Source organism: Musa acuminata, chromosome BXJ1-3 (assembly GCF_036884655.1).
Source record: "Musa acuminata AAA Group cultivar baxijiao chromosome BXJ1-3, Cavendish_Baxijiao_AAA, whole genome shotgun sequence".
NCBI lineage: Eukaryota > Viridiplantae > Streptophyta > Magnoliopsida > Zingiberales > Musaceae > Musa > Musa acuminata.
In genome coordinates this window covers 7811716-7952635 of record NC_088329.1, presented here as the reverse complement: position 1 = coordinate 7952635, position 140920 = coordinate 7811716, and the positions used below count along the sequence as shown (strand labels likewise).

General features: G+C 37.6%; 16 protein-coding genes, 1 long non-coding RNA gene and 1 other non-coding gene across 28 annotated transcripts; 9 read left to right on the top strand and 9 right to left on the bottom strand.

Moving 5' to 3' along the window:
- Positions 1–6571: 6571 nt before the first annotated feature.
- Positions 6572–11474, top strand: LOC135583004 (ADP,ATP carrier protein 1, mitochondrial-like). 3 transcript variants are annotated; one of them, XM_065122808.1, is made up of 4 exons: positions 6572–6700; positions 8140–8652; positions 10201–10572; positions 10919–11474. In XM_065122808.1, the coding sequence occupies exons 2-4, from the start codon at positions 8146–8148 to the stop codon at positions 11213–11215; spliced, it is 1176 nt and encodes a 391-aa protein (XP_064978880.1). In that variant the 5' UTR covers positions 6572–6700; positions 8140–8145; the 3' UTR covers positions 11216–11474. The 3 variants fall into 3 exon arrangements, with proteins under 3 accessions (XP_064978880.1, XP_064978887.1, XP_064978894.1); XM_065122815.1 differs by having other exon boundaries at positions 6583–6700; positions 8024–8652; XM_065122822.1 differs by lacking the exon at positions 6572–6700 and adding an exon at positions 6772–6947.
- Positions 11475–11983: 509 nt separating this feature from the next.
- On the bottom strand, positions 11984–14383 carry LOC103977885 (pirin-like protein). Its single transcript, XM_009393534.3, has 6 exons — positions 14136–14383; positions 13998–14047; positions 13869–13907; positions 13734–13762; positions 13324–13490; positions 11984–12616 (listed from the first exon to the last, which is right to left on the bottom strand). Exons 1-6 carry the CDS (start codon positions 14249–14251, stop codon positions 12112–12114), a joined length of 906 nt encoding a protein of 301 aa, XP_009391809.1. The 5' UTR covers positions 14252–14383; the 3' UTR covers positions 11984–12111.
- A 10562-nt stretch (positions 14384–24945) lies between these two features.
- On the bottom strand, positions 24946–29281 carry LOC103977883 (uncharacterized). The gene is made up of 4 exons (XM_009393532.3): positions 29016–29281; positions 26638–26719; positions 26024–26182; positions 24946–25619 (listed from the first exon to the last, which is right to left on the bottom strand). Exons 1-4 carry the CDS (start codon positions 29235–29237, stop codon positions 25552–25554), a joined length of 531 nt encoding a protein of 176 aa, XP_009391807.3. The 5' UTR covers positions 29238–29281; the 3' UTR covers positions 24946–25551.
- Positions 29282–30744: 1463 nt separating this feature from the next.
- On the top strand, positions 30745–31157 carry LOC103978104 (uncharacterized). The gene is made up of 3 exons (XR_010496091.1): positions 30745–30852; positions 30946–31027; positions 31106–31157. It is a non-coding gene; the product is annotated as an uncharacterized LOC103978104 (long non-coding RNA).
- A 1878-nt stretch (positions 31158–33035) lies between these two features.
- On the top strand, positions 33036–35400 carry LOC135620103 (fasciclin-like arabinogalactan protein 7). Of its 3 annotated transcripts, none has more exons than XM_065122777.1 (2): positions 33036–33236; positions 34343–35400. In XM_065122777.1, the coding sequence occupies exon 2, from the start codon at positions 34399–34401 to the stop codon at positions 35188–35190; it is 792 nt and encodes a 263-aa protein (XP_064978849.1). In that variant the 5' UTR covers positions 33036–33236; positions 34343–34398; the 3' UTR covers positions 35191–35400. The 3 variants fall into 3 exon arrangements, with proteins under 3 accessions (XP_064978849.1, XP_064978841.1, XP_064978853.1); XM_065122769.1 differs by having other exon boundaries at positions 33039–33236; positions 34354–35400; XM_065122781.1 differs by lacking the exon at positions 33036–33236 and adding an exon at positions 33283–33419 and having other exon boundaries at positions 34354–35400.
- Positions 35401–38989: 3589 nt separating this feature from the next.
- On the bottom strand, positions 38990–43570 carry LOC135620100 (protein HOMOLOG OF MAMMALIAN LYST-INTERACTING PROTEIN 5-like). The gene is made up of 7 exons (XM_065122760.1): positions 43311–43570; positions 43100–43200; positions 41389–41498; positions 41198–41273; positions 40963–41103; positions 39920–39991; positions 38990–39838 (listed from the first exon to the last, which is right to left on the bottom strand). Exons 1-7 carry the CDS (start codon positions 43402–43404, stop codon positions 39182–39184), a joined length of 1251 nt encoding a protein of 416 aa, XP_064978832.1. The 5' UTR covers positions 43405–43570; the 3' UTR covers positions 38990–39181.
- Positions 43571–46900: 3330 nt separating this feature from the next.
- Positions 46901–46992, bottom strand: LOC135639502 (small nucleolar RNA snoR109). The gene has a single exon (XR_010496972.1). It is a non-coding gene; the product is annotated as a small nucleolar RNA snoR109 (small nucleolar RNA).
- A 2352-nt stretch (positions 46993–49344) lies between these two features.
- LOC135620097 (heat shock protein 81-1-like) lies at positions 49345–53201 on the top strand. Its single transcript, XM_065122750.1, has 3 exons — positions 49345–49534; positions 49621–50043; positions 51504–53201. The coding sequence occupies exons 1-3, from the start codon at positions 49409–49411 to the stop codon at positions 53052–53054; spliced, it is 2100 nt and encodes a 699-aa protein (XP_064978822.1). The 5' UTR covers positions 49345–49408; the 3' UTR covers positions 53055–53201.
- Positions 53202–53995: 794 nt separating this feature from the next.
- On the top strand, positions 53996–62156 carry LOC135620089 (MLO-like protein 13). Of its 3 annotated transcripts, none has more exons than XM_065122720.1 (14): positions 53998–54495; positions 55566–55623; positions 57151–57377; positions 58660–58776; positions 58875–58935; positions 59034–59134; positions 59536–59610; positions 59732–59820; positions 59905–59954; positions 60926–60966; positions 61074–61280; positions 61354–61421; positions 61547–61607; positions 61701–62156. In XM_065122720.1, exons 1-14 carry the CDS (start codon positions 54373–54375, stop codon positions 61938–61940), a joined length of 1518 nt encoding a protein of 505 aa, XP_064978792.1. In that variant the 5' UTR covers positions 53998–54372; the 3' UTR covers positions 61941–62156. The 3 variants fall into 3 exon arrangements, 2 of the variants coding, with proteins under 2 accessions (XP_064978797.1, XP_064978792.1); XR_010489628.1 differs by having other exon boundaries at positions 54000–54495; positions 61354–61459; positions 61701–61765; XM_065122725.1 differs by lacking the exon at positions 58660–58776 and having other exon boundaries at positions 53996–54495.
- LOC135620096 (aspartyl protease family protein At5g10770-like) lies at positions 62134–66711 on the top strand. The gene is made up of 4 exons (XM_065122737.1): positions 62134–62271; positions 63447–63826; positions 63922–64164; positions 65289–66711. The coding sequence occupies exons 3-4, from the start codon at positions 64071–64073 to the stop codon at positions 66557–66559; spliced, it is 1365 nt and encodes a 454-aa protein (XP_064978809.1). The 5' UTR covers positions 62134–62271; positions 63447–63826; positions 63922–64070; the 3' UTR covers positions 66560–66711.
- Positions 66712–70548: 3837 nt separating this feature from the next.
- Positions 70549–78321, top strand: LOC103977876 (uncharacterized). Of its 4 annotated transcripts, none has more exons than XM_009393524.3 (4): positions 70549–70742; positions 71820–72173; positions 72829–74020; positions 75234–78321. In XM_009393524.3, exons 2-4 carry the CDS (start codon positions 72025–72027, stop codon positions 77913–77915), a joined length of 4023 nt encoding a protein of 1340 aa, XP_009391799.2. In that variant the 5' UTR covers positions 70549–70742; positions 71820–72024; the 3' UTR covers positions 77916–78321. The 4 variants fall into 4 exon arrangements, with proteins under 4 accessions (XP_009391799.2, XP_009391800.2, XP_064978787.1 ...); XM_009393525.3 differs by lacking the exon at positions 70549–70742 and adding an exon at positions 70758–70951; XM_065122715.1 differs by lacking the exon at positions 70549–70742 and adding an exon at positions 71511–71532.
- A 3502-nt stretch (positions 78322–81823) lies between these two features.
- LOC135620072 (uncharacterized) lies at positions 81824–86193 on the bottom strand. Of its 2 annotated transcripts, none has more exons than XM_065122689.1 (2): positions 85199–86193; positions 81824–84984 (listed from the first exon to the last, which is right to left on the bottom strand). In XM_065122689.1, exon 2 carries the CDS (start codon positions 84935–84937, stop codon positions 82001–82003), a length of 2937 nt encoding a protein of 978 aa, XP_064978761.1. In that variant the 5' UTR covers positions 84938–84984; positions 85199–86193; the 3' UTR covers positions 81824–82000. The 2 variants fall into 2 exon arrangements, with proteins under 2 accessions (XP_064978761.1, XP_064978767.1); XM_065122695.1 differs by having other exon boundaries at positions 81824–84726.
- A 10592-nt stretch (positions 86194–96785) lies between these two features.
- LOC103977874 (probable amino acid permease 7) lies at positions 96786–100248 on the top strand. Its single transcript, XM_009393520.3, has 7 exons — positions 96786–96971; positions 97219–97455; positions 98088–98181; positions 98669–98883; positions 99161–99294; positions 99376–99603; positions 99686–100248. The coding sequence occupies exons 1-7, from the start codon at positions 96881–96883 to the stop codon at positions 100085–100087; spliced, it is 1401 nt and encodes a 466-aa protein (XP_009391795.2). The 5' UTR covers positions 96786–96880; the 3' UTR covers positions 100088–100248.
- A 37-nt stretch (positions 100249–100285) lies between these two features.
- LOC103977872 (probable indole-3-pyruvate monooxygenase YUCCA10) lies at positions 100286–102724 on the bottom strand. The gene is made up of 4 exons (XM_009393519.3): positions 102116–102724; positions 101804–102037; positions 101572–101694; positions 100286–100649 (listed from the first exon to the last, which is right to left on the bottom strand). Exons 1-4 carry the CDS (start codon positions 102722–102724, stop codon positions 100458–100460), a joined length of 1158 nt encoding a protein of 385 aa, XP_009391794.2. The 3' UTR covers positions 100286–100457.
- A 1435-nt stretch (positions 102725–104159) lies between these two features.
- Positions 104160–106878, bottom strand: LOC135636105 (probable indole-3-pyruvate monooxygenase YUCCA10). Its single transcript, XM_065147666.1, has 4 exons — positions 106270–106878; positions 105958–106191; positions 105715–105837; positions 104160–104333 (listed from the first exon to the last, which is right to left on the bottom strand). Exons 1-4 carry the CDS (start codon positions 106876–106878, stop codon positions 104160–104162), a joined length of 1140 nt encoding a protein of 379 aa, XP_065003738.1.
- Positions 106879–112304: 5426 nt separating this feature from the next.
- LOC103978102 (AAA-ATPase At3g28580-like) lies at positions 112305–114003 on the bottom strand. Its single transcript, XM_009393805.3, has 2 exons — positions 113245–114003; positions 112305–113141 (listed from the first exon to the last, which is right to left on the bottom strand). Exons 1-2 carry the CDS (start codon positions 113869–113871, stop codon positions 112314–112316), a joined length of 1455 nt encoding a protein of 484 aa, XP_009392080.3. The 5' UTR covers positions 113872–114003; the 3' UTR covers positions 112305–112313.
- Positions 114004–116915: 2912 nt separating this feature from the next.
- On the top strand, positions 116916–117485 carry LOC135636100 (dnaJ homolog 1, mitochondrial-like). The gene has a single exon (XM_065147662.1). It carries the CDS (start codon positions 116916–116918, stop codon positions 117483–117485), a length of 570 nt encoding a protein of 189 aa, XP_065003734.1.
- Positions 117486–117880: 395 nt separating this feature from the next.
- LOC135620058 (enhancer of mRNA-decapping protein 4-like) lies at positions 117881–128395 on the bottom strand. Its single transcript, XM_065122660.1, has 12 exons — positions 127490–128395; positions 125889–125938; positions 125652–125808; positions 125262–125480; positions 124130–124258; positions 122408–123982; positions 119803–120150; positions 119603–119722; positions 119129–119299; positions 118841–119002; positions 118545–118670; positions 117881–118414 (listed from the first exon to the last, which is right to left on the bottom strand). Exons 1-12 carry the CDS (start codon positions 128261–128263, stop codon positions 118106–118108), a joined length of 4140 nt encoding a protein of 1379 aa, XP_064978732.1. The 5' UTR covers positions 128264–128395; the 3' UTR covers positions 117881–118105.
- Between the last annotated feature and the right edge of the window lie 12525 nt (positions 128396–140920).

The following is a 140920-nucleotide window of genomic DNA, read 5'->3' as shown; positions in this document are numbered from 1 at the left end:
CGTGAATTGTGTGTAAAGCATCGATCTTGTATGATGATTCATCAGATATTTGTATTTCCTCCTCATCTTTTACGTGTAAAGCATCACCATACTTGTGTTTCCTCGTCATCTTTTACGTGTCTCATTAATGGTAAAACTTTTCATTAGTTCCCAAATGCTCAAGATAGAGAGAGAGATCTATTTTCTCATTATCTATTTATCATCATGCAATAAGTCTTGTCCTTATATTCAAAGTCATAAACTAATAAATAGATCACTCATTTCAACATTAGAGGTACGAAAGTCTTACCTAATCTTTTTGAAGGTCAATCAATAAAATTCTAATATTTACTTTTTTCTGTGATATTATTGTCAAACACCAAATTAGCAACACTTTGGGTATAAAAGAGGGCAGCTGACCGATCAAAAATCCAAGGATGGCATAAAAGCTTTCTCTCGCAAGCTGACAAGCTATTCCTTATCAACTTAATTATTAATTCTCTTTTCACTCATATAATTCTTAGTTTATAGGTTTTCGACAATCTCTTGGCTCATTTTTCTAAGTTTTCTAGAGACATTTTTTTGCGATGACAATCAACAGCGCCACAAAATAAACTTAATTAGTTTGGAGAACATCACTCTCCCCAAAGATTAGGGCGGTTTTGGTGTATGCATTTTGGTTTATGTCAAAAAGGACTACATGTGCTAAATAAATCATTCACATTCTCAATCAAGCCAATCAACTTTGGGTCAAACCTTTTATTTCTGAATACAACCACCTTCACCCATGGGATTTCATAAACTCATTAGTGATGGTCAAGCACTAAGATATGGGATGAACCATAGCTAGACAACATATCTTTTGACAGATGGCCCACCTTTATAAGGATAAATGACATGGATAGCTATTCTTTTATATTTCAATGCTCTCGAGTTAATGTTCCAATTGCTCCTCAAGCCTAACTCTTCACATCCCTCATCATCCTAATGATGATTCTTAGATTTGGACACTTAGCCCTTTAGGCAACACCACCATCAGCAATGTAAGACCCAACTCTTATTATCATTCATACTCTATATATACTCATACTCTGTATGCCCTCTTACTATCATTCATCTATGCATGATTAAAGTAGAATGTCACATTTAGAATATCATATTTTAATTTTTTATTATTTCTATAATAAAAATATAATAAAAAGTAGATAATTTTAAAATTAAAATATGCTAATTTATTAAACAAAATAGAGTTTTTCTTATACTTAGTATTTTTGATACTTGTATATAATTATAGATTCTATCCAAAGAAAAATATAAACATAATATGTCTAAAATTTATATACATAAAATACCCACAAGTGATCATCTATATCTACGTTGACTTGGGTTTGCATATGCTTATTTTCCTACCTAATCACTTGAGTGAGGTTTTAGAATCTTTACCTATAAAATAAGGTCTATGGTAAATAATCACTTAGTAAGTATAAGTCTTTATATCTTTATTCAGGTGAGTATCCATTATGTCATATATACAATATAAATCATTAACATAAGATATTTAATGACTATGATTTCTTTAGCAAGTATAATCTTAGACATAATATATGCAAAATAAGAACATAAAATTCTACATCAAAATAATTTAAAAGGCTTAGATATATAGGAAATATAGTAAATTCATGAACTTCTATCTCTATGTCATAACATATACATACACTTCCATACTACACGTCATCTTAATATATACATGCACTCCCACACCATACGTCATTATATATATATATATTTATATATTTATATATATATATATATATATATATATATATATATATATATATATATATACATATTTTCACACCGTACATCATAATATATACGTGTACTCCAACATCGCATATCATCATATATACATACACTCCCACACTGCATGTCATAGCATATACTTACGTTGTTATAAAAAATAATATCCTTCTTTGGCATATCATGGTTGTGATGTATTTGTTGGGCTTGAAAAAATCTTTGCTCGGCTTCCTTTGCCTCCATGCCTTTTTTCGCTATTAGGGAACAGAGAAATATCTGGGACATTCATTGTCATCTTCATATCTCAATAAATTTCTACTTTGAGTTCTTGTAGAAATTGATCAACTAGGCATTAGTGCTAACCATGTGAGATGCAAATCAAGATAATTCCTTAAACTTTCAGATGTAATCCATCGCCGATTAGCCTTCTTGTTTGATGTTAACAAATTCTATCATTTTGGCTAATCAGTGAGCTACACTGAAATACTTTTGGTAAAAGATCTCCTTGAATCTTTTGTAGGTTATTTATTCAATATCTTTAATCCCCTTCTTGTATCCCACTAGTGGCGAACATCTTTTCGTAATATATAAGTGGCACAAATAACTTTGTCTTCATCTGAAATCCTTGAATATGCCAATATTCTCATAATATTTCTTATCTACTCCTTAGTCATTAGTGGATTTGTATCACATTCAAAAATTGGTAGATCATTCTTTTTAAACCTCTCTGATTCTATAACATCATGTCCTCGAGTTACTACCGGCATTGCCTCTTATCCTCGGGCCAATAATTGCTCCAATTGTCTATATTCTCTTTCCACCAACTCTATTAACCTATTAATCATCACATCAGTTTGATTTCCTTACGTGGATGCCTCTCTACCATCGGGAGTCTCCTCTTGAATATTACTAGAGCTACTAGCCAACCCTTGGGTTCTCATGATATTTTTCTGATTAATCCCAAGTTGTTCACACCCTATCTACTAATTATAAGAGCATCAAATAATAATAAAAAAAATCAATGTAACTCAATTATTAAAACTTACAAGATAGTTGAGTAGTGCGTCTCATGCTTTTTTAGATACAAATACTCTATAAGACTCATTACTTAAGTTATGATATCATAACTTGTAATACCCTATTCCTAATTTCACCTATCCCCTACATGCATGACTAAAATAGGATGTTACATTTTAAATTTTCATTACTGTTATCAATGAAAAGTAGACAATCTTAAAATTAAAATATGTTAATTAACTAAATAAAATAATAGGATTTCTCTTCTACATAGTGTTTTGTTTTTGACACACGTAGATAATTTCAACTTCTATCCAAAAGAAAAATATAAATATGACATGTCTAAAATTTATATACATAAAACACTCATAAGTCATCATCCATATTTATGTTGGTATAAAAGTGCATGTATGTATTATTCTTGGAAAACGTGGAAAGGCATTACGTGTGCAGCAAAAAACAGAATACAAAAAATAATTTTCCAAAAACTGATATAGGAACATCGTGTGATGATTAGAAGTGAAAAACTCAACAAACCAACAAATCACATAAGATTCATGAGATGTTCTCACCTATGGGGAGATTGTATATCCCTGAAAAGGCAGATCCAAGTATATGGATGAAAGAGATCAGATGTCCTCCTCTCTAACGGTGATCCTTATGCAGATGATGCAATGATGCACCTCCTTTTGCAGTGTAAATCCTCACAGCTTTCGCACACCACCTCGCAGTAGCAAACAAAGAAGGGGCCAGCCTAGTCTTTGCTGTTCTCACGCACCACCAAGGGGCTGTCGGTTGAGGAGGAGAGGGAGAGAGGAGAATAGGAGGAGATGGTAAAAAAAAAATCTAGCCCATGACCTTTTGGCCCCTCTCATATTTATAGAGGTCTTTGTCAACTTAACCTTAATGAATCTTGCCCTGAGTATTGGATCTCCATCCAATCACTCTAGTATATTGGATACTAGATCTTCATCTAATTATCCCTGGCTTAATGGAAATTAGATCTCTATCCAATTATCCACTTTAAGCTCTTATTGGGTCTCACCCAATAGATCTAATAAAAAAAAGTTATTAGATATAACATATTCAATCCTCTATTCGTCGTGTTATCCACCATATGTGTGTGACCCTCTAGGCCTAATACCGAGCTGGTCGTGAGTTGCACCTATCAGAACTCCTTCTGATTCAGTAAATTTTTATCTCATGATAATTCACTCAACTCATCGACTATAAACGTACTAAGTCACTACGCCATAGTCTCCAAACAATACAGATGGATCTAATCCATTAGACTTATCTACCCTCAATTACCATGTATCTATAGTCTCCCATCATTCTAATATCCCTGAGATCATATACTAGACATAGTGTTGTTAAGCTTATACGGAATCTATTTCAAGTCTTGCTCTAATCAGATTTTTTTTGGAAAACTCATTCTCTCTCAATCTGACTAGGAATTTACTTGAACGAGAACATATGAGACATTTCTCTTATGATACTAAGAGTGGATGATCATTTATTGACACCCAATTACCCTTGTAAGGTTAGCTACCACTCCCGATGACCGGTTGTGTAAATCAGGTATCAAATAGTAGAGTACTTATATAGAGCATCCTTGGTGTCTTAAGTCTAAGGATCATGTACACAATTAGAATCACAAAACTGTTGTTTGACAATGAGGTATCATTGACCATCTAGCATTCTGTGAGCGGATCATTCAGTGAACTCATTCTCCAATGAGCACCTGCACTAAATCTCTAGTATCCCCACACAAGCAACTATAAGATCAACTATCTCTATTATCTTGATATCTCTCGAGTAACCTATGATAGAGAATATTTAGAATATGTATTTACAAGCAAAGTGGTCTCATTATCATGATCTAATTCCTATTGCACAGATCCATATATATCATAATGTATCAATCATGTAATATGAAGTAAGAAAATATCATAATAATAATAATAACAAAAAAGACTATACAAGGTGTTATACATACTATCACTCATGTGATTGGTTTATAGGGCACATGTAACCAGTAATTATGATTTGTGGTATAGGAATGCACGTATATGCTATAAAGTGTAGTATGGAAGTGCACAAATATATTATAATATGCAAATGCACGTATATGCTATAGTATGTGGTATAAGAGTATATGTATATATGATGACATACGGTGTAAAAATACATATATGTATTATAACATGTAGTATGAGAGTGTACGTATATATATATTATAACGTACGGTATGGGAGTTCATGTATATATTACAATTATATACGGTATGAGAATGTATGTATATGATATGATATGAGGTATAGAAACTCATAAATATACTATTTTTTTCTAATTTATATATAATATTTTTAAATTATTTTGACAAAAATTTTATTTTCTTATTATGCATATATTATATATAGGGTTATGGCGGCTAAAGAAGTTAGGGTTACGATTGCTAAAATTTTATAATTTTATTATACATATATTATGTATAGGATTATGTCCGCTAAAGAAGTTATGATCGTTAAATGTCTTATGTCAATCATTTTAAAATATATATAACATCATGCATCAGCTAACTCCTCACATTGAACAAATATGTAATTTTAGAAGATAGGGCATTTGTAGCTCGCTCAGCTAAGTGCCCTCCTTGTTTCCAACAATGATTTACTTTAATAAAGCCCATGGGTGATCTTTTCCCGCTAAATATAATAAGATTTATCTAGTTCAATTTTTATATATGAAACAATATATATATATATATATATATATATATATATATATATATATATATATATATATATGAATATTTGCAATTGACATTGTAATAATACAGGCCATAAAATGTGAGTTATATCTTCATCTCAGCTCTCAAAACCAATGTACGTCAGCCCAGACTTATCCGGCCCATCCGTTAACCGCTAATATAGTGGTTAAGATCCGGCCCGGATCATAAACCGGCTTAGTAGGCCCCACTGTTAAGAGGAAAACTCACTACTCGCTCAGCTAAGCTGTTTGCTGCGTTGTATCCGACGAGACAGGACCGCACGTGAGAGAAACAGAGACAGGGTGGCAAACGCCACGAGATGAGATCTAGGCCGTCCGATCCCTACTCCACAGCTGTCCGTCAACCTACGGATGTTGTATTCTAATCGCCAGCTCATCACCGGCCCGAATACGATCCGCCAGCACTTTCCATGTGCATGTATGTGGTCGTCATGTGAACTCTCCGCCTCCGTTACTCAACTATAATCTAAGCCTATTCCCACCGGCTTCACCATCTAAAAAATACATACGTACAATAGATATGGTATTTCCATGATATGTGCCTTTCGATTCGCATGTACCATATTTCGGTCATGTTTCATTTGTCGTACACGAATGCTTTTCTCTTTTCGACTAAATAATATCTTATTTATTTTAGGAAATTACAACAAAATCTCCATATTTCAGTCAAGTGCTCTAAGATAAACAAAATCTCCATACGTAAATATGTTCTAGTCGCCGTACCATAAACCTCCGGAACATGTTCTGCAGGAATAAAATACCGCGACTCTCGACCTTCAAATAGCACAAAACGACGCTCCCCACGTTGGCATTCATCCCAACAAGAGTCCGCATAAAATTCTTTAGGTTGGATCAGATCTGACAGTAAAGACCATCGATCAGCAGATACGAACGGTGTATGATGCATTCCGCCTACGAACAATTCATGGTGACGTCCATAAGAGAACCTTCCTAATCACATTAGGTCAAGTCAACCATTGGCTGCTCGACCCGCATAAATACGGCCCCTCTCGCTCCTCTCGCACCCATCACTGCCTCCTTTCTCTCCCTCTTCCAAGCTGAGGCGTGGAGTGCTCCAATCGCGGAGAGAGATCGATCACGCATCCCTAGATCGGTACATCCGTAATCTCGCATCAAATAATTTCGGCCTTCTCGGATGGCGTTGCATTTGCTTTTTGTTTTTCTCCCGGTCTTACTTCTCTGAAGATGTGTGTTCTCTCCGTTCTTTCCGGCCGATGAACGTGGTTTCTGATCTCTTATTTAAGAATCGGTGGGAGCAGCAGCAACATTTACCTTGTTGGTTTTCGTGTTTTTGATTTATTCGTGCACGGTTTGACGTCCTGGTTGCAGATCTGAAGAAGGTAGGCTTGATCCATCAAACTTTCAGTTCTCAGATCTGGTATTTAGGATAGTCCTAGCACCTTGATCGATTGTCCGATTGGCGAAAGGCCCCACCTTTTGCCAGCTTTGCCTTTACCAAACGAAGTTAGTCCGTAAATTTGATCTCTAGTTAGCTTTTTTGTATCCGGTTTTCTCGTCGAGCCTCATGGATTATTTCGATGATTCTGGAATTTTTCATCTTGCCTGTGATAGCTTAATAGCTTCACATTGTATTATGTGTAACCAGTGTTTCTCTAGCATATACGAACTCTTTCTTGAGAGAAATGGATTAATGACATGCAGTTAAGGATTTGTTCTTTCCCTGTAGATCTCGGATAGATTAAGTCTTGCCACCTGGTAAGGTTGCTACTTTGCAACTGTTTGACCGTGGCACGAAGCATGTAAACAATCTCTCGTTTTTCTGTGCTAAGCCCGCGTTGATCCTCTCCAGATCCCATGTTTGAGGGAGCGTCATGCACGGGGCAGCACTTTTGTGTATTTTATGCACATCAATATAATATGTTATGTTGTTCAACTGCCCTCTACAGGGTCGACTTCGAAGTTGTTACATCACTTAATAGCTAAATTTTCTGGGTTCTTGATTTTTGTACCTCTTTATTCAGATAATAAACAACAAAAAACATATTTTATTGTCGTAGATAATTTTCTGTAATTATCCTCGAGAAAAAGTATGCCCTCAATAAGAAATCCACAGACTCATGTCGTCATTGGAGCTATCCCATGGGAGAAAAACAAATAAATAAATATAAAGACGTAATCCTAATTGAATAACTCGCTTTTCCATCTCCCTATATGCAGTTAATTTGGTGAACCGATTGCAAAAATGGCTGCCGTAGCTAATGTTTTTATTTGACCAGTTTATTCTTCTAATTAGTTGATTGGATAACAACGATAGGGTGGCAGTCACTTTTTAAAGTTTTCACCTTTCAAATAGATAGTTGATTTGGAATGTTGAAATTTTCATTTTATATTCTTTTTGAGATGTTAGTTCTGGCAAGCATTACCAATTCTTGGTTGTTCTTTCTGTCTATATCAGGTGGATAATCTAATATTCTAAAGAGTTATTGTTCACAAGTTACAAATTTAGTGTTTCTGTGGCATAAAATGTAGTGTTCTGCTGAGCTCATAGATTGCTTCATGTCTTCCTTTTAGGAAGCCATGGAGGATCAGGTTAAGCACCCGACAGTGGTCCAGAAGTTTGCTGGCCAGTTCCATCTTAGAACTAGCTTTTCTCAGGATCTACATGCTCGGAATCGCAGCTTCTATGGCCCGTCTTTGTATGGGAATTCCTTCACAACAGGAAACTATATCAATGGGGGTTTTCAGAAATCAACTATGCAGGCTTGCAATGTTAGCTGTGGTATCCCCACTATGTCATCTGTGTTGCCTGTTTTTGCCAATGCTCCTGCTGAAAAAGGTTTTACAAGCTTTGCTATAGATTTCCTTATGGGTGGAGTTTCTGCTGCAGTCTCTAAGACTGCAGCTGCTCCAATTGAACGTGTGAAACTACTGATACAGAATCAGGATGAGATGATCAAAACTGGTCGTCTTTCTGAACCTTACAAAGGGATTAGTGATTGCTTTGGCCGAACAATCAGAGATGAGGGTGTTGCATCACTTTGGAGAGGGAACACAGCTAATGTCATTCGTTATTTTCCCACTCAGGTAAGTTCTATCCTTTGGTGCTATCTATAACGCACTCTAAATTCAGTAGACTGTTTTAAAAATGTCTCTTATAAACTATTAACGTCACATAGAGTGATTCACATTATCTAGATTCTCCTGGTTTAAGTCCATTCTTGTACCAAATTCCAGAAATTAGAACTTGTTTAAGTGGCAGATCTTAGGCAAATACTATGTTTGTTAGATTTATCATGTAGATTGTATACCGAATAGGTAATTCATAGCTGCTCTTCATGGTTAAGCTCTTCTTGAACCCACATGTCACATGTTCTTTTTTAGTGGTTGATTGACTTATCAATGTACTAGTGTAGATTGAGATTATTAGATTTGATGGATATCAGAAAGTGTATTTTGTTATTACAAACATATGATGAATTGCCATGTTGTCATAATTTGGCACAAGCAAATGTTTGATGAGGATGGAACATCAGTGAATTGAATTAGCTTTTCTTTGGCTGCTGATATATTCTCAGTTTGTCTCCTTGCCTCTTCCTTTATTGTGAGTATTATTAATTTTTTGAATATTTCATGAATTCTTTCTTTCCTATAGAAGGTGAGCTTTGGCTTATGATAAGATTACTCTTCTGTGACCTGGGTAATCCCTTTAAGTGGGTTAGGCTACATATATTTAGCCGAGAGACATGCACTGGACCATTTTTGAACCTTTTCTTTTCTCTTCCTGCATCGAGAACAATTATCTGATGCCAATCTTATTATAAAATTTGGATGTGGAAGTGTGTCTAGATAATCTGACTCGATGTAATATAGATTTTCCATGTCTTCTCTTTCTTTTTTTAATTATACTGTTCACAAGAATCTTATTAGCTTAGTTGTGTATGCTCCAGTCCTCTTCACTTTGAACTGAACACCTATATATTGCAGAGAGTAATTTGTTGTACAAAAATGGAAAACTATGGATTGTCATAAGTTTATTACTTTTGAATATAATAATTGATTTTGTACAACCTGGGCTTTTTGTTGTGTCAATCATACTTGCAAAAATCTGACTTGATGTAATATTGATTTTCCACGGGTTCTCTTTCTTTTTTAATGATACTGTTCAAAAGAATCTTATTAATTTAGTTGTTTTTGAATTTTGCTCCATTCCTCCTCACTTTGAACTAAACATCTATATATTGAACAGAGGATTTAGTTATACATAAAAATGGGCAACTTTGGAGGATCATTTATTACTTTTGAATATAATAATTGATTTTATACAATATGGGCTTTTTATTGCATCAATCATACGTACAAAAAATCTGACTCGATGTAATATAGATTTTTCATGTCTTCTCTTTCTTTTTGAGTGATACTGTTCAAAAGAATCTTATTAGTATTTAGTTGTTTTTGCTCCATTCCCCTTCACTTTGAACTAAACATCTAGATAGCAAACAGAGTATTTCATCATACAAAAATGGAAAGCTTTGTATTTTCATAAGTTTATTACCTTTGAATATAATAATTGATTTTATACAATCTGGGCCTTTTGTTGTGTCAATCATACTTACAAAAGACCTCCTCTTGCAGGCTTTGAACTTTGCCTTTAAGGATTACTTCAAGAGAATGTTCAATTTTAAGAAAGACAAAGATGGATACTGGAAATGGTTTGCTGGAAATCTTGCTTCAGGTGGTGCAGCTGGTGCTTCCTCTCTGCTTTTTGTGTATTCTCTAGATTATGCCCGTACACGTTTAGCAAATGATGCAAAAGCAGCAAAGAAGGGAGGTGAAAGGCAATTTAATGGTCTTATTGATGTGTACCGAAAGACCATGCAATCAGATGGTATTGCTGGACTCTACAGAGGATTCAACATTTCATGTGTTGGGATTATTGTGTATCGTGGTCTTTACTTTGGAATGTATGACTCTTTGAAGCCTGTACTCCTCACAGGAAATCTCCAGGTCTGCATTTTTTAACTTTTGCAAATTCTATCATCTCTTGATATTTTTTTGTCCCATTGGTGCAAATTGAATTTTAGCGTTTTTAACATTTTGGTTCTCTAGCATTACGAGTGACAGTATCCAGCGAAGGAATTGGGCATGATTGCAACTTGTCTCTATATTGGCTGGATTGGATAATTTTTATTTGAATTTGAAAGTTTTAATTAAATAACGTGACCTTTTCCAGCTTGATCATGGTTTTGGGCCATTTCATGAATTCCAAATTCTAAAGTTTGTTGCTGTACTATGGCTAAAAATTGATCTGTTTCTGACTGCTGACCCATTTACATGCCATAATGAATTGCAGGATAGTTTCTTTGCAAGCTTTGCTTTGGGTTGGTTGATCACAAATGGTGCTGGACTTGCATCATATCCTATCGATACCGTTAGGAGAAGAATGATGATGACATCCGGAGAAGCCGTCAAGTACAAGAGCTCCTTGGACGCTTTCTCCCAGATCTTGAAGAATGAGGGAGCCAAGTCACTATTCAAGGGTGCAGGTGCTAACATTCTTCGTGCCGTTGCGGGTGCAGGTGTGCTGGCTGGTTATGACAAGCTGCAGCTCATTGTCTTCGGCAAGAAGTATGGTTCGGGTGGTGCTTAAGGATACATATCATCCTTCCATGATGACGAAAATGGAAACCATTTTTCTTTTTGAGATTACATGCATCTCTTGATGAAGAATTATCAAATTTGAATAAATCTTTTATAGAGAGAGTTTTCCCTCCAATTTTCTTTTGCTGGAGATTTGTTCTCCGTAACTTTGATTATTTTCAGATAGCGAATCCGCAAAACTATTTCTGTTGGATGACATCAATGAAGTTGTCAAGAGATGAATCAAATGGTGTTTTTCTTTGGTTTGACTGTAGTGATTGATAACAACTTGAGTTGGTTTCTTCCTAGACATAAACTTGAATTCCCGAACCATCAAAATGTGACAGTGAAAACAGAGACATGAATTTTATTCTCAGATTGACAAAACAAGTATGTTTTTTTAAACAGAACTATTTTCCTGCAATAGTTAATGTTAGTAACCTCAATGATAAGTGTACGACCTTTGATAAAAGAACTTTCAAGTGAAAGAGCTTGACTGAGTACTTGGATTAGGCATTATCGTGACAATAAAAATAAGAAAAATAGTAAACAAAATAAGTCAAAAGTTATTTATTATTATTTTATTCTCACGGATAAACTATAGCACTCACAACTAAAAGATTAGTACATCAGATGATTTTAATATAAATGTTTTTATTTACAATTATTTAGTCCAATCGGATTTGGTAATTAACAGATTTATTCCATTTATTTCAACTTGGAATTCCGATTGCTCGATTTCACATCTTAGAATGTGTCTTATTAAACTTTAAACAAATAATCAAAAGATTATTATTATTTTTTAAATCTCAAGAGATATTAAACAAACAGGATATCTTTTTTTTTTTTTTTTTTTGGTGGCTGCTTCCCCTATGAACAAAACAAATAAACATCAAAGGCGTCTGCTCAGCCTTCAATTCCCACCATCGCCTCGGACCTCCAGTACTTGGCCTTCTCAAACCCGTTGATGCAGTACTGGAAGTCGTCGATGGTCCGATCGATCTCCTCGTCGGTGTTCATCACGAACGGCCCCAGTTGGGCTACCGGCTCGCCCAGCGGCTCCCCGCCGACGAGCACGAACCGGAGGGGCTTCGCCGACTTGTTCCACACGTCAACCCCATCACCCTGCCCCAGCAGGAGAAGATTGTGCGGGCCGATCGGGGCGGACTTGTCGCCGCCGAATGCCCCCTCGCCTTCAAGCACGTACACGAATGCGTTCCAGGCGGATGGGATGGGTTGCCGGAGGTGCGCCCGGGGCTTCAGCGTGAAGTCCAAGTACATGGTTGGGGTGCGAGTGTAGACCGGGGATCGGACTCCCATCGATTCGCCGGCGATGACTCGAACCTCGACGCCGTTCCCGGAAGCACAAGCTATGTCCTGGCTCTGCATCTCTTGGTACCTCGGCTCGATCCTGGATGACATCGCAGGCAAAATACATGTGAGGGAAGCTTTTCTTTCTCTGTTTCATCAGTGGAAGAAATGAACATGAAGAAAGCTGGTCGAGAAACACAAGGGAAGCAATTCCAAAAGGCTTTTCTCTATCACTAGGAGTTCGAAAGAGACTGGTTGGTTGAAAGTCCAGCTCGCATGATTTAGAAAGCATGTTTGGGTCGGCATAAGCAGAATCAAATGCGGATTGCATGCCAATAGTGTCCAAACAGCATTGATGGCTCGTCTGCAAGTGTGCAAAACAGGTCTCGAAGGACAAACCGTAAGGGTGGTTGGCTGTCTTGGAAGATAAAAAATGTCACCACACGGAATCTATCATAAATTCCAGTCCGACCGATGTGAGGTGAATGGTCGAAACAGTAGATGCAGATCAATATGAGCTACAGAGTCTGCGGACCAGTTATGAAAAGGAGGTTTGAACTAGTAATCGTCTCTCAACCACCGTGACTTTTATCTCTGTCTGAATCATTAGATTGAGACTTCCAAGTTACCCTACTAGAGCAGATATGAATGGCCCATCCACTTGCTGGTCCAGATTCCACAGTTCCTGTGTGCTAAGAAAAGTGCTAGCGGAAATAAAGAAAAGGAATGAATGATACATGGAAAGGAGAAGCTTCATTCCCATGTTCATCTGCTGATGGTGATGGAAAAGCTTTTGGGTAGACTCACATTTTGTTCTTGGAGGACAGATTAACCCAGAGCTGCAGGCCTTTGGATGTGCCTTTCCCTGCCGGCATCTCAGAGTGCACAATTCCCCTTCCTGCCGTCATCCATTGCAGGTCGCCCGCCTTTATTGTACCCTTGTGGCCTTCAAAGTCTTCGTGAGTCACAGCACCCTGCAATTTCCAGGAAGATGACCTCTCAAATCAACGTACATTTTCCTATCGTGACAGAGAAGAGGCATACTTAAAAACATTATTAATGTTGTAGTTCACGAGAACTTGGTTCATTCTCTCCTAGAATCCAAGTTGATCGTTAGCATGAACCACAAACAAATTGTTCTATTGGTGACATGCTAATTGAAGGGTTCTACTTGTATGTGGTGAAAAGCTGCTAAAGAAAGAGAGATTAAATCGTACCTCTAGCATGTAGGTGACTGTCTCAAAACCTGAAATTGGGAACAAAAGAAGCAGCAGACCAAAAAATGGAAAACAGTGGGTCAGATTTAGAATGTAAAATCATAAGACAAGCAGCTTATATGAGTCCTTTGATACCTCTGTGAGGATGATCAGGAAATCCTGCAGGAGCAGTCACTGCAACACAGATGAGAGAGGAAGAAACATGTCACCAGGCTATGACTACCTCTTAATGACAATCTCTTCATACCCAACCAGAAAACTCACCTGAGAATTCATCCAGAACGAGGAACGGATCAAAGTACCTCAGCTCAAACCTGAAAGCACAAAAAATAAGGAAGCCAATGTGAAAGAGGAACCTTTCCAAAGCAAAACAAGGATCTCAGAGCTCATCCTGGTGATCACCTCCCAATGCTTCTCCTGACGACGGCGCCGTCTCCTTCGTGTTGCGGCTTGGCCAGAAACTTTCTGACGACATGCCTAGGCTTCTGGAGAACACAGGGGACCACTGTCTCCGCCATCTCTGTGCACCAAATTTGCCTGGGAACTATAGAAGATGATCTCAGATCTCTTTTACTTGCCCAACTCCTGTGCTATTAGGTAGAGGCAGAGAGGAGCCAGAATCCATGGCACTTATAAGGTGGAGGCCGAGCGCTGTTCCGTTGGAGGGTCAAAGTGACTACCCCGTCGGACATTACGAGACGGCGTTTGCTTTCGGTTGCAGGTCATGGAAGCTGTCACCTCCATGAGTTGTCGTCATGCTGATGCACCGCTGATTTCAGCTTCCCCGCCTGTATTTGATCATGTGGAGGCATCCACAATACGACAACACTTTTTCTTGCAAAATATATGAAATCGAATAGCGAACAGAGAAGGCAGAGTTCGCACAATCATATATATATATATATATATATATATATATATATATATATATATATATATATATATATATATATATATTGGGTGAATATTTGGGTGGGGAGACCAGTGTTGCGCATGCAAGCATCTGTTAATCTCTCGAAAGAAATTGATGACACCCACATCGACGTAGCGATGATGCTGTTAATGGAAGAGTTTTGGTGAGTTCGGAGAGGCCTTCTCCTGTTGATGTCAAGGCGAAGCTTCCCAGATCAAAACAACGTGCGAAGTTTTGACCAATGGAAGCTCTGCTTTTGTTTTGTCTTCGCCCTTCGGGGACGTGGTACTATAGCCATTTCCCCAGGTCTATCTACAGGTCAGCTCTCTCCCACATCTGTCTACGAAAATAGGTTAATGTGCACCCATCAACGTGGTTGGCCAAAGATTTAGAACTCCATTAAAGATGGGGTTTGAGTTAAGGCGAAGATGGGAAGATACAGTTGGAGTTGCTGACTTGGGATATAGTGGGAAGATGAGAAGCTGTCATTGCGTGGTGGCGACGAGTTGCTGACTCAAGACGCCTAGAATGGATGACTCAAGAGTGACGGAAGGGTGACGACATAAACATGTATAACAACACACAAATGGATTCAAGAGAACGAGTCCTATTTTAAGATCAAAGGTCTCTTATTTTAACATACCTTTTACAGATCTTCTACTTTTTGTTTAAAGAGCAGATCGATTAAGTATGTCTAAGAACAACAAGAGATGCCTAATCACTGCAGGGAGGGAGGGAGGCATGAGGTCAGGTAGTGTCACCCAAAACATCACAGCCCATTGAGTGGACGAACTATACTTATGGTCCAAGTCAAATCTCCATGGCGTGGCTTCGACTCTGCCATGTCCATGCCCTCATCCTTACACCAGTAATTGTGCCAGATATTTAGTTCCGTGTATCTCCTAAGCATCGGAGCTTCATGTTCTTGAAAGCGAAGGTTGCACTGTGAAACCCTTTGCTGTTTGTTTTCAGATTCTGTCACCCTTTGCTTCTGAATCAAGCAGTGTCTTTGCTCTTCTACCCCTTCCAAGTTAACACACATACACACACGCACACAGATACATAGATCGATAGAGAGAGAGAGAGAGAGAGAGAGAGAGAGAGAGAGAGAGCAAATTCCAAGGTCATTACACTGCTTACGATTGACAGGCCTCATCTTCGTGAACTGAAAGGATTTCCGCAACAGAAGAACAAGTTGGAGAGACAATCGTAGAGGAAAAAGGACTGTTTATTATGACTGGCTCCACCTCTATGTTTCTTAGTTATCGATGTGCTGCTTCCTTTCCTCTCTCTATACTGATCATTTTGTAGATTACACACCAACATGTTATGATTTAGATCTTATCCGATTTAAGCAGCGTTTTTTCGGTTTTCTGACACAGAGGATCAGTCCTTCCCTTAGAAGATCTCACAGGTTCTAATTTAGTCCGATGTGATTGCTGGTGACTAATGAGCCATTGAAGTCCACAATAGCAAGTTTAATCCATCCGAGTCCATGACAACATCATCAAAACAAGCAGATCTACATGACAATGAAGCTACAGCCCATGGCAACTTGCCGTACCATCTGTTCTTTGTTGGCTTCAATGCTTATCCACAAAAAGGGTCCAAGGTTGTTCTTCTACCTCATCCAACGATCAAAGTGATTAGCTGCAGAGCATAGAATCCCACCTTGTAATCATTGCCTTTATTGCAGACCAGACACGTTACCTCTCTCTTCCGGACCTGCTAATATTAATCAAAGGTTGCCTTTCCACAACAAAGAACCTTCGCTTCCTAGGCTTGAGGTGGTGAGCATTCAAAACCACACAAGATGATGCAGCCCACAATCGCTGCCTAGGCTGTTTCACTTTGTGGTCACTGTAAACTCCCTTCGGCCATGATATCTTTTACATGCACGGAAATCAACAGCGTAACACTTTTTACCTCAAGCCCAAGTGCAAGTTCGGTGCAGAGTTGAGATGGAAAGAAATGCCATCTCTATGTTCATATGAAGCAACTCTATGTTTTCTTTTCAATCTCTTTTCAAGGGTGAAAAAGAAGTTCCAGCAATCTGCTTGGTCTCTCAGATCATGCAATCAGCAGCTACCTGAAGATACCATTAAAGCATGGTATTATTCTTGTGATCTTTCCCAAGTGGTTGGCAAGACGAAGCCAGAAAGTGCTACAGAACCGTGTCAAGTTGTCGAATTCTTAGACTACGGCATCACCCAAATTAGTCCATTTCCATCCAAAAGACTTTGCCCACTACTAATTCTGTGGGGTAGACTTGAATTCAGGCAGGAGGAAGTCCAATCGTAATTGTGGCAAAATGAATCAGCAAGATTTTGAGATCAAGAAATCAAAGTCTCTTTTGTCAGGTAAAAGAATTTGTATGCACATCCCTGCATCCCATTTATTTGTTCATCATCTCTACAGCAACTGTGATGGTGATAAGAGTCTAAACAACCATTCTTCTGCTCGATATACTAATGCAAACATCCATAATTTTCTATTAGGATCAGATCTGGAGACATATTCGAAGTTATCATTCCGATTGGGTTATCCAGATTTGAACAGTGATACTCTCGGAAGAGTCCCAATTCGATCCCAGCCTAACAGGGAAAGGTAACTTGATCTCAATCAGGAACTCTATTCCATATATGACAGATGTAGCTTAGGAGAATCAATCATTACATTCTGTATGATCTTAAGATCCGCACAAATGCATATTCCGCTTTTTATATATCAAATCTACAAAATGATGGTTTTCATGGAATCATATGCTTTTTTGCATGTGACGTGATTCAGGTGGTAGACTGTCTCCATCACCTACCTTGGCATTTCTGAACTCCATCACCGTGTAGCCAAGTAATCCCCCCCATGGCATTTCCGAAGAAGATGTGATGTGGTGGTCGTCTGGGAAATCAGTAAAAGCATACAGTTGATTCAACGGGGAGGATAAATTTATTTGTATGAGTGGCAATAAAGGAATGAAAAGGAGTGGCATTACGTTTTAGATTCTTGGGAACAACTGCTACGATCCACAGACGATCTCGATGGAACTCAATTCACGGGAACTTTATGAGTGAGTTCCAGGAGAGTCGAGAGTACAGATGGATTTCCACCCTAAGATGAGACCTCATTAGCACATATTTTAGTCACTAAACCAACTTATCCAAGACAAAACCAGAACCAACATTCCCACTAAATACATGGGCTAAGGAAAACCAAAACCAGAACCCCGTCTCGATATACTTAAAAAGTCACTCCATCGTACTCCGCACTCCAGAAGCTGGAAAACGACGACACACAGCAGCAGTTCTATTGGCCTCACCTGGAACATAAGCACATGCCAAGGCCATGGTCATCTCCAAAGCTTCCGATTACACTCTCGAGCGGACTTACTCGATCATGTGCTGCTTACTTTTAGCCAAACAAGCATTTTTATTCCTGGCACTAGACACCCACAAGCAAAAAGAAGGAACGAAAAAGGAGAGCGGTCATGGCCTTCCCATCCCCACCCCCCCACCACCACCCTTATAATTAAAGCCCGGTAGCAGCCAAACCATTCACGCACCGCTGCTCCGATTAACCTCTGCAACATCATCATTCCATCCGACTCCCGATGCAGGAGGCCATGCTGCAACTCCTGTCGGCCATGCGGAGGAGGCTGCGGTGGCCCAAGAAGCGCCGCAGCGCACGGGTGTTCGACGAGGTGGCACTGGCACGCACCAGTACCCCGGAGGATGCAGGGGCCGCGCGACGCCCGTGGGGAGGCCTGACGATGCTGCTGGCCATCGCCCGCGCGCCGCTGGCCGCGGTGTCTTGCCTTGTGTGCCAGGCCGAGGACATGGACGCCGGGGGGCGCCTCCATGCAGCGGAGATGGGTGACTTGATGGTCGGCGAGGCCATGCGTTTCGCCATCTATCTCTAGCCATTATATATCATCTAAGAATGATATGATGTGATGTGTTAGAAAATTTTGTGACGTAAGGAAACAAGAACAGGATTTCGAATGGCTTCTTCGTTTCTTCGTGGCCCAAAACAAGATTTTGCACTGAGACAAAAAGAAAACATCTTTCACTTGGTTTCTTGTCTTGTGTTCTTTTCTTTGGGTGTTTCTTTCTTTGTTAACATAGAAGGAAAAGTCAAATCGTAGCAGTGTTTTGGGAAGTCAAAGGTCTGATCATCTCTAAGATCTGTTCTCACAAGAACAGCGTGGTTACTCTGTTTGGTCTAGAGAAATCCGGAGTTGATCCGTTTCAAGAAATGCTCACTTCCACCTCAAGAAAAAACCTGCCTCAGATCGAGGAAATAAAGGATTACCAATTGCTTGGAAATCCTTTTATTTCTCCTTCAGAACTCTCGACTCGAGTAAAGGTATGATGATGATGATGATGATGATGATAGGAACAATATGGGAGCATTTTTCTTTTGATGTATGTGGAATAAACAGGGTTGATCAATGCGTCAAAAGATGTCTCGATCTATCATGGTACGAAGTGTGATGGTAGTGGGCAATCTCATGACTGGTGGGGATGTGCATAGCCTTTAATTGTGATAATGTAGGCAGTGGAAGACCCAAACTATCCCATTTGTGATAATGTAGACTTTAATTTGAAAGTTACTCGTAGCTGCAAGCTATGAAAGAGATAAGATTGTTTACATAGCTCCAGAGAATATATTTCCTGCTTTATTCAAAGCAAAGGAAGGAACAAACAGTGAAGAATGCTGCCGGAGAAACACCACCTTCATGAAAATTTTCGTCCATTTTACTTGTAAAAGTTAATCATTGCAATTTAATTTTTAGATGATCTAATAAGAGTGCTCCCCAAGTTTGAAACTTTCGGTTAATGCTACGGTCGGAGACTGAATTAGTTGAGAATTTGAGGTAGAGAATGAAACGAGTGCTAATGTTGTGTTTGTGAAAAGATCACAATATAGATAAATATAAAATGATAATTTTTTATTATTATTTTTTTTATATGTTTTAATCCTCAATCGATGTATGATTTGGTAATCAATCACAAATCTAAGTGTATGATTTGAATATATATGATTCAAGCGAAGAAAATCTCTCCCTCTTATATAAATATGTATTAGTTTGATGAATGAAATCATCTCTTTCACAACAACAAATTTTTTATGATATCATAACCTTCTTGCTTAAAATAAGACTCTCTTTTCCTTGCTCTCTGCCTGTTAGTGACTACTATTCTTCTTCCTCGCTTATCTTATTATTACTTTATAACTCTTTTTTATTTCGGATTCTAATGTTGCCCCGAAGATTAAGATGCATGACTCCTCCATGCCAATCTCCCAATGTGATCTGCTCTACAATATATCTACTCAACTTTGCTCATCTGATCATCCTCCTCTAGTGATCGATTGGTTTCTCCAATAATCCTTCGTCCTTATGTAGTTTTGCTTAATGAGTGTTCCTTCTGCTCTTACCTAGTGGCATCCTTATCTCATTCTCGTCAACTACCGAACTCGCTAGTGCCTTGAATCTGTGATCGACCTCTCAGCGATAGTTTATTGCTTACCACTATATTTTCAACTGTACCATCAACATTCACAATCGAGAGGACTCAAGATAGAACGGAAGAGATCACCTTGTTCTGCACTTCTCAGATCGTATCCTCCCTTGTGCACTTCTCAGATCTTATCTTCTTTGTCAGATTAAATCCCTCCCTATATACTTCTCATATCCTCCAACAGATTAGATTTCCACCATCTATGCATCCAAACCAGACTATCAGTCGATTATGAATTTCTCTTGTTCATAGTATCTTCTCAGCATGTCTTTCTCATTTACATCTGAAGCTCTAATTATTATTTCCTTAAGAAATAATAGTTTATCTCAACCTACATAACTTATATCTATCAATATAGTAATTCTAATCCCCTTCAAACTCTTCAAAGATGATAATTATACATCTTGTCAAACACAATTCACTAATTTCCTATTTGGATATGATTAATTAAGCTATATCGATGACTCTCTTAGTTGTCTATAAAAAAAATCTAAATATTATGAGAACCCATCCCAATAGTAAATCATAATCATAATTTATAATAATGATAAGATCATCTCATTCTATAAGTCATTCAATCCTTAATTGTTGACTTAATGGCACCACTAATCTCTTCATGCACCATTACAACAGAAGCATGATCCTTGCTCTCACATATATGCTAAGTCTTTTATCTGCTATGATGAAAATAACATAAGAGGAAAGTATTATTATTGATTATGTGCAAAATTTAAAAGTTATTATAGATGATTTGACTTTAATAGGTTATCTCCTAAGTGATGAAAATAAAAAAAAAACTTTATTTTCATCTCTCAATTTTACAAACAAAATAATATTTCTATTAAGTTATTTTCTAACTTGTTTTTTATAAAAGATCTTAATATGGGGGCATCCTTGGCCCAAGGCTAGAATAAAGATAACATCTACGAGTAGTCATCAACTTCACAAAATATCTAACGAATCACTTTTGCTTCAGTTGTTATTCCAATCGATACGTGGCATCATCGCCTTAGTCACTTGTCATTCTCGATTCAACTACAACTAATTTATGGTTATTCTCTTTCAACTTTCAAAAAGTTAAATTATAATTCATTGTGATGCTTGCTTTAATAATAAAGTCATAGATTATTTGTTAGAACGTCTTCCATCCTGCTCAAATCTACTCCTTTAATATAATATGATAATGTTGGTGCCACCTACTTATGTGTCAGCCCTGTGTTCCACTCACGCATAAAACACATTATCATTAACTTTTACTTTATTAAATATCAAATTGTTAGACGCCAATTATGTATTTTTCATATCCATAGTTCTAAGCAACTAGTAGACTCACTCACAAAGTCTCTCGCCCGTAGAATATTTTAATTCCATTACTCCAAGATTAACATATTTGATGGAAGCTTAATTTTAGGTAAATATGAAATGATAACTTTTTATTTCTTCTAATCCTGAATGAATCTATAATTTAAGTTCACATATAATTGAAGAAAAAAATTTCTCATAATTTATATAAATATACAGTATCTTTCTTTTCATAATAAAATTTCAATATAAACATATTTTACCTTTGTCGAGAAAGACGTACTCAGTGTTTGGTCGGTCACTAACGAACTTGTGTTTTAATAACGATTAACCAAAGAGAAAAGAGACATTTAATGTGATCTCACTAACGTAAATGATTGAGGTAAGATTGGCTCAAGTTTTTTTTTGCTTTGTGAATGTTTTGTGATGGAAATTAAGTATATTTTGAAGTATAAACTTCATTGTGCACTCCCTAAAAATAATTTTGACTAGAGTTCATGATAATAGAGAGATTTCCTCAACTGCATGAGGAAATCTCGTCGCTAGAAAAATCTTTTATTTCACTATGTATAAATAGACATTATATGACACTAATTGAGATGTGCTTTCTCTTTACCTTTACAATTTCACTCTTCATTCTATCACTTTATCATGGTATTAAGAAGAGAGGTGTGAACCTCTGCCTCTGGCCAGCGACCACCACCGCTGCAGCCACATTCCCAAGTGAGACTCCATGGTCAATCCTTATCTTCCTCACCGCGACAATCTTCACTGATATGCCACAACACTCTATAGACTTGAGGAGATCGAAGGGGACGCCTATGCCCTAAAAAATCTGCACGCTGGGCGGTCCGACGCTCTCCTCTGCTTATACGTACAGTTACACCATGCACAACACTGCGTAGATTGCTGTTGTGTGCACGAACTCAAGCCACCATAGTCACCCACCTCTTACCTCCACACACTCCTCAACTAGTTGGCTCTGTTGAATGCAAATATTGACATATCGTAAAAACTAGTCTCACTCTTCTACATCAAGCCTCCATGCCAGCCTCTTTTTGGTATGTAGCTTTTCAAACTGTCATTTACCTTATTAATCGTATGCTCACTCTACTACTCCAATATCAATCACCATTTGAAAATTTATTTTTCAAATCCCTTAATCTTCACAAACTCAGAATATTTGATTATTTATGTTATCCATGGCTACGTCCCTATACACTATATAAGATCACACCAAGATCTAAGCCTTGTATTTTCATAGGATATTCTCTTGAACATAATGTCTTTCGATGCTACGATCCTAAAACTCAAAAAGTCTTTATCTTTCGCCATGTTATTTTTGTGGAATCTACCTTTTCATTTCAAAATCATGAGTCTTGGCTACTTCAACAAATATATATCACTGGAGTATACCATCGATCCCCTCAAATGAACCTCTCACCACACCATCCAGTCCCTTTTCTCAAGATCCACACTCTTTTGTTCTCTAGGTTCAATAGCTCCTCGCTCCCTCAATTACTTCTTCTCTTCCTTCTTTACAAATATCATCCACTACTAGTGTCATATCCTCATAAACACAACAATCTTCTTTACCTAGTGCCACTGATGTATCTCAGCCCAACCCAACCCATGTCAATGCCTCTCCACCACTCATACTAATACCACAACCTATATAGCTCCTAGACATCCAATGACAACTCGCTCAAAAAGTGGTATCTTTAAACCACGTTAAGTTCTCGACCTACATGCTCTCATACAATCCTCTCCTGAGACCAATGAACCTACCACAATCACTCAAGCCCAAAAATCTCTATACTAGCGTAAAGCTATGTGTGAAGAATATGATGCTCTACTCCATAACTCTATATAGATTCTTGTGTCATTTCATCCTACACAAAACATCATCGAGTGTAAATGAGTCTTTCGAATTAAGTGGAACCCAAACGGGTTTGTTGCTAGATGCAAAGCATGTTTAGTTGCCAAAGGATACGACCTAGAGTTGACTTCATAGAGACTTTCAGCCCCGTAATTAAACCTACAACAATTCGGCTTATTCTAAGTTTGGTCATCTCCAAGGGCTGGCACTTACGCCAACTGGACGTTAATAATGTCTTTTTACAGGGGACTCTAACTGAAGATGTCTTTATGCAGTAACCCCCTGGCTTCGTTCATTATCAGTATCCGAGACATGTCTACAAACTACAAAAAGTCATTTATAGACTCCGTCAGGCTCCAAGAGCTTAGTATACTAAACTTGGATCGTTTCCGATATCAAGTGGCTTCCTCAACTCCAAGTCTGATACCTCTTTATTCTTATGAAAACAAAATGGGAATACAATATATCTTCTAGTGTATGTAGATGATATTATTGTCATGGGCAATGATACCTTGGAGATTCAGACATTTTTAAAGCAATTAATTGGTTGATCGATGCTCCCTCAAAGATTTAGGACCCCTAAGCTACTTTTTGGGAATGTAAGCAACATCTACATCCTCAGGTCTCCTCTTATCACAAAGAAAGTATATTCAAGACTTATTATCAAAGACAAATATACTGGATGCAAAAGAGGTTACAACTCCTCTCTCTATTAGTGCATCACTCAAAATATGTGATGACAACACTCCTATAGACTCAACTCAATACCGCCAAGTACTTGGCTCCTTACAGTACTTGGCTCTCACCCGTCCAGATATCTCATTTACAGTCAATAAACTATCTCAATACATGCACCAGCCTTCTGCTATGCATTGGTCTGTGGTTAAACAATTTTTACGATATCTTAAATGGACCCTCAATTATGGTGTCTTTCTCCGCAAACACACTCCACTTCATCTTCATGCCTTTGCTAATGTTGATTGGCAGGAAACTTTGATGATCGCACCTCCATCTCAGGGTATGTCATCTTTCTTGGGTCTAATCCAATCAGTTGGAGTTCTAAGAAGCAAAAGACAATCACCCGATTTACAACTGAAGCTGAATATCGTGTCATCGCTACTGCTGCTGCTGAACTCAATTGGGTTACAAATTTCCTCAAGAAACTCAAAGTCAGCTCTACCCTTACTCCTACAATATATTGTGACAATGTTGGAGCTACCTACATATGTGTCAATCTAGTGTTCCACTCACGCATGAAACACATTGCCATCGACTTTCACTTCGTGCGAGATCAAATTGTCAGATATCAACTTCGTGTCACTCATATTCATACGGCTGATCAACTAGCAGACTCGCTCACGAAGCTTCTAGCCCGCAAACTATATTTGTTCATCGGGTCTAAGATCGATATCCTTGACAGGAGCTCGATCCCACGGGGCCATGATAACAGAGAGATTTCCTCATGTGAAAATCTTGTTGCTTAGTTGAAAAAAATCCTCTCTTTCACTGTGTATAAATAGATATCATATATTCTGTTTCTCGAAACCACTGCGGGAAGAAACAATTCAAATGCATGGACAATTCATCGATGATAAAGACTGATGACAAGATCAAGTTGCATAAGAAGTCTATGCGAGTGGCAAATACATATAAGTTTAATGACAGACCTTTAGAGATTCATTGTCAAAGAAGAGGGACGCCATTACAAAGTGAAGGACTGCACATTTTACTGTATGCCCGACCTCTTTACTGGAGAACTGCATGATTGATTTTATAGCCATAACATGTACACAACAGTTTCTAAAGGAGAGGGAGGTCCCTCTCGTAGTTGAAGACCAAAGGCAGGAGATTCCTTGTACATGCAGATGACTTGGTGGAACAGATACTCGCCATTGAAATTGGAAATCAAACAGAATTATGGATAAGAACTTCTCAGAAAAGTCTCCATCTTCAGCAGGCAAGAGAACATGAGGATTCGTGAGACAAATGTTATCCTTCAATCCCACAAATTGTACGAGGAATAAGATTCAGCACAAAAAGCGTACACAGGAAGCGGAGCACCACCATATAGCCTTGTCATATGTAGTACTGTGTACTGTCACCGTAAATTATATATTTGATATATAAAAGAACAATTAGCTGAAATACGCCTTTTTCCTGTGTATTTTTACAGGGAGAGAGAAATTTGTTCCAGCATCCAGAAGTTTAGCCACTGGATGTCGCTTGTAGATAGCTCAATACATGTTGCTGTCCAGTTAAGCACTCCACCAATCCTTAAAATTGCCAAAGAGAAATTTTTGTTTAAAATATGGTCTAAATAAGTTATAAATTGCATGTGCTCCACATGAAATACCATTTATTCAAACCAAGGAATAAAGTTTACACTTAAATATACACCAATTAGAAATATGCTGAACCTGTCAATAACTCTAGTAGTAATTGTGCATGTTCCAACTAAACCTTAAAAAATAGAATTGATTTAATATTTAATTTACAAATGGTTGCAGTTTCTTTGGAATATTGGAGAACTTTTCCTAGTTTTCAAAGAGAAATCTAGAACTAATCACCATGACTGAAGTACTGAAGGATTCATCTGTAAGCCTATATGTTGCATCCTTTTAAATGTGGAACCTATGTGCATTTTGGAGTTAGTAATTAAAGGAAAGTAATATGTTACCATTTGTGAAATGGCGGCAGTCATGTTTTCCAACAGTCAGATGAGTTGACCAGTCTTCACTGAATTTGTTGGCCACCTCAACACCATCGTCATCAGAAAATCCAATAAACCAGCACCGACTTTTAGGTATCCTCTGCAGCTTTCTTTTTAGAACAACTCCTAAAGAAGAGGACAAAAGGCAAAGGCATATTGTTGAGAACCAAGAACATTTTATTTTTGTAAAATCAGTTTTATGGATGGTCAGGAGAAATCAACCACTCATAAAATGAGCACAATGAAGCAACTCTAGAAACTTGAAGAGTCGAGAGAAACTCAACTCCCAAGTAGCAATTTATGACACCTATATTTGATGCTATGGCTGCTTAATTGTGACATCAATTTCTGTAGTCCACAAAAATAAGAGAAATGGACAATAATAGCAAGGTAAAGCTAGATTTTCTGGAAGCCACTTGCTTTGCATACACACACAAATGCCAAAATAGAAATCTAATGATAACAAGTAGGCACTACAATGACTTTACAAAAAACAGTTATTGGATTATTACAATCTTGAATGGAAAAGAATGAATCCATGCAAGAAAGGATGTTACATCCATAACAAGGGATAGACCTACCAGGTATCTGTCTTCGAGATATGACAGAAAGTAATGCATAGAAGTTCTCAGGATCTTGAGGCTGAAAATCAAAGACGACCACCTGCAAGACAAATGAAATATGCATATCCTTTGTTAGAGGATACATGTGTCTAAAACTCCATGAATATAACTCTACACTTAGTGTGCCAGGCAATTTGTTATTTTCATGGCCCACATTAGGAAGTATAGAAAGCTTTTGCAACCTCCTAAATGAAGAGAAGTTTCGAAAGAAATTGTCAGTCCTACCCTAGGATCTTATTTTAGTTATCAAGAAGTATAAAGACAACATGGGCATGTAAACATAAAAACCATGATTATATTACTGTTATACGAAAAACTTTAATATCAAAAATTGAAATCAAATAACTATATATTAGATTTATGATGTGTACCTTTTCGATGTTGCTCAGAAAGCCTTTATCTAATCTGTAGGTGCAATCCAAAAACTGCAGTGATGTCGATTTATAAGAAAAGCTAGTTTCAACGTCTCCTCTCTTCTTATTCTTTATAGGACTGCTATGAGCGATTGATTATGGACAAAGGGGAGATGAGAGAAAATCTATAATCTCTCAATAACTGGTTTATGTGACTAAGGAGAGATGAGAGAATATCTAAATAATATTACATATCTATGTATCCACATCGAGTCCCTAGGAGATCTTGTCTATTTATAGGCAAGAGTAGAGGATCTATGATAAGTAATTAAAAGAGCTCATCCATCAAGGTCATCTCCTAAGGAATCATACCATAATTTAACTTTTTTTCTATTGACCGATAATCGTAATCAGATTCTAATCATATTTATAATATATCTTACTTAACTAGATAAGGCTACATAATCCAACAGGGCAATGATAAAATGGCATACATAACTATAATAATCAATATATGGCTAGGAAAATAAAAAAAATATTAATAATAGTGCTTCCACCACCAATCATTTATAAATTTATATTAAGAGGTAATTTGCTGTTGTAAGTGTTTTATGGCTTCATTAATGTGAATTGCACATAATCTCCTCTTCTAAGTTGAAGAGTGGATGCCTCTCGAAAAACCTACCATCATGATAATGATCGGTATGAGTTGGTATGGGCAATACATACCAGTTTAATGAAATATCAAGAGCTGGACTACATATTGCTGAAGTTATTCCTTGTATTAAAGTGGATCTTGGTGTAGTAGCCAACACAGATCACTATGGAAATTTGGTGTCGGTGGATATTGATCACTAAACGTTGGTACAGGTCTATAAATTGCTTGAACTTAGCAAGTCCTAATTCTAGCTCGTCACTCAAATGGGACTTCTGATCTAATACATGTTTCATCCAACATCTAGTTTACCATGAGAATATGAGTAGAGGCCAGTATCAGGAATGTGTTAATAAATTAAAATGTTGACATTTGTGCTTATTGACCTCCTAGCTCCCACTTTATTCAAAATGGCTTTAGGCTTATAGGTTGGGGTTTTATTGCTTATAATACTTAAAACATATTGTACTTGAAACAAATTAAGATATATATTGTAAGCATTTGGTTAACTCATTAAGTTATAATATATATATATATATATATATATATATATATATATATATATATATATATATATTATATGAAATGTTACTATGTTCCTATATGATACATATGAGCATGGTGTTTGTTATAGCGATAGCTTGTACTACCAAGTTATACCAAATAGGATTAGGTTCTACATTAATTTTCGACATTCTGCAATTGTTATAGGAAATTTTCCACATGCAGCTATCATTGAGCTCTATTCATATCCAATACCTGATGCTATATATTTAAAAGCAATGAAGAACTCCCAAATTAACAAAACAGACATGTGGTTACTTGACTAGTTTTCTAAACAAAACAACAAATTGATGTTTCCCATCATTTTCTTTTTCTTTTGATTTCAAGAGTGTTCCTGTCCAAGAATTGCCATCGATGTGTTTGATTTACTGTCAAGAACTTATTAATCCAGCAAATAACCCATACATGATCGCGGAGTTTATTGGGCTCTGTTCCTATGAGTTTGTAACGAATATTGACTTTGACATAGGCATCTGTTCATTGTACGCAGACATATTTCTCCAACTGCCAAAGCCTAGAGGCAAGCTTATGCCAATATCCAATAGGTCTCAGCCTTACATAATACTTATCATTTACGACAACCCTCAAGCAATTACAAGGCAGAGCAAAAGCACCAAGAAGCAACAAGCTATCGAAGTAAAATTAGGGAAGACCGGCAGAATCAAATCAGAGAAGTAACGGGAACGAAGAGTTTATTCCGAAAGATGAGCATGGTATCGAATGAATAAGAGATGGAATCATGAATCAGAGCAAAAGGGAGAGACCTGCGACTGAGACGGATCTGGTCTGACGACGACCATGAAGTGCTGCAGGTCCCAAACCCCCAGCGAGTACGCCGCAGACATGAGCATCTGGGCAGGGCCTTTGGCGGCCCTCAGAGGCACAGCAGCCACATACACTGCAGCTCGCCCTCTCCCCTGCTCCTTCGCAGAAGGAAGCGATGCCGTGGGCAATCTCGCCGACGCAAAGAAGCTCGCGGAAGCCATTCACCCACGGGATTCATCGCATGTTATCGTAAGAGGCACTTATTGTGTGGGAAGTGGCGAAGGACACGAGAGTCAATTGCCGCAGTGAAATGACACTCAGCTTCCCTAATAGCAGCACCGAATCACCAGCGGAAAATGTCAGGGGTGACGTGGACTCCCCATTTAGTACGAGCTCAAATCCATACGGTATGTAATATTTGGTTTATTAATTAATTTTCTATTTGCACAATATATATATATATATATATGAGTGATTTTATGTACCTCATCTTTTTTTTTTCAAATAGTTCCTATAATTTAAAAAATATTTAAATTATCCATTAAAATTGTTTTCACCTGTGACAATATTTTTGTCCACCACAACAAAGATACTATAATATCTACTTAAAAACATTATAAATAAATTAAATAAAATTAAAATATATTAAAAATTATTTCATATATCATATTATGATTCAAATAGGTATTTGTAATAGTTTAGGAATAATTTCCCCCAAACAGAAATAAAAAATAACTTATTACAATGTTTTGACAATCATAATAAAAATACTATAAAACTTATTAAAAATATTATAAGTGATTCAAATGAATTCCCAACCTTAGTCAAACCAACTACAAGCCTAAAAATATGATATCTTAATTATCTACAAAATTATAACAACTAAGGAGACACAATATGATCACCTATATTTTTAAATAATATTTATAGTATTTTCAGTACCTCAATAAAAAAATAAAAATACTATAATAGTTAATATTGGTAAAAAAACAGATGAAAAATTTTGTTGAGAAATTTTTTTAAGAATATTTTGAGTACTTTTTGAAAAAAAAAAATTAAAAAAGGGTACTGGGCTAAAATATAATTATTTTCTTGAAAAATCACCCGAAATATGAGTATTTTGTAGTGAAATCGCACACCCAAATTTGCTCTACAAGGGTTATTCACACAGTTGGCAGCCGATCCTTTGCTTGCTGCCACTGCATGGAGAATTGCTTCATAAAATATTATGCTTGGCTTCGGATTCTCACCATTGATTTCATTCTCTCAACAGAGATAAGTATGATATTAATTCAATTGTAGCTTCCATCTCCCATATAGAGAGCCACTTCATCCCCAATATCAGAAACAATGCTCGCCCACCCAAGCTTAAGCACTCCCGAGCTATGTTTAACTTCACATGCTAAAAGCTTCTTACCCTCTTTGCTGAAGAGGAACATGTCCAGCAGGAAGCCCAGTGAGTCTCCATTACTGCCTGCAAGTGCAGCCAAGTCGTCATCAGACGTGGGAGGGTACGATCCCCGCAACATCGAAAGAGCCATAAGACTACATTCAGCTATTACGAACAGAGGCTCCAAGAAATTCACGGAACTGATCGGTGATGAATGTCGATATTGTTTCGGTAGTCTTCCTCTCCATCCTTTGGCGCTATGTGAGGTAGAAACTTGACCGAACTCAGCGTTACCATGATATGTTATATTTCATGAGGAAAACCTGTTGGATCACTGTAGAAAGCTCTTCAAATGCTGCACTCTTTCATGGTGCGGAACAGCATCATGTTGGTGATGAAGCCGACGGCGGGCTATGGAGTTGACATTGGCTTTAGATGGTTCTCAAGTATGCTTGCTCAAAACCTAAGTCCTGCGACACAAACCTTACTGATTCATAATTCTGAGAGATTTGACGTGCAAGTGAATCCTGGGCTTTCAGATCTTGCGAAGGACAACTTACCCTTGAGCTTTGGTTGCACCATCTCTGCAGTTCAAGTGTACACGGGCATATTACTTCTAAGGTACTGATAGATGCATTATTGTCATTTGCTTAAGCATTGCTGTATCCAACCTGTTTATGAGTTCTGAACTTGTTGCAGGCATGCTAAAAGCATCATCGACTACTCATTGGCCCAAATGCAACTTCCGCAGGTAAGTTCTACAACACATTAATCCTTTCTAATATCGAGGAAGAATCATCATTCGATGGTAGCTCACATTCTTCACTGTACCAGAAGTTGGAGGTAACTCTTCTGCACATCATTGACAAGCTTGTACCCAAGACTGTTCCTGAAGGGAAGGAAAGAGCAGTCCTACTGTATTCCTTGCTTAGTCTACTGACCATGGTCATTTCTGTCTTCATCTTAAATAACACAATGGTGTAACATGTCACTTACTACGTATGTACTAAAAGAACACAATGGTGTACGCAAGTTACTAGTTCACGAATGCAACAAAACAAGCTCGGTGAGGTTGGTACATAGCTTCTTTATCTATGTGGGATGATGACTAATGATAGCAGGAAACACGTCCATGATCATTGTTTCACTCGGTTTTACCAAACAAGTCTCAAACTTAAGTTTGTGGGGAGTAGGAAAAGGTTTCGACGGCTTATTTGGTTGCTTATGCCAATCAAAGGTCCCCCTGTCCATCGTCCATCAATCTTTAGAGTCGGTCACTTGCTCATCAAGAACAAGCTTAATTTCCGATACATCGTAATTCAATTCTTGATGATGAAGATGTCAACATGCGCGGTTTGCTCCCATTGTTGTCTCGGACGAGGAAACTGCGTTGATTTGTTGATGTGGATGTGTTACACTAAGAAACATATATCAAACAGGTAGTATTCGCCATAATAACCAGCAGATATGTGGAGATGAAATTGGAAGGCCACAGATTAGGTAGTGAGTAGCCGGCTCACATGCGCGACATTTAATTAGTCATGGTAGGTGCTTTGCTGGCCATTTTAGGCTTTGCATTGGTATGATATAACAGATGAGATTGTATTATAAGAAGGGTTGGTTTCATAATGACAAATCCTCTTCGATCATTGAACACATTTTGTAATGATGATGAAACACGGTATGAATAGATGTTTGGTGTGGAAATTGGATGATCATCTTGCTTAATTAATGAGTGCAAAGTTGCAAGGCAAATGATCTATTCAGGAACAGAACACGAGTAAGTGAGGTTTGAAGAATCAACGTATGAGATGATTAGACGTGAAATGTCACTCGAAGTTGTAATTTTACATGCAGTAAAACAAAAACAAAAAAAAAAACATTAACGTGTTTTAAATCCACGTCAAATCTCTGGAAATGTAATCGGATCCGGATCTGGGTCTCAGCTTCAGATCCGAACCTGAGCAAAATCTCGCGAGATTATCGCGGCGAACGCCGCGCAAGCCGAGATGTTCTCCCGACCGACAAATAGTAGTCCACGCTCTCGCTTAACGTGCCTCGCTGGAACACGTTTACGCGAGGGGACCGACCCGATGGTGACGTCTTCCGCACAACCCTGACCGTGGAACACAATTAAAAACGGAAGACTTATCGTGATGCCAAGGACAAAATCTGCTGCGCCTACCAACCCTGTCGATCCTTGCCGCAGAGTAAAAGTAATGCCAATGCCGATTACGATCGTTTAGGTCAAAGGCATCCGTCGGGAATACCTCTCAAGGTGTACGTACTTATTTAGTCCACGGACGTGATACCACATGATCAGCTGCAAGATCCATAGCCGCTTCCACATTTAATTTACCATTCGAAAGTATTTCTAATTCAAAATCACATATCAGAAGTTTATGATCATCGTTATACCTATCCCACCGTCCATGAGACCAAATGTTTTCTCACGTTATGACAAACTTGCAAGAAGTAGCAGTGAGAACTATGATGCATCTCATGATAAATTTGGTGTCAGGACTTGGGGTAGAGTGCAAGGTGGACATTGTTTGAGGAAGAGGAAAAGGGGTATTAGTTGGAAGGTCAGTCTGGAAATCCTACCTGACATGGGTTGTCAAGTTTCTAAGGTGTAGCATCTCTCTCTCTCTCCTGTTGGTCTTTCATATCGCCTCCACCTTAGGCCCCTTCTGGTACAGTTACCTACTCACCTCACCACCACCTGCCACCCTTGGTTTCACTCCACTCCACTTTATATTAGACTGCCCTCACAGCCCCACCTCCATTGAGCTGGTGCTTCTCCTGGTCACCTTGCAGTTCCTCTGGTTTGGTCAGTTCTTCAAACCATCCTCCTCGCTGCATTTAGTTTCCTCATTATGGTTTTATATGTACCTGTTGTAAATATATGTGGCATTATCCTTTGGCAAAGGTGATCTCCACTTGCAGTGTGTTCTTTGAGATTCTTCCTGCCTTCTGTTGTGTTAGATCTTGCGCAGGGATTCCCTTGCTTCAGGTTACTAGAATTTCTTGATTCTCACTTGCAATATGTTTTATTGTCAAAACTCTTTTGGTCAATGGATTTGTCCCCTCTTTTATTTTTTTTGGATGAAGTAAATCTAGGGTTGGAGCCTTTTAGATCTTGTTTGGGATCAATGTTGTCCCTCATTTTCCTGGTTTTCCTACCATGGGATTGGTAATGATGTAATAGTTTCGTATGAAGATTATGGTTTTAGATCCTGTTTCTTTCTTTGGTAAATCACCTCTAGATCTTTGTGTCTAATTGTCCATGATTTCCTTCTGATATGATTTCTCGTTAAATGGCTATAGATCTTTGTACCTACTAGTCTTTTTGCTTCTCCTAACATTATTATTATTATTATTATTTGGTTAAAGATTGAACACAGTGGAAGAGATTGATGTTGCTTTCATGTACTTGGGGTTTAGGAAACAGACAGATGCATGTTTGTGCTTTCTCATTCAATTTGATGAAGCAGTCCATTCATATTAAGACATCAACATGCATCACATTCGTTCACCTTGTGGGTTTATTTTTCTTCTCTGACTCCATATGTCATCTTGATATGCTCCCCCCTTGGGATGTGAATGATCTACAAAAATTGTGGTTCATTCCCTGCCGTTGATTTCGCAATTCGATGACTATTTTTCTGGATCTAAATTCCGAAAGGTTCAATCTTCGATGTGTTCCTCTAGCTTAACAATTTTCCACTGCAGAGACAGCTCTAGCAGTGTAGCCTTCTTGTCTGATGGTTATTTGATGATTCTCTATTGCATGGAACAAAATTCTTTCTGCTTGGTTAATATTTCAGACAAGAAATCCAAATGACAACTTTATTTTCATAAGAGATATTATTCAGTGATTTCGTATCAAACAATCAAAATGGGTTTTGTATGCATATGTTTGTTGATTCTGATCAGATTTCTTGCAGGGACTTGCAAAGTGATACTACAGGAAGAGGAGAGGATTTGGATAAATGGGGCTTACAGCAATCTTTTGTGCAAGCACTCTACTAGCTCTGTTGATCTCTTCTTCTACGACTGCACAATCTCCTCCAGCCCCATTTCTACCTCCATCTCCGGCACCTGCGCCTGCTCCTGCTCCTGCACCACATCTTGTGAACCTCACTGACCTACTTTCAGTTGCTGGCCCTTTTAGCACTTTCCTCAACTACCTACTGCAAACCAAAGTCATCGATACATTTCAGAACCAGGTTAACAGCAGCAAACAAGGTATCACCATCTTTGTGCCAAAAGATTCGGCTTTTGCAGCCCTCGAGAAGTCTGACCTCGGCAATCTTACCCAAAACCAACTGAGGACCCTGATGCTCTACCATGCCTTCCCTAAGTTCTACTCACTGTCTCAATTCAAGAACCTGAGCAATTCGAACCCGGTCAGTACATTCGCTGGCGGGCAGTATGCATTGAATGTCACCGACACGTCTGGGCTCATTCGTGTTGTTTCAAACTGGGCAACCTCGAAGATATCTAGCAGCGTCTGGTCAACAGCTCCAGTGGCACTTTATCAGATCGATAAGGTTTTGCTTCCATTAGCAATCTTCAGCACTGATCCGCCTCTAGCACCAGCTCCGGCACCGGCTCCAGAAACCAAGAAACCATCAGATCTGTCTCCAACCCAAAGCGGAATCGCTTCTGCTCCCAAATCTTCCGAGTCATCAACCACTAATGGTTCTTCATTCGGCACCAGCATCTGCCTCTTCAACTACTTGGTTCTGGTTCTCTCTGGAGTTCTGATGCTTATTATGTGAGGGGCTCTGCTCTCTGGAGAATCCTTCAAGGCACAGAATGCAGCACATACACTGCCTTGGCTTTCTTTTGGTTCAATTCTGGTCATTCTTCATGGTGGAGTAGATGTGATGTTTGAATGGAATTTGCTACATGTGTTGTGCTATAGCTACTATCTGTCGATATAGTTTTTTCATTTAGTGATATGGAGGATATTGGGATGTTTTACTTCATTCTATGAGATAATATGCTTTAAACTTTGCCTGAAATAAGAGATGATGATGATGATGATGATGGCATGCTGAACAAGTTCCATGCCTTTTAAAGTTTGTCTGCCTTGCAGTCAGAGGATGTTATGGCACAAAATGTTATTAGTGTCAATCTTACTGTTGAGAGAAAGTTCAGATGTGCTATGGTGACCTTTTTTTTTTATTTGGTGAATAATCAAAGCTTATGCAACACATTGAATTGCTTGTCATCATAGTGCCACCTTGAATTTGAGTAGCCATTAAGGACACACACCATGGTTCCAAATTGGGAACAATAGGTGGTGTTTATTTGGAAGCAAGAGCATGTGAAACAAGAAAGAATGGAAGATTTTAGCCAGTCTTTGGACTGAGGACATGAATGATCCATGTGAAGTAGCTTTCTATTGTCAAGCCATCTAGCCATGTGAAATGTTGTTCATTTGGTCATCTTCCCACATGCAAAGTGATCCTTTAGAACAGAACTTTGGGGCAACTGATGTATTAAATTCTTATCTTTTTTTCTATTTTCTGACTATTCTTAATTGCTGTTACTTTGCCTCTTGTTTTAAAGATAAAAAGTAATTTACCATTGTTATTCTTGTATCATCGTATTGGGTTTGAGTCAAACTAATTAGAATTAATATACATTAGATTGGACACCGATGCAACTCCACAGATTAAGCCTATTAATTTGTGGATCAATCAAAATATGCCATTCTTTCGATACTTAGTAACATGAGACTCTCTCTTTAGTCCCCTCAATGCTTCCTGTGTTGTATATCATGAAAAGAAAAATCAAGAACAACATGGTTCTTGAAAGGAATCATTAATTAATTGACATCTTGTGTCATCTCTGGATAATTAGTGCAAAGAGATATTAGACTATGCAACTATTGAGCTGGAAAGGGAGTGCAGTCGAAGGAGAAATAATGTGATAAAAGCTGGACAGCAAGTGGCCAATTGGAACAACATAGGCATGTCTTTTTCTGCAGATACTTGTGTTTATCTCTCCATTATAGAGGGATATGTTGCAGCCAAAGATTTGTTCTTGATCTTCCACAGAGGAGCTGCTCAGAAATATTAATCTGAGATGTTACTGTTCTTATTTCTTTTTTGTTTGTGCAGCTTCCACTGTAGAGAAGAACATGAAAACAAATGCTGGAATTAATGATTCTTTCACCAAAACACACATTCTCTCTCTCTCTCTCTCTCTCTCTCTCTCTCTCTCTCTCTAGAGCTCACTTATAAGAGCCTAAGCAATAGGGAAGAATTCTCGGATCAGCTTCTTGAGGACGACGCTGACGGATGCAAGCGAACGGGGCAGTGGTGGTGGGAGAACATTCTTGGGCCCCACATCCCTTCAAACCGGGCTTGAACCCGACCGCTGTTGTCGGGTTTGGATTCCCCAAATCTCCACCCGCGCTCTTCCACCTTCGAGACCCGTGCTTCGGAAGCAAAGCCAGCGGTCAAATCAATCGCCCATTTGACAATCCATTGGATCTTTGTATCATATATATACATATATATATATGAGTGGATTTTGTCACATGGAACTAATTAATGCATGCATTCTACAAGAAACGGGGGGAAATAATTATCATGCAGGGAAGTAAGTAATGATAGTAAAATGATAATGATGTTTATCAGCTTGGATGGAGTCGAGGCCGACAAGAAACCGCATGAAGTGGAGAAAGGGGAAAAGGAAGTCAACAAAACGCTCGTCATCTTCTTGGCAACACCCTTCCTCCCTTTTCTTATTCCTCTCTCATATCCTCTTTCTTTAAGACCCCCATCATCTTCTCCTTGGTGTTTCTTTTATCTCCGAGTAGCACCACCACCCACCATCTACTTGCGCATCTTCCTTCCTCTTCTTCTTCTCTTTTGGCCCTCTCTCGCTCTCCGTTCTTTGCTGCCCCACGACAGCATGAAGGCTGAGGCGGCGGGTGCTGCTGTATCTTGCAGGAGACTTCCCCTTGCGATACTCTACCGGCTCTTGTTCTTGCTCACGGCATTCCACGAGCCATTTCGGAAACTTTCTTCGGGTCTCAGCCACAGAAGTAGGTCAAAAAACATGGGTTTTAGATGATGAACTCATTGGCGATCGATGGCATACACGGGATAGTCAGGCAATTAATTTTTTCCCCCTTAGCTTCTACTACAGCTTCTTGTGTTTTCTTGTTCTAAAGGATAATCCGATATCTAAAGTCATAATGCCGCCTTTATGAAGAATTAGATGTCGATGGAAGTAAATTCGACTGGTTTCCCTTGTATCTCCTCCCTGTTACTTCAGTTCCTTATGTACTCGTTGTGGTGCAAGTTGGCTTCTATATGTTGATCATTCCGTAACATTTTGAATCACAGACAACTTCATAAGCATGCTGTTTTATTTTCGCCATCAACGCCAAGTGTCACAGGAAACTATGCAACAATTCATGCTCATTCCAATCACTCATAATGCAGCCCTGTTCTTTTAATTTGGGATATGATGAGCACCACGGCACACCCAAAATGCAACAAGAAGAATTTATTGGATCTCATTCTCAATACAAACAAGGTTCATTTGCCAACTAGCAATCAAACTAAACAATGATCATCAACCAGGGAGCGTATGTTTTGTATGGCTGTGTTCCTGAGCTGGGGTTTGACTTTGGGAGGCTGCCAAGGGTGGGACTATTCGATGCTTTCAGCAATGGTGTTCGCAGGGTTTGAAAGCGAGAGGCGAGTTTTCTAAGTCTCTGAGAGTGTGGTGGTGTGTGCATTACAACTACGTATGCTGTGTAATTTAATACAGTGTCTGGTAGCGCGTGCGGGGAACTATTCTTCTGTTCCATATTTCAATCAAAGCCATGCATTGCGCCCGAGAGCGGGTTTGGACTCTTTTGACTGTGTGTGGGGGAGCCTTTATAATTGCTCTCTTCATAAAATTTGTGTGTTATTCATTGTATCAAATGCGTTGCAGGCATGGAATTTTGGATCCCCGACAGCTTTTATCGGATCGGGTAAATCATGGACCCGACTCTGCCCAACTCCTCATTTCAGGTGATGCGGCTGTGCACAGCCTGACACCCATTTACTAGCTAGCTGTTGCACGAATCTGAAGGAAGTTAATCCATCGTATATATGGTTCATTCGAGGATCAACGGAACATGATTTTGAGAGAGTGGATTTCGTATTATTGCTGGTGTGCTTCGCCCAACGGATACGCTTATGGGATTAGCAACATCCAAGCAATGAATCCACCAGCTAATGAGGTGGTCAAGCTCATAAATCTAGCACTATTTCAGATCGATCGATATTAATGCATTAGATCAATAATGGCGAGATCCAATGTGCTGTCATCCTTATTCAATATCGAAATTAATGCGTGGTTAAAATAACTTGCAAGTACTTCTTACCAAGCATGCGGCGATCAGAGAGAGGGAAATTACATGGTGGATGACCCAACGAGTGGGTTCCTCATGGGCCCCCCAAACATCAATTAGGGTTCCTCCGCTAACATGAAGGGGTGTAGAGTTGCTTTTCTCTAATAAGAAACCTGCACAAATTTGTATCTATTTCAAGTTCGCCATGCAAGTAGAGAACAAGCTTTGAGCATATTATATATATATTTTTTACTGCATATAAGCACATGATAAAAAATTTAAGATCCACCAGTCGAGTTGATAGTGAAAATTAGCCATGGATCACACACTGCGATACAAACAATAACATCAATATAAGCAGCACTGGTTTTCGGGGGGCATAAATGACACCAACACAATCCAAACTAATGAGTTTGAGCTGAAGGATTGGTCAAAAGTTCGAGCGAGCGCTGAAGAAAATCCACCGCAACAGAGACATCATCGAACGCAAGAGCACCGACAGCAAACCTTGCTGCCTTGTGAGCCTCGGCAATTTTCTCCGCAGATGGCTGATAATTGCTGTCATACTTGTACCTCTCAGCAGATGGAGGAGCTTGTACCGCATGATTCTGGTTGACACTGCCAGAAGCGTACTGCACTGATGGTGTGTAATGTGAAACAGGAGCAGGTTGGTGAGAGTAAGCAGAATCATGGGCATGGTAGTAAGAAGGCTGATGCGAAGGGGCAGAAGGAAAGGTGCTATCATGGAAGCTTGGGTAAGACTGAAAATTAGGATAAGAAAAAGAAGGGCTAGGGTTTTCTGGAGAGTGACTATTTGGAGGCATAGGTCCATGCTCATTTGTAAAGGAATGATGCTCATATTGCTGGGAGTAAGCAGAATATTCGGGTGTGCTCGTTGGTTGATGATGGTGAATATCACTAGGATAATCAGGACCGGTATAAGATGATGATGGTGCCATAGGTGATTGACCAAAACCCTGCAAGTTAACCCCATCAGTTTGCTGGGATGATAAGTCGACAGTTTGATAGCTAGCTGCAAAATTCTCATTTCTTCCCAGGTTCTGTAGCACAAGAAAAAAAAAAGGGGAGATATCAGCAACACCTTTCTGGGCAAACTATGGACAGAAATTAAAAAAATTGACCTTATCTACATGCTGAGGTGAGGTACCACCACCTTGCTGGCTAGAGGAGAAACTATTACTTGGTTGAAGATCCTGACAAAGGATAAAACGATGATTCCAGATTTTGCAAACCAATTAGGCAATTTCTTTTGTATAACAAGAATATTTATTAACAGTCTAAAGATGCATCAAGATGTTAGGAGACAAGACGATTCAAACTCCTAACCACCAGCAAATCCTATTCTAAGCATGTTAAAAGGACCTCCAATTTGTTACGTTTGGTTCTTAGAAACAACTAGAAACTTTCAGGACACATCTTGACACCAAGCAACACAACTCCTATGATTTAGAAACTTTCAGGACACTCCTTGACACCAAGGAACATACGACTTCTCCTATGATTGAGGAAATTTCCCCTATGATTGAAGAAATAATATCATGGCTGAACATGGTAAAAAAAGTAGGAACATGCTGTTCAACTATACCATTAAAGCATATGCAATATGGATGACTACTCTCACTTTAGCCGACCTCTTTGGTAAAAGTTAACCAAAATTAGAGTTTTAGGGATATGATCAAATTTGATACAAAGTTCAAGGATTAGTAATTTAATTTATCCTTTTAAATAAATAAATCCAAGACTTGGCAAAACGAAATTTTTGCCATGCTCACTGGACTACGTAATTACTACCAATGTTTTCTAAAAAGCACAAGTAAAAGCTTGTCAATTCTTAATATAAGCACATAGAATCTTCAGAAATCAGAATGCATTTGTGATAAATTATATATTCTGCCAAGCTTACTGGTGTATGTAGTTACAATAACTTTTGTGTTTAAAATCATTTTCCTCTTGGTATGCATTAAAATTTATCAATACTTGATAAAAACATACAGGACTTCAGAGTTCAGAATACTTGATAAAAATGTATAAGACTTAAGAGCACCAAAGAAAGGGAGGAAAAATAATAAGCTATCTTGCTAAACATATGGTTTTAGTTCCAAGAAAAATAAACATGCTGCATTATTTTCTCAATCAATGAGGCAATGCAAGTTAAAATGCATACATAAGTGTTGCTTGAAGGACTTGAGGAAATTGATAGATCTGCATCACCAACAGGAGGACCTGGATCCGGCTGCCGGCCTTCTTTCAAGGCTTTCCTTATATCTGCAGCTTTCCAAACCGCATATTTCTGTTTTTGCTCAATCTGGAAAGTGCATCATGACCAGCATAAGCCAACTTGCTCAAATTGAACCACAGATCAAGGCAACTTTAAGTTACCAGTGACATGAATAACTTACATCAGGCTGCAGCTCACCAAATTGACACAGAATCTCGAAGAAGATGCTGGCAGCATAAAAGGTTTTCGCAGTATTCCTGAAACATGTATATCTCATAAGATTTCCGATATTTATGATACTAAAGAACCTGCTAAATGTCTTAGGAGAATGTATAAATAATTGAAAATATAAGAACAAGTTGTAATACATACAAATCTGCACGCCCAGCACGATCTTGTTTATCTGCCTTTGCAAAAAGATTAGATGCAAAACCTTCCACATAAAGGTAGTCATCAGGCCCTAGTTTTACTGATTTCTTATCCTGTGAGAAGTTGCAGCATCTTGCATCAATAAAAAGATTCTCCATTCAAATTATAATTTCCAGATGAAACTTCTAAATGATGATTCTTAGAAAATGTTATTGTCTTTAGATATTACCAAGCCATCAATGTAAAACTAAAGTCTTAATTGCCAGCTGGAGAGTCACTAGATTAACATGAAACAATTGTGCTTAATAATGGGTGAAAGTTAAATTTAACACATGATACACGATTAAGCTTAGTGGACAAGGAACAGAGACAAGTACAATTTGCAAATATTTCCGCTTCCTCAAAATAATTTTAAATTACTTGAGACACAATTAAGTTTAGTTGACACTGTTTAATTACAAATCTTTAATAATTGATCAACGCAACCCATTTGCATAAGAGAAAGGCAAATTGCATGCTCAAACAATGAAATACAAAAGTGCATGAAACATTTCTAGATCTGATAGGACGACAAAGGCTGCTATTAGTATTGATGCAATAGGAATAGCAAATTGTCTCACATTATTGAGGTCAGCTATATAAATCTTACCAGAAATTTAGCTCCATTGGGGAAATATCACCATATAATACAAGTGTCACATAGCTTGTTGTATTTCTTCATGATTCTTTGATCTTATTCGATCTTTCCTGATTACTGAAATATGGAACTGATCATATCCCATTGATGCAAATAACAGTTTTGTAATCTCAACAACAATAATTATGGTTCTCCCTTATTTAACCCTCCATGACCACAAGTTTGACAAATATGAACTTGTATTATTTTGTTTTCTCAAAGAACACGAAGCACCAATCCTAGCATCAACATTCTTGTGTCACTAAGTCTATGGATCTGGTACATTGTAGCTAACCACAAACTAATTTGTAAAGGCCACATGACTTTCAAAGCTTACCTGTACTTTAAACGTTTTCGTCTAGTTTCATAACATGTTTATATTTCCATATAAAAGGAACATAAGAGGAAGCAATGATATGGATCTGTAATACATGAATGGCCATTCAGAAAAGCTATAGTGAATATATAAAAGACGGCATATTGGTACCACTGCTGAGTTTTAAACAATAAATCAAAACAACATGAAATGCAGAATAGAAGAAACTTCTAAGAATCGTAGTCCCACCAATCTTCTCATCATATTTCACACTGACAGAAAAGAAAAACCGTGACTTTCAGATATAGTAAATAGAATTCTATATTCCTTATTGTTGCATGATGGGAAGCAGAAGTGTACATCTAGGAAACATGGCTCAGCGACAACTTGAAGTCATTCCACTTTCCCTAATATCCTTAGTAATCAAAAAGCCTAATGAATAAACAAGAAAAGTTCAGATTAATCTAAACAAAATTCGAATAGCAATAACATCATCCAAGTAAAAAAAATAGAGATGCACCTTAACAAACATGCAATTCAGCTCATATCAATCAACAAATTTTAGGGAAAAAAATATCAACTTTAGAGTGCGGCATTCTTCGCAACCCTAAATCAACAAACGATCACACGCGGAAAAGAAAAAAGATATCGAATTTTACACCACGAAGAGATGAAAAAAATGATTAATTTAATCAATAAAAAGAAGAAAACAGTACACCGACCTTTTCGAGTTGGTTCATGAGGGAAAGGAGGAGGGCGTTGGTGGTCTTGGTGCGATCCTTCTGCGGAATCTTAAGCCCTCGCTCCATAGCGTACAATCGACCTGCAACCAACCAATCGAATGAACGATCAAAAAGGGGGCCAAATCTAGGGTTACTAAGGGTGAGAAGTATTCCAAAAAGAATCGAATAATATGGAATTGGATGGTGGTACAGTAGTAGGCGACGAGGGGCTCGTGCTTCTGAAGCTCGTCGGCCCTCTGTAGGTAGGGCAGGAGGAGCTTCGCCGGCTCCGCCTCGCTTCCCATATTTGACACTACAGATCCTTGCTGCTGATCTCTTTCTTGGATCTTTTCTCTCTCTCGAACAGACCGCAAACACCCAAATCCCAATGAAAAGGCCTTCTGGAACAAGGAAGGAAGAAATAAGTTGGCCGCCCCCAGAAAATAGAAACCGCAAGTGGCCTTAACAAAGACGACACGGATAAATTTTAGTTGGTTATATAATTATAAATAATTATAAATAATAAATTTTAGTTTAGAATATAATTATATTTCCATATACCCCTCGAAATCTCCAGAACATCAATTAACCAATTAAAACTTATCTACATTAGTAATTTTTTGAAACGATGCCATTAATATTAGAGGCTATTGAATATTTAATATTTTCATATCGCATTAATCGTATGATTTGGGATTAATTGGAGTGTTTCATAGCGATAGTTACTAGAGAGACTTATTACCAAACACCACGGATAGATGCGTGAAATCACCTCATCACATACATTATTATTATCTCTTGCACTTAATAATTTTGACAAACAAATGTTAATGTACACAATGTTATGTTAAATTAGGAGGTGAAAGTATCGTCAACAAGGCCCTCAAGCTTAAGGGTGGAATTGCATATATTTTATTCACCAGCCTATTTTTCCCTTTTCATTTTAAATATTTTTCCCTCCCACTTCTCGAGATAAACCAAACATAGAGCAGACTATAACATTCCGTATAAAGATGGTAGAATGGGGTATTTGTGAACTTCAAATATTTGACGAGAATGATCCTATTACTCGTGTATTTTAAAACTCAAACTTCCTTGCTATGTAGCTGCAACTTTTCTTGAAGTGAATGACATGCATGTACTTGAGTAAATTTTCCCCTCCTATTTTAACCTGGCTTCATATGCCAACGAAGAAGATTGTTCTGATGGGCATACCATGGCATGCACCACAATTTGATTGAGAGCAGATGACACCTGTGGACTAAGCAGCCAGCTAGGATTGACACGCAACAGAATAAAGATTGCTCTAGGATTGACACTCAGCAGAATAAAGATTGCTCTGTGTATATTCTCCTGCTACAGAGTGTTATGAGGGTTCATGAAACATATGTTAACGTGCAGAACTCATGCTTATCATTCTTCTCTCACTTGAGGAGAAGAATGAGAAAAACAACCATTTATGGTGGGGCATTCATCATAAAGTATGAAGAACAACTATCAAAGCTAGAGCTTGTTGAGCAGGATTTACTATAGAAACATAATGACCACTAAAATAAACATTTGAATGGCCAGTCCACTAAAACTATTTGTTTCTCTTCCTCTAAGAAGTATGATTATATATATTCATCAAAATGTAGAACAGGAGAACTATCATAAACAATTGATAATACCTGGACTTTGTTGACCAGCATAGTGAAAGAAACTTGAAAAATTATCCAGGTTAGCTATCAAACGGATCGAATTTGAATAAACTCTTTCAAAGGTGCATATCCCTTTAAACAATTAACATAAATAATCACCCGATTTCATCTAAATGGGTGTATTTGATGCATTGATGAGAAAATGTAACTGTTCCTGGAAATGAATTTTCAACACTACAGACCAAGAATTTCTGTCACATAACGAAATAAAAATACTTAATTAAGTCAACATATACATGTCGGTACTATAAGGAGTTGCAGCACCAGGGACCAAAACAAAATCATTCAATAAGATGGCAACAAACACCATCAAGTAAATTCATATCCAACATAATGTTCAATGTATGGCTTTAATTACCTAATTTGTCTCAAATTTCAATATAAGTTTCCGTAAACAATCATCCAGCTTCTTGATTAGACAATGCATGATAAAGCTGAGAAAACCTCCCGAATGCCATCAAGCCAAAGGTATTTACACACATGCAAGAGGGCATCAAAGTTTATAAGAGCAGTATTCAAAGACTGTCCTCACTCGAGATCAATGAGTGCAGGTATGCCTAAATGCTGAGATGAACATGCACCTGGCAAGCTCATGTACTTGTTAAATAGAGATGAGCAAAAAACTTAACGATTCAGATCACATTTGAATGTTCCTGCAAACAATAAGATGGACCATAATGTATCTGCGTACATGTCTTCCCAACAGGTACTACTGCAAAACTGGATGATCCTCTAAACAATAGGACAGGATGAATTCTGTCATAGGGAGAGCTCCACATACTAATATCCCATACTTTTAACACCTAAATTATAAAAAAGAAGACTTAAATAACTAGAATTCCACCTTCTTTGGATTCAAGTTTCAAGTGCAATTAACTATATTTTGATTTTTGATGAATTTTTCATTTCTGTTAAAATAGTAAAATTGTGAACTCGATTTACCTCACCTTATCCTGAAACAATATAGAAAAAAATGTTGAGGGGCAATATGTTTTATATTCTTAACAATCATCTCAGCAGACATCACAATAGTTTGAGGAAATTCTTAACAATCATCTCAGCAGACATCACAAAGGGTGCACTATGAATAAATATTATAATGTTAAACCTAAAGTTATTCCGATCTGAAACAAAAATATTACAGAATAATTTTAACTAAATTTAACTATAGAAAACATAAGCATTAACATTTCCATTCACCAAATCAACTTCAGAAATACTGCTCGTAACAAACCCTCCAGCAATAAATCCAGGGAAAACAAAGATTGTAGCTTCAAAGACCATTCCAGCAGACTACCATGAACTGCCCCTAAGATCATAATACAAAGAGCTCAGCCATACCAGATTTTAGATGTGGTTTGCTATTCTCTTCTGAAAACAACATTGTGTTCCCGTATTTTTTTTGCAGTAATTGTAATCAGTACACAGCATAATACGGTGTTTCATTAAGAACCACAATTTAGTGCTGACAACCATTCAAATTCATCCCAATTTATGAAAGATGTTTGATCTCATCAGTGCCAAAACTCGTTATGATGCCTCACCTAAATTGCTGATAGTAGTAATAATCCCATTTTTCACTTTTTAATTTAGTGCAATTTAAGGTGATTTAACCCATTCATTTCAGATTTTTTTTTAAGTGAGATGTTCCCCACAAGAGGAATCACTAACTAAAGATATTCAAGAAGTAAATACATGAATCCTTCGAGCTTTGAATGCTTCGAATCCTATCAATTAGAAGAAAAAAATTCACATGATAGATATAAATCAAATCATCACTCCTCACGATTTTTGTTTCGTAATATATATATATATATAAAAATCAGAAAAATACATCAATCGAATAAAAAACAAAAGAATCATAAATACTATCACAAGAAAGAAAAAGATACCAAAATATAGTCATCAAATGACGCAACCTGCAAGATCAAAGCGCAGCTTGCCCGGATGACGACCAAGCTATCATGCATGAGATCAATAGCACTTGATATATGAGAAGGGCCTCTGAGAATGGCTAATACGTACACCATTCCTCTCTTCTCCCCTTCTCATAAATCAAAATACAACCCAAAAAAGCCTCCCTTTTAAACTTCGACGAGAACGATATGGGAAATTCGGTAAGCGGAATGCCTATGGAAAATTTCAAAGCAATCCGACCAGTTTTCTTCCCATTGGTTGCTGTTGCTACAGCCGAATCCGGATCAAGACCAGGACAACAACAAATGAACCCCGATCTCGGTACAATGTAGCATAAAACCAAATAACGATCAAAAGACCTGCTAGAAGGACAAGAAGAGAAAACAAAAGCCATGAATCGGACTGACGAAAGTCTAGAAATTGGGATGGTAGAGGAGGCGCGCACTTGAAACCCTAGAGAAATGACCGGGCCGCTTCTTTGCTGTGGACCTTGTAGCGGTCGAGAGTCAAAAAATCGCAAGGCGATTCCAAACTTATAGAACGGGTGGACGCTTTATGTTTCGTGCCGTGCAACACGACCGTCCATCTAAAAGCGGAGTAAAATAACGGGTACAATTGGACGGGTAACTCAAATAACAAGGTAATTGATATATGGGCGATATCATAGGAAAAAAATCCATAATTTATTTCAGGATATACTTGAAGAGTCTTTTTATATTGATATCCAAATACGATTACTTCCAATATGATATATATTAATTATTAAAAATATAGTATATATTTTTAAACTTAATTATAATAATAATATATTAAATTCGAAATAATAACATCCAACCTACTCAACATCATATTGAGATGTCGACACATGATGATAAAATATCGATTATATGATACCTATATGTCGGTCACATAATACTAAGATGTCACATAACCTTGTGCACGTTTAAATATGAGATATGTTTATTCCTATCTCAAAATTATAATTATAATTATTTTATATTTATTTATAAAAATATAATATGTTTTATTACTAATGCAAAAATAATATAGCTTCAAACAATATCTCATTATTTTTTTATTATTCATTTACAATAATTAATTATAAATATCATAATATTTCTTAGAATATTCATATTTAAATTTAAGACAAAGAGTAAAACATTAAATTTTGTAGCATTCTTTATTTTGAAATATGTCAAGACGTAAGTAATTTCCATCCATAATCATTCAAATTTCATATTAATAATTCTATAATATCTCATAATCTATAAAAAAAATTGATATTTATGGTTACTGGAAATTATGATTAATTGAAATTTAGTTATAATAGTTTTCATTAGAGTTTCAATACCTTGATTTAATGACGAAAATAATATAAGTTCATTCAAAAATATTTTGAATGAGATTATTTTTTATTATCAACAAGGACATGTCATCCTTTATTTTGAAATATATCAAATATCCTTAGTTTTCATTCAAAATTATTTTAAAACTATTACATAAAATATTTTATGAAACCTTAATATAGGTTAGTAACTAATATTTATAAAACTTTAAATTAATTAAACTAAGTTATAGTATTTTTAATAGTATTATCATGTTTTTTAGTTTTATAATAAAAATATTATAGTTTTATTAAAAAAATACTATAATCTATTCAATTAAACTAAAAATATTATTTTGAATCGATTTGACTAGTTTGGTCTAGTCAACTTTCAACTCGAAACTTAAAAACCTTGGTTGTGAGAGAAAATTCCAAAATTTATTTTTTTAATTACCCAAGATGATTAATTAAAGTTATTATTTTAACATTATATAACAAAAATAATAAAATCATAAATCTCAATTATTTTATGTTGATTATATGAATTTTTTATCATTATTAAATTTATTAAAAAACTATATATTTAATTAAGTTTGAAATATTTAAATCATTATTTATGGTTTTATTAAATCTTTTTTGGTCGCTTCTGCCTCTCCCATCAATACCATCGATGCCAATCCCAAGCCCTAATTGACATATAATTATGTCATAATGTAAAATATTTATTTAACCTAATGTTGCTTATATGATGATCACTAAAAATTAGAAATATCATATTTTTAGGGAGTCAAATAGTTGATAGAAGATAAGATTTTCCCAACTACATGAGGAAATTTTATCTCTCTATTCTGAGAGAAATCCTCTATTCTGTTGAGGAAAATCCTCTCTTCTGTATAAATAGGAGAGGGACATGTTATTGTATTCAAGCTAAAGTTAATTCAATAAAACTTCTTCATTAATATTATTTCTATCAATAACTAATTAGATTGTCAGAAAATTTAGATAAGATAAACTGAATATTATATGGGTGGATCAATTCCCTCCGGAACTAACTTTATGCAACTCTCCAAACTCAAACTCACTAAGTTTTTTGGTAAAAGAAAACAATTTTTTTCCAACTTTATTCATTAATAAATACTTTCCAAGTTGGATAGAACCCAAACCGAAGAATTCGGCCCACAAAGATGAATATAACGGTCCACCAAATATAACGTTGATGCGCTACGATCTTATTGCTTGTCGCGCCCCTTCTAGAAGGTTCTAGAACCCGGTTCCCTACATAAAAGCCATCGCCGCCCTCTCGACTGCAAAGTCTCAATCGCAGGTTTCTAACCCTAGATCTTGAGATCGCTTGAGAGACGCCCTTCCATGGCGGCCGACGCGGAGACCTTCGCCTTCCAGGCTGAGATCAATCAGCTTCTCAGCCTCATCATCAACACTTTCTACTCCAACAAGGAGATCTTCCTTCGTGAACTCATTAGCAACTCCTCCGATGTTAGCATTCCTTGTACTTTTCGTTTAGAGTCATTTTTGCCTCTATGATGGGGCTTGATTTTGTTGTTGATCTGGGTTCTTAACAGGCGTTGGACAAGATCCGGTTCGAGAGCCTCACCGATAAGAGTAAGCTCGACGCTCAACCGGAGCTGTTCATCCATATTATCCCCGACAAGGCTACCAATACCTTATCTATCATCGACAGTGGCATCGGCATGACTAAATCTGACCTTGTCAACAATCTTGGTACCATCGCCAGGTCGGGCACCAAAGAGTTCATGGAAGCCCTTGCTGCTGGGGCCGATGTCAGTATGATCGGTCAGTTTGGTGTGGGGTTCTATTCGGCCTACCTCGTGGCGGAGAGGGTTGTTGTCACCACCAAGCACAACGACGATGAACAGTACGTGTGGGAGTCACAGGCCGGGGGTTCATTCACCGTAACCAGGGATGTTTCTGGTGAGAGTCTTGGTAGGGGGACAAAGATTACACTTTTCCTCAAGGAGGATCAGGTATTTGCTATGCATACATCAATTTGCTAAGAAATTTTAAGTTTCTATGATTTGATGAACTGTTTAGATAAGGCATCATGGTTGGGTAGAGATGGAAACTGCTATTGAGTCGAATTGCCGATGAAGCTGCTTTGATGGAAGGATTTCTCTTTTGTTTTTCAAATTACAAAAGATAACCGTGTTTAATTATGTTTGTTGCTCAATGAATTCCTTCTCCGTGTTCTAAGAATGATTTAATTTAACTTGTTTTAAATATTCGTTTACGTATTTACTTGTCCCAATGGATTATTTCTTCAGAGGTAGTGATGAATAGCTTAAATTTATGCTCACTGATGGGGCTGAAAATTTTTATCAATTAAGTATACTCTTGTCGTGGCTATGTTGATGGATATCATATGCTTATCTGTTGAGTTTGCACCTTCCTTTCCTTTGATGATCTTGATTTGTTGAGATTCTTGTTAGACATAAGTGGTTGTAATACAAAGCTCTGATGAACCTTGACAATGATTTGGTTGTAATTATCAAGCTAGATTAATATAGAGAGTGAGCATGATAAGTTTGTTCCATGTGAACTAGGTGATTAGGATTTGGTCACTGAAACAACCTTCTTATTGTGTAGGGTTAAGGTTCTATGTCGACCCTTCCTGTATACTGCATTGTTGGATCCTCCTACAGTTTGCACCCTTCTTTTCTTCTTTCAGATTCATACTTGTATGCCTGCTATAATTTTAGAATTAACCTCTGACATGGAATGCACACTACATTTTTCAAGACAAAGCCATCTTTCTTGAATACAGAGGCTTAGTTATGTTCTTTTTTGTTCATAACTTGCATTTATTTGTGGTGCAACAATTTAAGTTTGTTACTAATGCTAAAGTAGTTACATAGGAAAATGCTTACTAAAGGTCTATCTTGGCATCTCACATCGGACTCCATGTGACCCTTACAAAAGATGGCGAAGGGTCATGTTTACATTAATTAAGCTGTGGAGTGTAACAGTAAAGTGTTGATGATAGCCCTGGCTTTGGTATTATGCTGCATTTGTAGATTGACATCATTATTTTGTGATAGCAATTAGAAGTTTTAATGCTATTTATTTTACATTTTAATTGAATATTACTGATTATTAAATTTTCAAGAACTAACTCACCTATTTTGTGACTGCTTGGTGGTTCAAATTGGTGTAGCCTGCAGTATTTAATGTCGTCAGTATTTTCAACCTATAAAGAAGGTTTCTTGACTTCTTTTTTTAAAGTTTCTGATAGTCCTGGTGCCCTCTAGCATAATCATTAACGCTTTTACTCAGGTGTTTTCAGTTTGATGTTTTTTATTTTGTAGAACTGTTTGATTATAAAGAAACAATGCTTATTGGGAAACATGGTCAATCTGGGAATGATATTCCGGCCAATTAAGCATGCCAGACTTCCATTTATTTTGTACTTTGGTTTGTTCAATTGCAGTTGGAGTATCTTGAGGAGCGCCGCCTCAAGGATCTCATCAAGAAGCATTCTGAGTTCATCAGCTACCCTATTTCCCTTTGGACTGAGAAGACCACTGAGAAGGAAATTTCTGATGATGAGGATGAGGAAGACAAGAAAGACACTGAGGAAGGCAAGGTGGAGGATGTTGATGAAGAAAAGGAAGAGAAAGAGAAGAAGAAGAAGACAATTAAGGAGGTTTCTCATGAGTGGTCTTTGGTCAATAAGCAGAAGCCCATCTGGATGAGGAAGCCTGAGGAGATCACCAAGGAAGAGTATGCGGCTTTCTATAAGAGTCTGACCAACGACTGGGAGGAGCATCTGGCTGTGAAACATTTCTCTGTTGAGGGTCAGCTTGAATTCAAGGCTGTTCTTTTTGTGCCCAAGAGGGCTCCTTTTGACCTCTTTGACACTAGGAAGAAGCTCAACAATATTAAGCTGTATGTCCGTCGTGTCTTCATCATGGACAACTGTGAAGAAATAATTCCAGAATACCTTAGTTTTGTCAAAGGTATTGTCGACTCTGAGGACCTTCCTCTCAACATCTCACGAGAGATGCTCCAGCAGAACAAGATTCTCAAGGTAATCCGCAAGAACCTAGTTAAGAAGTGTGTCGAGCTCTTTTTCGAGATCGCTGAGAATAAAGAGGACTATAACAAGTTCTATGAGGCATTCTCTAAGAATCTCAAGCTCGGTATCCATGAAGACTCCCAGAACAGGTCAAAGCTTGCTGAATTGCTAAGGTATCACTCAACAAAGAGTGGGGATGAGATGACCAGCCTCAAGGACTATGTGACAAGGATGAAGGAGGGCCAAAATGACATTTACTACATAACCGGCGAGAGCAAAAAGGCTGTGGAGAACTCCCCATTCCTTGAAAAGCTCAAGAAGAAGGGCTATGAGGTGCTTTTCATGGTTGATGCAATTGATGAATATTCTGTGGGCCAGCTGAAGGAATTTGAGGGTAAGAAGCTGGTTTCTGCAACAAAGGAGGGACTGAAGATTGATGAGAGTGAGGATGAGAAGAAGAAGAAGGAAACACTGAAGGAAAAATTTGAGGGGCTGTGCAAAGTCATAAAGGAAGTGTTGGGTGACAAGGTGGAGAAGGTCATTGTGTCTGACCGAGTTGTTGACTCCCCCTGCTGTTTGGTGACTGGCGAGTATGGATGGACTGCCAACATGGAGAGGATTATGAAGGCACAAGCTCTCAGGGACTCCAGCATGGCTGGTTACATGTCTAGCAAAAAGACTTTGGAGATCAACCCAGAAAACCCCATTATGGAGGAGTTGAGGAAGCGAGCGGATGCTGACAAAAATGACAAGTCAGTCAAGGATCTCACGCTCCTGCTGTTCGAGACTGCTCTTCTTACCTCTGGTTTCAGTCTTGACGACCCCAACACCTTTGGCAACAGGATCCACAGGATGCTGAAATTAGGCCTCAGCATTGACGAGGATGAAAAGGTGGAAGATACTGACATGCCTTCCCTCGAAGAAGCAGATGCGGAAGAGAGCAAGATGGAGGAAGTAGACTAATCCAGATCGAGGCTTGCTATCTTTCTAGTAATCCTTTTGCTTACTGCTCATTTAACATTGAACTGAGGTTATGTATTGTTGCTATCTTGTCTCTATGGGCTTTTGTGCAAACGCAGGCTTTGTGACTTTGCTCAATTTTTTTTTTTACGTCTGGATGTGCTTATATTTTTTTTTTATTATGTTTTGAGCAATTTATGGTATATTATTGCTGCAAAATCACGCTGTGACAGTCCTGCTTTTGGTGCAAGCAAACTTGTAAGATTTGTTTTTGTGCCAAGCTCGGTGTGATGATAGCCTGCTCGAACCAAGTATTCTCTTGGGTGCACATATATGCTTTCAGATTCGTTGACGTGGTCGTGGGGGTTTCTTCCAGCTCAAGTCGTCTTTTAATTCAATTCTATATTATGGTAATTCAATTTTATATTATGTTTATAGGGAGAAAAAGGATTAATTACATATTATCTTTTTAAGGTTTTTAGTTTTAAAAAATTTATATTAGAATCATTACAGTAATGAATGTAAAATATAAAAATAATAAAATTAATTAATAAAAACAATTTTAATATTCTAAACATTATTTGCTACCATTCAAATATTGCCGGTCTATATTAAACAATCAATATATAAAAGAAACTATAAAATTATTACTATCAAGTGACCTCGTATCGTTGTCGACATGACACAAAGTATCGATATAATTTTAATTGAGATATTAAAATTAAAATTATTTTTTATTTTTTTATAATTATAAAGATCTTAATATAAATTTTTTAAATCTAAAGATTGAAATATGAAACTATAAAAGTAATCTATAAATAGTCAAGGATAATATATAATTAATAAAAAAACATAATCTCCCGATCTAGAAAGCTCAACCAGTGTTTGACTGTACCGAAGCTAAAAATGCCAAAATCTCCTGCTTCGGATGTTCCTCACACGTTTCCTGACTCACCGGAAACGCTCCTCCAGCTCCACATGTGCCCTATCTCCGTCTTCCCTTCACTTAGCCGCGCCACGCACTGCCTCCAGACGCAGTACCCTTTCATTCTCTGGTCAACTGTTTTGTCGCCGTTCCTGAAGACCAATTTGCTATGTACCAAATGGAGGCACACAAGCGTATCTCAAAATTGACTAGGAAACGCTTTACTTTTGGCCCACTAGCAGCATCCTCTGCTTCACCACAGGTTACATTCTTCGTTATCCTCCTCTGAATCCAATTCGCCAGACATTCCCATCCCTTACTTTACTTAGAAAAGTTCTCCTTCCCTTCATCGTATCCTACTGGCTTCCATGCTGAGCTTGGTCTAGGAAGGAGGCAATGGCGGGTCCGGAGTCTCATGAGTCACTGGAGTACACGCCTACGTGGGTGGTCGCCGCCGTCTGCACCATTATCGTCGTCATCTCTCTGCTCGTCGAGCGCTTCCTACATTACCTTGGAAAGGTACGATCTTTGCTGACGCCTTTCCTACCTTCTGACTACTAGCGTTGGAAGAAAAACTTCATCTTTTGTTCAAGCCGTGTACCTTTATTGTTAAAGTTTCCTTGTTCAAACCGATCTTGTGATTTGTTCATTCTATTAAAAAATGGAATTCTCTCTCCCAAGAAAAAAAAAAACAAATCTTTTTTCTTCTGGTGACAATTTTCTATACAACCACTAGAGATGGTCGGGTTTTGTAAGGTATCTGAAAAGGTTGGAATGCTTGCTCTTGAAATGATAAGATTCTTGATGTGATTGTAGGTCTTTCGTTCTTTGTCGTTCCCATCGTTGGCTTATGTTTTACTCTTTGGTATGTGTTCAATGTGTTAAATTCTTCAGTGAGGAATGGTGGTGATAGTGGCCCAACTGGTACCTCCCTATGCAACTGATCATAGCCGAAGAATAAGCATCTTTGTGGTTGTGCCTTTAGGTTTCTTGTTCATTCCACCTGCTCTTTTGATGTCCACTGCCTTATTTCTGTTCACTACTCATACGTCCATGAACTGCCTAGGATTCTTGACTGCACAGTATGGTGCCAACTCAATCAATAACTTACGAGCACACACTGATATGATAAGCCGATGCCTCATTTAAATTATACCAATACACCGACTAAAAAACATTTGATCTGGATATGATATTTATCGCTCAACCACATGGTGTAAAAGGAAGCAGAGCAGCCAAAATTTGAAGAGGTTCTAAAGAAGCTTCAAGTTATTTTCACGTGCATGTAGTGGTGATTCATTGTCCTTTTCCCTTCTTGTGCTCCTTATGCCCACCAAATTTACAGAGTTAAGCATAAAGTTTTCACCGGAGAAAATGGCATGCCCTTTTGGTGCATGACTTTGGAAAGACAGTCTTGTTCTCTGTAGGTCAAAGCCTCTGAAGTTTAGTGCACAGACCAGTTCCATTCTGCAAGTCTTTTGACAATCTGAAGTCTTGCCAACACTGTTTTTCCTTGCTGTGCAATGCTTTTTTTATGCTGCTGGAGTCATAAACCGATACTTCACTTGCTTTTCTTGTTTTCCTTTCAGTTTTTGAAGCATAATCAACAGGATGCACTTTATAAGGCTTTGCAGAAGCTAAAAGAAGGTTAGTTCTATCAAAACTAGATTCCAAAATTCTGTGCAGATATCACCAGGTTTCTTGTATGAGAATATGGAAGTTTTTATATGAATATATATATCCATGAGCTACTGCCTAGTATCTTGAGAGTTTGTATAAACCTTCTGCTTATGAAGCCTGACGTGCTCAAATGCATATGCAATTTGAGATCCTTTAGGTGCATATTTTAGCAACATGCACTAAAGGAAGTCTTCCAAGCAGTTAAAACATTTTCTCCTACCATGATCCGAAGATTGGAAATTTAACACCACTTTCATCAGACCATTGTTGAAACATTTTAAGATCTCTGACCACCTATGAGTGACTTCCTCTCTCTCGCTGTACACAAAATGGATTAAAATTTGCCTTAAATTGTAAGTAATCTGATTCTTATAGTTGTAATTAAAAATTCAAAATGTGGTGAGGGTTTGCAAATGTGAATTTTCAGATGACAGTTAGATTGGAAATCTGGATCTACCATGATACATAGTAGTTCGGGATAACCTGCATTGGCTTGATCATGATCAGCATATCCAAGGAAGAACATTGGTGGTAATCTGCACCAACTTCAAGAGAGAGGAAAAACCCCACATTAGACAAGAACAAAGCTGGAGGCTGGACACAATGTCATGTCTCAAGTCCCACATGAAGATGGTGGACAAGTAATTGATAAATTGGATTGGTCAGAGAGTGTAGGAACATACAAGTATCTTTCAGATTGGCTACTACCCTTCATATATAGATAATTAGGGAACAATCTTGTCTAATCAAACTCACAAATGGATTAGGACTGAATAATTCTAATTAGAAAGGGATGAATCCCTTTCTGGATTTCCCACTCAAGTATTTGAAACACATTTTTTCATTGACATCTACACTCTGGGGAATGACTTCCCTGCTGTGAGTCCTCCCCCATTTTTTGTGTGTGTGGCAAATACATGCATAAATAGTAGTACAACAGCGGAATGACTATTGTTGAGGTCAACAGTAGTGTTACCCCACAGTCAGATGATCTATTAGGGCAGCCAGGAGAGCATCGCTCAGCTGTCACATTCTCATGCATTTAGCTATAGTCAGAAAATATTCAAAGTTGTTCAACTAAAGAACATTTGGCTTTGACAACCTCAAGTGATCTGTCACTCTCTATAAATGCAGCACTCCTGGTCCAAGCTAATTGATTTGTCCATCAAGTTTTTGAGCTCAACTTCCAAATCAAATCACACCCATAGGGTTCCTTTCATGGTTGTTTATGTTGATGAAGGGGTATACTTGTTTCTCTTAGACACATGAATCAACTTCCTTGGCATGTATCATTTTGAGGATGAACAAATGATCCATTTTGAGTTTGATTAGTCTGACTCATCATAATATAACATCAATGATTCATATTGCACATTTTTATTTCTTCCGAGTAGGGCTTGGGAATTACTAAAAGCTTATATTTTATCTACTTTCTATATCATTATGATACTATATTGTAAGGATGTGACAGAATTTGGCAATATCTGTATGCAGAGTTGATGCTTCTTGGCTTTATATCCCTCCTGTTAACAGTCTTTCAACGAACCATCAGCCGCATTTGTGTCTCAAAAAGGCTTTTTCACCATATGCTTCCATGCAAGGAGAATAGCTTTCCCCCCAACCAGGAGGTCCATCGTGCAAAGGGCTTAAAACTTCAACTAACATGGAATAACCGGAAGCTTTTATCTGAGGATGAAGACTCTGATTTTTGCATGAGACAGGTGAGTTTTCTTTATTATTTAAGGATAATATATATTAAGACTTGATCATGCGGATACAAAATTTGCATGAGATATCCGCCAATCTAGCATAGGAAGCAAGAGCATGTGCCTCCCTATTACACCCTCGAAACACAAAACTACACTTGGATAAGTCCACTTTGTCAAAAATCAACAAACAGTCACTAGGGATATTTCGGAGATGCCAAGGCATATCCTCAAAATTGTTGAAAATCTTCACCATGCCTGAAGAGAGTCGGATCTGATCCAAATGTTGTTAAGCTACCATTTAACGCAAAACGAAGGCCTTCCAAAATTGCTGCACATTCAGCATGAAGAACTAAGCTCATGCCTCTTGCTACAAATCTGGCAGCTATCAAGCTTCCTTGCTGATCTTTAATGATAAACCCACCTGCTACATTATTAGAACTCAAAAAAGAAGCATTGGTTTCTGCTATAAAGCTATAATTGGACAGCCTACATGTAAGATCTTGTTGAATCCAGAACTCTATCTTCCACAAATCCGTAACTCCCAAGCCAGATGAGTCACTAAGCTTATATGTCGTCAAATTTGTTCTGAACCAATTTGAATTTGACCAGTATCACCATATTGGAAATCCATGTGATAATATAGTATTTTGACTATTTATTGATGTTATTTAGGTTATCAAGCTTGTGATAAGTTGTGGTTCTAACAAAGTGGGTGATTGCATGTTAAGTTCTCTTTTACCAGTTGATATAAGAATTTGTCTAGCTGAAGGTTCATATATGAAATAATTGATCATAGGTCTGCAAAACTCTCGAACTTAATACCGCTACCCATGCATTTTTGTACATGAACATTTAAACATTATGTACATTCATGAACAGCGCTTATTTGCATGCATATATGCATATGTATATGGTCCATAACAACCTCTCATTTACATAATTAATGATACAATGCATTTTTGTTAGACACAATCATTTTAATAAGCTACATTTATAAAGATTTATATTTTAAAAGGGACAAAGGACCAATATTTGAGAAGTTAAATCTGTAACCACCGTCTCGGTGAGTACATATGTTATGTTCACTTCATATTTGGTTGCAATATAAGTCCACATATAAGTTATGTTTTGTGGAAGCATCTTGATAAAGGAACATACATGAAGTATGTATGCATGTATCTTTTTTTTTGAAACATGTATATTTAAGTTTTAACAACATTCAAGTTTCTAGTGTATGCAAGAAAGTCATTGTTGGCTAGTTGCATAAGTATTAATTAAGCAGTAACTTTCTCAGGGAAAAGTTCCACTTTTGTCGCTGGAAGCATTACATCAACTGCACATTTTTATATTTGTGCTAGCAGTAGTCCATGTTGTGTTCTGTGCAACGACCATGGTTCTAGGAGGAGCAAAGGTAGCCAACAAGCATTTACAGAGGAAATAATATGTAGGTGATGGAAATAGATGACATTTGGACAGAAGGAACTAAAATAAATGATTGATCTTTTGCAGATTAGAAAATGGAAGCTCTGGGAAAATGATATCAGGAAAGGGCAGCCAAAGAAAGAGACATGTAACATATTAATTTATCAGTTTCTGGCCCTCTAACTTTGCGATCATCATTTAAGAGTGAGATCTTTTTGTTATTCTGTAATACAAGATTTCCTGCAGTATCTACAGAGGAACTCTCTACACATGTTCAGCAACATAATGAGTTTGTGATGGAGCATACAGAGGGGCTTCAGCAAAGATCAGTTGTCTTATGCTGGATAGTAAGTTGATTCATCGTTTTTTTTTTATATTGCACCAATTGGCTTGTAGGAATCATATGATTGTTATTTACTTGATGAAAGAGGGCAAATTATTCTCTTCTTTGACTGTGAGTGCAAGTATTCCAGCCTGTTACTTTAGTTTTCATAGACATATTTATATTAACTAGCATTCAGATAAATTCTTAGATAACAAAAGCAGTCCAAACTCCAAACGTAGAATAGTGCAAAAGCATTACTGGCCAATTTCATACTTGTCCTTACAAAAATACATGTACACTGTATCCCTATAGATCTTGAAAACTATTGAACTATGCAGTAGCCATGGCCATTTATGCATTGTTAGTATCTTTTCATTACTTGGTGAATTACCAATTCACCCATTGCTTTGTTATCGAATGTAGATGTCATTCCTGAAACAGTTTTATGCTTCTGTTACCAAATCAGATTACAGAGCATTGCGATCAGGGTTTATAATGGTAAGTTGCATAATTTTTAGGAAAATTATGGTGATAATTTTTTCATTTAATTTGTCTATTTGTGTACCATCCCCCTTCTTTTTTTCTGATCATTTCTTGTTATTTCTTGATATCACTCTAGAAACACTGCAGTTCGAACCCAGACTTCGATTTTCACAAATATATGTTACGAACTCTTGAGGATGATTTCAAGATTGTTGTTGGTATAAGGTGGATAATATGCAAAGGGAAGTTCCTTTATTACTTTTAATCAGTTTTGAATCCAGCTTAAATGTGTGTACTATGTCAATGCAGATGGTACTTGTGGCTTTTTGTAGTCTTATTCCTCTTGCTGAATGTGAATGGTATGTTGAAAATAAGTTATATAGCTTTGATTGCATTACCACTGATAATCAAACAAAACCTTGTTGAGGTTGCTAGTTTTGGATGAATTCAACCATTCAGATACTCGACTCTGGCTATTTTCTGAACTGGCATTCGGGTACAGAAATATACATTTTAGAATTTATATTTTAGAGATAGCTAGAAATATAAATTATCAGCAAAACTTCCTGGTCTACTATTGACTGATAATGTATAGTACACATAATAAGTAGTTCATTCTAGGTTTTCTATTTAGACATCATACCAAGAATCCCAATTAATTGTCCCCACATTAATTCTAGTTCATTCTACATTCAGATATCATAATCCCAATTAATTGTCCCCACACTTCTTTTTTCTGTTTTGGCTGATAATAAATATGGGATATAGTTTCAAGATGAAAAAAAAAACACCAAGATTTTCTTTTTTCTCTTCGCTTGTGCATATGCTATATCTTAAATTAGATATCAAAATTCTACAGATAAAAATCCTTCTATATGGCTCCTAGACCTTTATTATTATGATAACTCGTCTCACATGACCAAGTTCCAGTGATTTATAGTTCACATCATCTCCATAAGGGTCACAAAGAGAAGAAAAAGAACCGAACCTTGTCTAGGATTATTTTGACTTCAAATGTGAAAAATCAATGAAAAGGGAACTTTGATATGGTTGTAACCTTCACTCTTTTAATATTAACAAACCATGTTTTTTTTTTCTCATCAGGAGAATTTTAATAAGGTACTAAAGTTTGTAAGTTCAGGTTAATCAATTTTAGAAGAACCAACTTTGTGCTCCTGTTTTCTGTGTTTTTTTTCCTTTTAAAGTAACTTGTGCTCATGTATCTTTACAATTTGAAAGTTATTGTTGCACATAGTATTTGATTTGCATTCTGAATTCAGGCTTGATGTTTAAAACCTATCCCAACTTTTGTTTAATTTATTCCTTGCAGGATGGCACACATTTTTTTGGCTGTCTTTCTTGCCTCTAGTTGTAAGTATATGCACCATTGTAACAGCTATATCTTTTTAGGAAATCCAGATTAAATGTAATATCTCAGGGCAATTCAAGACCTTATTTGTGGATTGATGAAATTTCAGCTTCTGTTAGCTGTCGGTACAAAGTTGGAGCATATTATAACATGTCTGGCTCAAGAAGCTGCTGAGAAGCCCACAGATGGTCAAGTACCAAAAGTGAAGCCATCTGATCATCATTTCTGGTTTAATCAGCCAGGAATCCTCCTTTACTTGATACATTTCATCTTATTTCAGAATGCTTTTGAGCTTGCCTATTTCTTCTGGATAATTGTAAGCATATTCATGAAAAGAACCACATCTACCCTTGATCTGCATTAATTCTGATTGATATTGGTATCCGCAGAGCACCTATGGATTTTACTCCTGCATCATGGAAAAAGTTGGGTATATCGTCCCCAGGCTTCTTGTTGGGTATTAAAAGGACAACCGCTAGTACTTTAATTAGAGATGTAGATGCTGATTCTTAAATTTCAGAAATGCTGTTAAAATCTTTAACTAATCTTCTTTGTTTTAACTGAGGAGTTTGATCTTGACAGTGTTATTATCCAAGTTCTCTGCAGCTACAGCACTCTCCCATTGTACACCATTGTCACTCAGGTTAGATCATGCAGCCATTTCTTTCCTAGCCTTTCAGAATGTTCACTGCATCTATATGCTAACTCAGCTTGTTTAACGCATCAAATTGTGAAGATGGGTGACATGTTCAAGCAAGCTATCTTCGATGAGCAATTACGATCAACTTTGCATGGTTGGGCTGAGACTATTAGAAAGAGAAAGGAACCAAAAACTTCTGGTGTTTCATCCTTTATGAAGGTGATCAATTCCAAAAGCAAAACGTCTGTGTCTGGCAGCAGAATTCAGATGCAGAATACAACTTTGGAAGCTGATGGAAGTTCTGGGGTTGCTGAAAGACCAGTTGCGTTGGAATGAATTGCCTTGGAATCAAAAGAACCAGCTGTCTACTATACCAATTTGCCTTGGACTTCTGGAGTTAGCAGTCACAATCCTGGATTGATTCAAGCATTTGTGTCCATGAAGTTTTTTCCAAGTTTTGTACAGTATGGTGTCTTTATATTGTATTTAACATGACTGTCGATAATGCTACACAATGGTTGATAACTTGATACCATGAAGTTGGTTTGAACATTTGTTAAATAGGTTTCCTTTCCGTTCATTGGCTTCATCGGGCACTGATTTGGGTTAGATCGGGTTCAGCAGAACACGTATGATGACTATGAAGGCAACCCTGCATCCTCTCTAGGTACAAATCTTATGTTTTTCTTTTGCTCATTGAAAGTCTATTCTCAATTATCTATCTCATTGTTTTTAACGTCAGAATAAGAATTATGCTTTTATGTATGGAGACCACCCTTAATATTCACATCAGAAGAGGAGAATCCCACTTAATGGTGTCAGATGCCGCAAAACATGTACACTAGGAAGGATCCATTTGAGAAATAGACAATTGATACAGGAGCCCACTATCGAAATATATGAATCTGAAACTGTCAGAGTATGATTGTAGATTTGACTGCACTTCCAATTTTCATTTTTGCAACATAATTTAAAAGCTTTTGAACATTAGTACAACACAAAATCAGAAGCTTATTTCCTAGATGTAAAGGTCATGATTTTAGTATTGGCTTGCAAGTAATTTGTTTTTTGTTTTCATTGAAACTTTTCAATGTCTCCAATATCAGTGCTTAAACATCATTATCCTAACATGGACTAGCCATGAATAACTGTGTTTTGACGCAAGATAATGACAAATATTCCTCAGTGCTGTTATAGTTTGTGGATTATATTGTAAATAGTCATTACTGGAAGTTCCAATAGGTCCATACTGGTTTCAGCAACCTATAGAATTGTCACCCAAAATAATACAAGACTATAAACTGCTTCTTTAGAGGATGAGAGACCTGTCTGACTATAGCTTTTGCCAGTCTTATGATTATTCTTCATAATCAGGCGGTAGTTGATTGGTTTTGGATCCTTTTGCCAGTTTTTTTTAGTCCCTCTTGGCATCGTGATTACAATTGTTTCTTGGCATCACAAAGCACCAAGCATTACAGTTACTGAATGTCAACAACAATTATGCATCAAAAGGTTTTTTCTTTAGTTTATTCTTCTGGACATTGATTTTTTATGTAATGAAATTACAAGCTTTAGATATCCTTTAGCCATTGGAAATGAAACTTATCATAGTGCTATGTTCATGCATAAGTCAAATTCTGGTGATACTTGATGAATTGAGCTAACAAGTTTGTTCGACATGTCTATATCACTGAATCAATACCGATATTGTACTAGCTGTGAGTTTCCACATAAAACTGAGGTTAAGTTGAAAAACGAGTCATTGATCATGCTTCTCAGTCACTATAGAGTAGATATTAAATTGAAATGATATCATGCACCTTTTTTTTGCCTTTTGCTTAGGACAAATTCAAGAAGCCTACCGCAAGATTTGCTTCCCGAGTGAGATGAATCTGCAAGGGGAGGAAAGGTGACAAATCAGTTGTCCGAATCATTGTGATGTGTTCTTCGACTACAATAAATAGACTTTCCGATGGAGGAGACCAGACATTAACTCTAGAACCTAATTTAGCTGTTGAATTAGGGACAGGAAATCAAGGAGTTTCATCCAGAAACTAAGAATTCTACCTACTCTATCTTCTTTGCTATGTTTGGGTTTGATGAAGGCCGTCAAAATTACTGACTCGAGTGTTTGACAACCTCGTCAAGATGACTCTCCATTCGCATGGCTCAATCAATTTGGATCATGCATCACATATAAATTTGCTAATTAGTTGAGGATGGTAAGTCGATATTTCTCCAATAAATTGACTATGAGGATAACTCTTTTAAGTGTATTTAGTGTTTCTTTTACTGATCTCTACCTTTTTGTATTCAGGCTATAATAGATGTTTCACCAACCATTGTTTCTTTCGGTGGAGTCGAAAGCTACTCCTCCCGTAGGAGTGTAGTGTAGCACATGCTCTACTGGAATCTCTATATATAGACCCCCTGAACGCCAGAGCTCCTCCACATACGAAAGAAGAGATGGGATTGCTTCTCTTGGTCACTACTTTTCTGCTTACAGTAGCATCATCTCTCAGAGATGTTCCTCGTAGCTCATGTTCTTCCAAGGACAAGGGTAATCTTCTTTATTTCATGCTTCAAGTTTCCGTATTACTTCATGAATTAAGTTTAAAGAGATCACATCACCTCTGATATCCCTATCATCTGCTTTGTCATGCTCGTTCCTTTTACTTTTATATAGTATGATGATGAAGTTTCAGGGAAATCAAGACGAAGTATATGCAAGTTCAATTTGAACCGTAGCCATAAAAATTTCCGGAATCATTGTTCTTCATCAATGTTTAGACGAAACTATTACGAAATGGATCTTTTCCTCCCTGGATTTCTTAGAAAAATACCTCAAGAAGTGATAACAGCACTGCAGCGCGAGTTTAGAGTTCATATTCCTTTCTCAGCATAAGCTCTTGATTTAATTTTATGGAAGTGCAGTATTTTGGTTGAACAGGGATGAAAAATGATTCACAGAAATCCTTCTTCTGCTGTTCATCCATCAATCTCCTTCTAATGATTCCTTCGCGCATCAGCAAAGGAATTAATGGTAGCTGGTAATCTGCTTGTTAGGCAGGCACGCATGATGTGACAAAGAGATGATGCATTCATTGATGTCTTCTCTAAAGGACGAAATAGTCCTCCGAATGCTTGGGGCCACTGCCAACCACCATTTATTCTATTAGTATGAGGTCGTCGGCAGGCGTTTCTACTACTCGTAGCATAATTTGCAGCCTAACAATCTATTGAAATATTCCTTCCTCATCTATTTATTATTGTTTACAGTACTGTCTTGTTCCTTAGATTTTTCTTGTTCTGGGTGGGGTATGATCCAACCTTGCAATTTGTTATGGAATGGCCCACTTGCCATAGATTATCCAATCTAACGATAAGAAGCAGAACTTTTGTGGTCCTTCGTTGTGATGCGATTGCACTGTCAAGTGGAATATGGATTCACTTGACGGCAGTATATGTCATTGCCAAATCTTAAAACCTGTTAATATGCCATTAACTGATGATTTAAATGATATTACAACTTTAAAACTAGTTTAGATAGGTATTTTTTATTTTTTATATTATTTTAATCCAAGTCGACTGATATTAACTACGGTTAGCTATGCTTAACCCATCTTAAATCATCATATGCGATCTTGAAGCAAGCTCCTGTTGATGATGCTTTCGTCTTTGCAGTTGATGAGCTCCACCACCTCAACAGCTCCGGCATCCACTTCACGCTCCACCACCCCAGGAGCCCCTGCTCCCCTGCCCCTTTCCCCTCCCTCTCCTTCTCCGCCATCCTCTCCCACGACGATGCCCGTGTCCGCTCCCTCGCCGCCCGCCTCCGCAACACCACTCTCGCCCCGTCCCGGTCCTCCCTCATCCTCCACCCCGACGCCGCCTCCATCCCCCTCTCCTCCGGCACCTCTGTCGGCGTCGGCAACTACGTCACCCGCGTCGGCCTTGGCACCCCGGTCAAGTCCTACGTCATGGTCGTCGATACCGGCTCCTCCCTTTCCTGGCTCCAGTGCTCCCCTTGCCGCGTCTCGTGCCACTCCCAGGTCGGCGCCGTCTTCGACCCCGCCGCTTCGGCCACCTATCGCTCGGTCCCGTGCTCTGCGCCGGAGTGCCATGGCCTCCTGTCCGCCACTCTCAACCCTTCCTCATGCTCTGTCGCCAACGTCTGCATCTATCAGGCGAGCTACGGCGACACCTCTTTCTCCGTCGGCTACCTCGGCAAGGACAGCCTTTCCTTGGGCTCAAGGCGAGCTCTCGCTGACTTCGTCTACGGCTGTGGCCAGGACAACGAGGGCCTCTTCGGCAAGTCGGCCGGCCTCATTGGCCTGGCACGCAACGAGCTCTCCCTGCTGTCTCAACTCGGGCCAAGGCTCGGTCAGTCCTTCTCTTACTGCCTTCCGACCATGGTGTCCACCGGATACCTGTCGATTGGTTCATACAACCCAGCACAGTTTTCGTACACTCCCATGGTGTCGAGCTCGCTGGACGACACCCTTTACTTCGTCAGGCTGACGGGCGTCACGGTCGGCGGGAAGAACTTGCCGGTAAGAGCGTCGGCGTACACCGGGACACCGACGATCATCGACTCGGGGACAGTGATCACGCGGCTGCCGCCGGACGTGTACACCGCACTCAGCAACGCGATCGTGGCGGCTCTCAAGAGGTACAAGCGGGCGCCGGCGTACTCGATTTTGGACACGTGCTTCAGGGGGACCGTGAAGGCGTCGGCGGTGCCGGCGGTAAACATGGTGTTCGAAGGCGGCGCGACATTGAAGCTGGCGCCGAGGAACGTAATGATCGACGTGGATGATGCGACGACGACGTGCTTGGCGTTTGCGCCGGCAGGGAGGCTGGCGATCATCGGGAACAGGCAGCAGCAGACGTTTAACGTGGTTTATGACGTCGCCAAGTCGAGGATTGGATTTGCTGCAGGCGGGTGCAGCTGATACAGACAGCTGGTGGTGCTGGTGGTGGTGGTGGTAAGAATAGTAGTACACGAGCATTAAGTGGATAATACATTGTGCTTTGGGCTGTTAATGAAAGCTTACACGTAATAATTGGCTTTAATGATTCCCTAATGGGAACTCTTTACACTTCATTGCAGTCTAATATTTGACATACTGTCACCTCATGTAATATAGTGCTGACGACACTATTTACATTAAACTGTAGGCTTTTGGCAAAAGGTAAATCTCGTTGCAGGTGACAACATATATATATATATTTCAATCCACAATTATTGATTGCTGAGTAATATTTACAAGGTTGTAAAAAGATTAACTATCAAAACATTTCCCTGCTCTCTTGATGAGGCTTCGGACTGGAAGACTGTACTCCGACACAAGTAATTGGTAGAACCTTTCAAGGTCCACAAACACACAAGAGTTGATGGTGAAAGGATGAGTGAGGTCCGGAAAGAACTTTGGGCAGGTTTTTGGAAACCAGCCGACGTCTTATCATGATCTTTTTTCTTCAACTATTGCCTTGAAAAAGATGACTAGTGACACTCGAGGGAGACATGATGTTATATAAGCCAGGATTTATTCTCTTGTCAACAGTCTCAACCCATCATTAACAGTGGGGATCATTGAATAATTTGGTTGGTGGTGGTCTACATCAGGTACATATTCTTCCGGTGTGTTATATTTTAAGCTGTTCATGGGCCCTATCCATGATCGTGAGGTTGGGAATATGAAAGGTTAAAGGTCTCTTTAAGTACAAAATAGTGCTTAATAAAGGAGTTTAGGTGCCTCATATATGTTGTCGGCTCTTCAATTCTTTCTTGGAGGATCATATACACTTGTTTTCTAAGTTGCCAATATATGCTACTGTCATCTGTTGGATGGATTCAATGGAGATTTTTTTGTAAGGATCCTTTGAAGCTTGTTGGATTCTGTCAAAAGCCTATATGAATGACAAGGTGTAGGAGGAGTCGATAATGAAAACTGAAAGGAAACAGAGGCTGAGGAATGCTAAGATTATACCTTGATCTACCGTATAACCTACTCCGATGAGGTCTACTTTAGCATCTGATCTCTGACCAAACTCCCAAAACGCATTAGAGGAGTTCATGCCGACAAATGACAGCACTGCAATCAGACATTTTGTTCTCAGAGTCAACAATGTCAAGGAAGACAGTCATACGTTTCCTAGGACAGTGGCGAGGCCCCCTTTTTCAACACACTTTATCATGCCAAGACAATTGCGCCACAGACTCTGCTCGGCCAGAGTGATGGTGCATGCAGCATGCATCGGTCGCAGGACACAGCCCATCTTGTCACGGCTGATGAAGAGGTACAGTGTCCAGAAATCATTCAGATTTGCAAATATTGTAGGTTGGATGATATCCCTGTCTGTGTTCTCTCGTGTGCCAGTGCCAAATTATCGGATCATTCGGTGGAGTGGCTTCAAAGCTCAAGAATCAGTTCAAAGATTAAAGATTTGGCACAAGCAACAAGTTCGTCCAGTGACAGAAAGAGCTGATATGTGCAGTTGTTTGATATGCTAACACAATCGTGTTGATTGGCCCAACAATCCAATATCCTGCTTGTTCTACACCGAGACTTATATATCTCCTTGTTTATGCTGATTTCTAGTAGCCTTTTCATCAGCTTAGAACATAAATGTGGTTTAGTTAAGCTGGAAGTAAACGCAAGCAAATTTCTTCGGATTAGCGTCCAATGATATCATTGTTGTGATCTTCCTCTCTTACTTCAGACGCCACACTTGCATCTTGTCCTAAGAGATAGTCAAACTCTAATCATATTTTAGTGTAGTTCATGTTCCAAGGAACAATTGCTCCCAACCATCCGTCCTAGGAGAAGTATCTTTAATGGCGGATGCAAGTCCCACTCCATCGGTTCGATCTTATCAAGGGATCACATCCACCATATCAAGGAAACAGAAGGTGCCTTTCGCAAAGCTGCACCCCCCATCCTTGTCCCCATCTCCTCTTTGCACAAAAGGAGGGCCACCATGGATGTATCTGCTTTAAAATATGAAAAGTGGGGATGGGGAGTCCTGGAAATTTCGGCTCCGCATTAAAATAAAAAGGCATTATCACCATTTCCAACCCAAATATGATGATGAGGATCAGAACTCTCTCTCTCTCTCTCTCTCTCTCTCTCTCTCTCTCTCTCTCTTTCTTTTTCTTAATAGGTAAAAGTGATGTCACAATTTGATAAGATCGCTTCACGGGGAAAAAGTATCGAAACACCACACATGCACACCACCCATCCTCATCCTACTCCTTGAAGAGATAGCTCCACTGCAGAGTCATTTCAAGGCACCATTGCAACCAAGCCACTTCAATTTGATAGGCGATCATTCTATAAGAACTCCAGGGCTGATTTCTCTGTTGAGTCCTTGTAGCAGCTAAAAATGCCATGAACGAGACTTGTTTGAATTATTTGGAGGCTGGCTTGCACTATTTTACCTCAGCTTAAACTTTACCTGTTTCATAAGCCAACTGAGATTAGCAACAAGGTGTTCTACAAAAAAGATCAACAGCCAGGCAGCCAGCAGTGGTAGTACTTGTCCTGTTCTGAGACCGACTGGCATCAACTTCCTCTGTTTTATTCATCTACAATCATGCTGAAATATATGACTAGGTTGAGGCTGATCTGTCTTACAGGACATCATAAGATCCTCTCCTAATAAATGATATGAACAGCATCTACATCTTTGTTAGATCTTACCGTGTACTGCTACAATTAAAATCAATAAATCCCTGTCTGCAGTGATTGTCTGTCAATTAATAGAACAATAAAACTCAAGGCCCATCAATTTTGACTTAGCGAGAAGCAAACAGTGTTCTTCGACTGTTGCCTCGGTGTAAAATACACTTTCGGTAGGGATCGTACAGGGAAAGTCTATGAAGAATGAGTTACTCATCTTTCTCGTTCTCCCAGTTATCTAAAGGAGCATTCAAGTGGGATGGCGTGATGTGGATACGTATTTTTTTTTTGTGTCTCCTTGACATGACAAATTCATGGACAACAGCAAGCCATCGACGTTGAAACTTCACAACCATGTACAGATGCACGAATTCTACTATCAATGATCACATCTTTAATCGCCTTCCTTCCTATTATTTTATTGCTTGTCAAAAATGGTGGTGCCTGTGGCTTGATGATCATGTGGGAGAACTCACACCTCAAAGATTCAATTTAGCTTAATTTCCCAGTATATACCCTGAAGTTTTAGCAGTTCACCAAAATGATCATATTTCATCCTTATATAATGCAATAATTACCATTAAAGTGGGAAATTTTCAGTGATGTTATGTAATTATATTAGGAAATTAGAGAGCTACTACAAGCATTTACTCCGGTACACTGATTACCTACATTAACTGAGACAGCCAACAACTAAGCTACTCTGGAAAGCTGATTGATTCCCCATCACCTTCTTGCCAGAACATCAGGGTCCCACTCCTGTTCTTCTTGAGGAGGATCCACATAGATGAGGGCCCCAGTAAGAGATCATGCGGCACTAGCTTCCATCCACAATTGATGCATAGAAAATGTATATATTTATTGCTCGTGAAACAGAGAGTTCCTTAATTTTGTTTTCTACTCCAAACCAAACAGTTATAATTAAGGATAAAACACCATGGCGATACAGGATCTAGCAAATCTTAATGTGTTGGATTAGAGAGAGAGAGAGAGAGAGAGAGAGAGAGAGAGGTAACTTAGACACTAAGTTGTTGTTCTGGGGGTATTCAACATTAGCTCACTTTGTAATGGCATTTTCTTATATCTTAGGCGTGAAGTACTTGGAAGAAGAGGAGAAGCTTATGGATGAGACCCGAGACGCCCAAAGTTACACAGGGTGGTAGTAGACCGAGGAGGAGAGAGAAGAAAGGGTGCATCTTGTAGTTTCACTGCAAAGGCAGGGTCAAAGTGATCACCTCCTTAGTTCACTTAGGACGATGAGAAAAAAGAAGGGTGAAGATAGCAAAGCTTGCAAGAGTAGGTGTGGGATAGGACAGCTCCCTGAAAACTCCATTTTCTTTGCCCCTCTTCTCCCTCCCCTCCTCTCTCTCTCTCTCTCTCTCTCTCTATCCATCTCTCTCTGGAGTTGCTGGTGCAGGCCTGCTTTTGGTGGAGAACCTGATGCCTTGGATGGGTGAGTGGGCGGTGTAATCTTATCTTTTATTTCCTCTCGTCTGCAAACTGTGTCGAGAGAGAAGAAGGAGAAGGAAAAGCTGCCTTCTTTCGCCTCATCCGTTATCCTCATCTTCTCTTCCTCTCCGATATTTGTTTTACTGCCCTCTTTCTCCTTTCCCGGTCCGAAACTAGGTTGACTTCTGTGCTTCCTTTTGCATCCGTGAGGAGGTAAGCTCTGAGGCCGTGGGTTTTCATGCGATTTTGTGTAGTTATTCTCAATCTTGGTTTTGAGCTCTCTTTTCTTCTGTCTTGCACACAGTTCTTTTCCTCTTCTTGTTTCCTATTCCTATTGGGGTCTTCAAGAATAACACAAATGGTCGTAGGATTTCTAAAGATTTTACGGTGGTGATTCCAACTCTGATTGATTTCCCTCTACTCGCTTTTATTAATTATTCTTATCCTTTCGGTTGTGATATTGGGATTTCTTGGAGTCCCAATCAACCACTAAAAGAATGTGGAAACAGCTTCTTTTTCTCAAGATTTGATTTCGGCCAAGTGTTTGTGATGAGCGCTTGCGTAAGCAGCCCCTTTTCTCCATATGTTTCATCCTCGGCTTGGTTCTCTCAAGCTATGTTTGTCATATCATGACATCTTTTCTCTTCTTCTTTCTATTTTCTCCATGAGCTTCTTTTGAAGAGGGAGGTTCATCACTCCTTTGTCTATATTTTCGCCTCCTCAGTGGATCGTTCTCTTCTTCTTGCTTCTTCTCATCATTTCATGTGCTAGATTTGTAGAGGGAAAAAAAAAAGGTCTAATCTAACTTCTGTACCCTTTTGTTCTCTTCTGATCTCTTCGAACAACAGCTTCTTCGAGCATGCTTTTCTTCACATAAAATGATAAGAGGACTTGAAGTTCCTAACATCCGATGCTTGATCTCCTCTATCTCTAGTTGGGACTGAGTTGCTTCATCTCCCGAGAAGAGACCTCAGTAAAATCATTGTTAGGTCTACATGAAATAATGCTCTGGAAGCATGATCAAGTTCCCTTTCTTTTAATTGATTGTTAGTTTGATTTTCTTTTTCGCATCATGTTGCAGGCATCAAATCAGGTGAGGAGAGGAAGAAGGTTTGCTCTTCTTCTGTGGGGACTTGGTGTTCTATTTGTTTCTTTTGAGGGGTTGCTTGGGAGTTAATATCCTTTGTTATGCTGGAGGCTAAGCATAAGAGAAAGCCCAGTAGCAGCACAACGCTTGGGCTTGTACTGTTGGAAGACCTAGGGATAACTGACAAGGCCTTCCTCAGATGTTATCGATTGATAACCCTTCAGATCCTTCATGTTCCTCCAATCTTTCAGCACTGAACTCTCATGAGGGGGCTTCTGAAAAGCTTGACAGCCAGGAGGCAAAAGCAGTAGTCCTCCAAGATAATCCAACCTCCAATTTCTCTATTAGGTAGCTGCTCTCCTTTTTCCTTAGTATCTTATTGTTTGCTTGCTGAGAATGTGGTTGGGTATCCCTGGAAATGGTATATTTTCTTCATTTCTTTGGTTCTCCTGAAGATACTTTCCCATCTCAAGCAGCTAATGATGGACATCTAATTTGTTCATATATCTTCTTATGTTCCTAAAGCAGCTCTATCTCACTCTAGTACATTTTGACCCACTGATAATTTGAGGGGTTTTCACCTCAAACAGAATGTTTTGCACTGAAGATCCACCACCTATATAAGTTGATTTTTTGTCGTGGGCTTCATCTCACCTTTTAATACTTCTACTGTCATACTCTTTTCTCATATGGTGATAGTCTGTTATGCGACTTAAGTAATGATATCATTTAATTGGAAGGTTGTACTTTTCTCAGTCTGTGTAGGTTTGTTTAGACTTCACGGCATCTAAGCTATGTGAAACGTTTTGTGATAAATAGTTCCTTGATTAGGAGTTGTCTAATTTTAGCAACTAACATGTGGTATAATTTGACTATGATGGTAGAACTTTTGTCGCACATTTGAACCTCCATATTCGGCTCGCTTATCTGGCCTTACTTTGAATACAAAGTTGCAGATTTATGTTTGCAATTCTACTTGACGGATCACATGATTTTATTTCAGAGATTATGTTCTTGCATCAAGGAACAAGGGCATCGAGTCAAGTTGGCCCTTTCCGCAGCAGTTCCTGCAACTCTGCGTGAAACATGGTTCCAAACCTATATTGCCACCTTTCGAACCTCCTCATTTGGTGAGAACCCAGTGCGTAAGCAAGCCGGCAGAACCTCAGCCAGTTGCATGCTCAGAACCTGACAGTATCTTAGCAGATGATGTTTTGCTTGAGCCTTTATGTGTTAGTCCCTTCGGTAGGAAGCCTGCTAGTGTCAGATCAAAGTTACACTTGCCACTAAAGGAGATCATTCCAAACTCTTCAGACCCAGCAGTATCATCTGAGGTTGGGAACACTACAGTGAATGAAAGAACAAAATTGGATGAACTGATCCATCTTGATGCAAAAAACACCTTGACGGTGAGAACTCATCATCCAACTGAAGAAACTACTAACAGGATTTCTGAAGATACTGTCCTGGTGGCAGAAAGTGGAAGTGCTTCTGAAATACCATCGGAATTATGTGCTCCTGAACCTAGCCAAAATTCTGACAAGTTATGCAAGCCTTTGGAAAAGAAGTGCAGGTTGAAAATTAAATTGGGTGCCATTTCGAAGACCAGCCAGGTGGACAACATAGCATCTTATATCAAAGTTTCAGATCCTATGGCTTCAAAAGTTTGCCCAGTTTGTAAGATATTTTCTTCTACTTCCAACACCACTTTGAATGCTCACATGGATCAGTGTCTCTTCGTGGAGTCTAATACAAAAAATATTTTGGGTGAACTCCCAAAATTTAAAGTCAAACAAAGGAAGAAGAGGTTGATGGTAGATATTTACACGACAGCTCCCTGTTGCACTCTCGAAGACCTTGATAGGAGGAATGGTACAAACTGGGCAGTGGAACTCGCTTTGCTGGCTGCACCAACTACTGATGTTGGTAATGGGACCAAGAGAGCCAAGTTGTCAACAATGGAATCTATAGATGACGGGAATGAATCTGCAGTTTATGTTGATTCAAGTGGCATGAAAGTAAGGATTCTATCGAAGTTTCATGATGCACCATTGGAGAACAACCTTAAGTTGAGGAAGGATGCAAGAGACGTGAAGGCACTCAAAAGTGTTTTGAATGGGAAGAAAAAGAATTTCAAATCAAAATACTCCAAGAGTATGGAAGTGAAGACACAGAAAAGTAAAATGTCATTCAAGGTATGTATAGGATTCTATAGAGAAAAATATGACTATATTTGAGTACTCAGACTAGCATTCATCATCATTAAAGTTGATATTATAAACCTAAAGCAGTTACTGAGGGCATATGTAAGAGCTTAGATGGGAAGCCAGTCAATTGTATGCTGTGAAAGAAATTTAGTTTGACCACCAGCATGCATGAGAAAGAGAAAGTCTAAAGAAAAGAAATAATTCTCTACTGGAAAAATAAAATGGTTTAAGAGTGCTTAGATGTATTAGAACCCAAAACATGAACTGTGGAATTCCTGGTAATCTAATTCAGCGAGTGGTATGGTCAGATAAAATTGAATGCATGAGCCCAACATTTGAAAAGGACAAAAGGAAAATAAAAATTAATAAGGGGAAAGAAGAAAGGGGCAGAAGCTAGATGGAAGTCGCTGGAAAAAAAGGACAAGGATGTAGAGGGAAGTGATTGAGAATCTTGGAGAGAAATGCTCAAAGAAAATAAAGAATTCAGATGGGGCTAAAGGGTGGTTAGCGAAATTATCAAATGAAAGGATGATAACTGTGGAGTTGACAAATTAAAAAGAGGAAGCAAAAGGAAAGAAATTATTTCACATTAGAGAACAAGGTTGTGGGGGAATGCTTACATTTTTACTTGCTGAATAATAGATGTTACATGGCTTTTGAGTTAATTGGTCTCCAAACTTCCTGCCCTCATAATGTACATGATTCTTATATAAGCTGATCGAACATCGATTCCTTTATAGCATTAATTGAATTTTTCCCTAACAAATCTGAACCTACTGAAAATATGAAGATACATCCATGATTTTGAAATTTTTTTGGCTGATCTTATCAAAATTGTTAGTAGTTTACTTTCTGTTATTTTGGAACTCCAACTGTTTTTTCAGTTTTAAATTTCAAATAATCGATGAAATTTTCTCAATCAGTATACTGATGGTTTGTCACCAGCCACGCAGCTACTATATTAAGTTTCAAGTTTTGTGTTTTCTAGTTTTCCAACTTTAGCAGTATCTTGTACCCAAATTTTCAGTTCTTTTCCATTAAGTCATTTCAAGAATGGTAAAATACTTTTTTTTTTTAAACTTGCTTTTGTACCATGCTTGTGTTCCAGTTGAATTTCTCGTCCAATGTAGTGTTCTTACTTTAATTTTCACGACAATTGCTGATACAATTTATAACATGAGTCCAATAATGTCATATCCAGTTTATAGCCACACCTGAAGGAGATCATAGGTCAGCCGATCAACAGCATAGTGAAACTCAGACATATAAATCATACTCAGAAAACCAAGTCAAGAACACTGCTGCAACTTCAAGGCAATGGGTGCACACTATACAGCCAGATCTTGAAAAAGGTCTCATCAATAAAGGCAGGAATATCAGCTTGGAGAGGACTGTCTCTGTAAATAGGACCATACTTGCAGAGAATAGCCAATCAGATCCGTGCAACTCTTCTGCTGTAGATTGTCACCAGAATAATTTCTCTAGGTCATCTGAAGTCGATACTGGTTCCCCAAAAATGAAGAGAATTGATTGCCTGTATAATGACTTCGACCGCATGAATGATGTGAAGATTAAGTCTTCAGAACCACTTGCTTCCAGTTCCAGACATTCCTCAAAAGGTACCAAAGCTCTCCTCAAATTGTCAAAGTCAGTTGATAATTGCCAATCTCTGAAAACCAAGTCAGTGGAGGATGACTCGAGCGTGCAAACTAAGTACAATAAGTTTTCTAATTTGGCAATGAGACCACTGGAATGCTCCCCTTCCATGTTGAATGAAGCTACTGTCACTTCAAAGAAGAACATTTTAGTAAAGAGATCATACTTCCATTTGGAAGGAAGGAGAGGTGAAGCAATTCAGAGACCCTCTATGTTCCTCAAGTTTCGTAAGCACAGATCCATTTTGAGAACTGGTAAGAGAGGACCATCATATTTGCCACCCATGAATGGAGTGCATGGACCTACCAGAAGTTTTGGTCTTAATATTACAAGGAAAAACAGAACATTATGCACTCGTCAGTCTGGTCTGTCAAGTAAGTTCATAAGGTCTGAATCAAAAGTCATGAACCAAGGGTCTCCAAGCCAAAGCAATATCCCAGAATATGAGAAACAGGAATCCCCAGACACGTTGGAAGAGCAGAAACACAATAGATTGAATGTGCTGGCACTGAGACCTGGATGCCATGATCCTCAAATTGAAGATTCAGATATGCAAATAGAAGTTCCAGATTCTGAAGCTGCAGAAAAAGTTGTTGCTGATGACTTTGTGAACGCAGATAGCCTAACTTTCAGCACCCAATCATACTCTTGCCCATGTGCAGATGATGTACAGTCTATTTCTGGAAATGAAGTCCATGTAGTACAACACTTTAAACAAAGATCTGATCAGCAAGAAACCGTTTGCGATGATGTATCTTGTAATGAAATTGACCACCAAGATATTCAAATAGTTGAAGCTGCAGATAGAGGTGTGGAAGACTCTTGTGCGGTTCAACCTACAGATTGTCAGGCTGAAATCACGTCCGTTCAAGATTCTAGCGGTTGTTTAAGTACTCACCGGGATGTGGAGCTTGAAGTACCTCGTAAAAGCCCATCAGTAACCTCATTCGTAGTGACAGCAGATCATGATTTGTCTGGTGACAGTGGACCATCTGGATCACCACTTTCTACTGGATCAACCATATCCCTAACATCTTCAGAAGACTCCAGACTTAAAGACTCAGCGGAAGAACCCTCACTGAGAGCCATTGCTGTTCAAGATAGATTGTGCTTAGCCTCACAAACTGCTGGAAGCATCAGAGCAGCTGAACAAAGAATGTCTAGTGGGAGGAATGAAGAGCTTAAGGAAGATCTTCCATCAAAAGTACCTGGGGTTGGACAGCCTTTCTGCTGTTCATGTTGGGAGAGCATCTCAAAAGATTCACAATTATCGAGGCAAAATGGAACTTCCAGGAAATCCAAGGCAAGTCAGATCTCCAATCTGTTCATCGGACCAAGTATCTCTTCCTCTTTTGGTACATATCCAAATTGGAGAACTGTTCTTCCAGCCAACCCCGGATTGGAATCATCTGATCTGTCCATTTCCATGAACAATTCACTGGATTCTGCTGCAAAGTATCCAACCTGCATTGATTTAGGTTCTCCAAGCCCATCACCTCAGTCTCAGAACAAGTCCACTTCCAATCCTGTACTGCGGTTGATGGGTAAAAACCTAACGGTTGTGACCAGTGAGCAGCTTGTGCAACCTCAAATTACTGCTTTAGACTTTACACCGAATATGAATTCTGTGTCTCCTGGATTTTCTTCGACCAACAACCTCTTGAAGAAAGAGGGTTCTGCACAGCACTATGATCAGCTATGGTTCGGGTCTCCCACCATTGGCCAAGCTCTATCAACTGGTGATCACCAAATGCTTCCACATTTGTCTATTGTGGAAATGGGCGGTATTGCAAGGTCCCCATTTTATAGTTGGACAACAAAAACAGACCAACAGACTTGGCAGGCGAAACCTACTGAAAGGCCAAACTTCTCTCAATCTTTAATGGATGCAAGAATTGTCACTGATGACCCTCACTTCGGACAGGAGAATGAACTCAAAGGCTTGGTTGCAGGTACAGCAAACTCTTTACTGCTTGCATCTGGTCCAAGTCCTTCGCTTCAGAGATCGTTCTCTTACTTTTCATCAGAAAGCCAAACTAGGAATATCTCAGGAGGACCAGGGTCCTTGTTCCCTAATTGTTTGCACCAAAAGGATGATGCCAGTCTCTTGAATCAAAGAATCAATTCAGAAGGTCAGGGGCACCTTCTACTTGGCCCTTCTATTTTCCAGTCACCTACAGCAGGTCAAATGGCCCCAACAATGTATTATCCTCCACTCCTGCGATGATCCTGATCGTGTAAAAATGCCTGTATAACAGCTTAACATCAAGGTTCAGGTAGCAGCTACATTCATCGCCAGCTCACATTCCTGAAACCAAACATGTTCACAGATAGCTACCAAATACACCCAGAAACAATTGAGCAACTTCATCTTTCGATATGGTTCTTTAGCGGTGGGGAAGTATCTGGTTGACAATACAGGACGATGCTGGCAAAGATCTGACTGTCGAGTTTTTGCTAGGTATGTATTTAGTTTGAGACTCTGAAGGCATCATCAGCCAAGATAAAAGCTTTTGTATTCCGGGAAGTCGTAACCTTTAGCTTTGATCAAGAAATATGTATATTTGCATGATCCATGCATCTAACTATATCTTTTAACTGGCAATAATACTCCAACTATCGCGTGTTTTTTATCCTCCAACTTCCTGTCATAAATGTTATATTGCTTAGCTGCTCAATTAACGTTGTTATTGACATCAGTAGATACAGACTGAATCTAAGAACGTTGTATTAGTTCATCATTTGACGTCTCCCGTTGACTACTTTTTGAGCTTACCAAATGGACATCACGAAATCTAGTTTTGTTATTGGAATGTCCATGAACATAAATCGATTGCACATCCACGCAAAAACTGTTAGAATTGCATCGACATTGTCGCACCAAATGATGAGTGGTTTGGAGTGTAATGTTCGTCACAAGGTCTCCTTAGACCTTGTGTTTGCATGCGTTCCCTATTTCTCTTCTTGTGATGAGGTAGAGAAGGGAAAAAGGGCAGCAATTCCATGAACTCATCATCTTATGTGTTCTTGCAATATCATTACCAGTGCAACGTGATGCTTCATGCACCTGATCTTGGCACGCATTTAGAGGGGGGAGGACCACTTGGAGACGTGGCCCCACAAGCGGGGTAAGGTTGAGTGGTCCTGTGACGCTGTGACGGGTTGACGGAGGAGTTTGGAGTGTGGTGGGGCGCCGAGTGGGTGGAACCTTGCAGGCACCAACTTAATTATGTGGGGCCCGGGCTCGTGGTCCAACACACTTCTTCCACGTAGGATGAAAGACACAGGCATTTACACCGTGGGGGCAAAGGTTGCCCTCAGGTGAAAGTTCTTTTTTCTCCTCGAGTAAATTCAAAAAAAAAAAATAGGAATTAGTGAGAGAGAGAGAGAGGATTACCATTCACAATGAAGGACAAAATCGGAAGAGCACCTTTTGTAATATCCGGAAGTAATAACCTAATTATTTTGTTCAATTTATTAATTTATATGAGATGGATAAGTAAGTTATAACGAGCTAATTACGACAAAGAATAATAGCATCTATTTTCGTAGTTACGTGCAAATTGGGCTGCAACGCCTGGGCCGCGCATGAGCCGCAAGTGCAAGGCCGCATTGACCCCTCACTCGGCCGAGTCGAACTAATGCCGGCTTCTCTGAACCGGGTCGACTCTTCGTCGAGCCCGAACCAATAGATCCTGATCGGGTCGAACCAAGGTCCGGACACCGATAGATCTAATCGAACCCAAACCTAGGTTTGACTCAGGTCAGATCCGAGTCTAATCGGTTTTGATTTCAATTTCGAATGAAAGAGATTGCTCAATGATGTTGACGGCTTAATGCTCAATGAAAGTAATAACATAAATTTGTAGCGGCGATGAAAGAGATCCGCTGCTCAATGATGTCGACGGCATGATGCTCAATGATGTTGTCGACAAAGTCAATGCCACATTCAATACATCGAAAAAGAGATGATCGACTCGATGCTAGATGATATGATGCCACTAACGGATACATTATCATTCTCGATCGAAGAAGAGATAGGGTTGTCATCGTTAGGTAATGTTGCTATCAAAGTTCACCACCGGGAGGAGGAGAGGAGCGTTGGTCATCATCGCTTATATTAAGGATATACTTATTTGGTCTAACTCTTATGTACCCTCTTTATTATTTACCTTAAACGTAATCCAATCTGCTTCACAAGATCCGACTCGAATGGATTAGACTTGAATTGAATCTCAGATTGGATTGATCAGATTTGAATCACACCCTCTGATTTAATAAAAAGGATCGACCCAAGTTTAAAGATATCACTGATATTTAAAAATTTTAGTAAAAACTAAATATGGGGACATCATACAGTAAAATATTATTATTAAGACTTTTAGATAAATTGTCAAAAAAAAAATTATATAAGAAAATTATCCCATAAATATTTCTTTTTTTTTCCACACATTTTCACACTGCATCAAAATTTTCAACCTAGTCTGCCTGGTCTACTGTCCCTAAATCAGTGACCTAATTATATTCTCTGCCTCTGCTGCTGATGTTTTCTACTGAGATTAATGAGAACATATGTTATCAAGTTCAGAGCCGCAGCTATCAAATCAACCTCTCATATGATCAGTCAGTCCTTCCACATGAATCATTTACTTCCTGGAGCACACAAGTGACAGGGTTCAGAAAATAAATGCATGTAGCATTCTTAACAAGATTTATTGAAGTACCAAGAAAAATGAAGTAACAGGGAGAATAAAGACAGCAGAGGAAAAACCAATATGCTTTCTCACTTGTGAGAGCATTAGGAACATTGCAGAGGCATCTTTTAGGATCAGTGAAAGGTTTCTCTTGTGAGCAATGTGTACCTTGTAAATTCTTCTGCAGCTAGTGGTTCTGTGAACACAACAAATATGTGGACCAGAGAATAAAAGGTGCTTGGAGTTGCCATGTATGACTTCTAAATGGCATTAGTGTTTTGGAGTTGCCAAACTGCAAGGTCAATGTGTTGGAGGAGGCAGCCTTAGATCTTAGATTTGTCTGACTAATTGTTTATGGATGCTTGCAAGTCATAGTTTTGCACATTGGTTCACATGGAAAGGAGAAAACAAAAAAAAGATATGTGGTTATAGCATGATTGTTGACCCACAACTCCTTAGATCTTCCCAAAGAGAAGACAGCCTGGTTTCATATCTAAAAACATTTTGGTGCAAATTTATGAGCTTGGCCTCAAGAAAACAGCAGTTAATTCCTTAAAGAAAGAAAGAAAAAAAAATCTTCCTTTTTGAAGAGAAATGAAAATTGAAGTCTGATATTTCACTAAGAAAAAGAAAATAAGCACCTGCATCTTCTGGTGCATATGGAATCAACACTGTTTTTTGAATTGCCAAGGGTATGAAGAGAATAATAAGCACATAGATCACTGGATTGGAAGTGAGGAAAGATAACTGGCAAAATGCAGCTAATTCCAAAAGCATCCCAAGGTTCACTAGAGTCCAAACCCTAAAAATCAGCTCACCCCAGACACTTGTTGCTACTTAGGCCACTGATTTGATCAGCTCAGTGCTGTTCGAGTGTCAGCAAGGTCTCAGAAAGATCATTTATGTTCATTGGTATCCTGATGCAATCCCATGTTCAGTTGTCAGCAATGTTGAAATCTGGCATCTTGAATGTTGCTCAGTACTTTGCTCCAACTTCATTGCTTTTGTCCTGCTACCACCACCTTCATTCCCTGGTTACATGACACTCAGACTAGCAAAGAAGGAAGCCAGAGGCAAAAAATTATGAGTTGCTAATGAGTCATGGAAACATGATGAACTGGAGATTCTCAATTTAAATCCTAATGTGTCAGCAAATATACTGCAGTTGCATTTGCATGGCTCAAGTGAGAATTATCAAGAAAGCATTGTGACTGAACATGTTCAAGTTTCTCAAAAGTGGATTCATAATTGATAACGAAATGTAGTCGGAAAAGAAGAACAAAGCTAAGCAATGTCGGACTATTTTTGTATTCAAAATAGAGTATCTTCCAATCAAAACCAGAAAACAAGCTTTGAAAGGTCACTCACTGTCTATGTTTTACTGCTTTAGATTTGCAACCCATATCAACTATATAACACATGAATACGATACTTTGTGCGATAATTTTAACTCTGCACCACTGGTTGTATAGAACTGATCGAGTTTTGTTATTCATCACAGATCTTAAGCTAGACATTACTAACAAAGTATGTGAGAACAAAACTGAGAATGAGGTGAATGTAGAGGTCAAGTAAGCCGAAGCGATACGATACACATTTTACATGTCCATAGCTAGCTTCATATCTTACTTCTATACCTGACCAACTTGGCTAGCGTTTCTTGAGCAGCCAAAGTCTGAAGATGGTTATGGCCAAGCATGACAGTCCTAATACTAATACAAGTTCGGCATAATTCTTCCCCGTTATCAAAAAGCCCTCCTCTCAGCAGCAACTTCGCTCGAGTCTCAAGCAATGTGGCTTTGAGGAGAGTCACATCTTGCCAGACATATTCATCCACCTTCTGGTTAGAATGGAGCCGATTTTTCCAGCACAAGGAACCTCGGTGCCAGTCCTGTATCTGTGACACAAATGATTTCTCCACCTCCTCGAGCACATTCGTGCATACCTTCAGGAGCTCCAAAGCTGAATTGCACCTCGAGAAGGTCATGAATGCCCGAATTGCTAATGGAAGTGCGGTCTTTTTTATGAAGAAGACCATGTCGCCTGGTTTGAGCTGAACGAGAGGGGGTTCTGATTTGAACCCGAAGATGAGGAATGCTGAAGCCCATAGATGGTCTAAGTTCGTTGCAGCGTTACCAACCTTCATGACTCCATGGACCATGGCCTTGGCCGGTGGCAGCCCCCCTCTCATCTTGGCAAACATTTGGGTGATCGGGTGGAACTGGATCCAGCATCCCGGCTGTCTCATTGTTCCCTTTGCCAGGCCTAGTTTTACCAGCAGGAGAGCAGACTCCACTTCATTTTTCCGAGCTTGGGGTGCTAAGCAGCAATTCGAGCCACATAAGAAAGCGATCGTGAGACCTTTCCCCCATTGATGGAAGCTTCCTTTTGTGGGTAAATTATTAGAAGCAGCTGCTAATATGGTTGAAGAAACTGGGGCAGAAGCAAACCATGCACCAGTGAGGACCATTCTCGATGCAAGGCTTCTTCCCTTAGCTCGATCCAGTGCTGCAAAGCAAAACACGAGGACTTTCATTAAGAAAGTGTTGTTCCTGCAGAAAACATCCTCACTACCACCCAAAGAAAAAGTATTGTCGTTAAGGGAGATCCTGTCAATTGCTTCGAGTAATTCGGATGGTGAAACAGCCAGCTCAGAAAGAAGGGAACCGATTACTGACAACCCAAAGCTCAACCTCCCCAACCTCTCATCGAATTTTTTTAGCACTTCGATCTCCTGAACCGAGTACTCCTTCCTTCTGCCTCTAAGTATAAGTAGTGAATCGGCCAAGGAAAGCAGTGGAAGTTGCATTGGCTCGAAGCTCATAACCTTGGATAGCCTCGTCGTGATGATCACATGGGTAGCTCCAGTGTTCCTCGGAATCAGATCATGCAGGTCTTTCCCTTCCCACCATTCCTTCTCTGTTTCAAGATTGTCGATGACCAGCAAGTAAGGGATATCTCGGAAGAGCTCCCTCTTTACCCTTTGGAATGCATCAAACTCTTGTTCGTCGAAGCTCCTTATCCTCCCTCTTTCCTTTTCTCCCTCTGCACTGACATCCAGACCCAAGTCCATTGACAAATTCAAAATGTTCTGCCTGAAGCACCTTGCTTCACCACCAATCCACAGAACCAGCTTGTATCTCTGAGCATATCGATAGGCAAATTCCAAGGCAAGCTCTGTCTTCCCTATGCCTGAGGTTCCATTGATACAGAATACATTCGCGTTGCCATAGCCTTTGCTGGCTCCACTCCTTGATTTTTTGTGCTTTGAGCGTTGCTTTTGAAGGCTTCTTCCTTTGCTTGTTAGCTCCATCACTGGTTCTATCCAAGCTTCTAAAGTAGGTTCTTTGCACTTCCTCATTTCTAGACTAATGTACTTCCCACTTGTTCTTACGGTATCACTCTCCTCATCAGCAAATCCATCACTTGAGCCAGCTTTCACCAGGGCGTGATTTGGATACTCTATTTCATGAACTTCACAGCATCCAAAGAAAGCAGCCTCGATTTCTGTCAGCTCCTTCTCTCTACCGCCGAAATGTCTGTTTCGAGGAAAGGGTAATTCTTCAGAAACTCCGTTTTCCTTCACCGTGCTGCTCTTCCTACCAAGTTTTGATTTTAGAATCCCAGCAGCCTTCACGATGCAGCTTCTCCAGTTGCTATCATTTGTTTCGAGCTTGAACTCATTGCACCTGGTCAACCCTTCAAATGCTTCCCTACACTCCTTATCCTCCAACCTCCCATCAAAGAGACTCATGATCTCTGAGTGCTCAGTATCAAACAATAGTGGAATGAGATTTTTCTTCTGAGCAAAGAACCTTATCTCCTCGACACTGAGAGGGTTAAGAAAACTTGACGGTGTCACCACAATGACACCAAAGGTCGCGGAGCATATGACTCGATCAGCAATCTCATGTCTCTGAGTATCTGAATACCTTTCCCTATCAGCGACAAATGAGGCTATTCCCTGGAGCTCAAGCTCAGACTTGAGCCATTTACAGAAGCGACTGAGATTATTGTTAAGGCCATGGAATCCAATGTAAACATCACAGCTACGGAGCTTGGCATTGGAAGAAGGAGAGTCCGAGCATTTTGTAAACGAGATACGAGGGACTGGGAAAGAGAACGAGATACGAGGCGGTGCTGCATCGGAAAACTTGGGCTTCTGGTCGATTTGGTCAGCCACAAAGTCGTATCTTTCTGATGGAGGAGTGTAGGAAGTGCTTGGGATGTCATCAGAATGTGAACCAGAGTATGAAACTGGTGATGGGACTGTGGTCGTCGGTACAGTGTTGTTCTCGCTCGGTGGTTCTAAGGCTCTCGGAGATATGTACGGTGACTGTAATGCTGAGACAAATGCAGAGGATGGTGGAGAAGGTGAATTCAAGTGTGGAGAAATCGATATGGAAGGTGAGATGGGGACAGATTTCTCCCCATTCTCGGATGAAGGTCCTGCTATTTTGATGGTTAATATCTTTGTATTTGGTTCAGTGGAATATGGGAAAACATCAGTGATAGGAAGGTCATGAGGAGCCTCAGCTGGAATTGGTTTATCCATCAGTAGTTGGCTACAGAACTTGATAATACTTGCAAGTGTGCTGAGTTCTACTTCCAGCAAAAGATGATTCAGATTGAAACAAAAAACAAAGCGGAATCAGTACATGCTGCATGGAAAGTAGTTCTTCCCCATTTCACATTGGAAAGTAGTTCAGGACATACTCCAGGCATGGGTTCTCATGGACTAGAAATTTTTGTTGAAGAAACCAAAAAGAAGAGGAAACAGAAAAGGAGAAGAGGGAAGGTAGAAGGAACAACTTACAGAGTGGGCGTAGCTGGGTGTTCATGTATCTGGTGTCGGATGTTCATCTCGGGTACAGAAGTTTGACACATTTCTGTGAAGATGAGATCAAATGTCTCGGAGCAACAACATGTGAGGAGGAGACATCAACCTGTGACCATATTGCCTCCGCCCATACCTCCTTTTATTAGAACAGATGCAAAGATCTGAACAGTTGTCTCATCAAAAATGTATCACGAAGGAAGAAGCCAAACCTACAAGGATTAAATGGAAAGTACAGTTCCTGTCCACTATGAAGTAACAACGATTTGCAACTAAAAAGGATAGGCAAACTGATTTGTTTCAACACAAAAGAATGGCATCGAAAGGTGCAGCTCCAAAGGCACAAAGATCACACGTTTCCCGAAGTAAACGAGATCACGAGCAACCCATCAAAGGAGAACCCAAAAAGAAGCAACACCGAGGCTCAAAAAGAAGCACACATTTTCCTAAAGATTGAATTCCATCTCAGGGGGGGAAAACAAAAGCAGGTGAAGCAGCTTATTGCCTCCCCATGGAAACAATAGTCACCATTACCAAAGCTTTTTAGTAGTTTGTCAATCTCAAGAGAGGTAATCTGACGCATGCATGGGGTTGATCTGTAAACGCTGTGGTGTTCATATAACATAAGTTTGAAATAATGTATGGTTGCACAGTAGACTGGGTGGGGTGCTTTGAATGGATTACGATGACACACTGTCTTGACTTTGTTTTATGTGTTGGGAATCCTTTATTTAACTCTCTTCAAAGAACAAGGTCTTCACAAGAAATAAAAGGGAGGGCTGAAGGGAGCATTGGGAGGGGAACCAAAGCTCAGATCTTGTTGGCGAGGGGGGATTCAGAGGGTCAGAAGAAGACAAGCTATAATATTGCTGGAGGGAGGCTGAACAGTGTACTCATCTGGCAGTCGGCTCGTGCTGTGGTATTTGGAGCAAAGGCTAGTCCAACTGCAACACCGAGGAAGGTAGGGGTCCCCCAGCATTCAAATTCACACTTGGACTCTCTCTCTCCCTCTCCCTCTCCCTTTCTCTCTGCGTAACTCTGACAATTTCTGCAGTCATGGCAGTCTAAAGCAGGCCTAAGCCAACTATTTTGGATGCTCTCTCTGCTGTGGATGCTGACTCATGTGTTGACCAAGTCATCCAATGGCCATTTAGCTGCTCTTTCACTGTCACGATGAAATCCAAGTAAGCTATTCTGGTGGATAGATGATCTCAAAACCTAGAGAAGAAGAGTGGTGGTGAGAGAGAGAGAGAGAGAGAGTAGACATGTATGTATACCACTAAAAAATACCATAAAATACAAATAGCAGAGTCCAGGCCACAGGCTCATTCAAAAGAATAAACCCAAAAGGTGTTGGCAGCCACGAAGGGCCATGTTAGGTGGGACTGCAAGGATGAATCTGAAGTTGAAATGCCCCAAAGGGACTTTGTCTTTCAGGACAATCACAGTAAAAGGACCATAAAACAAAGCATAGAAGCATTTCAGTGGTGGGTTGTAACTTGCAGCAGTATCTTTTGCATCAATCTTGTACATGAATAAAAAAAGATTTATTCTCTCACAGAATATGGGAATCTATGACAAATCATGGATCACTCTGTATTTAATTTCTGAAAACATGACATGACCAACCAGTGATCAACTGATCATTCAGTTGTTTCCATGAGGATGATGAGCTGATGAAATGTTTCTTGCAACATTGTACCAACTAGAAACAATCATATGGAGTTTCTTTCACATCTCCCTATTTTTTCACTAGAATATGTTCCCCTTGTCATGAAATAGTTTTTCCAATAAAAGGTTAAAATCTTATGGTTTGGCAACAATAAATAATAGTAAGTATAATATATAAGGAGTTAATTTAGAGATCCACATTTTGAAAGGTCAAAATGCAAAAAAAAAAAAAAAAAAGTTCTCTATAGAAATGCAGAGAAATTTAAATGAGATCTGACAGATTTGCAAAAGTAAGTCACTTAATTGTACAAGTGCTAATGCCCATGATTTTTGTAGCAAGTGGTGCCCTGGGAGATAGACAGGAAGAGTGTTAATGAGGGCAGCATGTCGAAGCATCTTATCACAAAATGATTAAAAAGAAGCTGAGTGGAAGAACTGCATTATTGTTGAGTCCTTAAGCTTCTAAATTAAGTTAAAGAACTAGATCAATATATAGAACAAATCTATCTTTAAATCATGAAGACAGATCCCACCACTAGAAGCTTGGTTCTTTTCCATCAATAATGTGCAAGAATGACAGAAAGCACATACAAGAACATTGGGATCTCTCCTCTCTCATGTAAGAACTCCTTGGAAGAGCTTCCCCTCCAACCGATATCTTTGTAATTGCCCACACAAAAGTAGCAAATATTTTGGGACCTTCTTCCTGAAGTAGTTTTCTACCGATCGCTAAAGGACTTCCAAAAGCCATAGGATTGAGAATAAACTCCGACATTCACATTAGTCATGTGAGCCATGTCCATCCGAACAAAAACTGTCCTCAAGATTTTAAAGATGCTGACACAATACAATTGACACATGACCAGAGATGTTCTATCTTGGTATAATCAGTATCATAACCTATCATGCCCACCATCACTTTTGCAGAAGAGCTCAAAGGTCTGCAAGGGCAATCGAATCATCAACCACCTCTTTTTGAAGCTCCTCCTGAAGCAGCTTTTATAACCATTTGGCAGCATCCAACATATTTACCTCAAGCATGCATGTGACCAGTGATTTTGGTGCACTGTACCGGTATCAGGTGTCTTCCTCCTGAGAGGGACACTACCTGCACTTCTCTGCCGGTGAAAGGCCAACAATGGCAAGCGAGCGACCACAGCAAAAAGAAAGATGACGACTGATAGAGCAGAAAATGCACCTCCTCTCCTAAGCAAGTGTGTTCTTCTCATAGGAAAATATAAAGTTCTTTGTTGCCCATACACATCAAATTAGGAGAGCTTTTCTACTTCTACTATATGCTCCTGATCATATTCTTGCAAATTATTTTCACAGTTTCATGCTTCTTCCATCGAACATGCTCGTGAGAATTAATGTCAGCTCTCAACTCAAAACCCAAACTTTTCAGGAAAGGACTTTGAGGTTCAAGTACTTGCTCTGGGTATTTAGGAAACCATGTACTTCCTTAGCCTGAAGAACAACACATGATCTGTTGATGCATCAAACCCTGAGAGAGGTGCTTCTCGCAGTCACTTTTCAACATGAAACGACAGATGATGCTGCTAAGGCAATAGCTCGACTCTATAGTGCCAAAGATAAGGATGGTGACAGAACCTGACAACCTAAATCCAAAATCCAAAATTCATTGTATGAATCCAAGGATCTGTATCTGTATCTAACCCAATACCCGATCTGAATCCGTTTAAAATATGGAGTACCAAAAACCTGACTTCCATCAGGCAATCAATCAGCCAACCCTGCTGCCATCCTCAGATATATGAGAAGATTAAGAAAGAGAAAAGTAGGTAAGGTCCAAATGTGGAGCACGAAGGAGATCGAGACATGAAGGAGACACACTTTCTAGCTCTCCTGAGAAGGAGTGACATGTTTGCTAACCTTTTTGTTGAAGAGATGAGTGAAACAATGTCGAGCTACTTTATTGTCATTCCCAAATCCTTTATTCAAAAGGTTTGACTCATGCTGTCTCCCATTTCAAGTTGGAGATATCAGTTATTTATCTATCTCACTTGTGCTTCATTCATTAATTTCCATGGATCTCGAGTTCACTTGATTGAGGATCACTTATAGTTTGATGATAATGCATAACAATTAAGGTGGTGTTTGAACAGATTGATGTTAGTCCGACTGATCAAAACATGTCCATTGGTTGATACAAATGCTCCACACAAACCCATTGTGGTAGTCCAGCAGTGGCATTTGTCTGTTGGCCAAGGGGCAAAGTGAAGTGGGAGAAGCATATAATAAATACTACAAGTACCAAAATCAAACTTCAACTAATCCACAGGAACTGCTTCAATAATTTAATCAGATCGTGAGTGGCTCGATCTTTGAACCACAGGCATTTGAAAGTTCTTGATTTAAGAATGCCATCATGATTTTATCTATCTGATGGGTCGTGGTAGAGTGTAAGAAGGTTTTTTGATGAATCTTTTTAGGTTGTGAAGATTTTGTGTGCCTCTTCTTTTTAGGTTGTGAAGATTTGTAGGAAGTGACCCTTCTCATTTCTGTAACTCTTCACAAAGATTTTTAATATGCTCTTGGTGAATACATATATGAAGAATAACATGATTTTTTTTCTTTTTTTTTAGGAAATAACTATCATTTCTGTAGCTCTTCACAAAGGTTTTTAATATGTTCTTGGTGAATACATATATGAATAATAACATAGAATTAGATAACTATTTTGAAAAACATGAACAATTTTGATAGAAAGTTTGATAGCAAAATAAATATAGAAAAATAGAAAAAAAAGCACAACAGATATAAAATAAATAAATCAAAATAAATTATAGATCATACGATCATAATTTTCGAAAACCAATTTTGATAGCATAAATAAACTAGAACAAGGATCAACCTCAAATTTCATATTAAGTCACAAACACATCTCATTACATGTGACAGGTGAGGTGAGGAGCACCACTTTATGTGTGATTAGGAGTATGATATGAATTTACTTCATCTTTACCAACTGCTGTTGGTAGAGAATCTATCCCAAATGACTAAACATCTTCATATACGGTTAGGATTATATCCTATGTCATGTGTTATTCTAGTTTATACTTCCAAAATTGATTTTTAAGAATTTTGACCATATAATCTATGGTTTTATTTTGATTTATTTATTCTACATTCACTATGGCTAATTTTCCATATGTTTTGAGCAAACGTATAAAAAGATTCCGACTTAGCTTTTATTGATTACTTGTTGTTTATTTTTTTTATAACAATAACTTGATTCTATTTCAAACACTAGAGGAGCATTGTCTATCACCAGAGTTACATCAAGGCACTTCAACTTTATACATTATCAGCTTAATCATTAGAGTTTAATTTATTTTTTTTTTTTTATAAAATATGGATATTTATGAATATTTAAAAATTATTTTAATTAAAGTTATTATTAACTTTATATATGCTTTAAGTTATGATTATGTGAAAATATGTCACTTCATGTGTACTCAAGATATAATTTTTTTTTTATGATAATCTCAATAACAAATAGAGAAATAATTTAGCTACCACTTTCTCTCTCCTATAATTAATAGGGATCATATAGGTCCTTTTATCATATCAATCATATATCCTCATGTGATTTTCAAAATTGATGGTCACATATATCAACTCATCTAAAGTCATCAAGAAACATCAATATAATGAATTATATCCTAGTTAGTCCTCAATTGGCTTGGATCCTAGTTGAATCGGTTGAATCGACTCAAATCAAGCATAATTTACCTAAAACCTAATAGAAAAACTAGTTTGGAATCATTCTTAACTAGTCTAGCTTAGACTTAAGTGTAATTTAAGTTAAAGAAGCTTGAACCGATCTAAATCAATTTAAAATCATCTTGAATCGATCAGAATCGGTTAAACTGATTCGTTTCATGTTTAATCTAGAGGTTAATTGAGCTCAAACTCTTAAAACGGATCAAACCAGCGCTACCGGGTCAAATCAGGCCCGAATCCGCCCTAATACAGAGGCCGAAATTAGATCAGTGCGGCTTAATACTTACTAGGCCGGACGTGGATGAGCCCAGATTGCACTCAAGAGGAAGGGGGCACGGGTGGGTTGCAGGGTTCGGCCGTGATTGGGCTGAAGTAGGTGGGCTACGTAATTATGGGCCGTTATTGGGCTGAATAGGGGGCACGGCTTGGTTGCAGGGTTCGGCCGTGATTCAGCGGTCACCCAGCCGGACCCAAGCCGCGATTGGGTCATGCCTGGGCCGAAAAGTAGGCCATAAGATGGGCCACGACTCTACTGCAGTCAATGGACCAGAAAGCGATAGGCAGCGGGCTGATCCAGCCCACTAACGAGCCGGGCCAAGCCCGCCAAGCCTTCGCCTTGATCCAGTCGATCTGCTGGACCCGAGTTGAACCGGAACCCATCTTCAAGGTCGCCCCGGACCGAGCCACAGTTTGGGTAAGTTCCGCACCTGGCTCAGGCCAAGCTGGAGGCCGTGCTGGTTGGGACTTATTAAGGCCGACCGCTTGGTCTGACTCAGATCCGACCAGAGTCAGATCAATTTTAATTCCGATTTTTTTTATTTTTACATAGATAAAAAAGTATATGATAAATCTATTAATTAACAAAAAATCTCAGAAATATAGTATCTAAGTTTCAGACTAGCATAGTCATTTAAATAAAAAATAAACATGATTTATAAAATCATAAAACTAATTTTTATAAAATAAAATGATAAAAAATAATAAACGAGTGAAAAATTCGGTAAATGATGAAAAATACAGATTCAACTTTATACCATTAGCAGCAAGTTAGATAAACAGTATAATCAGATTTAAAATCTCTAATTTGATTTTTAAAAATTTCTAATCTTATATTTCATATATTATATTTAAAAAAATTGACACAATTGATAGAAATTTTCAGAAAATATACACTAATCCTAAAAAATTTATCTACTTTTAATACTAAAATAAAAATTATAATTTATTAAACTAGAAGAGTCGGGAGCATTTACTTTTGGCCTCACGCTATTACGAAAGAGTTGGGAGTATTTATTAAATTATAATCTTATTAGCTTAGGACTCTAATAAAAATTTTGAGATTAATATTTAATTAATAATATATATAGTTTAAAATCAATCTTTCGCACGAATAACTTAGCTTTGATACCATTGTCGGGAAGTCTAGGTGCGACATGATAAGCGCAGTGGAAAAACATAAAACAAAAACCTCAAGTTTCCCAAAAAGGTGTTTGTCATCGTGCGAAGATTGATACGTAAAAACCTATAAAACTTAAATCCACATGTGAGATAGTGTTTACATGGGAAGATCATATATCCCTAAATTCCTATAGATATGTGGGATTTGACGAAGGAGTTCAAGTGTTCTCCTCTCTAACGATGATCCACACAATAAGGCTACGATGATGCTCATCAAATCGTTAGCCAAATCTCCATACCTGCTATCTAAGGAGGAAAAGGGGGGACGAGAATAGGATGTGGTAACCAAGAAGCCTCAGCATATTGGCCTTTGGTTCTCTCCTATTTATAGAGGCCCTTGGTTAATTTAACCCTAATGGATTTTGTCCTATTAGGTATTGGATCTCTATCCAATTGCCCAAGCATTTTAGATTAGTGGGTTTCTACCCAATAATATTTTATTAGCTCTTATTGAATCTCATCCATGAGATCCAATAATTCAGGGGCTTATTGGAAATCCAATAAGTTCGGGCATCAGGCCAAGAAGAGCGGATAATGTGTCAAGAAAATCGAAGTTATGAAGATCAATTAGCTGATTAGGCAATAGGCTATAAAAGAGGTCGATGCGTCGAACAATCGGATGAGGCATCGATGAACCAATGATGTGCCGGACAACATCTAATTAGCTTAGTATTAATTGTCTAGATTGAAGTAGGTTTTATGTGTGCAGGATTAACTATGATAACAAGGCATAAAGCAAAATGAAGTCTCGGAGTGAAGGACGCGATTTTGTTAGGAGTTCGAGAGTTTGTCGAAAGTCCGGATATCCGTCGGAAGTTCTGACGAAATTAACCGAGAAGTCTAGGAGCTTGTCATAAAAGCTCGTCGGGACTCACCAAAAAGATCATCGTGAAGTCCAGGAGCTTGTTGGGAGTCCGTTGGAATATTGCCGAGAGATCGCCGGAAGAAACCTAGACTTACGGACTTGTTTAGCTTAGTGAATATATTAGATTTCATAGTTAGTACATAATTGAGATTGGAATTGAACCAACCCAATTAGGGGCCAGTTGGGCCCATGTATGGACTGTGTTGAACCCAATGAAATGCCCAAACAATGACCCAACAGGTAGCAACTTCGTGGCACAATCTCCAAGACTATGTCAGGTGGTGGTACCACCCAGATACAATCTCCGAGAGGCTGTCAGGCGATAGTACCACCCAGTGTCAGTGTCAGTGTTAGACTGGCATTGGCGGTGGTACCGCCTATACTTGGGAGACCCGGGATGAGATATTTTTAGGCTCCAAATTTGAATCAACTTGAAGCCTATAAATAACCCTCTCATCCCTGGTTAATGAACACACAACTGAGAGTAAAAAGGAAAGAAAACTCTGTTTTAATTATGTGTGAACTCCTCTCAAAGTTCTAAGTGTTAGAATAGTTTGAGAGAGGAGTAAGTAAGGGTGTAAGGGTTATCTCATAAACCCAGTAAAAAGAAAAAGAGCTGTAAAAGATAGTTGGTCTTCGCCTATTGAAGGAAGATCGATAGTGGATGTCGGTGGCCTCGACGGAAGAGGAATCGGTAGAGTGGATGTAGGTCATGACGATTGAATCACTATAAAAATCTGGTTTGCGTTTCTTTTATGCAATTTACCTTACTGCAAACCTCCTTACTTCCTTACTGCTTTTAATACATTTACGAACACACTTTCAAGTTTAAGCATATTTCTGGAATCGGTTTTCAACGTACGAAAGAATTTTTCGAAACTGATATTTTTATCCGCTGCACTAAGTCACCCCCCCCCCCCCCCCCCCTCTTAGTGCCGATTTGTTCCTAACAATTGGTTTATCCGATGTTTTATTCGAACCTTTGACCTATCATCCTCTCCTTCGACATATTATCTAATCTATCGGTATGTTGACCTCCCATAATATCCTATCTTCTTGATGCAATGTTCGATTCTTCTGGCCCGATGCTTGAACTTATAGTACGAAGTCTATCTTCTAACACGTTGACCAATCTTCTAACCGGACATTCAATCTTCTAACATTATGCTCTCCAGCCCAACGTTTGATTCTCTTTCTTTAATCACTTTATCTTTCCATGATCGAAGTTAGTCCTACGTCACTCAAATGCTTATTAGATCATAACTTTATCAATTGATTTCATCATCAAAATTTGAGATTCAATATAAATAGTTTTTAAAATTTCAGAATCGAAATCCAATTGTATAAAATTATTTTTTAATAAATTTTATTTATTTATTTTTGAGTTTATATTTTTTTTTGTATCTTATCGATTAATGGGCTAAGTAGGAGAATGTTATATTATGTTGACCTATTTAATTATGTAAGATATATTATGGATATGATTGTATTTTGATTATGATAATTGACTAATAGAAATGAAGTCCAATTAAGATTCATTATGAGACGTCCTTGATGGGAGAAACTCTCTTAATTATTTATTATAGACTCTTTGTTCTTGTCTATAAATAGACAGAATCTCCTAGGGATACATCACGAGAACATAACAATATAAGAGTTCGTGATATAGTAGAGAGATTATATTTCTTCTCTCTGTCTCTCTTTAGTCAAGTGAACCATTCAATGAGATATTATAGATTTTCTCTCATATTGTTTCTGAATCTATTAATTATAGTAGTCATGTGAAATGATACGAGAAGAAAAGAATATGAGTCTAATTCTTCTTGTAGATTGAGATCCGATGATAATATATTTATAGATCAAATAAATTTTATTTTTTTGAATAATAACGAAAGATACGTATCATAATATTTTTTAGATTTGTTATTTGATTTCATATTCTAGCACGAAAATTTTTTTCTATTATAGTTTACATAATTATATATTTTATATTAACAATAGGAACTAAATTATATAAAGAATAAAAATAATTAATTATATCCCATCGCTTTCCCATCGCCTTTGTCCTCGTAATTGCGTCTCTCTTGTATAAGAGAATCTGTGAGATCTCATCCCACAGATTCTGGCATGATATCGGGTGGGAGCGTGTGGGACAGACAGAACGAAAGGGAGAAAAAAAAAAAAGTAAAAAGATAAAGAAAAGAAAACTTCACGATACAATGTGAATGGATTAGAAATAAGATATTATAAATGATGATTTGGAGAATGAAAAAAAAATTATATATATATATATATATAATAATAATAATAATAATAATAATAACTTTTGGGGTTCATAGTTAAAAGGTAAGAAAAATTTACTGAAAAAAATTATATGAATTCTTAGTTAAAACAACAAAAATCTAGCGTGTATGTTAAAGAAAAGTTTATCAGGATTTGATTTTTCTATGATAGATCATCAGTATAATAAAACTATTTTTTACCATTATGTTTATATAAAATATTTTTAAAATATAAATTTATTAATTACTTATTATATATAGATGATATGTTAATTGTTAGTCATACTATTAGAAAAGACCTGCGATCATCTAAATATATTTTTTAGTATGATAATTACAAATGACAAGATAATGACAAAATTTGATTGTCGTACTAGAGATATATACAAAAGCTTCTCGACAAATTAAATATGATTAAGTCAAAACCAATTTGTTATCTACTTTAGGTCATTTCAAGTCAAGCTCTAAATAATGTCATTGAAAGATAAAACAAATATGGATAGAGTATCTTATGTTTAAGCAATTGATAGTTTCATATATATTGTGATGTGTACAAGCAATGGATAGAGTATCTTATGTTTAGGTCATCTATTACTTGGACAGTTGGTGTGGTCAATCCATTTCTCTTAAACCCTGAAAAGAAATAATAGACAATAGGTAAGTAAATTTTTAAGTATCTAAAAAGTATTTTTTTACTTAAGTTTATGTTTTAGTATCGAAAAATATATGTTAGTTGGCTACATACATACAAATATGACTTTGATATTGATTCAAGAAAATCTATCCTTTGTTATAAGAAAAACGTTTGAAGGATAATAATTTTTGGCAATCAAAACTATAAAAAATATATTAATTTAATTTCTCCTAGGGTTAAATATATTACTGTAAGAGATATTCATAAAGAACTCTTATGGACAAAAAAGGTACAGAAATTTATTCTATATGATAGCTAAAGTACATTAGATTTGAGATATACTAGAGATGTTTCAGTCATATTGTCATAACTTTTTGATATGTCAATTTAGACATCATCCATTATAAGTTGATTGGTGTTGACATTGGTAATTTCTTTTCCTATTTTTTTGATGTCTCTATTGTGGAGGTGATTTTTCTCCCTAGTTCATGTTGAAATCCATCTGAACATTTTATATTAATTGCATCCCAATGATGAACAGATAAAAACAAAAGCAGTAAGCCTATGCATGCATTCAGAAGATGGTTTTGGCTACGACTTGTCAAGATGATTAATGAATCTCGGCTTGTTACTTGGTCGCTTAGATCCTTTTCATAGCCGATATTAACATGTCGGCTGCAAAGGTCAATATGGTTAGATTCACTTTTGTCACGAGGTCATATGGGTTGCAGTCTTGGATTCCTCACCAACAGTTCTCTGAACTCAACCATATCTAATTATTTGATGTGCGATGTTGGTGGAGCCACCACAAACAGGTTAGGTAGCCACCGTTCTCACGAGAGTAGAGAATGGTAGTGGAACATCATCTCATTTGACATTTGTGGATTGTTTATTGTGGTCTACATTTGGTCCACCTAACCGTAGCAGCAGTAGCCATTGATGACTGATCCATTGGCTCCCCGGGGGAAGATCCCCTCCATCTCCTTGGGTCTGCTTGAGGAGGCATGGCTGGAGAAGAGGAAGAAGGGAGCTCCCCTTTGCTGTTGAAGCTTCCAAAAGCATCAGAGGAGCAGGAAGAGCATGTGAACAGAAGTGGTGACATGACTTCTCTCGTCTCCTCCTTTTCTTCTGTTCTTCCCAGTCTTCCGTTTAACTGTTGTTCTTGAGAGATTGGATTTCTTAGAAGGGGGCTTCGATCACCTGTAGCCATCATGCTCTGTTCGTATCGCTTCATTTTTTCCTGGGTGGCTCTTTCTACAAGTCCTTTTGATTCTACTGCTTCAAACACAGGAATCTTGATCTGTATGGTGGATTCTTGTTTCATCTCTCTGTGTTTGTGAAGGCACCATATGGACAACCATCGCCCACATAATAACAGCAGTGATCGGCGCCGGAGTTCTCTCTCTGGCGTGGAGCGTGGCTCAACTGGGTTGGATCGCTGGCCCCATAGTCATGGTGCTCTTTGCTGCAGTCACTCTGATCCAATCAACGCTGCTCGCGGATTGCTACAGAACACCCGACCCTGAGAATGGACATCTCAGGAACCGCCACTACATGGATGCTGTGAGGCTTTTCTTGGGTAAGAAATCAAAACCATTCTACGTTTCGTTCTGATGCGCAAAATGTAGTCAGACTAAGGAAATAAAATCCATCTCATTTCGCGTCGCTTCATCATAAAAAGATAAACAATATATCCCATCGTCACGTCGCGTCACGTCACGTCACTTATTTTATGCTTTTTTAGTTCACACGTCAAGTAAATATTACATCACCATCGAACAAAAAGCACACATTGATGTCGCATCTCACAGAGGCAAAAAAAGTTGGTGCATCTGATTTGGTGAAAAAAACAGAAGATAAAAAAGATTATTTCTTTATACTAAAAATAGTGCAATTGATTACTTATGACATGATTCACTTATGTATAGTACAATCGATTACTTTCCTAATCGTAAGACTCAAGTTGGACCTCAAGTTTGGCTTAGAGAAGACAAAGCAATTCTCTTTGCAAGTCATTATCATGCTTCCCCATCCTCTTTCTTCTCTATTCACTTACCTAATATTGACCCTGTTTTGTGCTAAACTCATCTTAGTTCGTCCTCGTCATGCAAGCACATGCAATCAATATAGAGAACTGGTCATAATTGATCTCAGTACGTGTCTTATAAACTGGGTGCAAAAAGGAAACATTGATGAAATAAGTGTATGCAGGTGAGAGAAGTGTTTGGATTTGTGGGTTCCTTCAGCAACTAAGCTTGTACGGTGCAGGGTTAGCCTACACCATCACAGCTGCCACCAGCATGAGGTACACTTTTACTCTCGACCTTGTCTGCTCATATTTTTCTGAACAGGTAGTAGTGCCGAAGCCGAATTCCACAATAAACTAATGCCACCTTCACTTGAGAGATTCTCTGTTGCTACTATTTCTGTGGGTGCTGTCAATGGTGCTGCACTAACGATTTCAAGGACAAAAAAGTTATGGCGGATGACTAGATCACCACTGTCTGCCACATTCTTTAGCTACCATAAATGCTCTAGTGTTCTGTTTCTTTCTAGTATCTCAAGGAATGAACTCCTCTGAGACTCCATGGCAAGAGTTTTGAAGTCATAAAAGCGTCGAGTACGTGTATGTGTTATGTGATATTTGAGGCTACATTACCATGCTGCAGTCTGTGTGCCTGCACCAAGGACGATGGACAATTTTTCCAGTCCTTTTTCTTTTTTCATTATTAGGCTTTATACTATTTTTTTTCTTATGCAACTCCATCTGTTTCCATTTGGTGTCTGTGCAGGGCCATTCAGAAATCAGATTGTTATCATAGAGAAGGCCGAAATGCTGCATGCTCATATGGAGAGAGTTTTTACATGCTGCTGTTTGGAGTTGTTCAGATAGTTTTCTCCCAGATACCTGACTTCCATGAAATGGCATGGCTCTCTATTTTTGCAGCCATCATGTCCTTCAGCTACTCTTTCATTGGATTCGCACTTGGCCTGGCCAAAGTGATTGGTATCCCTTTCTTCATTCTTTTTTCTTCTTTCATTTCTGTTTACTTCATGATCTATCGTAAGAACACACTACTTTGGGGTCATTAAAGACTAAATAACTCTCAAGAGTGTCTGTGCATAGAGGAAAATGCCATGGCAGTGTCATCATACAAAGTATTGCATAATATGAACAGTAAGATATTAATTAGATCACAGATCTAGCTTCAGCCTCATGGTGCATGCCAACCCTCGTTGAATGATTACTGACGAGTGAGTTCCTGTGTCACTCTGATCCGCAGGAGATGGAACAATAAAAGGTGGGATCGGAGGCATTCCCATGGCATCTACATCACAGAAAGTGTGGCGGGTTTCTCAAGCGCTGGGAGACATAGCATTTGCCTACCCATACTCGATTATTCTCTTTGAAATAGAGGTGACAGTCATTTCCCACCTTCATTGCTTGATTCTGTGAGTCATAAATACACGCTACTATCCGAAACATTACTGTTCCAAGGATACACTGAAATCGCCGCCGCCGGAGAACCAAACGATGAAGAAAGCATCCATGACCTCCATTTTTATCACCACATCCTTCTACCTCTGCTGCGGCTGTTTCGGCTACGCCGCCTTCGGCAATGACACTCCGGGAAACCTCTTGACAGGGTTTGGCTTTTACGAACCCTACTGGCTCATCGACTTCGCCAATGCTTGTATTGTCCTCCACCTCGTGGGAGGCTATCAGGTGATCATCTCTCTTCTTCGCCGGAGCTTAGATTATTAGCGTTATCCATCTGCTGACGAAGCTTCTGCTTTGGTTTTGTTAGGTTTACTGCCAGCCAGTGTTCTGTTTCGTGGAGAGATTGGCTGCAGGGAGGTTCCCCAACAGTGGGTTCGTGAACAAGCTGTACACGATCCGGTTGCCATTGTTGCCACCGTGCAGAACGAATCTGTTCAGGCTGTGCTTTAGAACAGTGTACGTGGCGACCACAACAGGCCTCGCCATGTTCTTTCCCTACTTCAATCAGGTGTTGGGACTGTTGGGAGCCTTCGGCTTCTGGCCCCTGGCCGTGTACTTCCCCGTGGAGATGTACCTTGTGCAGAAGAAGATAAGAGCTTGGACGAAGAAATGGGTTCTTCTTCAGATGTTCAGTGTTGTCTGCTTGCTTGTTAGCATATTCGCCTTCATTGGATCAGTTGTTGGAGTGATCAGTGAGAAGCTAAGCTAACCTTCTTCCCGCTCCTCCAAATGATCAGATTTCCTTTGTATATACGCCTATATATTATGCCTTTCAAGTGTAACATTCATAGGAAAGGAAACTCATTTAAAATTGGTGATAAACAAACAAAAGATAGCTAAGGCTGATTTATATTCATATTTATACTTATATATTTAAGATTGTTAACATTAAAGGGGGGTAGTCGATATGACACAAACCACCAGTCGATGTATTTGTCTCGAAACTAATGATTTGTTATTGTCTTCGCAGATAAAATCAAAAGCATAGACAGATGTAGGATCATGCGAATCCCAATAGAGCTTATGATATATCATGCTGCTCAACGAAACTACAGACCGACATTGTTTCTTATTCATCATTATCTCTGTGAAGAATAAGAAACTGTTGTTCTCTTTCTGGCGATGTCATCGGCAGCGTTTTGAGCGTCCGTCGAACAACCGGCCAACCCACTTCTAGCAAAACCTACAAAGTAGAGATCATTCCTTCCCTTCCAGTGATTTGGAAACTTTTGTCTGGGATACCCTTCTTCGCCTATGAATGAATCAGCATCCTGCAGCAATGCCAGTAACATATGTTTTCAACACTTGCAAGTACTTACTGGAATAGTATATTTAACTTTACGTTCCAGCAAAATGTTAGCTTCTACTTTTGACAATCCTAATGGAATTAACTAACTCTTAATAAATTAAATCAGGACATAATCAATCTTATGTGTGTGTAGAAATAAGTCGAATGAAGTTTCAAATCATCGATCATTGCACCTTTAACATATTAATCTTAAGTTGTAAAATACATTGGATTAGGTTTCGAATCTATAATCTTTAGTAAGTAGATTTGGTAAATGAGCCCCGGACCAACTTCTTGGGTGTAAAGATTGAGATGTTGCTTATACTAACAAAAAAAAAATTATTATTGAAGTTATAGGAAGATGAATATTCAAAAAAAATAAAGGTGTTGGATACTTCTGATTTTAGTTAGATTAGTTTCATAGAATCGTTTGAAGATTGATTCAAGGTAGATTGAGGTTTTCAAACTAATTGAAACATAATATAAGACCGTGAAAAGTTATTATGGATTTTCATGACATATATTACAAAGTTATTGTCTTTTTTTGGAGAATGTTGGATTTGTTGACTATATTTTTTTTTTACTATTGTTATACTCTTTTCTCAAAGTTTAATTTGACAGAAAGTTGTTGGGAAATCAAATTTTGTAGTTAAATTAGATGGTTTTGAGAGTTCTAATAAAATTATGAATCCTAATTATAAATTAAGTAAAGACTTAACTTTTATAAAATGATTATTTATAAAGGTTAAAGATTATTGAGGAATGGAAATTAAGAATTTGCATTCTTTCTAATTATCACTTCTAAGAATTACATAAACTTATTAGCATTTTGGGACAAAATCTTGAACATAGAGATGAAACGAAGTCCTGGCAACTAAAAAGCTGGAGTCGGACTGCATGTTTACCTGTAGCCATTTCCCGGGATTGGTTCTGAAGCCGGTGGCAAAGACTATAGCATCGTAATGGTATGATTTGCCATCTTCGAACTCAACCTCATTTCCTCTGATGTTGGTTACGCCCTTCACCACCTTTACATCGTCAAAAACAACACATACATTTAGCTGATACACGTCATTAGACGAGGAGGAGAGAGGAGAGATGTATTCTCGTAAAGCTCATCCAAATGTTTGTGTTTACCTCGATCTCTCCCGTCTTGATCTTTTCGATGGTCCCGACGTCGATAACGGATGACCTTCCGGTGACGGCCTTGAGGCGCATCGGCCCCAAGCTTGGTCTAACAATGCCGTACGTGGACAAGTCTCCGTACTTCAACTTGGACAGAAGGACAACTAATGCATCCACCACACTTACAGGGAGATAACCCAGCATGACCATCGCCATATGTATCATCTCCTTGGTCACCACATGAAGCTGCGCATGAATTCCACATGTTATTAATGCATGCCGTCTAGATCTTTGCATATACAACAAGATGACGATGTGTGATACCGGGCTGTTGATGACTATGGAAGTCCTCGCTTCGTGTTCCGCCAGATCATAAGCTATCTCCATCCCGGAATTGCCACTGCCGACGACGAGGACTTTCTTGCTGGTGTAGGGTCTGCCCGACTTGTAGGACGACGAGTGGAGGATTTTCCCGGAGAAGGTCTGCAGGCCGGGGAGGTCCGGGATGAACCCTTCGGAGTTCTCGCCGGAAGCCACCACCAAGAACCGACTCCTGTACTCCTCGACCTGATCGGTCAGCGCGTTCCTCGCCATGACGCGCCAGGTCTTGCTGGCTTCGTCGTAGGAGGCGAGCTCGACGTGAGAGGAGTAAACGGGGTTGATGTTGAAACGTTCGACGTAAGCGTCCAAGTACTGGATGAACTGATTCTTGGGGACGAAGGTCGGGGCGTTTCTGGGGATCGGCATGTGCGGCAGCTCGCAGAACCGCTTGGCCAAATGAAGCTTCACACGATCGTAGGTCCGAAGCTTCCACAGCGACGCACTGCAGGCCTCCCTCTCGAGCACCACGTAGGGAATAGAGAGAACACTGAGGCATGCAGCGGTGGCCAAACCGGAAGGCCCGGCACCGACGATCACTACTTCAGTCTTCATTGGCCAACAGGTAGAGGATATGGCGAAGCATGCAGTGAGTGACGAGGTCGATCGATTGCCTCGTTGATTTATATCAATTTCTTTCGCCAAGCGATTCATACTGTATTCCATTTTGACGTTCAAAAACAATGTTAAAGATACGCTCCATTAATTATTTGTTACCAAAGCAAGCTGAATTATTTACTTGAGCTCTCATTTCTTTACCTAATCGAGCCAATCTTCAATTCTCCGTCCACTATTGAAAGATTCCTAGAAAATAGTCTTACTTTCCGTTATCTTGTCACTGTATATTTGGAAGCTTAGCGTCGAGCATGTAACTAAATTCTACTTTTACCGGTCACATGCATTTGGGAAGACAATGAAAGGGGGAGTGTTTTTAGAGGCGCCTTTAAACCGAGCATATCTAACGAATTAGCCCAACGAACAATGAGGTGAAAGCACGACTAGAAATGTAAAGAAGTAATAAAGGAATTCTCGAGTGGATAAGATAGTGTGGTTTTTGGTTCAACGAACAAAAGCAATATAGGTCCATTTTTATTGTCATTCTTCCAATATATAAAAACCTTTGCCCATTTTTTGACATATAAAAATCTTTGTAATTTCCATCTAAAATAATTTTATGAAATCTAAAGACCTATAATAAACTTTACTTAAGGTTGGTGGAGATTAAACTAATTGAACCTTAACTATAATATTTTGTAACACAGTTATAATGGTTGCAATATCTTGATTCGGTAATCAAGAATAGTGTGAATCCATTTAAAACATTATAGCTGAAATTAATATAGCAAATATTTCCAACCAATTACGACTTGACATTGTAAAGCCCACCCAATCAACGTATAATCATTATTTTAATGGGAAAGCATTCCTTAAAACATCTTCATGAGTTTAATGAAAGAATATTCCTTAAAATATCTTCATTTTAGGGATAGGAACTTTTCAAGTATGTGAACTTCTTTGTCAAGTTATGGGTCTATCCAAAAGAACAAAATCGTGCATAAATGATGACTTATTTGTATAGATACGGGTTGGACCCAAGCGCAAGTACTACACTACATAGGTTAAGTCCCACAATTAATTGAGATGATCATAAACTCAAGTATAGAGGTGAATCCAATTTGGGTATCATGTGATTCTAAACTCATCAAACTAATGACCCAACTCCTCATCTTTAAGATTGTTAAACTTAACGGCACAATCCACCAATGAATATGTATCTGTATCTAAATTAATGATTTATTGGCTTTGCACATAAAATCGAAAACACAATCACATTTTAACATCTTAGGGTCATGCGAATCGCAACAAAGACTATGATATCATACGAAACGAAAGATCGACATTGTTTCTTATTCAGCAGTATCTCTGCCAAAACTAAAAAAGTGTTCTCTTGTTGGAGGTGTCTAAGAAACTGTGCTCTTTTTGGAGATGTCTAAGAAACTGTTCTCTTTTTTGCGATGTCATTGGCAGTGTTTAGAGCGTCCATTGAACATGCGGGCAACCCACTTCTGGCAAAACCTACAAAATAGAGATCGTTCCTTCCCTTCCAGTGATTCGGAAACTTTTCTCTAGGATACCCTTCTTCGTTCAGGAATGAATCAGCATCCTGCAGCAATGCGAGTAACATAAATTTTCAGCACTCCGAAGTAATGGAATAGTAAATTTAATTTAATGTTCTATCAAATTGTTAGTTTCTAGTTTTGACAATCCTAATGGAACTAAGTATTAATAAATTAAATCAGCACATAATCTCTCTCTCTCTCTCTCGCTCTCTCTCTCTCTCACACACACACACACACACACACATTGAAATATAAGAGATCAAGAAATGTTGAGAGATTTTTCAAAATAGTATTGAAACGATTTGAAGAAAACAAGGTTGAAATTGAAATAGTTAGCAAATAGATTATATAATAACAGATAAGTTTACTTTTGTTGGAAGTATAAAAGTTTTTTTACGACTCATACGAAAAAAATACGAAGCCATATGAGTCATTAGTAGTTAAATATTAAGATGTTTTACTAAGCAAATGAAACTAGGGAAAGCATGATTTGATCTCAAGACCTTACCATGATCCATCAAAGTTTTTGCTGACTATATTGTTCAACGACTTCAAATATATTAGATAAGATTTTTAAGTCTTGTTTTTGATAAATAGGTTTGGTACATCGATACTGGACCAATGTCATGTGTAAAAATAAGTCGATTGAAGTTTCAAATCATCAATCATTGCAAGTTGATATGATATACCTGTATCATACTAATCTTAAGCTATGGAATACATTGGATTAGATTTTGAATCTTCAATCAGTAGTAAGTAGATTTGGTAATATGAGCACGGGACCAATCTTAGGTGTAGAGATTAAGATGTTGGATACACTAACAAAAAAAAAACATTATTATTGAAGTTTTAGGAAGATGAATATTCACAAAAAATAAAGGTGTTGGATACTTTTACTTTTGATTTTAGTTAGATTAGTTCCATAGAAAGATTGATTCAAGGTAGAGTGAGGTTTTGTAACTAATTGAAACATATAATAAGACCATGAAGGTTTATTATGGATTTTCATGACATATATTTCAAATCTTTTTTTTGTTTTTCTTTGGAGAATGTTGGATATGTTGACTATATTTATAGAGATAATATCAAGTTTTTTTTTCCTATTTCTATACTCTTTTCTCAAAGTTCAATTTGATAGAAAGACATTGGGAAATCAAAATTTGTAGTTAAATTAGATAGTTTTGAGAGTTCTAATAAGCATATGCTACCTAATTATAAATTAAGTTAAGGCTTAACCTTTATAAAATGATTATTTATAAAGGTTAAAGATTATTGAGGAATGGAAATAAAAAAAATTTGCATTCTTTCTAATTATCATTTCTAATAATTACCGAAACTTATTAGAATTTTGGGAGAAAAATCTTGAACATAGAGATGAAACGAAGTCCTACCAACTAAAACACAAGAGTTGGACTGCAAGTTTACCTGTAGCCATTTCCTGGGATTGGTTCTGAAGCCGGTGGCAAAGACTATAGCATCGTACTGGTATGAATTGCCATCTGCGAACTCGACCTCATTTGCTCTGATGTTGGTTATCCCTTTCACCACCTTTACGTCGATGATATGTCGTCAAAAACAACACATACATTTAGCTGATACACGTCATGAAACGAGGAGGAGAGAGAAGAGATGTCTTCTCGTATAGCTCATCCAAATGTCTGTGTTTACCTTGATCTCTCCAGTCTTGATCTTTTCGACGGTCCCGACGTCGATAACGGCTGACCTTCCGGTGACGGCCTTGAGGCGCATCGGCCCCATGGTTGGCCTAACAATACCGTACCTGGACAAGTCTCCGTACTTCAACTTGGCCAGAAGGCCAACTAATGCATCCACCAAACATACAGGGAGACAACCCAGCATAACCATCGCCATGCAGATCATCTCCTTGGTCACCACATGAAGCTGCGCGTGAATTCCACATGTTATTAATGCATGCTATCTAGATCTTTGCATATATAACAAGATGATGATGTGTGATACCGGGCTGTTGATGACTATGGAAGTCCTCGCTAGGTGTTCCGCCAGATCATAAGCTACCTCCATCCCGGAATTGCCACTTCCGACTACGAGGACGCTCTTGTCGGTGTAGGGTCTGCCCGACTTGTAGGACGACGAGTGGAGGATTTCCCCGGAGAAGCTCTGCAGCCCGGGGAGGTCCGGGATGAACCCTTCGCAGTTCTCGCCGGAAGCCACCACCAAGAACCGACTCCTGTACTCCTCAACCTGATCGGTCAGCGCGTTCCTCGCCATGACTCTCCAGGTCTTGCTGTCTTCGTCGTAGGAGGCGAGCTGGACGTCAGTGGAGTAAACAGGGTTGATGTTGAAACGTTCGACGTAAGCGTCCAAGTACTGGATGAACTGAGCCTTGGGGAGGTAGGTCGGGGCGTTTCTGGGGATCGGCATGTGCGGCAGCTCGCAGAACCGCTTGGCCAGGTGAAGCTGCAGACGATCGTAGGTCCGAAGCTTCCACATTGATGCACTACAGGTATCCTTCTCGAGCACCACGTAGGGAATTGCGAGAATATTGAGGCTTGCTGCAGTGGCCAAACCGGAAGGCCCGGCGCCGACGATCACTACTTCAGTCTGCATAGCCAACAGGTAGAGGAGATGGCAAAGCAGGCAGTGACGAGGTCGATTGATTGCCTCCTTGGTTTATATACATTTCTTTCACCAATTGATTCACACTGTATTATTCTCTTTTAGCGTCCGAAAATAATGTTGGAGATACACTCCATTAATAATTTGTTACCAACACGTGCTGAATTATTCATGAGAGCTCTCAATTTTTTTGCTCGACGTATTTGGTCTCGTCATCGCCGCTACAACTCTTATTTATGTTTGTATTTTAATAACTACGTTAATTATAGAAAGATCGTAGGAAAATAGCCATACTTACGTTCATCTTTTCGATGTATATCTGGTAGCCTGGTACATGCATTTGAGAAGTTTTTTTGTTTTTCTATCAAAGATAAACGACACTCGTGAGATTCGAGCTTAAAATCTTACGATAAATTATCAAAGCTTTTATCGGCCAAACTAGCTGATACATTCATTTAAGAATATACTTAAAAGGAGAGTGTATTTAGAGAAAAAACATATCTTGAATGTAAAGAAGTAATAAGGGAATTGTTGAGTGGATAAGATAGTGTAGTGTTTGGTTCAATGAACTAGTAATATGTCACATTTGAGGCTAATCCATTCAAACAATAATGTCATTCTTCCAATATAAACCTAAAATTTGAGGCTATGTGAGGAAACGAAAAAAAAAAGAGGATTTGTCGTTCCTTATTTTTAGATGTGTAAAGACCTTTGTAATTTTCATCTAAAATAATTTTAACCCTCAAATAAATCATTTTATGATATCTAAATAATTATAATAAAGTTGATAATCAAGGTTGGTGGAGACTAAACTCATTTACCCTTAACTATAATATTTTATAATACAGTTATAATGGTTTGGAATATCTTGATTCAGTAATCATGAAAAGTGTGAATCCATTTAAAAACATTATAACTGAAATTAATATAGCAAAAATTTTCAACCAATTAAGACATGACATTGTTAAGCCCAATCAACTAGAATTGTCATTCTTAAAATGTTTTCATGAGTTAAAAGAATATTCATATTCTTTTTAAAGTATGTTCACTTGTGGTGACTTACTTGAGACGAGCATATATTTTAATTGGAATTATCATAGTATACTCATCAAGCTAATATAAGTCAATCATAGTCATTACTTACTTTCGATGTCGGACTCATTGGGGTGTTACAGGATCCAAAAAAAAGATAATTAAAAAATATTTTTTTTATTTATATTGTTAAACATAAATTCTTGTCTAACACATTTAATAATAATAAAATAATAAAATAAATCTATTAATAAAAGAAAAGTAACTAAATCAAAACTAAGTGTACTATTCTGATTTTTATATTTAAAAAATTTATATTATAATCTCTATAATTATGAAAATATAATAAATAATTTTATTTTCCCTAACATCGTCTACTGTATTTATGGAAAATATAACACATAACATAATGTGTTGGATCGACAAAAAAATAATAGACAAAAGGATAATTTTAATATTTATTTTGTTTTTGATAACTTTATCAATAAAAATAATAATCTTGACATCTCATGTGTTCAAAATAGAAGGGACAAATAGTAAACGCTAACACATATCTATAATGTTGTTGGGATACCAATAGTATAGTTATTAAAATCGAATGGAACATGATGTTTGAGAAGCAAAAAAAAATTAAAATTGAGACTATTAATTGATTTGATTCATTTGTTGGGGATCAATTATATAAAAAAACATCATATTGTGTTGATTAACCCAATCAATATTTGGATAACCCACATGATTAGATTTTATGAATATAACTAAGATTACTTAATTGTCCTTGACTTGAAGTAATCTTTGTGAGTTTCAAGGCTAAGCCTGGCCTGTAAGCATAAAATCTGTAATATGCAATATGTAATGTGAAAAAAAAAATTATGTTAGGATTGAAATCAAATAATATTAGATCGATTTTTACGATGATTATTTTTTGATGTCATCTTAAAAAGGATCTCTTTATGATTTGGGCATCGTATTTAGATCAAAAACCGTGAGAACAGAGGGTTTAGGAAAAATTATTAGGAATGTTATTCTCATCGAAGGTATCCTCTAAGGAATTTTATTATAATATAAACTTTTTTTTTATTAATCAATATCTATTATCAGAATCTAATTAGTTATATTATATATCTTATTTAATTATAAAATATCATATAATTTAATAAGTCATTGTTAAATCTCGGATTTTGATGATGAAACTAATTGATTATGTTTAGATGTTTAACTGCATTTTGAGTGATGCAGGTCTACTCAATCAGGATTAGACAGTTAACGCAGGAAGAATTGACGTTGCGCCGGAGGAGATCATGTTAGGATATTGGATGGCAGAAGGCTTCGGACGTCGGGCATTGGGCCAAGAGCGGAATTGATCCAAGGATATCGGGGTTGCGGAGGTCAATCGCCGATTGGGCAACAAGCCGCAAGAGAGGACAATGCGTTGAAGAATCAGACGAAGTGCCAACCAATGACGTGCCGGGCAACAGAATGTCAATTCGCATTGTAATAATTATCTAGATCGGAGTAGAGTTTTGGCTTGTGTGTGTAGGATTAACTACGATAACGACGAAGACATAAAGCGAAACAAAGTGTCGGAGTCAAGCGCGAAGGATTTGTTGCGAGTTTGAGAGTTCGACGGAAGTCCGAAGGTTCATCGGGAATACTGCCGGAACTAGCCGAGAATGAGTAGGGAGCTTGCCGAAGGGTTTTTCGGAAGCTCGTCGGAAGGTTCGTTGGAAGTTCACGGAGCTCACCGAGAAAGATCGTAGCTTGCCAAAGAAGCTCGTCGGAACTCGCCAAGATCAAATCGTGAAGTCTAGGAGCTTGCCGGGAGTCCGCAGAATGGTTTCTGAGAGTTTATCGAAAGACCGCCGGAAGTTCACCGGAAGCTCGCCGGAAGAAGTCTTGACTTGCGGACTTTGTAATAGCTTAGGAAATGTCTTTAAATTCGTAGTTAGCACGTTAATTAGAGTTAGGATTAAGTGTTAATCCTATAACCCAAGTAGGGGATAATTAAGCCCGAGTTCAAATTGGTTTGGGCTAAGTTTGGAGCCAACAAGTGAGCTGAAATAGTGTAGGCAGTGGCACCGCCAGATTAGGCGGTGGCACCACCCAGAACCCAAGAACTAAGCGGTGGCACTGCCCAGCACCCGAGAGGTCGGGCGGTGGTACCGCCAGCCTCAGGAACCCAAGAGAATTCAAAATTTGGAGCCCAAATTTGAATCCTCTTGGGGCCTATAAATACCCCTCAATTCTCAGCTGAGATAACAACCTTTTGAGAAGCAAGAGATTGAGATAAAAGTCTTAGTAAAGCCTTTAGCAAGTTTTTGTTTTCAATAGCTTGAGTGTTCACCTCCCTCTTTCTCTTTGAAAGTTTGTAAGAGTGTAAACCACTTGTAAAAGGTTGTTAGAGGGGTATTTGTCCTTCCCGTTCAAAGTGATTTGCTAGTGGAAGTTGGAAGCCACTTCGAAGAAGGCTTCGCAAGTGGATGTAGGTCATTTTAACCGAACCACTTTAAATTGGTGTGTTCTCTTGTTTGCATTTACTTATTGCTATTTACCTTACTGCAAACCTTCATATGTGCTTTACTTCCTCATTACTTTTGCTGCACACCTTTACGAACACGCTTTCAAGATAAGCACTTCCGAGTTCGATTTTTTATCGTACGAAAGATTTTTCCAAAACTGAAATTTTAATCCGCTGCACTAATTCAACCCCCCCTAGTGCCGCTCCGATCCTAACAGTCATCTTCCATAATCCAAGTGATCGTTGAAGAGGTATCTCCCATAATCCAAGTGATCGTTGAAGAGGTAGGCAAGACTGGGATCACAATATTGTGCACGAACAACTTAGGCTCAATCTCTATCCACGACTATCTCCGGTGAGCAAGAAACTCCCCCTTTCTTTCCATGTTGGAGTTGCGAGATAAAAAGATTTTTCACTAAAGAATTAGTGACGTGAGTTGTGTAGATTCTGTGGTTAAAAATTCTAGTGTCAGTAAATTGTAAATTTTAATGATAATTTATTTTCATGAATAATATATTTGATTTCTATCATTAAAAACAAATAAAATAATAAAATAATAATTCTATGACAATATTTGATAATAAACGATTCTATCACGTCTTGATGAAAAGTTTTAATAATAACTTATATTTCTGAATAAATAAAAAGATTGATGATAATTTAACGATAAAATGATATATTACCAAAATGTTAGATAAAAAACTACTTTAGTGAAAACTACTTTAATCTGTCGCTAATAATTATTAGGTTAAAACAATATTAGTGATAAGCTATCAATAAAAACAATATTATTATCATCTTTTCAATAATAATATTTTTTTTGACCATTTATTAATTTTCAATAATTTCAAAATCATACCAGAATCTTTAATAACCAAAAGAATCCACATCGATATTAAAGATAATAACATTCATAAAGTCCAATAAATATTAATGTTGATACAATCACAAAATCCACATCATATCGAAAATATTAAAAACTACATTGTCTTGTGTATTTCTACGTCTTTATTGTTCATCATTCTCTACTGGATCCTGCATAAGGTCACAACTACATAAAAACAAATCATTAATTTGATAATTCAAAAACAAATAGATGCACAAGAATGAAAGTGATGCATAGGCTTCATGACATGATTCTTCGATGAACAAAGTGGAACACAATTAGGTTGTGAGCTATCTGCTACGTAGTTTGTGAGTTATATATACTGTACAAAGAATTCATACAAGTAACATAATGGTTGGTTATAAAGCCGAGTTGAAACTAGAGAGATAAATGGAGTTGCAATTTTAGTGGCATAAATTGTGTTATACAAGCATATATAATGATTTCTTATGGATGGTTTTTGTGTGCGAGTGTGAGTGTATGTGTATGTCCAAAGCAACTTATATATGGATTTAATGGTCCATGATAGTTCATTTCACAAGTACTTTGATTTCTTTTCCCAGTAGGTGCTGTTCTACACATTTAAAACATCATGGGGTATCTCCTGAATTAACAAAGTCTTATAGTGACCACTTGCTTTAAAGTTAGCAACTATATGAACAGTCTCCTAATTTAAAATTTATAAGATTATATTAGAATTACTAAATAGAAAATATATGTATGTTTGATGAATCTATAAATGATAACTCATCATTTGTTTTCACGAAGAATTATAAATTTGCAACACAAAGCTACCACTGTCCTACAATGGGCCACATTATAACTCATCACAAAAGAAATTAGAATTTATATTATCAAGTATTAATCAATTAACTAAAAAAAATCTAAAACTGTTATATATATATAAATAAATAAATATATATATATATATATATATATATATATATATATATATATATATATATATATATAATCCTTGAGTTCTTCCTCCTACATAGCGTCCCTCTCCCCCTTCTTTCCTCCATCTTTGATGGCATTCTCTAGTGTTTGAACCAATCCCTCCAAACACCGATTTGCCTTGTCGTCTGCAAGTAGCTTCTTTGGCATCAGCTGCTCCGCAACGTCTGCAGGTGTGATCTTCACCTTCTCCAACAATTCCTTCACCTTGTCGAACAGTGGGTGCTCCTCCACTTCCAAGTAATTTTTGGCTAATACCTTGAATGCTTCAAAACCACAGTACCCAAGCTCGATATGCACATCCATCCTCCCCCTCCTCACCAACGCTGGGTCTAGTTTCCCCACATGGTTGGTTGTGAAAACAATGAGCCTCTCGCCCCCGCATGCAGCCCACAGACCGTCGACGAAGTTCAATAACCCCGAGAGCGTCAATTTGCTCTGCCCATTGTCTACCGTCTTGTTCTGCCCCATCTCCTCATTGACATTTTCTTCGTTGTTATGGTTGACTCCTTTAATTTCTCGGGTGCCGGAGAGATGGATGGAGCAGTCGATGTCCTCGATCACGATGATCGACTTACTTGTAGTGTTCACAATCAGACGGCGGAGCTCGGTGTTGTCCTCGATGCCGGTGAGCTCGAGGTCGAAGACATCGTAGTCGAGCAAGTTGGCCATGCAAGCGATTAGGGTGGACTTGCCCGAGCCCGGTGGACCATAGAGAAGGTAGCCGCGCTTCCAGGTCTTGCCGAGCTTGACATAGTAGTCCCGGCTCTTGCTAAAAGTCTCTAGGTCATTCATGATCTCTTGCTTCTTCTTGGGGTCCATTGCGAGCGTTGCAAAAGTCGCCGGGTGCCTGAACACCACCTGAGTCAACGGTGATGATTTATGATTTTGGCGCAGGAATACTAGCACCGATCGTTTTAGACGTGTTTGAGATGATTCAGAGGGGGTTGTAGTAATTGCGTACCTTCGTCCAGTGCATGTGGCTGCTCATGGTGTTGGTGTAGAGATTCCGCTGCCGGTTCTTCTGCTCGATCTCCTGGCTCCTCTCCATGATGTACACAAGGTATTGGTTCAACACCACCGATCGATGTCGAGCACTGAACTTGAGCGTATAGAACTTCGTCTCCTCGTTCCCTCGTTGAGTCGTTCCCGTCCCGTCCCGGCAGTAGAAAGTCCACCTCACCTTGATTGTCTTGTCCTTCTTCTTACCATCGTCGTCAACCTTCGGCGTGAAGACGTCGACGATATGTTGAGCATCGTCCATTGTGAGCGTGAGATGATGGCTGTTGTGATTAGTGTATGCCTTCATCCGACGAGCGTCGTCGGTTGACCTGGTGCTGAGGTAAGTCTCGACGGCAGAGAAGACCTTGCTGTTGCTGTACCAATCCCGATCTTCCTGAGAAATGGTGATCTGCATCTCGTTGGACCACCACAACTTGAAGCGGCGGTACAGAAGGTGGAGTATGGCTGGCAACTGGTTCACCATGCCAACCATGGTGAGCATGATCCAGCTGTTTAGAAAAGACATGGCCTTGCCGCCCGGACCACTGCTGAAGCGCCGTACTCCGCTTGCGTCGCTAAAGCTAAACATGATGGATGAGGAGGAAGGAAACGCGTAAAAGGTGCTGCTAAAAGAGAAGAGAGAAAGAGAGAGGAAGAAGAGGGTGGTGGGATTTTGGTGTAGGACGCCAACAGAGCTCGACCACTTTCTTGCGAAAGGCTCTTTTGCATGAACAACTTCTCACTCGATACAATGTTTCTCCCCTCACGTATACCCACAACAACATGAATCTGTATCCGTTTATAAGGATCTAAGAGGTATAATAAGATACCTCTTATGCCTCTAAAAACAAAAAAAGGGAAAAAGGAGGTATAAAATACCTCGTGAAGGGTCTTGTTTAATGTCATTCACCTGGTCAAAGGTCCATGTTCATGTACCTTCTCATAATGTCCATATTTAATGCAACCCTAGGTGCCTTTTCATGGTGTCTTTCCCTACAAGAGTATTTATTATATTAAGTTTATTATTTAACATTATCTTAAACATAATTTACTATCGTAGGCTTGGAAAAAATATTTGCAATTTGACATTCAGAATTAATGTATTCCAATCGAATATCCTTCTCTTCGATATGGCCTAATGAAATGAAAGCAAATGTGAATGTGCTTGACCAAATGGTATCGCTGACTTCTTGTTAACATAAATTTTAGCTTAATTTTGTGCAGAATGGATCTCCTTGGAAAGCTATTAAAGTCATATACCATGGCATTCACATGAAGGAAGATGCCACCAATTATTTTACCTCACATATAAAAGCCATCACAATGGATTATTTGGTATGATGCAAAATGAGATTAGTGTCTCCCGAGTAGTAGACTAAACCAATTGTGTGTTTGTGTTTTTCTAATCTTCTACATCTCCACACTACGCTAATCACTATCCAAATAGCCAACGAGAATATTAATAGAATAAACCGAGACTTATGGTTCCTTTGGCATGTTGAAGAATCATTTTAGAAGTATTTTGATGGGTAAATGGATTATTAGTCTATTACCACATAAGTAGTGCATATCAAGTATCTCAATCTTCTTACTAAAATTTTGAAGCATGTAGGTTTAATTATCTTGCATCATCTGGTTTCGAAAGTTTATACCACACTGTACTTGTTAACAAGGTTGCAATCTTCCATCGTAAGACTTTTAAGAACTCTTTTTGCGCATGCTTAGTGGGAAATAAGTATGTCTTCATCGCTTTCATTTACTTGAACATCAAGCAAATATGACATAAGTCTAATATCAGTCATCTTGAATTCATGGACCATGATTAGGATCATAATAAGTCGTGGTGCGCGAAAACGGAAAAGAGTAGGAAATTTCTCTCCCCACGACTTGATACCCTTGTAAAACTCCTCAGCCTTAGCACCCCGCAACAATAAAACAATAATTTACTTGAAATCTTAAAAAATGAAAGGATTATTTCATATAATATTAAGATAGTAATGTATCTCTATTTATTTTTTACAAAGTTTAAGCGACAAAAATGAGATTGATATCTCAAAGTGTTTACTTGTAAAGCTAACCGGCACAATTATTAATTTTTTTTTGTGAAAGATAAGTGATGAAAACAAGAATATCTTGAGTTTTTGTTCTTTAAACTCACATAATGGCATTGAACATAATATAATGCCTTTGGTGGAAATAAGCATCCATTATAGTATTTCATTCTCCAAGTGTTTGCTTTAGGTCATATAAAATCTTTTTTTTAATATTTATAAACTTTTCTCTTCATGCCCTATTTTAATGTATCTCAAGGTCATTCAATATATATTTCTTTAAAAATTATTCAAAAAATAATTCTTATAGTCCATTTGATAGATTGACTAATTATTTTATATGATAATAGGTATAATTAATCTAATAATTTGTATTTGAATGATAAGAGTAAATATGTCATCCTAGTCCATATTAGTTTTCTGCTACCTAACTAGTGCTTCACTTGGTCTTGTTAGTTTTTGTTGACCATAGAAATCTACTTTACACTGAATACGGATAAGATCAAATCTAATAAACATTTGTCACTTTAGTAATCTTCGATCGATGAGTAGATATATATATATATATATATATATTATTTCCAATATCACAGGTTCATTGTACCCGCCAATCACGTTGATGACACAAAGTGCCACATGGATGCTGGTGAGGAGGAGCTCGCCTTGATGTGACCACGTAGCGGAGTCTTTGCGAGGAATGCTGTTGCTGCTTTGGGCATTGTTTTTGTTGGATGGGGGTGCTTATCTACTGGTCCCAACGGGTCTCTCTTGCCTGGAAGAATTGATCTCAGAGCCGGCTTCTTCTACTTGATTAGATGAACCAAAACACAACACTAACTTGAATCTGCTTCTTCTACACATTCAACCCAAGAGCACATGTTCTTCGATAGCAAGTGCTGTTGGTAATGATAACACACCTAACCCATTCTTCTTTTCTGGACCATTTGGATGCATGCCTTGGAGAGCATGCCTCCCTCCTTTTAGCTTCTTTCTCACTAGGATGTGATGGTTTCTAGAAGCTAGTATCCTAAGCTACAATGACAGAGGCAGGTCCACTTGGATCGGCACAGGGCAACCAGAACCAACAAGTCCTTCCATTTGGACTCTAAGGAGTGACTGACTCCTTCAAACCTCCCATTTGCTGCATGCCCCATCATTTTCAGTTGTCACTTTAATCCCCACACAATGTGAGGTAAGACTAGATTGATGATGTTATAATCTTCTCCTCTGAAACTAGGATGGGTGGGCACATCTTCACTCTCTTGCCACATTTATCTATCGAAAGCATTCCACGACAAAAGTTGGGTCCAGTGAGATCACCACTCACCACCACCACCACCACCACCACCACCGGCAGTGGTTCGGGTTGGGAGGTCCACTTCTTCTAGAAGAGCAGTAGTAGGTAATGGAGGCACTCGCGTCGGATTTGATCTGATTATCTTACGATCGGACGGCTGTGGTCGAATCAGTCAGAACCAAATCGTGCCGTACAACGCTGGCCCTTCAATTCAGAAGCCCATCGCGTCCCTTTGTTATGCAGACGGCCGTTAGATCCACGTCGGTGTATTCCATCCTACGGCCAATGTATTCAGCGCATAAGAAAAATATGCGTATGTTTTCCGTCAGGGTAGGCTACGAGCTCAGTGGGCCAGGAAAGCCCGCGGTTTACATCGCCCACATGGTGGAGACCGTCGACCCTAACATTTATATTAAGCCTCCGTTTGGGCTCCGTCTGGATCGCTGCTCTTTTGGATCCCTTTCTCTTACTAAGACAACGAAGAAGAAGATGTCTGCAGCCCTAACCTTCGCCGGGATGTCCCTTCACGGCGCTGGCCGACACAGGACGGTGGTGGCGGAGAAATGGGCGCCGGCGGCCGCGGGGACGAGGGGGAGGAGTCCGTACGAGGTGCTTAGGGTGCGGGAGACGGCGACGGCGGGAGAGATCAAGGCGGCGTACCGGTCCATGGCCAAGCGGTTCCACCCGGACGTGGCTGCTGACGGGAGAGGGGACGACTTCGTGGAGATTCACCGGGCGTACGAGGCGCTGTCGGACCCGGTGGCGAGGGCGCGGTACGACCTCTTGATGGGGAGGTGTTGGCGGGGGGCGGAGCGCCTCCGATCCAGGAGGTGGGAAACGGACCAGTGCTGGTAGCCATAGTGACGTTTCGCCTATGACCGACCTTAGTGGCGGTCGTCACAGAGTTACTATGACCGGAGGACGCAGAGACAGACCTGGTAGCCACTAGACGCAAGTTTCGCCGATGGCCGAGAGACGCATCTCCTTCCCCACTGTTTATTGGAGGAAATTTTTCTTTGCATTTTTGTGCATAAATAAATAAATATATAGCTTCAGGGTTTTTCTAGCATGTTATGTCTCTATTCTCTCTGTAAATAAGTTAATAATTAATTGACCAGGCTTTCTTATGTAATGTAGATATGTTAACAACTTACCAGGAATTATTTTTTTCTCATTTGATGCTTGTATTATCCAATAAAAACTTCACAATAACAAGAGATAGTCGATTAAACAAAACCAAAGGAGAATGATTATCACAATAAAACCCACATAAGAATTGAACTCGAAGTACCTGATCAAACATCTAGAATTACAATTGTTCAATCAAAACCTAATAAAGAAGCAGAAGAAACACAGCCATTCAGGAATCATTCCTAATTTACATAACTCTTAATGGGATTTCCAGTCTCCCTCTTCTCTCTAACATCAACTCGTTTTGTTCTATACACATGCTCTGCTGCCCAACCACGAGTCGATCACTTGCAGGTCATAAGCACAGAATTTATCACATGCATCAATAGGCGTATGTTGGTTGTTTCAGAGGCAGCGGTCGTCGGAAGCGCTCTTTGGTGGCCCAACATGCTATAGACTTGCTCAAAGATTGGCCTTACGTGCATCGTGATCATGGGGTCGGTCGGGTTGATTGCTACGGCAACATCAGTCATCCAGCCAACTTTTCTTGATGTTTCGTTATTCAAGTCGCATGCAAGTTGCTGCAGAAGTGCCAGGAGGACGCCTTGACTCAAGGGAAGCGGCACCGTAGAGCAAATTGCCCGCAGATCAACCTGCAAAATGATGCTAATTAGTATAAACAAAGAAAGGGGTAAATAAATGAAATAGCTGAGACAGAAAACACTGAAAGGTGAAACATGACCGAATTATCGCCATGGCTACTTTTCATACAGATACGGGTACCTGTGTACACAGCCAAGACACAATGGAGACATCACTTCTTTGAAGTGCCATTGTGAATGCTTCCTCATACTTCCGCTCCGATATTAATCTTGAGAGCTCCTTTGTTGGATCTACAGGTGCCCCAACCTGCTCGACAGAAAAGACATGCTGTGAATGAGCATGAAGTAACATTGAGTCGACCATGCCTCCATGGAAACAAAATGATCCAAGGAAAACAGCAGATCAGGAAAATCCATGACAATAAAATAGGCATCTTAAGATGAGAGAATCTGAAAAGCCTGGAATTCATGATTTACAATCTCAGGAAGGCCAGGTGTCGAGCCATTTGATTGCTGCATAGCAAGAGGGCTCAGTGCCTTTGTGTTTCCTGCAGCAACAAGAGCCAAAAGCTTGCGCTGGCCATCAATCAATTCAGTGGTGAGATTTTGGGTGATTGATGAAGCAGAGTTGATTGCTTCCTGCACATAATAACAAATAATTTACTGCTAAGAAAATTGTTTTCTTTGTAGACAGGCAGATATAACAACTAAGCTGAAAATGCAACCATATCAGAAGAATAAACCTAAATATTGTAAAGTGCTTACCCTCAAAGTAAGTGCTAATGGAGTATTTGCCGCCTCAAGCTGCTGCTGAGCAGAAGCAGTGTGTTCACTCATTCCTTTCTGGAATGCATTTTCCACTTGCTCAAACATCACTTTACAAGAGTTATCAAATGCTGGAACCACTGATGATTCCAAACAAGATCTCAGGGAATCCTGCACATTGAGATAGCAGGATCAAATTTTCAACCATAAATAACTTTGGATTCTGCTAATTGAAAACATTTGCAACAAATGCCTGGAGGGAGGAAAAAAATCAGAACCAAGAAAAATAACAAATAAAACAAATCCCATCAGTATAACATATTTTGTGCCGTCCGACATCAGCATACAAGAACCACATTCTTGTTATTGAAAAATACCCACTTATGAACAACTGTTTGTTCATAATAAAGGTTACTAGTCTGATGCAAATATCAGATGTCAACCAGAACATCATTTCTTGCTAAGCTTGCATACCTGAAGAACTTGCTTCCCAGTAGTTTGGAACTGCGTTTGGATTTGTCTTGCAACTGCAGTTTCAAGTTTAGAACTCATAGATTTCTCTAGCTGGTTCACTGTCTTATCACCAACTCCTCTCTGAGAATGAAGAAACATGAGATATTGGATAAATGCATCAGATTTTAGACAAAATAATCACCATGTAGTTAAAATATAACCTGAAATGACTCTGCGATAGTTGTAGAAATAACAGGCGTAATTGCACGAGCTACAGTGGACCCTATCGCAGACAGTTCTTTCTTTAGTGCCTTTTCTAAAATGGTTGGCAAGTCCTTATTCACATAGTTGGTTATTAGATTTGTCATCTGCTGCATACGCTCCTTCTCAAACTTCTCATGTTTTGCATTTTCTTCTTGGATGCGGGCCCACAAAGCATCTGCATTGGCCTTGATGATCTTCTCCATGCTCCTACTTAACATAGTCTCCACCCTTTTACCTTCTTTTGCTACTGGTGCAGCCACCATCACACCCATCTGCTTTTGCATTTCCTTTTGCATACTCATAATCTGCAAATAATCCACAAGTTGAGACTGCAAAATATATTAAAATAACTGCATATGTGAAATATATGAATGGCAAAAACCTAATCTATAAGTCTGTCTCTTAATGGAAATGGCATATATTTTTAGGTTTAAGAAAATTTGACAATTACAAATCAGTTGAAAGAGAAACTTTGCTAGTGTAACTAGTTCAACATCAGAAGCATGCATGAGATTTCAGTTAATTGTCTAAGTACACACTTCACCTACAAGATGGAACCATAGGCTTAAAGAAAGCACTGCCTCTAGAATTGACCAATGAGAACCATGTAGTCAAGCACACATTGCCACTGAACTTGTATCATGATTATTAATTTTCGGGCATTTCCAACCCACAATCAGCTAAACATAATATAACAAAGGATCTCTTGAAGTACTATTAACAAAGATGTCAGGGTCATGTCTTCCTGAGCGTTTCACATCATGTGTACTTCAAGGTTATCTGTTTCGCCCAGATCGATATGAAACAGGTAATATGGAACATTCACTGTACACAGACCACCTCCATTTTGGGTGGGCAGTCTGGCCCACTAGAAAATTTAAAAAAAAAGGAAAAAATCTTCAATTAGGGCTTGTGAATGCAAACCCTCTTCTGCATACACAGAATTATTCTCGAGCCACTTCCATCCAACGCATCTACCTCCCCGCAGCTGCTGCTCACCACCGACTATCTCCCTGCCACTGTCGTTCGCCACAGCCACTTTCTGTTTCTTCCTCTTCTTCCTACACAGCCTCCTCTTGTTCCTTCCTCCTCCTTTCTCCTCTTTCTTCACCACCTCCTCTTCTTCCTTCCTCTTCCTCTTTTCTCCTCTTCCTCCACGCCTTCCTCTTCTTCTTCTTCGTCTTCAAGACACAGATATGTAACGGTGTACCGTTTGTTGGTAAACTGGTACCAACAGATACGTATAGATCCAGCTAGTGCACAATACAGGTCCACTACAACCGATGTTTGTTGGTGTACTTAATTCTTCACTATCTCAACCTACCAATAAAAACGTGAGCTGTAGTAGCAGTATCACATATACTGCTTACATGATTCTCGATAGAACATTATATTAGTAAAATAAAATGTTTAACAAAGGAGAAAAACCTGCCGTAGGCATATGTTTATACAAGCACTGATTTCTTATAGCACCTTAAAAAAGGTGTTGAATTCTTAAACATGTGATGATCAGTGAAAATATCCTTAGACCAATGAAAACAGTTACCTAGCATGTGGCAATCAACCTATGTGTTATAAACACAATGCATGTTGGCAATAGATGCTAACTCATATGAAAAGGACAATACCTTTAAAATGAAAGTAGATAATACCCTATGGTTGTGCACTACCTACAAATGACAGGGACACTAGAATGTAAAATCTCAAGACTGAGGGGCCAAGCATCATGGTGGTACTAGATACCATGCACTTGGTACTTTGCCAGTATATATATATATATATATATATATATTATGGCAAGTATATTAATCACAGGATCAGGTCACTTTCAAGGGCTGCATTGTAATTCATATTATAAATGGAGAGGATTGGTCGGATCAGCTAACTCGAGTTGCTGGACGGGCACTTTCACTTAAACAATAGCTTAAAATTCAAAAATAAAAATAACTAAAACAGAAATCAAATGAGATTACTCCTTCCTCGATTTAATTCCTGACAGCAACATGATTTTGCAGAATTTGCTGGTGAGGATCTAGTGGGTCACAAAGGAGAGGCATGTCCAGGGAAGGCATCATCAGCATTGATACCCCAACAAATCCTCAATGAAGAGGATCAAAATGAGGATCCTTATAGGAATAGATCAATCCAAATTAAGCCAATCCCCCAGCCATGAACAGCATTGATACGCCCAACAAATCCTCAACAAAGAGGATCAAAATGAGGATCCTTGTAGGAATCAATCAATCCGAATAAAGCCAATCCAGCACAGTGAACGTCCCTTGACCTTGGATTTCCCAAATTGGCCAATACCAATCTGGTCAATTCAGGAGTGATCTTAACATTTCTAACATAACACAAACAGTAACAGACAAACAAACTATTAATGTTAAATAGCAAGCAGGAACTCCTAAATTGGCCAAAGACAATCTGTCAATTCAGGACTGCTCTTAACAATCTTGACATAACATACAGTATTAGACAGATGAATTTTTAATGATCTATAGCAACAGTAACAGACAGATTTTAATAAGAAAATATGTTGAAGACAAATGAAATTTTCACCTGGTTCAGCATTTCCCGCATAGCAGGCATTTGAGGGAAAGTAGCATCAGCTGAAGGGACATTTGCACTGCTACCTGGTTCATTCAAAGTATCAGTAGAATTGAAAGGGCTTGAGGAAGGTGATGAAGGGCTTAACATTTGGTGTTTATTTTCTTTCTGTTTCTTCCCTTTGTCAGCTGCAAGAGATTGAGATGCTGCAGTAACAGCAGATCCTGTCACCTCTTCTGTTGTATTTTTTGTGTCATCAGGAACTTCCTCAACAGTACTTGGCAGATGTTTCTTTGACCCAGGAATAGCAGTGTCCTCACCTGGGTGACTTTCTTCCTCGAATGAATTTTCTGTTAAGATAGAACACTCATTGTCCACCTCAAAGTCAGCCAATGAAGTCTCAGGGGATATCTCCTTGTTCTCATCAGGATAATCTGGAGGCACTTTCTGAGAATCAAGTTCCTGCTGACCTGATCTACCCTCACCCACTACTTTTACTTCCAGATCAGAACCGTCGATGTTGTCACCAGTGGTGATATTTTGAAGCTTAACATCCTCAATTATTCTTTGATTGGCTCGGCTGCCTTCTGAAGAAGGTATAGCACCCGATAAAATTTCTGCAGGAGTTATTAAATGAGTTGAGTTGCCACCAAGTTTAAACATCATCCGAGGATTAGATAACTTGGAGAGATCACTGTGTCCTGCTTTAGATTCCTCCTTCGGTGTAGTCTCTTTTGTCATAGGAACATCAAATGTGCTTGGAACAACAGAATCCACTTTTCTGTCATCGGAATACTCAGAAAATGACCGATCAGTTTCACAGCCACCAAGTGATGGTGCTTCCTCAATTTTCTCAGGGCTCTTCGGGGCAGGTAATGTTCCTGCAAAGTCCACATTTAAGGGAACAGAAGATGGTGCAACCTGCAATGCATCAGCATCTGCTTTCATAAGTGGAGGAGCGCTAGGCTGAACTTCAAAACTTGAGGCAGACAATTCATTAGTCCTGGTGGCCTCAGAAGAAACTGAAGCGACAGCATGTGAAGTTGCAGATGCACCGTCGAGGCTGCTATCAGTAAGTCCACAAGATGGCTCTGGGACACCTGCTCCTTCCAAACTAGGTGTATCAAAAACACGAGATAAAGGATCCTTTACCAACCCAACATTAGTGGTTGGTGGTGGTAGACATTGAATTAAATCCAATGCATATTGTTGGATAGCCTGTGTCTGTACACAGTAGATTTGAACCACCTGTTCTCCATCAGGAAGAAAATCATGTGTTGCAGTAAGACTCAAAATAGGCATTGCAACAGTAAAGTCTGCTATATAGTCCATGTGCGTAGAAGCAGGATATGGACCATAGTCAACATGCACAGCATAAATAGCATTCTTCTTTGCATTTGCAATAACAATAAGGCTTGCTTGAGGCAAAACAACTATTTGATTGAAAAATGCCTCTTCAGTTCGATGCTCCAAAGAACTTTTTAACTCCAAGGTCTGAGTACAATGCCATGATTCAGAATCGCTAGGCAATAGCCAACCTTCTTCAGTAGCAGAAGCCCAAATTTTCACTTCTCGACTCAAAGGTCCCTGCAAGAGAAGATTACATGGTTCAAAATGCCACTAAAGGCAGCACGGCTATATAAAGAAAGGATGTTAATTTTTCATGGAGGGTGGAATATGCATGCAAAAGACTATCTGCTGTAATAAGCACCACAAGGCAATAAAGGTACATACTGCTGTAATGAGATTGATATGATCAGGGCGGTGGGGTGATGTCATAAATGCCACTGAGTTAACAGGATGACCATCATGTGGCTTGAACATGGCAAGGGGCACCATTTTACGATCATCCCAGATTCTAACCTATAACAGAATCAGAAAACCAAATCATGAAACAAACCATAACAAAAAAACAACTAAATATTATGCAAGTAATGTAACAACTCATGCTTCTCCTTGTTGTAGATACCAAAAAGAACCAACCACTCACAAGGTTGACTACAGTCTAGAAATATGTCTCTCGTGAAGAAATAATAAAATTTCACAATTGAGCAAATAAAAGAAAATGCTAATAAATAAGAATGTCATTTTTTGTGTGTTGCTTACATCAGAATAGGAAGGAAATGTACAAAGGATTTGCTGTCCTTTTTACATCTTATGATCAGACCATGAAGCCAATGTGCTGGGCGAAGTATTTGAATCCTGATGTTTTACTGAACCTTTTTCTTTCCTCTACACAGGCATGCAGCACATACAATAGCAAAAACTATCGAAAGAGATATCATAAAAGTTACTGAGCCAAATATTCGTTAACCTCTACATTGAATCATCAATATGGAAAAACTAAAAATAGCTGGACATCCATATCCAAGAGCAACAGAAAGATGAGATACTAAAGCTCCAACAAAACTTACTGACATTGAACAAAACTAAATTATAAGCAAATGACTGCTGCAAGGACATAGTGTCTAACCGAATATATGCCATCAGTTATAAAATTCTAAAAGATTTGGCACAATTGAATATGAACACGAGAAAGAGGCTCTTCAAAATGACACACTGCAAACTCTAACTGGCTGATTCTCTTCTGAACTAAAGAGATCTATTATCGCATTTATAATCTTTCTTTTTCACATGCATCTCATGCAAGTCCGTCGCCTGTTTAGAATTAAAACAATTCATTGCAAATTTGGCAAGGATATATGTAGGTTTATCACCAGTAATACATTTTTCCGCAAAATATTTATGTAATAATAAGCAGTCATGCGACCAACACCAAGAATTTTAACTGCAGACCTTTACATTCACCCCATTAAATTGAAATAATTTTCAATCATTAAACAGTTAAACAGGGATAAGTACAAACCGTTCCATCCTTTGATCCCGACACTAGGCGAGTGACCATCCATTGAGATATAGACAAATCCGTCACTTCTCCATCATGTTTACCAATAATTTGCACTCCATCAATCAGCTTCTCAACATGACATTTAATAGGTTCCTCAGCCAAAAATTCCTTTCCTCTTCCAACTTTGTTAATGTCAATTTTCAGTACCCAATATCCAATTCCAACAAACAAAATTTCCTGGAAAGATTGAACTATAAGCTTCATAAAATATCACCAACAAACCACATTTTAGGTCTATGAGCAGCAGCAAAAGATGCATCCTTATATCAATAAATTAGAGGGCAATAGAAATGAAGTTTGCAATCAGTTAGCCCAAGAGCTCATGCATACTCAAAAAGATTACTTTACTTGTTTGTGAGAGTGCCAACAAATTCGTGGATGACATGACTCCCCCTCTCCTACAATCTGAACAGCCATTACTATTTTTCCTGTTATCTGTGGTTTATTTTCTGTATCAGGCCCCTCATCAATCTTCCAGACAAATACCCTTCCATCAATGCTTGCACTGCAATGGACAAAATGAGTAGGATGTCAAAGCAAATTGATTAAAAAAATAGAAGTAAAATCAAATAGTAGCAGAAGTACCTGGCCAATAAGTGCACATCTTCAGCAAAGAAAGCCATGTCAGTGACCCTCTAGAGTATAGGCAAGTAACATCAGTCCAGAAAGCCGAAAAAATAAAATAAAAGTTGCAATATAAATAGCTTCCAAAGTGTAGCAGGAAGAAAGGAACATTTCAGCCATTACATAATTGCGAACCAAGTGGAAAGAAAAAATCTGTAGCAGTTTAACCATACATAACAAAAATAACATAGAAATTGTACTTTGACATCAGCAGATTAAAAAGTATATATTTCATACATCCTAGATCTGATTAAATAGGATGAATTGAGACAGAATTTGGTAAATAAGTAATTATCTTAAATATGTCAACCACACTTGTTTCATCAGTGGGTAAATGCCAAAAGGTTTATGCAAAAGAAAAATGAGACTTTGATATGACAACTGGAACAAAAACAAACTATCATACTCATGAATGAGGAATCTGGTGAATCTTAATCTACATGAGCTTAGAGCCGAATATGTTTCTTTCATTTCTGTTACTGTAATATGGCCTTGTTCAAGTTTTCCACTGACAAAGTAGAATTTGCATATAGCAAAAGATGCAAAACATAGAAGACCCATGAATTAAGGAAGCTACGAAATGATCAGAAATCAATATAGCATTTGTTAAGTTCCACAAGACCAAATCCATGAGACCTCCTGGATCCTATAGTTCAATGGACCCCAACGATTAAGCATCTGCACTAACTCGAAGTTCAACTCTACCAAATCTAAGTACACCTCCAAAGGAATCAATAACATTGTCATATGTATTGTAAACTTACTCAAACCATGAGCAACACCAATTCATAAACTGAACTGTTTCTTTCTAAAGCATGTTCAACAACTGGAAATTTTTCAGGAATTCAATTGGTGTTCTTTCAATTGTTAATTGATCAATGATAGAATGTATTTTCCTAAAAAAAACTCAGAAAGAGTCAATCAAGCTGCCATCAAGCACAATAATAGCAACATCCATATCGATGATCATGCTCCACTAAGATGAAGATCAAAGCCCATATACATATTATTCTTTTGGCTCAAGTTTCAAGGACCAGGGTATGGTATATTGAGATAACTAGATCTATTAGTCACAGGAAAATTATAAGAGAATAACAAAAAAAGATTTTCCACTTAATGTAATGCAGAAATGAGTTTTACTTAGCAGCGAAAACAAACTTATGATATAAATCTAAAATGGTTAACAAATTAAGTTCTATGTATATCAGCAACCTTTTAGTCATTTTGAAATTACAGGTAACCAGTAGTTAAGAGTAACATTATTATCATCAGTATCAATAAAGTGCTATACATCTTGATGCTACGTAACATCAAAAAAGTTTATAATCAGAGTATTAAACAAATAGTAAACAATAATTCACCCAATCCCATATGGCAGGAAAATCTTAAAATCCATAGGAAGGAACTCCAGTCACATAATTCACAACAATAAATCCTACAACCTGAGATTTTATCTTGATATAGTAAAAGACAAACCAATTCATCACACTTTTGAGGTCAAACAAATTCATCAATCAAACACAGAAGATGTACAAATTGAACTTTAGTTTTCGAAGATCAACCTGAGAATGCCCCTTGAGCAATGATCTCAGAGCTGTGTTGATATTGAGCACCCTGATAGCACCAAGCTTAAGACCATAGCAAATGTAGTTCCGGTTGACAGCGATCTGGCGGCCCAAAACAAGCCCTGGGTCCGAGATGTACTTGGTAATCGGCGTGACCTCAAGCTGTGGCGGCTGTGTCTCTCCTGGCAGCCTCAAATCCACATCATAGACTGTCCGTTCACCGGCACCAAGAAGCCGCCCCCTTGGCAACTTGTTGCTCGGCATCCTCACCGGAGCTGACTGGACCAGAGCTGCAGGCGGGGCCGACGGGATGGGGTGAAGCATGGCAGTGGCGGCAGTGGAAGGAGCCAGGAACTCCGATGGCGCGGATGAAGGGGGCGGCATCGAGACGGCGGATTCGAGTTGAGCGGGAGGATTCAGGAGCGCCATGAGGCGAGCGCCGGGATTGGTGTTGGGGCTAGGACTAGGGTTAGGGCTGGGATTGGGACTGGGGGGGTGGGAAGAGGCGACAGCGGGGGGGTAGATGGCCGGGGGCCGGTGGAGTTGCTCCTGCGGGTAGTGGAGGAAAGGGTGATGGTGGAATGGCGGGGTGGCCGGGGGATAGGAGAAGGCGCCGGGGAGCGGCGGCGTGGGGTACGATGACGGCGGCGCGGGGTAGGCGGAAGGAGGAGAGAAAGGCGGCCGGGGGGCGGCGCCGGGGTTTGGAGGCTTGAAGAGAGCCTGTGTGTCGTAGTTCCCGGAGGTGTTGGGGCTCCCGGCGGGGGATGCCATCGTCGGCGTCGGAGGTGGGCGCTAGGGTTTCAAGAAGGGGTTTCGTCTATCGTGCGCCGATGTGGGCGAGCCGCGTAGGGTTAAAGGGGGGAGATCTCAACTAGGAGAGTACAGATTGGAGAAGACGAGGGGTCAAAAGGCAAGAAATTTGTTCATGGCACTCTTTTATTCTAAGACGAATTTTCACCAAAAAAAAAAAACTTATTTAATATTATTTTTTTCCCCTTGAAACATTCTTATTTTAAAAAAATGTTCAAATAGTTTTTTTATGAGTTATTTTACTCATTTAACATTGAAAAGTTAAGTCTAAAATGATTTATATTAATTTAATATATATATATATATTTTTTTTTTTTTGGTTAAGGAAACTTGCAATTGACTGCAATAGTGTATGGAGCTACGGTCATAGTCTTAATGTTGCTAGTGATGAAGAAGCAAAAAAACTTCTCTTTTATTATTTATCATCTTTTTCTTATGTATAGTCTTCTTTCTTCCATAAGTGAAATGTTACTGTTCTTCCTTGTTCTTTGTAATTTTTTTTCTTTTTGAATTAAAAACATAAAAAATCTCATGTAAGTATACTATTGTCTTGATTATTGTTCGATCATTTAATAATTATTTAGAGAAGATAATATATATATATATATATATAAAAGATTTTCATAAATAGTATAGTATTTAAAGCATCTTCTTTTGTTTGATATTTATTGTTAAATATGTGAGCTTGTCAAGAAACCCATAAGCTAAAAACAATAAGCTTGTCAAAAAACAATGCATATATCTTTGTTATTGTTTATTATTTTTTATCAAAAAATAATGTACCACATATTAGTAAAAAATTGTTTGATGACCAAATTTTTACCACTAACTAGAATGTCAAATGTAGAAAAGCCATTGCATTAGTGCATGATATATTTTGGAAGAATAAAAAATATATTTAAAAATTAAACAATAGCACATTGTGTGGGATCTAAATAATTCTAAAAAATATTTAAAATAAAAAACATTGACATATATCCCTCTAGATTCAATTTAAAAGGTATATTAAAGCTTTTAGGGCATTTTAAAATGTCTTGAGACGATGCATCCCATATTAGTAAAATTTATTTAATGATCAATTTTTTGTTTAGGACCTAATTAGAAGGTCAAATATAAAAAAAAAAGGCATGAGTGCATAACATTTTTGAGGAAATTTTAAAAATATTAAAAAAAAAAAAAGAAGCACACTATGTCGAGCTTAAATAATTCTAAAAAATATCAAAAAAATTTATAAAATAGAAAAACATCGACATATGTCCATCTAAGTCCAATTCAAATGCATCTTATAACTTTTAGGATATTTTGATACTATTTTGTGATTTTAGCCAAAAATACTGCTATCACATATTAGTAAAACTTTTTTTATAGTCAAATTTTTACTAGGTGTTTAGAACGTAATTAAAAAGTCAAATGTCAAAAAATAATGCATTACTGCTTGATATTTTTAAAAAATTTAAAAATTATTTAAAAATTATAAAATGACACACTGTGTAGGACTTGAATAATCATAAAAAAAAAATTAAAAATTCTTTAAAATAAAAAATATTGACATATGTCCATTCGGATCATATTAAAATATATAAAAAAAACATTCAGGGTATTTTAAAAAGTGTTACTATGTGATATACTATTTTTGGATTTGAAGCCAGTGCATGGCATATTAGTAAGAATTTTTTATGGTCGAATTTTTACTAGGTGTGTGGGATATAATTAGATTGTCAAATGTCAAAAAACTTACATGCATAATATTTTATAAGAAATTAAAAATTTTGGAAAATAAAAAATAGCACAATGTATATGGGCTGAATAATTCTAAAAAATATCAAATAATTTTTCTAAAATAGAAAAACACTAACATATGCCCATCTAGATCAAATTCAAAGATATGTTTAAAATTTTAAGACATTTTGATAAGTCCTTTACGATACATTATTTTTCAATTTTGATCAAAAATAGGGCATCGCATATAAGAAAATATTTTTAGAGGGTCAAATTATTGCATGAGTGCATGATATTTTTAGTGGATTACGACTGTATTAAAAGCTCGAATGACAAAAATTATTGTATTAGTGCATGATATTTTTATGAAAAATTAGGAAAAAAAAAGTTAGAATATTAGAAAATGACATACTCTATGAAGCTAAAAAATTTTAAAATATAAAAAATTTATTAAAATGGAAAAACATTGACATATGTCCATTTGAATCAAATTTCAAGATATCTCTAAATTTTTAGGACATTTTGACAAGTATTGTTATGTGATGCACCACTTTTTAGATTTTGGCCAAAATCAATGCATCACATATAAAAAATATTTTCTGAGAGCCAAATTTTTATCAAGCATTCGGGACCTAATTAGAAGCTCAAATATTAAAAGACATTATATGAGTGCATGCCATTTTTGCTAAAAATAAAAAAATTAAAAAAATGACATTCTATGTTGGAATTAAAAATTTTCGAAAAATATATAAAATTTTATAAAATAGAAAAAAAAATGGCATATGTTCATCCAGGTCCCATTAAAAGGTATCCTAAAACTTTCAAGATATTTTGATAAGTCTTGGTATGTGATGCACTGTTTTTGGATTTTAGCTAAAAATAATGCTTCACATATTAGTAATTTTTTTAATAGTCAAATTTTTATCAGTTGTTTAGTACCTAATTAGATGGCCAAATGTTAACATACTTATATGAGTGTCTAATATTTTTGTGAAATTTTAAGAATTTTTTGGAAAATTAAAAATGACATGATGTGTAATAGATGAAAAATTCTGACAAATATTGAAAAAAACCTCTAAAATGAAAAATCACTGGCATATACCCATCCGAAGTATTATCTAAATTTTAAAATATTTTTTTAAATCCTAATATGTGATGCATTGTTTTTTGGTTTTGGCCAAGAATAGTAGGAAATATTTTCTGATGCCCTGACTTTTATGAAGTGTTTGTGACTTAAGAATAATGTTACATGTCAAAAGATATTGCACGAATGTATTATATTTTGCTAGAAATGAAAAAAAGCCAATGTGTTATTACCCATTTTAGTGTTGCATTACTCCATGGATTACAAGAAATATTGTTTTCTTTCTAATCATCTCATTATAGGGAGGTTCCTATTTCTGATGAAGTGTTTTTAGTTTTGCATGATACTGATAGGCAAATAGCTCAAGTTTTGAGACTCTTTTCAAAGACTTAAAGTATCAATTTTATTATAATGAAGACGATGATAGTAGTGATGTCTTTAAAAGTGAATTAGCTAAAGAAAGAATACAAGAAAAGGTTGAAGGTGATAAAAATCTAATATTTATAATGCATTAGATGTTGTTGGTGAGCAGGTTCCTTTAAGTGAGGATATGCGTGATAATGTTAGATAAGTGCTTGTTGAATAATGTTATAGCCAAGATAATGATGTGTTGTTAAATACACCAATTTCTTTCACTGAAGATAATAATTATTCCTACAATGATCATTTTGTTGGTTAGGTATGGTATTTGAATGATTTGATAAAGTTATTTTCTTATATTTATTTGATATATATTATTTTATAACTCAAATGATATCTTTGTACAAGTTTTTCGAGATAAAATTTAATTTCAAAAAGTCTTGAAATACTATGTCATCCAAAAAATTTTAAGATTAAAAATATTGCAATCATAAGTTATAAGATAAAAGTAAAATATAAAGTTTTTGATTGTCAATGGATGATTGTAATTGACCAAGATTGAATAGGGATTATAAGAACTGTAATAGTTCTTTCATTGCTGATCAAATCAAACATCAAGTTATGTCAAGTATTAATTATAGTTTATACTTGAAAGATGATTATTGTTGATATTCAAAAAAAATATTGTTTCATATAAGAAGATTTATCTTGCACGAAAGATTACTCTTAATAAGGTTTGTGGTGATTTTGATCGATCGATATAATTCTATTTTTAAGGGAGTTAAAATTGCACGAGACTCATGTTTAAATAGTAATTTCATTAAAAAAATATTTTTTTTAAAAAATTAGATTTTCAAAGCTTGTCTTAAAAGTTTTAGATCATATATGTGACTTTTTTTTGATATTGTTGTTGCACGTCTTTTAGATAAATATCCTAATATAACTATTGATGGTTATAATAGATTATTTCCAATTGCATTTGGTGTGATAAAAATTGAGTATAGGTATTCATGGGAGTGGTTTTTTTTGCATCAATTGAGAATATATATATTTTGGGATGCAAAAATTTGATTATTATCGGTGATCAAAATCAGAAATTATTTCAATTGTGAAAGAGATATTCGTAAGAGCATATCATAGTTATTATATTGTTTATCTATCTAAGTATCTTAAGAACGACTTACGAGATAAAGGAATTATAAAGTTATTTTAGGCTATTATTAGATCTCTTATTATGTACAGAATGTATGTAAAAATTGAGAGAAAATCATAAAAAAAATTATTTAAATATCTAAAATTGAGAAGGAAAATTAGGTTTTTATATTTTTTCATAACTATTGTTACACAATACTCACTACAAATGTATTAAAAAGAATGAACTTATTACTAAGGATGTTCATAACTTATCTATTACCTTTATGATTGAAATAACTAGTAGGAAGGTTACTGAATGGTTCTACCTCCATCGTGAAATAACTAATAATTTAATATCAACTATGACAAATATCATTGAGGATTAACGTACCAAAACAAAAGACAAGGACAAGGATCAATACTACAATGTCCTTATACTAAAATATAAGCGTAGACATCCTTTAAGATAGTTATAGTAGATTTGGAGAAAAAAAATTATTTATGTCAATGTTTTAATATTTTAAAAATTTTATATTCTCATGCTAATCCATGTTTTTTTGTGAAGTATTTTATAATGGTAATTTTTTTTTTTACGAGCAACAAACAATATTTCATATGATGAGAATTTAATTATATCGTATTACCTTATGGTATAAACTAATAGAAGAAAGAAAGCAAGAATTAAATTAGCATATATTGGCAAAAAAAAATTCAAGGCGCCAGCAATTTGAATATAATTATTGATAATGTAAATTCTCACCTATATCATCAGCTAGCTCGAGGGCATTGATATTTAGATAGTTTTGGTTATCTATTTTTTAGAGACTTATATATTTATAATTTAATATATTCGAACTATTTGGTTGTCTCTCTTTTAAGTAAGTTACATTAGAATTATATGTTTAAGTAAATTCTCTGGTTTACAAGTTCAAACAATTCAAAGATATCCTAAACAATTTTAAAAAACAAAAAAACATTATCATATGTTTAACAAACTCAAAAATTAGAAAATAACATGTTGCTAAAGAGATGAACATTTAAAACATTTTGGAAAATGCTACTATGCCATACACTGTTTTTGGATTTTGGCCAAAAATAGTATCTCATATAAGAAAATAGTTTTTGATGCCAAATTTTTATCATATGTTTGCGACCTAATTAGAAGCTCAAATATCAAAAAATATTATATGAGCACATGATTTTTTTTTATAAAAGTTTAAATAAGTTATGAGAAAAATGGCACATTATGTAGGAATTGAATAATTCAGAAAATATCGAAGAAATTTTCTTAAATAAGCATAGAGTAAAGTATGTCGATGTGGATCTAATTTCAAAACATTTTGACAAGTGCAGTTTTGCGATGCACTATTTTTGGCCAAATTAGTGAATTGCATATAACTAAATATTTTTTTAGTGGCTAAATTTTATCAGGTGTTTATGACCTAACTAAAAGTTCAAATATAAAAAAAATAAAGAGTGCATGATATTTTTATAAATTTGAAAAGATGTGAAAAATAAGAATATGAGATACTATGTAGAAATTGAATAATTCAAAAAGTATCGAAATTTTTTTCTAAAATGTAAAAACACTATAATATATCCATGTTATCTGATTTTAGAACATTTTGACAAATGCTGTTATCTGATTCATTGTTTTTGGATTCTAGCCAAAAAATTACATCGAAGATAAGAAAACATTTTTTGAGGTTAAAATTTTTATAAGGTGTTTGGGACCTAATTAGAAGCTTAAATATATATAAAAAAAATTATGTAAGTACATTAATTTTTATAAAAAAAAATAAAAAATAGAAAATGACACGTTGTGTACGAATTGAATAATGTATAAAAATATCAAAAAATTTCTAAAATAAAAAATAGAATATATCTATGTGGATACAATGCACATATATCATTTAAAATTTATGATATTTTTTCAAGTCCTGCTATGTGATACACCTTTTTGGACTTTGGCCAAAAAAAAATAGTGTATCGTACATTAGAAAATATTTTTTGGGGGTTAAATTTTTACACATTAGAAAAATACTCTTTATTATCTCAAAACATTGGAATAAATACATGGTTTATACAATTTTATTTACACGATAGAAGATACATTATAAAAATGCTCTGGTCAAAATTGTAATCATTTGTCTAATTTTAAAGTATTAAAAATTTTCAGAAGATCATATTCTTCACAAAATTGAACTATTATATGGACGAAAATTTTTATGGACAATTCATTTTATTCAGATGCTTAAAAAATATATATAATAATAATAAATTAAAATAGAAAACCAATGACATATATTCATAAGTGTCTTATTTAAAACTCCTAAAAATTTATTATCATTTTAAACAGTGCACTATTTTTTATATTTTTTTCTCAAAAATAATACATCACCTATTAAAAAAAATTTCTAGACCAAATTTTCTACATATATTGAGGACCTATTTAGAAGCTCAAATGTAAAAAAATATTACATTGATGCATCATAATTTGTTAGAAATAGAAAAAACAAGGAGAAAATAGAAAATTGATACATTGTTCAAATGCTCAAAAATCCATAAAAATATCAAAAAAATTCTGTAAAATAAAAAACTAGTGACATATGTTCAAAAGTATCATATTCAAAGCTGTTCTAAAAATTTAAGATCATTTTGAATAGTGCATCTATGGGGTGCATTATTTTTGAATTTTCCAAACTAACTTTGAATTTTCCTCAATAACAATACATCACCTATTAGATTTTGTTTTTCTACTTATATTGAGAACCTACTTAGAAGCTCAAAGGTAAAAAAAAATTATATGGATGCATTATAATTTGTTAGAAATAGAAAAAAATAACGAGAAAATAAAAATATGACACACTGATCAAATGCTCAAAAATTCATAAAAAGATCAAAAAATTAATTATCTAAAATAGAAAACTAATGACATATACCCATAAGTATCCTATTTAATACCTTCCTAAAATTTTGAGATCATTTTGGACCATACATCTATGCGATATACTTTTCTTGAAATTTTCTCAATAATAGTGCATCACTTATTAGTAAACTTTTTTTTTCTAAACTAAAATTTCTACATATATTTATTGACCTATTTAGAAGCTCAAATATAAAAAATATTACATGAATATCTTATAATTCTTTAAAAAATAAAAATAAGAAGAAAATAAAAAAAAATGACACATTGTTTACATGTTCAAAAATTCATAAAGGTACTAAAAAAAACCTAAAAAATAGAAAACGTGTGACATATATTCATAAGTGTCTTATTTAAACCTTTCTTATAAAATTAAGATCATCTTGAATAATGCATCTATGTGATACATTATTTTAAAATTTTTCTCAACAATAGTACATTACCTATTAGGAAAAAACATTTTCAGTCTAAATTTTCTACATATATTGTGGACCTCTTTAGAAGCTCAAATATAAAAAAAAACATTTCATGAATGAATTATAATTTATTAGAAATGAAATAAATGAGGTGAAAATAACACACTATTTTAAACAAATATTTTCTCTTTATAAAGAATGCTCAAAATATTAATAGTAGAACAACAAGTTTTTTAAATATTATTCTGAATAATAAATATTAATATTATACAATAAACTAAAAGTTTAGATTTCCTAGCAAAAGAGTCATACCTTAAAGAATTGGAGACATACCTTAAAAACTATGAAAACTTTGTCATAAACAATGTGACGATGACAGAAAAGAAGTTCAAATGAGTCGATGCCATAAATTATCCGCTCATAGGTGATAGAACTTGATCCAAAATATAATGATGCATGAAGTTGATGATGTTTAGAGGTTATATAGTGTATTGCGACAATAACGATGGACCAGAGAGTAGCAAAAGATGAAAGGTCATACAGCATAAGTCTTGTCGATTAGTAAATATGAAATCAGGATCTATTGTGTATGGTAAAAGCACCCATTCAAGTTAAATTAATTTTTTATCCAATGTTAATATTATCTTCTTTTTTTTTAATAATGGTGCTCTTGGGAAAAAGATAGAGATTTTTTTTTTCAAAAATTAACCCATCATTATTTAGTCCCTAAATAACTTAGTATCTAGTATTAATTCTTTCTATGCTTTTCTTTGCAGATGCAATGATGCGTGATGGGATTAAGGATGACATATAGGTAATTTGATTTACTTTAATTTTTTACATGGACATAAGTAAAAAAATATTAAATTAAGTAAATCTTATATTGTTTTGTTTTATATTTTATGAATTTCTCATATCTTTTCCTTTATAAAAAATAATATTAACTGCAAATGATCCAACGAGAAGATACTCTAAATGCTATTAGGTTTCTTTATAATAGATTTAGAAAAGGATAAGAGAAAGAAAAAGAAAAATGAGAGGATGTGCATAGTTTTCTAATTTTTTTTTTAATCTGTGAATTGCTTTTTGACCACTAAAAGAGTATTTATGTGAGAGGATGTGCATAGTTTAAAATAAAATATTATATTTAGAAAGAAAAAAAGGGATCATAATGCTTTCTTAATGAAAAACCCAAGGATTAACTACATCAATGACCACAGTAGCAAGATTTTATGTTTTTCTTTTAATAATAATAAATTAATAAATATGAAAAAAAAAAATGAAAATGATTGCAAAGTAAAAAATTGAAAAAAAGTTATTACAGATATTTGATGGAATGAATGCATTAAAGCCCCTCTCTACTACCTCAGACATTGTCTCTCACACTCTTTCTTCCCATGTTTTAAGTATCTCCTATTTACTATCGCCTATTTACTGAGCTTTCTGATAGCTCTATGAAGTATATGTAGGAAGATTTCATATGAGAATAAGCTTGGTAGTTGAATACCTTAGCACATTGGATCTGCATAACGACCATCATTCATAGTTCAAGAACAAAGTAAGCTCTACTAAGGACGCAGGATCATCAACTTTCTTTATGGCATCAATTTTTGGATCTGTATATTTGATGCCGATTCTGAGCGTGTCAGCTGCAAGAGAAAAAGATGATGGTGGATATATTATTATATTACGAAACATAAAGGCAAAAAAGACTTGATATACCATTCTACCGTTCTAACCTCTAAAACTATTCTTTTTATTTAACAAAATATTATGGTTTAAAGTTAAGATAATACAAGCCAATACCTAAAAAAAGTGACCCTTTTCAACTGATTGTCATTGACTTAATTGGTTTTACCTAAGTCGTGCGGCACCCTTGCGTATCCGTTTGTAAAGGTCAGTCTTCTCGAAGCCTCCCGTGGTCCATTAGGACCTACAAAAGAGAAAATTAGTTAGAGAAAACGTCTCACTCGGAATCCACAAGCAAACATTTTCAAAAATACTTCATAGATAATACAAATTACAAACAAACTTTATAAGCTCTGAACGGTTGCATGCAAATTACAAATAAACTTTACAAAACAGTTACAGAGATTCAAAATGGTTCACTCGAATATCACTCACAAGTGTTCACATGATATAACCTTTATTTACAAGCCTAAGAAGGCCACCAAATCTAACTAAAATGAGGCTTTTAAGCATTGTACCATCCCTTTACATACTGTGCAAAACATAAATAAACCAAAAGACACGGATATATATAAGTATTACATCAAATATCAACTTTATCCGTGACATGATGCCCCTTTTTATTTTATTTTTTGATTAATATTAATATTTTCTTGCATCCCAAAAATATCCTTGATAGATTTTTTTTAAATCTTTTCATTAGATAATTAATCTATATATACCAATTACAGTATTTTTGAATAGGATTATATTATCCTTGGTACATTAACAAAAATACCAAACTCTATTAAAAATATCATAATTGACATAGAAGTCAATTTCTTTTGTATGTTCTCCTTACTTGATCGATAAAAATATTTTCTTTGAAACTCAATCAAGGTTGGTAAATTAAGTATTTTTATGAAGATATCAAAAACAGTAGGGCCTCTATTAAAAAACACTATAGCTGATATTACAGCAAACGAACCGATATAGTGCAAAGGATGGAAGTGTTTTTTGGTATATCGAAGTAGACAAACTGATCTAATGCAAAGGACGAGAGTCGTTTTGACATATCAAAGTTAAGACACCAATCGAAAAAACACTTTTTCAAGAAATTTGCTAATAAGAATTCAAATTTATATGCTACTTTTCTATTTTGGCAAACTAAGAGGAAGACGAAGAGAGAGTCCAAATAAGACGCTGCAGCAACAGGACAAACTAGTATCTCTCCGTGAGATTCAAAACTCTAGGGCTAGCTAACATCTAGAACGATTCGAAGTCCGCGAAATCGAGAAGACCAGCTTCAACTGCAACTTGATACACAAAGTGTTCGGGTAGAGAGAGACATGCGAGACATAAACTCAGAATAAAAGCACATCAGACCTGTGCAGCTTAGCCAAGAGATCTCCGATTTACATTTGATAGGAATACTACGACATCAACTGTAGAACTACAATAAGGTGTAGATTTTTTATGTTGTTAAGGAAATATATTGTTGATGTTTTGATTAGTCCGATATTGTCCAAACGTAGGATTATCTGAAATAGATCCGATATGATTTTGAGATAGCTCCAAGATAGTTTCGAGATGGAGGTATTAAGCTTCCGAGATAGAAGTATTATGCTCCTAAGGTGGCACCTGTATAAAGACCAAAGTTCGGAGAAGTTTTCCGACCCGATCTCAACAATACTCAAGTTAGTAATCCGAAGTCCGGCTCGAATAGTTCAAGAGAGGGAGAGTTTTTTCATTTTCACTGTTTTCATACCCAGAATGACAGAAAAAAAATTTATGACATTCTTTATTATCATAAAGAAGAGAAAAAAAAAGTTTAGGATTGTCTTCAAGAAAAAAGTTTATATTTATCTTCTTTGCCATAATGAACGAGAAGAAATATTATATTTCTCTATTTTAAATTTTTATACACATAGATGGAGAATAATGACTTGGATGACACATAATGATTGTACGTCAACTATTAGTAAATGGATTTCATGTCCCTTCTCTACCATAGCAAATATCAGATATCATATCTTCTCATTATGTTGGGTTTCAAATCTTTTTTCCAGCGTAACATATTTTATATCTCTTCTTCATCATAATGAATCTCGAGTCTTTTTGCTGTGGTGGACTTATCCACATGTGGGAAGGATGGCAGTTACCTTATGAGTAAAAGTGTCACGGGTTGGAGGCAAAGCATTCGTTGAGAGCGTTAGTAGGCGGACGTTCCTGGGATAGTGGGCCCTCCTTTTAGTGATAAATTATTAGGAAAAAAATTTATTGACATATTGGCCAACACTACATGGTTTGGACTTGTATATACATGATTATCTAAAGTGTCTTCGAGGTGACTCCAAATTGGCTCCTAGATGGCTTTGAGTTGGCTCTAAGATGACTCCGGGGTGGATCCAAGATGACTCCGAGATAGCTCCAAGATAGTTCCAAGATGAAGGTGTCAAGCTCTTGAGATTGAAGTATTGTGCTCCCGATATGGCACTTGCATGAAAATTCGGATTGGGAAAAATTTCCTGATCCCTTTGACACTCAAGTTTGTAATATGAGATCCCCAAATATGAGCTCGAATAGTTCAAGAAAGGAAAGAGTTTTTTCCATTTTTATGCCTTGAGAAGGAGGAGAAAGAAGTTTGTGATGTTCTTTGTTGTCATAAAAGAAGAGAAAAAAGTTTAGAATTGTCTTTCTTATGGAAGAGAAGAAAGTTTATGATTATCTTTCTTACCATAATGAATGAGAAGGAATATTATATTTCTCTACTTTGAATCTTTATATATGGATAAAGGATAATTAGGATGACACATACCGAGTCAACTATTGATAAAATTTGATATTAATTATTTGATCTTACGAAAGCAACCTCTTGCACGATATGCAAGTGAAAACTGTGTGAATTGTTAAAATGCTTGGAAAGAAATTAACATGAAATAAAAGCTTGCATGATCCGATTCAATGACCTCATCCTGATCCAGCTGTGAGACTATGTAATTGAAAAACCTCCTATTAACAAAGTTTACGTTAACAATTCTAAGTTGGTGTTGGTGTTAGGTCAAATTCTTGTCAATCTCAATCTCATTACTTAGTTGAAGTGCAACACTGGTGCAGACTTGAAAACGATTTTAAAAATGTATAACAAAGACAAAAAAAAAAAAACCCAATGATTTTCTCACCAATTCTACCAAAACTAAAAAGAACTCACTTCACATTTAAAAAAAAAATGAAGTAAATAATTATCATATTCATGGTCCCCTATCAAAATATATGATCCAAAATAATTTTGTTCATCTTCTTACCTACCA

Bases quoted from the DNA above. Each gene is read 5' to 3' on its own strand.
- LOC135583004 (XM_065122808.1), top strand. From the start codon at position 8,146: ATGGAGGATCAGGTTAAGCACCCGACAGTGGTCCAGAAGTTTGCTGGC. The intron at 8,653-10,200 runs GTAAGTTCTATC...CTCCTCTTGCAG, and splicing joins TTCGTTATTTTCCCACTCAG to GCTTTGAACTTTGCCTTTAA. The intron at 10,573-10,918 runs GTCTGCATTTTT...AATGAATTGCAG, and splicing joins TCCTCACAGGAAATCTCCAG to GATAGTTTCTTTGCAAGCTT.
- LOC103977885 (XM_009393534.3), bottom strand. From the start codon at position 14,251: ATGGCGGAGACAGTGGTCCCCTGTGTTCTCCAGAAGCCTAGGCATGTC. The intron at 13,908-13,997 runs GTGAGTTTTCTG...TCTGTGTTGCAG, and splicing joins CGTTCTGGATGAATTCTCAG to TGACTGCTCCTGCAGGATTT. The intron at 12,617-13,323 runs GTGAGTCTACCC...GATGTCATCCAG, and splicing joins CTGTCCTCCAAGAACAAAAT to GATCGAGCCGAGGTACCAAG.
- LOC103977883 (XM_009393532.3), bottom strand. From the start codon at position 29,237: ATGGCTTCCGCGAGCTTCTTTGCGTCGGCGAGATTGCCCACGGCATCG. The intron at 26,183-26,637 runs GTAGGTCTATCC...CCTCTTCTTTAG, and splicing joins ATCTCGAAGACAGATACCTG to GAGTTGTTCTAAAAAGAAAG. The intron at 25,620-26,023 runs GTAACATATTAC...GGCAATTTTAAG, and splicing joins CTGCCGCCATTTCACAAATG to GATTGGTGGAGTGCTTAACT.
- LOC135620103 (XM_065122777.1), top strand. From the start codon at position 34,399: ATGGGGCTTACAGCAATCTTTTGTGCAAGCACTCTACTAGCTCTGTTG.
- LOC135620100 (XM_065122760.1), bottom strand. From the start codon at position 43,404: ATGGGAAGCGAGGCGGAGCCGGCGAAGCTCCTCCTGCCCTACCTACAG. The intron at 39,992-40,962 runs GTATGCATTTTA...ATCCTTTGTCAG, and splicing joins GTCCTTCAAGCAACACTTAT to GATCTTCAACCAAGTAATAG. The intron at 39,839-39,919 runs GTCAATTTTTTT...CTTGTGCTACAG, and splicing joins CACCTCAGCATGTAGATAAG to AACCTGGGAAGAAATGAGAA.
- LOC135620097 (XM_065122750.1), top strand. From the start codon at position 49,409: ATGGCGGCCGACGCGGAGACCTTCGCCTTCCAGGCTGAGATCAATCAG. The intron at 49,535-49,620 runs GTTAGCATTCCT...GGTTCTTAACAG, and splicing joins TCATTAGCAACTCCTCCGAT to GCGTTGGACAAGATCCGGTT. The intron at 50,044-51,503 runs GTATTTGCTATG...GTTCAATTGCAG, and splicing joins TTTTCCTCAAGGAGGATCAG to TTGGAGTATCTTGAGGAGCG.
- LOC135620089 (XM_065122720.1), top strand. From the start codon at position 54,373: ATGGCGGGTCCGGAGTCTCATGAGTCACTGGAGTACACGCCTACGTGG. The intron at 59,821-59,904 runs GTGGATAATATG...ATGTCAATGCAG, and splicing joins AAGATTGTTGTTGGTATAAG to ATGGTACTTGTGGCTTTTTG. The intron at 61,422-61,546 runs GTATTAAAAGGA...TGATCTTGACAG, and splicing joins GTCCCCAGGCTTCTTGTTGG to TGTTATTATCCAAGTTCTCT.
- LOC135620096 (XM_065122737.1), top strand. From the start codon at position 64,071: ATGGGATTGCTTCTCTTGGTCACTACTTTTCTGCTTACAGTAGCATCA. The intron at 64,165-65,288 runs GTAATCTTCTTT...TCGTCTTTGCAG, and splicing joins ATGTTCTTCCAAGGACAAGG to TTGATGAGCTCCACCACCTC.
- LOC103977876 (XM_009393524.3), top strand. From the start codon at position 72,025: ATGTTATCGATTGATAACCCTTCAGATCCTTCATGTTCCTCCAATCTT. The intron at 72,174-72,828 runs GTAGCTGCTCTC...ATTTTATTTCAG, and splicing joins ACCTCCAATTTCTCTATTAG to AGATTATGTTCTTGCATCAA. The intron at 74,021-75,233 runs GTATGTATAGGA...TGTCATATCCAG, and splicing joins AAAGTAAAATGTCATTCAAG to TTTATAGCCACACCTGAAGG.
- LOC135620072 (XM_065122689.1), bottom strand. From the start codon at position 84,937: ATGGATAAACCAATTCCAGCTGAGGCTCCTCATGACCTTCCTATCACT.
- LOC103977874 (XM_009393520.3), top strand. From the start codon at position 96,881: ATGGCTGGAGAAGAGGAAGAAGGGAGCTCCCCTTTGCTGTTGAAGCTT. The intron at 98,182-98,668 runs GTACACTTTTAC...GTGTCTGTGCAG, and splicing joins ACAGCTGCCACCAGCATGAG to GGCCATTCAGAAATCAGATT. The intron at 99,295-99,375 runs GTGACAGTCATT...TACTGTTCCAAG, and splicing joins TTATTCTCTTTGAAATAGAG to GATACACTGAAATCGCCGCC.
- LOC103977872 (XM_009393519.3), bottom strand. From the start codon at position 102,724: ATGAAGACTGAAGTAGTGATCGTCGGTGCCGGGCCTTCCGGTTTGGCC. The intron at 101,695-101,803 runs GTAAACACAAAC...GACGATGTAAAG, and splicing joins TCAAGACGGGAGAGATCGAG to GTGGTGAAGGGCGTAACCAA. The intron at 100,650-101,571 runs GTAAACATGCAG...GCATTGCTGCAG, and splicing joins ATCCCGGGAAATGGCTACAG to GATGCTGATTCATTCATAGG.
- LOC135636105 (XM_065147666.1), bottom strand. From the start codon at position 106,878: ATGCAGACTGAAGTAGTGATCGTCGGCGCCGGGCCTTCCGGTTTGGCC. The intron at 105,838-105,957 runs GTAAACACAGAC...ATCGACGTAAAG, and splicing joins TCAAGACTGGAGAGATCAAG to GTGGTGAAAGGGATAACCAA. The intron at 104,334-105,714 runs GTAAACTTGCAG...GCATTGCTGCAG, and splicing joins ATCCCAGGAAATGGCTACAG to GATGCTGATTCATTCCTGAA.
- LOC103978102 (XM_009393805.3), bottom strand. From the start codon at position 113,871: ATGTTTAGCTTTAGCGACGCAAGCGGAGTACGGCGCTTCAGCAGTGGT. The intron at 113,142-113,244 runs GTACGCAATTAC...CCGTTGACTCAG, and splicing joins GCCACATGCACTGGACGAAG to GTGGTGTTCAGGCACCCGGC.
- LOC135636100 (XM_065147662.1), top strand. From the start codon at position 116,916: ATGTATTCAGCGCATAAGAAAAATATGCGTATGTTTTCCGTCAGGGTA.
- LOC135620058 (XM_065122660.1), bottom strand. From the start codon at position 128,263: ATGGCATCCCCCGCCGGGAGCCCCAACACCTCCGGGAACTACGACACA. The intron at 119,723-119,802 runs GTTATATTTTAA...CTTCATTCTCAG, and splicing joins CTATCGCAGAGTCATTTCAG to AGAGGAGTTGGTGATAAGAC. The intron at 118,415-118,544 runs GTACCCGTATCT...ATCATTTTGCAG, and splicing joins TGTCTTGGCTGTGTACACAG to GTTGATCTGCGGGCAATTTG.